Source organism: Lutjanus erythropterus, chromosome 6, assembly GCF_056507025.1.
Source record: "Lutjanus erythropterus isolate fLutEry1 chromosome 6, fLutEry1.hap2, whole genome shotgun sequence".
Classification (NCBI taxonomy): domain Eukaryota; kingdom Metazoa; phylum Chordata; class Actinopteri; order Lutjaniformes; family Lutjanidae; genus Lutjanus; species Lutjanus erythropterus.
Window position 1 is genome coordinate 37540127 of NC_139322.1, and position 144179 is coordinate 37684305.

The 144179-nt window shown below is 39.6% G+C and overlaps 5 protein-coding genes across 5 annotated transcripts in view; all 5 read left to right on the top strand.

The window, feature by feature from the left end:
• Positions 1–1832: 1832 nt before the first annotated feature.
• On the top strand, positions 1833–57920 carry LOC146325680 (collagen alpha-1(XX) chain-like). Its single transcript, XM_084721812.1, has 42 exons — positions 1833–1977; positions 8393–8516; positions 10421–10525; positions 18800–18943; positions 22635–22799; positions 24819–25010; positions 26945–27112; positions 28813–28932; positions 29052–29216; positions 30546–30704; positions 30827–30999; positions 32855–32984; positions 33479–33624; positions 33951–34080; positions 34278–34417; positions 35756–35882; positions 36396–36535; positions 36624–36756; positions 38022–38167; positions 38345–38474; positions 40063–40179; positions 40286–40432; positions 41413–41469; positions 43533–43571; positions 43681–43819; positions 44976–45118; positions 46343–46452; positions 47431–47589; positions 47723–47800; positions 49428–49514; positions 49618–49671; positions 50982–51077; positions 51224–51277; positions 51608–51661; positions 51777–51830; positions 54118–54189; positions 54380–54415; positions 54607–54673; positions 54767–54955; positions 55423–55500; positions 55612–55773; positions 57026–57920. Exons 2-42 carry the CDS (start codon positions 8402–8404, stop codon positions 57052–57054), a joined length of 4749 nt encoding a protein of 1582 aa, XP_084577938.1. The 5' UTR covers positions 1833–1977; positions 8393–8401; the 3' UTR covers positions 57055–57920.
• A 1085-nt stretch (positions 57921–59005) lies between these two features.
• On the top strand, positions 59006–67444 carry dpm1 (dolichyl-phosphate mannosyltransferase subunit 1, catalytic). Its single transcript, XM_084721815.1, has 9 exons — positions 59006–59174; positions 60191–60290; positions 61833–61866; positions 61943–62019; positions 62907–62932; positions 63123–63218; positions 63341–63409; positions 63519–63633; positions 66932–67444. The coding sequence occupies exons 1-9, from the start codon at positions 59044–59046 to the stop codon at positions 67034–67036; spliced, it is 753 nt and encodes a 250-aa protein (XP_084577941.1). The 5' UTR covers positions 59006–59043; the 3' UTR covers positions 67037–67444.
• A 4019-nt stretch (positions 67445–71463) lies between these two features.
• adnpb (activity-dependent neuroprotector homeobox b) lies at positions 71464–83824 on the top strand. The gene is made up of 4 exons (XM_084721817.1): positions 71464–72055; positions 78028–78144; positions 79097–79189; positions 79731–83824. Exons 2-4 carry the CDS (start codon positions 78037–78039, stop codon positions 82710–82712), a joined length of 3183 nt encoding a protein of 1060 aa, XP_084577943.1. The 5' UTR covers positions 71464–72055; positions 78028–78036; the 3' UTR covers positions 82713–83824.
• A 16482-nt stretch (positions 83825–100306) lies between these two features.
• On the top strand, positions 100307–128639 carry pard6b (par-6 partitioning defective 6 homolog beta (C. elegans)). Its single transcript, XM_084721818.1, has 3 exons — positions 100307–100662; positions 104491–104713; positions 127074–128639. Exons 1-3 carry the CDS (start codon positions 100600–100602, stop codon positions 128012–128014), a joined length of 1227 nt encoding a protein of 408 aa, XP_084577944.1. The 5' UTR covers positions 100307–100599; the 3' UTR covers positions 128015–128639.
• Positions 128640–133753: 5114 nt separating this feature from the next.
• Positions 133754–144179, top strand: part of arfgef2 (ADP-ribosylation factor guanine nucleotide-exchange factor 2 (brefeldin A-inhibited)) — a 45252-nt gene continuing 34826 nt past the window's right edge. The window contains exons 1-6 of the mRNA XM_084721819.1: positions 133754–134286; positions 136847–136877; positions 137353–137476; positions 139627–139773; positions 140860–141039; positions 143771–144077. Coding sequence (XP_084577945.1) covers positions 134112–134286; positions 136847–136877; positions 137353–137476; positions 139627–139773; positions 140860–141039; positions 143771–144077 — 964 coding nt within the window. The 5' untranslated portion in view covers positions 133754–134111. The remainder of the gene's footprint in view (positions 134287–136846; positions 136878–137352; positions 137477–139626; positions 139774–140859; positions 141040–143770; positions 144078–144179) is intronic.

Sequence of the window (144179 nt, forward strand, 5' to 3'; positions counted from 1 at the left end):
AATGTTCAGCTCTCTATTAGTCCTCTGTCCTCCTCTGTAAAAAATAGTCTCTAAATGAAGACAGCATGTTTCTCACTGTAAATTATTCACTGGAATCACACATGTATAGTAAGAACTTAAATTTTGCCAAAAAATACTCTTAATATCTTTCTGTTAAATTATTCTTTCAAAGTTACAGGTCAATATAGTGATAAGTTCCATATTAAATTCCTTCAGAGTCTTCACCCCAGACATTATATGAGTGTGAACAGACATGGATGTAAACTGTAACTTGTCTGGTTGGTGGAGACAAACAACTGTGAGGCAGTAATTCTATTTTCTGACTGCTCTGTTTTATACGACCACTCTTAACCGACAGCTAGGAGCTGCAAGTGAACAAATACAGAGATAATTGTAGCATCTTTATATACTTAAATACAGATCAGAGACTATTTCAATGCACAGGAAAGATTGAATTGTTCTCAGATTTGTTAAAATTTGTGTTAGTGAGCACTTCTTCTCCAAACTGTATTCCCAGGAGGGCAAAGTCATGTCCTGCCCTACTCTGCCTTTGATTGGCTTGTGCTTGTTGTCATCATTGGTTGAGCCGGTTAGGATTAGACATGATGACTAGTTAGAGAAAGAATATCAAGGCAGGGTAGGGTGGGTAATGGCTTTGCTCCCCTGGGGGAAAAAAATGGTACATTCCCTGAAATGTAGTGACCTGGAGGTAAAATTGTACTTAAGTAGGGGAGACTGGGGGCAGTTAGAACATTATTACATATTCCTGCATAACTCACTCATCAGGACAAGACTATAATACTTGATGTAATGTGTTACAATTGCTGCCTTGGTGGGGGCGAATAACACTGAAATTATAAATCATATTAATCCACTGTATCTTAAGTAATCAAAATACTGCTGTAGTATCTAACAATGTTAATTCATTTTTTTATTTTTTCAATACTGTATGATTTGAATTCTTTTAGATGTCAGGCATTATATGCTTTCAAAAGTCTGAAAGGTTTGCAAGAGAACAAGGTCTGAAAGGTTTGCAAGAGAACAGACAAGTATTGTAGTGGTAACTAGATATTAATTGTTTGAATTTAGTCAATATTTAGTTAAAAGTCATTTTACATTTGAATGTCGTGAAATATGTTACTTTTTTAACAGAACAGTGTGTCAACACAGACAAACGAGGTGCTTGTGCTGGGCCAAATGTAACACTGTATTACAACTGCCCCCAAACTTGCAACCATGATAAAATATTTTATGCTCTGCTAACGCAGTTTGTTCATGTTAATTTTTAACCAATAACCTAGAGATAAAAATTGATCCAAGTTTTAATTAACAGTCATCTAAACTTTAAACAGCAGAAGAAAACTACTGTATATAAAAAAAATTACTTACCTTGTGAGGCAGCTGGATTTGAGATATTAGGTAACAAACCATGTAGTGTGTCAGGTTAAAAAATGACTCAAAATCTTTTTTTTTTTTTAATTTAAAACTTATGCTGAAGTGAATGTAAGCTGATCCTTTCCTGCAGGCATATCTTACTGTCATCACTCTAGCTTGTTTCTGATTGGAGGAATTGAGGCTGTTGCAACTGCACCCTGTTACAATTGCCCCCAGTCTTCCCCTACAGAACAACCTCAAAATTGTATTTTGCAGTACTTGAGTAAATGTACTTAGCTAGCTACTTTCCACCACTGCATGTTCTGTGGCAGAAGTTGTAGTCCTTTGGGACAGGTACAGTCGTAGTGAGCTGACTTGTAGTGGAGTTGTTTGCTCCGTGGAGGGTTTTATAGTGTTCACCGGAGCACCACGCCCATGCTGCAGCAGCAGGAGGGCCTGGGTTCTCGGGTTTCAGTCGGAGGAGTTCAGATAGGACCTGATGAGGGGAGCTGGTTCACAGTTTAGCGGAACTGGCGGGTGTTGACATCCCACCTCTGGAATGCTGAGAGGAGTCAGTCTGAACTGAAGGATACAAACACGCAGGTAAGAGCTCACCTGGTTCACTGCTCCGAGAAGAAATCTTACTGTGTCTCTGTGGTTAAACACAGTTTCTGTTAGTTGTCCTCTCTATCTGCTCTCAGGTAACCGGAGGAAAGAGGCTAACATCATGTTGTAAGTTTAGCAGTCGTCCATTGCTCGAAACTGTTGTAAAATAGCCGTTACCTGAGGGAGGGACACAGTTCAGTTGTGTTTGTGAAATTTATAACGTTACACATAAAAAATAGTTGTCAGTTTTTAATATTTATTGATAAAAATCACAATAAATTAAAATATAGTGCTTTTTGCGCATTGTGGTTAACTACAAGCAACAAGCTAATGTACACAGCGTTGCGTTGTTGCTAATTGCTTTATCACTTAAGCTAATGTCTGTAAATCACGTTCATACACTGTGTATGTGTACTGTTGAGCGGTGGAGGAAGTACATCCTACTACTAATAAAACTACTACTGGTAAAACTACTAATTCCTCACTGTAAAAATACTATATGACAAGTAAATGTCCTACATTGAAAATGTTACTGTAAAAGTAGGTCAGTATAATCAGGCAAATGTACTAAAACTAGTAAAAAGTAAAAGTGCTCAATGCAGAAAAATGACCCCCCTTGACTGTTACAGCCTACTATTACATGACATATGATGATTATTACTCATACATTGTGTTAAAACAGCAGGGTTTTACTGTAGTAGTTGGCTGAGATGGAGATCATGTGAAATGTTTTGTATAGGACTTCAACTAATGACTGTTCTCATGGATTAATCTGCTGATTATTTTCTCCAATAATCGATTGATCTGTAGAAATTGATTTGTAAATATTCTGAAAACAGTTTCACAATCTTTACATGCCCTATCATTTATCTAAACCTCAAAATTATTAAAAATAAATTGAAATAATTGAAATTATCCTTACATTTGAGAAGCTGGAACCATGAAATTTTCTTGCATGAAAAGTGACTTATAACAATAACAAACGAGATGATTCATTTTCTGTCTGTTTCGACTGTTTATGTGTTTTGTGTGCAAAAATCTTAATTTGCATAGAAACTGTCAACCATATGACACTGAGCTCAAAATAAAACAATTGTTTATTTATTTATTTTTTTAATCAATTAATCTGCAGATTATTTTCTGAATTAATCAATTAATTGTTATGTCTATAAAATGTCAGAAGATTGTAAAAACGTCCATCCCACTCCCAGTTTCTCCAAGGTTTCCGAGGTCATATCTTTAAATGTCTTGTTTTGTTCGTCCAAAACGAAAAGATATTCCGTTTAATTTGATATGAAACATACCTGAGAGGCCGAAAACAGCATCTTCTGCCATGTTTTCCTGAAAAATGTGATGTTGGCAATTATTTTTCTGTTGAGCAAGTAATTGATTAGTTGACTAATTGTTGCAGTTCAATACATTTGTATTCTATCCTTAATCAGCTGGCCATAAGGGAAAATTCGAGTAGAAAGATTTTTTAAAATTTTAAAGGTCAAAATGTTGAGATTTAAGTCAAAATGCAGAGAAAAATGTTAAAGTGTTGAGAATGAAGTTGAAATGTCATTAATGAAGCTGTAAAACCTTTAAGACTTTTTTCTCTAAATGGACATTTCGATTTTATTTATTCTCAAAATACAAAAAAAAAAGAAAAAAATCTTCCCCCTCTGATTTATTTCTCTGATGAATTTTTTTAAAGCCTGACACTGATACTAATAGTCTGACTTCATTCTCAAAATTTTGACTTAATTCTCACGGTGTGCAATGAAGCAGGTCCCTCTCCTCTTTAATGCTTTGCTTTATGCCTGACCCTAATACTCTTCTGTAGTAAAGCCATATGACAGTGACTTGAGACACTGTAGTATTGTAACCTACTGATACGTCACCTTTAAATAATTAATAGAACATCTTTCATGTAGGATATCATAATTCCATGGACAGATTGACAATTGTTGGAAAGAAAAGTGCAATGTTTAGTTATGTGTTAAGGAAAAATGGACGATCCATTCGGTTCAGTAACTCTAGCATAGTGGGCTGTTAATGTATGAGTTAAAAAAAAAATCAGATGACTCAAAACATCAAAACTGGCCGAAGATGAGTGTTTGTGTCTTGATTTTGTTTTGCATATGCAGCTTGATTGCATGCACCTCAGCATTTGAAAAGGGGGTCAGTTGTGGAGGAGACGCCACAGTCCTCTCAGCAACAAGATCCACCGGCATTTCATAACAATATCCATCTTTTCCTGTCTGTCTGACAGGCAGGCAGGCAGATAAGTACGCACAACCTACGGCTCAAGTTTACACTCTGACATGCCAATTTCAGACAAGCAGGTACATGTGAAACGTGAGGAAACATACAAAAAGAGCAACATAGTCCCGTCATACATAGTGCACACGATGGCTGTACATCAGGTGGTCTGAAAAGCCTTCAGGCAGGCTGGAAGTTTCTCTTCAACTCTTCAGCAGTGGTGGTCACCTAGTTATGAGATGTATCTAAAATACAAGTAGAAAGCTCAGACAGGAACGCCTGAAAATATTTATTAAAGCTAAAGTGTTTGATTAAGACCCAACATGGATTAACATGGATGTTTTTTTTTGTTTTGGTTTTTTTCGCTCTTTAGTCTTTATTTACAGGACAGCTCTAAATAGACAGGAAATGGGGGAGAGTGGGGGGGGGGGACAAGCCACAAACTGCCAAAGGCTGGAACTGAACCCATGGCTGCTGCTGAGGACTGACGGTCCCTGCACATGGGCCGCACACTCCACCAACTGAGCCACCAGGGCGCCCTAAACTTCTAAATTTAAACATTCTTATTTATTTACAATATTTTGTTCATTTGTATAGAACGTGTCAAGCAACCTGGCAGCTTTACAGCAACTTTATAGGTACAGAGATCTAAATTTTTGGAGAAACTCACAATAGCTGAAATTCTGAATAATTTACACTTGATGTTAACTATTCAAAGTCAGAGCCTGCATGTCCCAGTGAAAGTTGTGGCTAATCAGAAGGTACATGTCCATTGGTATAGATCTGATCTAGGGGATTAGATCACCCCCCAGTAACTGAATTTAATTCCAACAACAAGTAACCACTGTCATGTTCAATATGTCATGTTTATAACAAACCAAATTTCAGAAAAATCAGTTCAGAATTAAGCCAGCTATACTTAATCTCATTTGTTTGCTAGTGGACTTTGAATGCACCAGTATGGCAACACACGCAGATGCATAGTGGGGATTTTTTCACCTGACATTATGCCTAACTGAAATGGATCATAAGATATGGGTGTCAGTTTTCAAGCCACAATAAAGGCCAAAATGTGGCCTGCAGCAGACTAGGTAGGCCTTGTTTTTTAGCCCAGCAGTTGTTAATGACTTGCAGGCCCTACAGACCGGTTAAAAGGAGTAAGGACTCAGCTGTCTGTATAAAACAGACCACAACAGGTCCTTGAACATACAGTCATAAATGTGCACAAAGCATTTTAGGCTTATAGGCTCAGCCATATGTTCCTGAGCAATGGAGCAAGTGGAGCACCTGCACCCCTACTATTAGACTGGAGGGAGCAAATGTGCTTTTCATCCCTACTTTTTGATCATACAATATTTCCATTTTTAAACTTTTAAGCTAGTTTGGATCAAAAGTAGTACATAATCATAATTAAATCAAACATGTTTAATCTTATCAGAAGGTAGCTGCGCTCTCTCCAGCATCATACAGGAATCAGCAATCTGGGCAGTTACTTTTGTAATGGCTGAAGGAACTCCTCAGATACCGTCACACGCAAGATAAACAGTGAATTAACAGTGTTATGAATCAGTGTTTAATTCATCGTATATCTGATCCACCAACCAGCACCTATTTTCGAGAGAAATCTTAAGTTTTGAAACAGTTTGTCTTTCTTCTCTCATTAAAATCGTGCAGCTAAACAATGGAGGCCGTTAATGAGTTGAGGTGACAAAATCCAAAATGTTAAGTTTGTATTGAAATACTGTTTATCTCTAAGGATTATATGATATATGATATAGCTGAATTAACAAGACGACTGTCAACATATGATGTCTGTTACCTTGTGTTTCCAGAGTTATATGTTTTCCGGACACATAAGATATTTTTTTTAAGGGAGTTTGGTGCAATATTGCAGAAAAAAAATTCCTGCCATACCTCCCCTTGCCTGGCACTAATCTTGCACCCCCACTTTTAACTAAAAAATAGGCTTCCATGGCATCGCATGGTCTCCTCCAGGCGTAATAATTATTCTGTATTGTTATGACATGAAAAGGTGTGTTTCATGTTCAGTTTCTTCAGGTTTTCTCATCACGTTATCCGTTTGCATGTTCCTATCTCTCCTCACCTGTTCTTGCTATCAAAGTCTTAAAATTCTAGAATAGTAAAAGGTTAGGTTTGTCACGATACTAAAATTTTAAACCTTGATATAAAAAACGAAGGAAAGGAAAGTCCTAGGCACATAAAATAAAATTGATTTTTTTTCTTTTTTATAGCTTTGATACTATTGAATGTTAGTATTGTATTGTTTTCAACAATGTGTCATTGAAAAGTATTGAAGTATCATGGATGGTCACAGGTCTGTGAGCTCCATTGTGACAGCTGAGCTACCGAACAGTTAACTGTAGCTTTGTTCTGCCTGCATTTTATTGAACAATGTTCTTATTCACGAAGAACAAATGTCAGAGTTTTTGCTCGTTTTCTAAAGAGCATCTGCCTACACAGTTTACACTCATTTTCCTGCAGTTTACCAGTGCATTTCATGATTAAGCTCATGTAACTTTACTTTATTGGAGCCAGGCTTTTAAAATATAAAAATAAAGTGTCACTTAGCCTTTTGATTCATGACCCGCAAATGTAAATGATCTCTTGTATCAGATTGGAAGCAGTGGCTCTAAACAAGTGTTGTGCGATATAATCTCAAGGTTATTTCTTCATGGGAGAATAAGGCATGTGTTCTGTTAAATGTGGGCCCTCTCAGACAGAGGCGTGTTAGTTTTATGGTCTCTTAAAGTGCTGCGTGTTTGTTAATATTACAGCCCTGTGTGTGTCATTAGCTGTGTGAAGTTTGAGCGTCTGTGAGAGGGACGAGCGCTGAAGCACCTGTAGTCTGAGCCAGCCGTAAAAGAGTTCCCATGGGAAAAGGTGACATTTGTTGGTGCCATTTTTTCCCCCTTTTTCTTTTTACCAAATCAAAGAGACAAAAAAATCTACTGCATGTTATAGTGGTTGGTGGATCTGTTAAGAAACGCACAATGTCAGAAATTGATTAATTTGCTTTGGTTTGTAACATATCAGAATACAGTGAATAATGCAGCTTGACATAATCAGGCTCTAATTTTGGTCCGACAAACAGTCCGAAACCCAAAGATATTCAGCTGGCTTTCATGGAGAAGAAAGGACTGCATCAAATTGTCACTTCACTTGCCTGAAAATTTGCCACAATTATTACTTGATTATAAAAATAAATTGTGGTCGATTAATTTTCTGTCTGTTGAACGGAGTTGCAAGGTTTTCACACACACGCCAGACACATTTTGATAGTATCTCTGCGTTGGATTATATCGTTGATTTTGGCATTGTTTATTGGTTTGTTTTTTTAGTGTGTTTGCTATTTAATGTAGATTATTTGACCCTACCGAGTGAGCTGACCAAGTAAAGTAAATAAAGTAAAGTTACAAAGTTTATGAAATATAAATGAATACAAAAATTGGTACTACATGATGTCGTAAAAAAAACTCATTATTATTTTGGCAGGTATTGTGACTTATGCTTAGTTGGACTGATTAATCAATCGGTTTTGGCATTGTTTGTTGGTTTGTTTAGCTAATTAATGAAGATTATCTGACTCTGCTGAGTGAATTGATGAAATAAAGTAAAGTGAGAAGATAAAAGAAAGTAAGTAAATAAAGGTTTATGAAATATACATTAAAAATGAAAAATCAGGGCTGCATGAGTTGGTAAAGCAAATCATATTGTGATTATTTTGATGTTGTGATATGATTCATGATTAGTGGGAATGATGATTTCATTTCTCTGACAAAAACTATTAAAATCATGAAGATGTGAGTGACATTTGTTGAGGTCTGTTCTTGGGCTGCACTTTACTGTAAAAAAGTAACTGCGATTATTTTGACTGAAATTGTGATTGTGATATGCCTTTGTGGAAATTCCACATCATTACAATTTTGGTTGAGGTCTGTACCAAACAAATGTTTTCTTTCATGTGGGAAAACAAGATTTTTTTGGGTTAGGGCATTTCTGCAGTACTACAATACCTCATTATATTTTCTTTTTCATAACATTTCAGCTGTTTGATTTTGCACTTGGCCATACTACGAGTTCCATTAACAGCCCAAACAAAAATGAATAAGTGTATTAATACTCATAGCCTTGTTTTCCGTGTTTCTAGGCTCCACTCATGTCTCCTCACCTCCTTGCTTCATCATCGTCATCATCATCATCATCTTTCTGGCTAATGCTGTGTTTGCTGCTCAGTGCCCTCTTGCTGCTGTCCTCAGGGGTCCATGGCCAAGGTAGAGTGCCTTTTATGACCATAATAACCATTTTATTACTACTTACAGCAGAGTGCGTCACATACACAGGTAGCAGTTGGAGATGATGGTGAAGCTGCGCAGCATGCTAAAAGGGTCCTCACTGGGTCTCGAAAAACATCTGCGTTGTATTGTAGTTGGTGGTAAATATCTTTTTTCTAATGTTGATACATTTGGTTAAAGTTACAATTGACACAAAGCAACTTGACTACTTAACGTTATTTTTGCCTTCTATGGTATAAACCTACTGTATACTTCTCTATTATTCCTATCAAATGAATTGTAAGAAAGTAGAAGAAGAAGCTTAGAAGATGTGCCACATTCTTGTTCTTTGTAAGGAGATGAAATCTGGCAAATGTGAGATGTCATGAAAACTAATTGTGTTAAATCTATTGTAGCTCTTAAAATACAGATGTAGTGTTGTAATACCTCACCCATTCTTGAGAATTGGTACAAATCATGTAAACACCAATTCCATTTTTTTGTTGAAAATGTATTCTTAAAGGATTTGTATATATGAAATACTGTATATGTTATAATGTTTTGGTTTGCTTTCGTTTTTGTAATTTCTAAACTTGCTCTGTGCCAGGCATAAAAAATTTAACTATATCCTAAGCTTCCCTGTCTCACTTCCTGGTTTAAAAAAGGTGGGAACACTGTTCAAGCACAGCTAAACTTTATATTTTTTAACAAATTCATGAAATAATTTTGCTCTCAGATGTGTCTCAACCATAACATGTCGACTCTGTAGTTCCTCTAAATCAAAGTTAAATAAGAATTACGGTTTAAAAATCTGTATTTTGACTAGCTGACTAGCTAACTGATTATATTATTTAATTAATATGCATATTTGTAGGATGTAATTTATGCTGTTGTTTTTTAAGAAGACATGCTTTTGTGGAATTTTGCAATTTCTGTATTTATTTAATGGTTACTTCATTGTCACATGTCATAAAAGAAACAATCAGCTCGACTCAAAGGGCTTATTATTTCAGTGCTGAACTAAGAAATGCTGGCCCCGACCAGCTGCACAACACCCACAAATCATGGAGTACAACACAGTTACTCTACTTGTCTTCATATCTGCCCGCTTGTGGTGAAAACTTGTTTTTGTTAGTGGGCCTGTTAAACCTTGACCTCAGTCTCTCTAAATCCCGCATCAGACTCTATCTGATCCTCTGCCAAACACCCAAGACGATGAGTGCGCCTGGCCCAAATACTCACACACACACACACACACACACACACACACACACACACACACACACACATACATGCATACATACATGCATACATACATGATAGTCAGAAAAGAATCTGTTGAGTGCTGAGGGTCATACGTCCACAGCAGCGATGAAGACAAAATTTCTGTGATTCATGCTCCTCTGTCTTTGTTGCATCCGTTTCCCCCTCCTCCCCTCATCTTCCTCTCCATCCATTACCCCGGCACATACTACATACAAACCCCCCGACACACTGTAACTCTGTGACGGTCCTCTGACACGACCTTTGACCCCCCCAGTCCCCGACCAGCGTCCTGTTCCTGTTTCTATACCAGTCGAGAGGACAGGGCAGGCTTTGATGGATGAAGGGGCAGCTGGAGAGAGATTGACGGAGGGCGGGAGGAGAGAAACATGAAAGACGCTGCTTGTTGGGAAACCCCTGCTGGAAATTATGCAGATGAAGTGGAAACAAGAGATGGATTTGATTTTTGGAGAAGGAAGTGAGAGGCCGTCATGGAGAACGGGAGGAATTGTTTCTTTGATGTTTGGAAAGCCTGCAGCGGTCATGTTCTCCTCCCTCCATATTGACCCAAATCCTTCACTAGACATCATGCACACACATGCATATTAAAACCTGATATTTTTGTCTGTGTCAATGTCAAGGTCGTCTGAAGCTGACGGTGCTGTCAGAGGACAGGCTGCAGATGAAATGGAAGGAGGCTGACAGTCCTGTTCAGGGCTACAAGGTCCGAGTGAGACCCATCTCAGGTGAGACTTCCCTGCATAAGTGTTGAAAGCAATCGCATGTGACATTTTCAAACTTGGTGCCCACTCTTGAGAATTTGGGCAAATCATGTCCTCCCAAAAAAGCGTAATAAATATAAATACCAACACATAATTCCAATTTTTGGGCGGAAAAAACATACGTTATGGATTTATGTATATGAAATACATGTAACTTACAAAATGTTATGATTTGCTTTATTTTTTTTTTAGTTCTAAACTTGCTTTGTGACAGAAAACACATTTGTCCCAGACAAGAATTTACAAGTTGAAACAATTTAAAATGAGTTAAAAGTCTTGAAAGTCTAAAACTAACAATATCTGCTGAAGGGTTTCCCCTTGATAGTCAACGATTCAAATCATTAGTCAGATTATTCCAGTCGAACAGTCGTTTTTTCACCTTTGTCAGTCAGCAGATAAGCTTGCTTGGAACCTTGGCTGAGATGAGACCAATAACAGCAACAGGTGCTTGGTAATACCCTCATTTGACAGTGGAAAACAAGCAAACAGACTGGAGTTGAGCCAAGCTGTACCGTGCTGTGGAAACACAGCATTTGTGGCAACAGTTTGTGGAAGGCCTTTTCCTGTTTCAACATGATAATGACGCCCTGTACAAAGTGAGATAATTAAGAGGTTATTTTCTCAGCTTGTGTAGAGGAGCTCACAAAGCCTTGATGTTAACCCCATCTAACATCTTCAGAATGAAGTGGAAAGTCACATGTGAGTCATGCCGTATCACCCAACATCAGTGCACAACCTCATTAATGCTTCTGTGGCTGAATGGGAAACGAATGGGCAAATTAGTCCTGGCAAGAAACGAACTAATCTTTTCTACAGAAACTTTTTAAAAAATTCAGTGTGTTCTTGGTTTTCATTGATGTTATAATAATAATACTAAATAAATAAATAAATGCATATAGATAGCAATCTTTTCCTAAAATACTGCTGGTTCTGTGGTGTTTGAATTTTAAATCTGAAGCCTGCAGTGCACCATAGAAGCTTCAACTGACATTTCTATTGAAGCTTTTAGTGCGTTTTGGCCTTAATGTTAAATTGAGCAGGTCAATATAATCATCTGTGCCTGATGGACTTTGGTTTGTCATGTTATTTGAGCATATTTTTCTTATGCCAAATGCAGTGCCAAGTTACATTTGAATTACATTTTATGCACTTGAAAAATATCCCTTCAAGGTACATTTTGAACAAATAAAAAAATGTACAATTGATTTGCTATTAATTGCAATTAACTACGGACAGGCATGTGATTAATTGTGATTAAATCATTTTAATTGATTGACCGCTCTAGTTTTTTCACATGCAAAGGCCTTTGAGGTCTATATTAAGTAATGTGCGATTTGCCAAATTATAGAGCTCTGGGAAAGTACAGTTAAACTGATCAAATTGCAAGAAGTTTCTATCCATTACTAGGTAGGACCACAGCTGGACAAGGCTGCAGTGCATTGGCCAAAATTAAATTTATCTTTATTATATGTATTTAACAGCGTCATGCATCAGTCTAACTGCAACCCTCTTACTGTGTAATGGTTCTGAATAATTATATATGATTTGTCCCTAAGTCTATAATTCTGTCAAAGACCTTAAGTGTATCAGTCCCCAAGTGATCTGCACGAAAGAGCATGTGCGCAGTAGAGTTACAGAATAATAAGTAAGCAAGCAAATGCACAGAATGATTATCACGGGGAAAGTTTTCCCCCATGATCCTCTGAAAGTCAAAGGTGCGTTTTGCAGCTGAGACAGACTCACTCCTCAGAGCCACAAAACGTCACAGTTGTGAAGTTAGGAAACCAAGAAAAACAAGGTTCAGATAAAAGAATTTAATGAAGGCAGAGTCCAAATACAAAAACACACAGAGCAGTCCAAAGGCAGGCAAATCCAAAAATACAAGCCAAGTCCATAGTCCTTGAAATTCAAAAGAAAGTTAAAAACCAAGGCAAAGACCCGAAAGAAAGACGCAAGACTAAATACACAGGAAGGCAAATCAGGGGCAGGTAAAGACATTCAAATTAGGACAGAAAAAGACGGTAAGTCTGTTTATGAGTCATAAGAAATCATTAATAATCCTGCAGAAGGCATAGATGAGCAGTGGGTTTTTGTTTTCAGGATAACAGGAATAACTCTACATTGACAGACAACTGACAGTTATAACTTAACTCAATTTACAATGGAGGACTCATTGTTGCTTGTTGTTGTCAGTTCATGATGTTGTGTGCTCCTGCACCCCTGCAGGGCTCCTGCAGCCTGCAGAGCTTTCCCTGAGTCTGGGAAGTAGGGTGCAGGGTTAAACAACTTGCTTCAACCATAGATCATATATTAAAGAGGGTTTCAACCTATTTAATATACAGCCTTCAACTTGCTATTTGGACTGCTGTTCTCACACGAAATTGCTACATATTGCTCCTGTGATAGATTATACAACATCGGTGCTTAGACTTGTGTATTCCCTGATACCCAATCCAGCATTTCAGGCTCAAACTGAGGCATTTCTGCTCCTGGTATCATAATGATACTTAGGGATACGTGTTATTTGGATTTTATTGAAACTGATCTTGATACTGCTTATATAGCGATACTCATTGATACTCCTATTGATACTACTGACCATAGAATGTTACAAAAAATAAAGAAATGAAAAGATGTGATTTTTTTTTTTAATATAAGAAATCAGTTAAATTTTTTTGCCACATTTCCATCAGATTTAGTGGAGTGAGGCCACACTTTTAAACTGTCCTGTCAGTTGTTTATGTAACAATACAAAAATACTGACAGCAGGATAGTTTGTCAAGAAACTTCTTGATATTTCAGTATTGACCAGTCAGGAACCAGCACTGGTGTAGTACTGGTACTTGATACTAGAGCTGCGAACGATTAATCGATTATTAATCTATTATTAAATTAATCACCAACTATTTTGATAATCAGTTAATCAGTTTAAGTATCTTTTTAAGAGAAAAGTCAACATTCTTTAATTCCAGCTGAACATTTTGTGGTTTCTTGACTCCTCTCTGAAAGTAAAATGAATATTTGTTGGCAAAACAGAACATTTGAGGGAAACCTTTTTCACCATTTTCTGACATTATATAGGCAAACAACTATTAATCAATTAATTGAGAAAATAAGCAATAAATCAACTATGAAAATAAAAGTTAGTTGCAGCCCTACTCGATACATATCCAGAATGATTAGTTAGTGTCTGCAATCTCAGTTTACTGCTCACTGTTGAGTAAACTGATGGAGCGATTTTGGACAAAGCCTTGGATTCTTTGGTCTTGAAGTCATCATCCCTGGCTCAGTAGAAAAAAGAAAACATGTGAATGGGAAAAAAAAAGATTGCATTGCAACATCCGATAAACTGCTTTGTGACTTGTTTCCCTTCAGAAAGCAGGAAAACCTTTTAAGTTTTGGAGAAAACTAGGCTGACAGTTCTAAGAAATCTGTATGCTGATTTGTTAAAACTAGTTAAAATAATGAGCAAAATATACTGTCCTTTTGTATAATGCTTTAGAAAAGAGATAAGTTGTAGGTCATTAAATATAATATTTTCCTTTCTGTTGTGGAAGTCCAGCATGAAGTGGATGTGCTAAAAATCCAATTCCAATCTGATCATTTTATCAGCATATGTCTAAAGTACAAGCTTTGATTCCCTGCCCTCGAGTGCAGCATGTAAATGTGTGAAAGTGCCTTACATCTCAGCACTGCAATGGGCTCTCTCACTTCACAGGTGATGGTTTGGATAAGAATGCAGCTCCTTCTCCTCCCCTCCTCCTTCACATCTGAGATTCTTCCCTCCCCTCTTAACTTCTTCCTTAACACTGTTTTCTCGCTGTCACCCTCTTATCTCCCATTCCACACTGTGCAGCTAGGCCCAGGCACGTCTAACAGAGAGACAGAGGGGGGCTCAGAGGAAGAATTCAGTCCAACATGAGACATGAGGTGCAGGGTACCACTCTGGAAAATACATTAAAAAGAATTACAGGTTTCAACATACATCTGTCATTTGGTTGACAAAGGAGGAAGTGGTGTATCATATATAGAAAAGCGAAAAAATATGAAGGACAAGATGGAGAAGAAAGAGGGATTACAGCGAGTTGCTGAAAACTCCCCAGCCAGGATTTAGCTTCAGGGGAAATGTTTGCATTTAAGGTTTCTTTTACGTTGGGTTTGTCTACATCAGGCATTCCCAAACTTAAGAATGCAATGGACCGATTGGAGATGTGAAAATGTCATGTGGCCCACCCAAACCTCCAATCACAGCACAAGAAACTAATCGTACCCATGATGAGACATAAGATCTGCGCCGGTGTTGAAGTGACGGGTCACCGAATACGCCTGTTAATCAGCGCCAGATAAATGAAGTGTAACATGTCACTTAAATCACATAGTTTCGTTTTATTAATTATGATTACTTTTTAAAAAATAATCAGAAATCTTGTATGACAATTTCAAATTTACTTAAAACTTAAGAATGTTTTTTTTTTTTTTTTTTTTTTGCATGACCTCCCAAGGCCCACACTGGATGTAAAGCACTTCATATATCACTGTTAAAGGCTAATTCTGATATTTTTAAACCTGGTGATAGTTTCACAAAGATCAACTTTGACTATGGCTTAGATTTATCAGATAGACAGACTTCAGATTGATGACTAAATTCATCCGTTGCACAAAGAAGTTAGGTTCATGAGTAGGACTATGACAAAATGAATTCTGAGTAAGTTAAGCTCCATTTACCAAATGCCTCTGCTTACCTGGTATAATCCAAGTCTCATTAAGTCCCAACACGTGCACACTGTCTCACCACACACACCCAGTTCAGATGGTGGACACATGCATATGAACGTGGCTCCAAACTAAGGAACTACAGTATAGATTTAGGCTTAAAACATTGTGTAAATGGCATCTTTCAAGTTATTCCGGCATGTTGGGGCTTAAGGAGACTTGGATTACACCAGACAAGTAGTTTTCCCGTTCACCCAAAAATGAAAATTCAGTATCACCCTTATGCCGATCGAAAGACTGCTTGAGTTTCACAGGAAAGTAGCACTGCAGGACCTGCCAAACAGTTAAAGTGAATGGTGACCAGTTTTTAATCGGAAAAACTTAACTGAGAAAAAAAATGGCATTTCATTTCATTTATTTATTTATTGGTTGTTTTTGCCGTTTGAAAACTGGTCACCATTCACTTACATTGTTTTGGAGATTCTGCAATACAGTTTTCCTGTGAAACTTCAACAGAGTTTTGTGAACTAAAAAACTAAACCCAACCTTCAACTGGCATGATAATAACTGAATTTTTAGTTTTGGGTGAACTGTCTCTTTAAATCGGCTGTTACAGTTAAGATGCCATCAATGCATGCTGGTATGGCACTTCTGATTTCTGCTAAACATTTTAAGTTATTGGAGGAAAGAACTTTTGGTTTTCTCATGGTCATATGTTGATTATCAGTATTCAAGATAACAAACCTCATTTTCTCAAGATAACAAAAATAATTTACTTTTTAAATTGCAACCACACTTGTTCTCTGCTTCTATAAAGAAGACAACTAAGGCTATACTATATTTTTTTAATTAAATATGAAGTTAAAGGACAAAATGATGAAACAATTTAACTTAAAACAAAAGACTGCAGGAAGCCTGTTGGGATATGTAGGGCTGCTGTCCTCCTCCTCGCTTTATTCCTTGTGTGAAAATGATTGGACCACTTATGATGACTCAGCTGAAATATTAAGAATTGCTGATGATACCTCAGTGGCTGGGTTAATCACAAGATCAAATGAATCAGCACATAGGAGGGAGATGTCTGATCTTGTAAACCTGTGCAGCGATAATAGCCTTCAGCTTAATATTGTACTGGAAAGAGATGATCATAGACTTCAGGAGAGGGACATGTGGGAAACTACCTCCTGACACTGACGGAAAAACAGTTGAGAGTTTACATTTACTTGACATTGTAATGTCTGCTATCCTTAATAATAATAGGAATAATACTTTTATTCATATAGCGCTTTTCAAAATAAGTTACAAAGAACATATAATTAAAAAAGAGCAAGCAAAGTTAACTAAGATGGCATCATCAGGAATGATATTTTTTGTACCATCCAATTCGAAAAAAGTTGGATGTGCTGCATAGAACGAAAATTAAAACAGAATGCAATGATTTGCAAAACGTTTTCGACCTACAAAGACAAGATATTTAATGTTCAAATTGGCATTTTTGTGAATATGCACTCATTCTGAATTTGATGCCTGCAACATGTTCCAAGAAGCTGGGGCAGGAGCAAGTTTACCACTGTGATACATCAGTTTTTCTTTTAACAACACTCAGTACGTTTTTGGGAGCTGAGGACACTAGTTGTTGAAGTTTTGAAAGTGAAATTCTTTCTCATTCTTGCTTGATATACAACTTCAGGTGCTCAACAGTCCGGGGGCTCTGTTGTTGTGTTTTGTGCTTCGTGATGCACCACACATTTTCAGTGGGAGACAGGTCTGGACTGCAGGCAGGTCAGTCTAGTACTTGAACTCTTTTACTACAAAGACACGCTGTTGGAACACGTGCAACAATGTGTCTTGGCATTGTCTCACTGAAATAAGCAGGGATGTCTCTGAAAAAGACGTCATCTGGATGGCAGCATGTTACTCTAAAATCCAATTGTACCTTTCAACATTTATGGGGCCTTCACAGATGTGACAGTGGATGGTCCCTTTCCTCTTTAGCCTGGAGGACACGATGTCCATGATTTGTGAAAACAATCTAAAATGTGGACTCATCAGACCACAGCACACTTTTCCACTTTGCATCAATCCATCTCAGATGAGCTCGGGCTCAGAGAAGTCTGCAGTGCTTCTGGATGTTATGATATATAACATCCAGATGTTTTATATCTATATGATATATGTCTTTCTCTTTGCATGATACAGACTTAACTTGTATTTGTAGATGCAGAGACAAACCGTGTTTACTGACAGTTTTCCAAAGTCTTCCTCAGCCCATGTATTATCCTTTATACAGTGATGAGGGTTTTTAATGCAGTTTTTAATGCAGTGCTGCCTGAGGGGTCAAAGGTCACAGACATTCAATGTTGGTTTTCAGCCATGTCCCTTATGATGATGATTGTCTGAATCATTTAATGATGTTTTGGATTGTAGACCCTGACATCCCCGAATCCCTGTGGTTTTGTGTTTAGAAATGTTGTTCTGTTGGACTGTTTGCTCATGCAGTTTTTTACAAAGTGGTGAACGCTGTCTTATCCATGCTTGTGAACGACTCAGCCTTTCGAGGATGGTACTAGAACTTTTGTACCATCACCTCTTACCACTTCACCTATTTAACAGTGGAATGTTCCAAAACGGTGTTTTTGAGCATTTCACAACTTTCACAGTCTTTTGTTGCCACTGTGCCAACTTTTTTTAGACTTGTTGCAGGCATCAAATTCAGAATAAGTGTATATTTCCAAAAATAATGAAGCATATCAGTTTGAAAATTAAATATCTTGTCTTTTTACTGTATTCAATTACAAAGACCAAAAGCATCTACATTGCAATATTAAGAATAAAGTCTATGTTTATTTCCAGAATAAAGCTGAAATGTTGAGAATAAAGTTGAAATACCTAGAATAAAATCAAAATGTTGAGGAAAAATTGTTGAATTGTCAAGAAGGAAGTTGAGCTTTAAGCATTGGGGCCAGGAAAGAAATTTATTTATTTATTTATTTTTTGCATTTTGCGTTTTCAGAATGTCCACAGAAAGTCCACATGTTGGGAATAAAAACAAAATGCCAAATAAAGTTGATATGTCAAAAATTAAGTTGAAATATTGAGAAATTTGAATTTATTCTTAACATTGTTCTTAAAATGCAAAAAAAATCTTCCTCTTCTCATTTTTACCCGTTATGGGTGGCCCCTAAATTGAATGGTAAACCTTTGGCACATTTTGTTTTTATTTTGTGGGTTTCTTTTTAATTATTTATGATACTTTGGAAATATTTGCGTTATTCAAGTTGAACTGTAGACCTTGGGAATTTTTATGTATTTTTCTGTATCTTTTAAATGCATGCTATTCTGTATATGTTGTATGATAACTAAACTCAAACCAAAACTATTATAAAGACTCTCCAGATTATTCCTAATACGTTTGTGGCAAAAAAAAAAGATCTTTGGTGACGTCAGAAACTTTTCCTTTAGACATAATCCTTGACAGTTTACCAAGGTGGTCTTTTCTCAAAACAAAATGCTCGCCTTTTCCAGAGGTGCCACAGCCAGAGCTGATGCTGACCACCACACGAGGCCGGGCAACGGTGGCAGGCCTTGACTCCAGTCAGGAATACGCCCTCCAAGTCCTCGTGCTCAACGGGACGACAGAGAAACTTCTGGCAAAGCGACGATTTACCAGTAAGAAACACAGCGAGGTGGATGGGAGAAACTAGAGAGCCCGGCTGAGAGGAGAGAGGGAAATAGAAGGTGGAAGGAAGTTGAGCACAATGGGAACTAATGGCCTTCAGGAGATTATTGAGATCAAGTGCCAGAAGAAAATGTATCATTAAGGCTTACAGTACTGCAGGTGAACAGGTACAGAAACCCTTTCTTACTGGATGTAATGTATAATTTACCCTTGATAGCAGGCTTGGCTATGTCAGGCAATGATGGTAAATGATAGTGACAGTACTTACTTTTAGGCAGTGAAAATGTGAAGCTGAGTTGTGCAGTGAGCAGGAGAGGTTGCCAAGATATAACTAGACAGGAGAAACATGGAGTATAGGAAAGAAATAAATGTAGGGTGTGGAATGATAAAGAGGTGTGAGTATGGGTATGAGCAAGAGTGAGCATGACAGCATATCTATATGGGCCATCTTATATCAGGATTTTTTTAATCTGTGAGCCATAAATTTGAATTCTGATGAACTGGAATTCACAAAACAAGCTGCAGTTCTATGTGGGGTTGAACAAGAGGCATAAAACTCCACAGGCATGATGGGATGCACAACACTGATCAGAGATAAAAAGAAATACCATCTGCCCCACTGTTGTTTCAGTTGGTACTGTGAGATAACATTGGCAAGAAAGCAAAGTTATATTATAGGACGAGGTGCATTTTTGACATTCTTACACCCTCTTAGAGGGTGCAGTGGTTCCTCCAAATCCCCACCCCATCCTACCAAGAAGATGTTCAAGTACACACACACAGAATGAGTGGGTGTAGATTCTACTCCAGACAGATTACAGGCTAAAAGTGGGCTGTGTTTGAACATACTGTGTGTACTTACATGAGTCAAGTGTGTTTGTGGGTCGTAAAATCTGCCCACCAACACTTGTTCCCCGATGGCTCACAAAGGCAACCTCCCTGGCAAAATGACACAGTCAGTCATGTCTTTCTACCCACACAGTCAGACTGCATTTAAGGATGAGCAGCTTGCAGAGGAGAATATGGAAGCCCATTCCCACTAATGTGAAAAAAGAAGACCCTGAAAATCAATGTAATGGGAAACTTCCTGGAAATAATGATGTAGTGTCTCAAAATAAGACTTTCTCAAAATAATGACTATTATTTTCTAAGTTGGTAATTATTTTAAGACATAAACAAACTAACTCATTATTTTAAGATACTAACTCATTATTTTGAGGAACTTTCCTGTTAAAATGACTGATGTCTTGGCCTTCCATAGAAAGGGAGTAGTTTGTCTTAGAGTTGAGTTTACCTGTAATTTCTGAGGATAAAATGGTATGGTAAGGTATGGTATGGTAAAAATGGTAAGATAGGGACATTTTGGTGAATCATTATGTGTGTTTAGAGGATTAGGCTCTGCTCTCCTCTTATTGTCCCTCGGGTTACTTTAGACTATCTTTGTCTGTGGCTCCAACACTGCTATTTCCTACAACAGTGCCAGAAAATCCCATCATAGCTCTCTGTCTGACTCTTCCTTTCACTTTTGACATTTTGTTGTTAGGCTGTGATTGATTCTCTCTTGGGGCTCATGTTGGATTGTATAATATCTGGCTGCAGCCCGTGGTTCCTTGCAAGCAGTGCCAGTGATAATAGGTTACTGTGTCGAGTCAGGCGTGTCCAGGCAGCTCTAAAAACACGTCAACTTGGGAATTCGTAACACCGGCTGTCATGCTGGAATGATGGCAGTCTGGGAATTCCTTCCTGATGCGTCTTCGCCTTTCCCATCTGCTTGAACCCCCTCTGGGCCCAGTGCTTATTTCGAGTCGTGCCAGTGATAGCAGGTTACTGTGTCGAGGCGGTTCTTACTTCCTCGAATATTTCACCCTCAATTTGCTGCCGTTGACCTTGTCTCTTAACTCAAGGCAAGGATTTGCTAACAGGATTCAGTGAGGCAGTTAAGCCAGAGCAATAATGCTCTGTCCTTGCCTCAACTGTTGAATTTCTGTTCAATTTTATCTCTTAGTTTTCAAACCTAACTGGGGCTGAAATCTAGTCTGCAAATGCTGAACAGTCCAGCCATGTGGTTTCAGGCAACTCTGCAGGACTTTTACACAAAATACAGGGGAACACCACTTATAACAAACATGACAGGCAGTGTTATTGTGCAACATGTACTTACTGGTCATCTGTGCCCATCTAGAGCTATTTATGTAATAGGAGGAAACAGAAATGACAGCAGCAGTGGTTCATGACAAATGATACCAGCAGGTACCTGACCAGAGGCCAATGTTTCTGCCAATGGTGATGATTATTTGATACCCTGTGACTAAGGTTGTATACCATGTGTTTAATATGATATTCTATCTGTTAATTATAGTATTGAAAGTACTGAAGCTATAAAAAAAAGATCTAAGAGCTCATTCAAGATCTGAGGTCAGTTCAGTCTTGCCTGAAATTGAAAGTAGAGATGCATGATTTTAGATTTTTTTCAGCAAATACAATAATTGATAATTACCTCCTTCTCATGGCCAATACCAATAAGATAACCGATAATTTCACATTTTAGTATTTTAAAAGAAGTTAATATAACATGTTGTTTGTGCACACCTGAAGGTAAAAAGGTCTGAGATATAGTCATCAAAGATGGATGATTTAATATTCCACAGCTCTGACTGAACCAAATCTTACTGACAGACAGATCAGTTCTGACTCCTCAAATATTCATTTATTCTTATTAGTTAAGTTCATCAAAAAATTTCACAAATATACTTTGGCTGTTATAGAGCAGCCTAAAAATTCAAATGAGATGCTCTGACATTCTGTCAAATCGGATATTAGTAGCTGATATTTATCGGCTAATGTACGCTGATACTGATAGAGACAGATATCTGTTGATAATTTATCAGCCCAGACATTTATTGTGCATCCCTAATAAAAGAGTGTTATTAGTGGTGGAAGAAATACTCAGATCTACTCTCTCTCTTACAAGAGTAAGTCCTGCTTTCAAAATATTAGCATCAAACTTTAAATTACCACAAGTAAAAGTACTCCTTTAGGCAGGTGTTGCAATTTATGCCTCAACTGAGAAGTTCAGACAGGGAAGGAGGAGAAAGAATGAGGGTGATGACATACAGTAAAGGACCACGGGCTGGAACTGAACCCAGGGCTGCTGTAGAGGATTCAGCCTCAGTACATGAGGTGCAGGATCAACCAACTGAGCCACCAGGGCACACTGAAGCTACAGTTAACTTTATGATGAAGCATTGTAGTGCTGCAGAGATGCCCTGACCTACAAATTCTGTTCTCCAGATGTAAGATAACATGTTTTTTAGCTACAGACTCAATCATTCCCACTAATTGTGAATCATTTCGCAGTATCTGTCAAAATTATTGCAGTATGGTTTTTTTTACCATACTGTGCAGCCCTACTCAAAAGTGAACTTGAGTGAATGTACTTAGTTCTTCGTAGTTAGTGTCCACCACTGCTGATTACATTCAAATCATATTGTGTGTTTACACCTTGAAAAAAGTTTTGCTCAGGCATTCATAGTCCCCTGAAACGTGCACATATTTTGATGAAGCTTCATTTTGTAAGATTTGGAAGGTATCAAGTTTCCTCCATTACTGGCAATGACTTAAATATTAATTAATATAAATTAATTATATGCAATTCTCATAGCTGCTCTTTCTTTTTCTCAGTGGAGGGTCTGCGGGAGGAGGAAATGATCCGCAGTGGTAGTCGAGAGCAGAGGAAGAAGCTGTTGCCAGGCGGGTCGGGGTCAGGAGACCTGGACGATGCAACCGAGGGCCTCCTGGGCCAGCCAACAGTTTTGTATCCACACTCTACCACTGCTGCTGCTACAGGTAGTACATGCTAGTAGATAATAACATCACATAGCCACAATCAAATCATTTAAACATCAAAATGTCTTTGAATATAACATGTTTGACAGTAATGTACATTTCCAGGAGGGAAAGTGGTGAAACAAGCAGTAGTAGCAGCAACAGTTGGGGATCTACTTGCAAAATATATAGATACATTGGAACTTTACTGTACTCAAACTAGAATGGCTGTTGCTCCTGTGTACACTGTAAAAATGAAAAAGTTGAGAATACTCGAAAATTCAAGGCAACTTACTGCAGTAGATTTTTGAATTTTTAGCCAAACTCAAACTTTTAAGTTTTGAAAATGTTTCACCAACTACTAATCTTTTGTTGAGATAATTTACTTTAAGCTTTAGAAACCCCCTAAAAACATATTTCAGAATTATTGAGTAAACTCATCGAAGTGAAAGTGAATAATTGTTAATATTTAAATATTTTCAAAACTTAAAGCATTTAAGTGTCAGGCATCCAGATAATGTAAAATCAGGTTCACAGTTCACTGTGACCGAGAGTTCTGAGTTTCTACGACTCCAAGATTTAAGTTTATCTAAAGAAGAAACATACATTATTTAAACCAAAGATTATACATCTGCAAAACTTTTTTTTTTTTTTTTAGTTTATTTCAGAACTTAAGAGTTTGAGCTGGGCTCAAAAGTCAAAAATCTTTTGCAGTTTTCCTGAAATTTGATGTTGTCTCTTTTTTTTCAGTGTATCAGCTATGACATATTTTGTCATATCATGTAGTTCTATTAGATTTGTCCATAACATTCTTCTGAAGATGATAGTGGACAGCATTTAGAGCTGCAACAATTAATCAGTTAATCGATTATTAAATTAATCATGAACTATTTGGATAACTGATTAGACGATTTGAGTAATTTTTCACGAGGAAATTTACTAGAATCATTATGACAGCATTATAACTGTTTGTAGGCTAAATGAGAAACAATGGCAGTTACCTGTTTATTTAAAATTCATATATTAACTATAAAACAGGAAACACAATAATAATGCAGGGATTGGGGGAATTATACCTTGATATAGCCTCATTTCAGACAAATGCTGTTAAACTCAACCAGTTACTGTCATTTTGCATGGCTTATAATTTTAAACTCCCAACACATATATGTTTTTACTCAGAAGAGCTTTTCTATATTTTTATTTCATGTTTATTTTTACTGAAAAATTGGCTTTAAATTTTATTCAACAGTGATATTCAAGTCTTGAAAGTCTTAACTTGCTGACACATGTAGACACCCTGTCAGAGATGTGTTCAAGCCGCTCATTAGGATGTCAGTTTTAGTTCAACTGCATAAAGTTTTGTTGCATCCAGTCTCTCACATCAGCTAAGCAGGTATGTTGTTGACCCCATAAGTTTTGTCAAATCGATCCTTGAGTTACAAAACCACTCCAGGGTAGTTCCAGGAATACCCACCCACTGTTTTAGTCTGTTTAATAAAAAAACTGCAATAAAACTCTCTGGAGTGTAATTCTTAGAGTTGATCCCTTTGCTCTGATCTCCCATGGCCTGTCATTATAATGTTATTAGAGCGGGGGGAAAGGCACGGAAATGTTAGCAACACACACATATATACCAGCCAGTACACACGTGTACAGAAAGTACAGTCTACTGTATTTACACACACCTATGCCAAAGCGCTTTGAGACACACAGTAATGACAGCCCAGCAGCAGAAGGTGGAACACAGGAAACAAAAGCTGGAATAAGATGGAAGGAGGAAAAGGATGGTGGCTGGGGGGGTTTGTTAGCAATGCTTGGTGCTCCATCTATCAAGCCAAAGATGAAGACTATGAGTCATAAAACAAAAATGTTCGTGTGTTTTCTCTCACTTTCCCCTTTGATACTTCTGATGTCAGATGGATCTAATATCAACATTTCAGCATTTCCTGTCACATGCAGCCTCAACTGGTCCCCTAAACAATCTTTGTTATCTTACTCTAACCCCACCCATGTGTTGTCATTACCTCTCCCCTCCAGAGACCCCAGCTACAGAAAGCCCCTCACAGCTCCCCGATGAGGCCCCAGAGAAAACAGCTAGAGAGAAGAGGAAGAGGAAGAAAGAGCGAGATCGCGCTAAAGCGGAGAATAAGGAGGAGCAGGGGACGACGCAGGGCAAAGCAGCCGAGGAGAAACCCCGGAAGACACCCTTCCCTACCCAACCTGTGACAGGTAATCTGTGATCCCCAGTGCAATAAAAACACGACATGAAAGGGATTGTTGGATTGTGTGAGGTACTTATCCATAGTCAGTGTATTACCTACATTAGATAAGGGTCAGCACGCACCTAGTTTGGGAAAGCAGCAGGAGTACTGGCACGGAAGCCACTATACACTATATTTAGAATATTTTCACTGCTATATTTTGGCATCAAACAGCCTTTTCCAATGGAAAACTGCTGTTACATAAGCCAAACATCCCTCTATCCACAGCCACCAGACTCCTTTGGCAGACCCCTTTGTTATTGTGTGACTTTGATTAATCTGAACTAACACTTTAAAACACCGAAGTCAGTAAATAACAAACAAACCAACTAACCAATCAAGGCAGCAGTAGGCCAGCAACTCCCGTATTCTGCAAGTTAAAATGACTATTTTTGCCAAAGGAGTATGGTGGCATAGGAGAGAGTGATATTTGGCATATATCATGGCAGTTTTCCATCGGAAAAGGCAGTCTGATGGCGAGATAAAGCGGTGAAAATATTGTAATTACAATGTTTAGAATCTTCTAAATACAATTAATGTTTTGCTGCTGACCCTGTCCACAGCAGTACATTGCTTAGCTTCCTACACTGGTACTGCTGCTGCTTCTCCAAACTGAGGTCGACTGCCATCTACTGTTTACTCCTAGAAATAATGGGTGAGGTTCTACCCAGAACCATTTACTTCCCAAGAACCGTTTTTTGAAGGTTTTTTGTCAAGGGTTTGTTGTAAAACTAGGGTTCCATTTTCATCAATAAAACCCTTCTTGGAAGAAGGATTTTTTTCAAGGGTTCTTCGTACTATAATAAAAGTGTTAATGGATGAACACCCTGGATAGGATCTATATAAAACCCTTGGAATATAAAACGTTCTTGGTAGAACCTCCTGGGTGGGTTCTTCTTAGCATCCATAGAAGCTGCAAAAATTCTGGACAGAACCCCAGAGAGAGTTGTTGAATTCTTTGAAGAACTCTTTTGTAAAGGTTTGTTGTACCATAATATAAAAGGGTTCTCAGATGAATCCCCTGGCTGGGTGCTAGATAGAGCCCTTGGAATATAGAAGGGTTCTTGGTTCTCCTTTAGAACCTCTCACAAGGGGTTCTGTGTGAAACCTGTCACAAATGGCTCTAGGTATAACCCTTTATGTTGGAACCTTAATTAAAGGTTCTACCAGGAACCAAAAGGGTTCTACTCTGGGGACAACTCTTTATGGTTCTAATTAGCACCATTATTTCTAAGAGTGTAAATAATACACTCACTATGGATAAGCACCTCATACAATCCCACGTGAAATAATCTGAACTATCCCTTTAACTCTTATTTAAAATGCGTCTTTTAGTAACATTTTTAATGAACCAAATCATGATGGTATTGATGAGGACAACTGCCTTTAATCAGGAAGTTCAGCAGGTTCTATTAAAGAGTTGGTTGTCAAGCCACCATCATCTGTGGCTCTTAGGAGTTTAGGAACAAGAGGCTTGAGAGCAGTAAGTGTTGGTTTGAGCAGTGATGACAGTGTTTACACAAGGGAGGGTCAGGTGAAGGAAAGGATAATGACAGAGCGTCCTGTTCGGCTGCAGGGCACATGTGTCCTCTCCCTCTTAATCCAAGGGAACACACACATACATTCACATGCATGGAAACTCACTCATGTTCATGTATGAACCATGTTGACACATGTAGTAGTTACATGCCTAAATGCACAGAGCCATCTGTTTCCCGAGGTAAAACCATGCGTTTACACATGTACTCACTAATATATAGATGGGTGACAAATCAAAGGAAAAATCTGTATAAAACCTAAAATGTTGGTGCACCATGAGCTTCCAGAACAGCTTCAGTGCTCTTTGGCATCTTGAACTTTGATCAGCTTGAGACTATTTGCTTCATGCTTCCTTTGATTCAGGTGTGTCTCCAAGGAAACCATTTGAGTGTGACAGTGACGCAGCAGCGGACATCATGCTGCTGGTGGACGGCTCCTGGAGCATCGGACGCACCAACTTCAGACGGGTCAGAGACTTCTTGGAGGGCCTGATGACGCCCTTCCACATCGGGCCGAACCACATTCAGATTGGTGAGAGTCAGAGTGGAGCTCTTCACTCTGCTGTGGGTTGTATTCATGTAGACACAGTTCCACACAGTGGGTTTCCTGTGTCTTCTGCCTCAGGTTACAGAGGTGAAGACTGTCTTGTAAGTGATGATTTGTATTATCTGTATGTTTGGGTTTTTTCCAAGACATTGCAACATTGATTATCATGACATTTGTATTGCGTAGCTCTGGCAAAATTTATTGACAGATAATTATTTAATCTCTGCTGATTGGTCCTCCAGGTTAGTGTGACTACAGTCATATATGCATAAATGTCTGTTTACACACACACACACACACACACACACACACACTCAGCCTCATAAACACCACTCTGAAATGCCATAGCAACTAGAAAGAAAAGACAGAAAGAAGAAAACATACTTTATTGATCCCTCTTGGGGAAATTAAATGTTTTCAGTCTGTTGTTATTTTAACGAAATACATACACATGCACAAACAGAGCCTATAGACATGCATCAATGGAGTGATGCCCCGTTCAGGCATCCCAAGCAGTTAGGGGTTCAGTGCCTTGTTCCAGGGCACCTTGGCAGTGCCCTGGAGGTGAACTGGCACCTGTCTGCGCTACCAGACCACACTCTGTGCTGTGGTCCATGAACCAACCACCCTCAGGTTCCCAAGCTGGTTGGGCTGCACAATTAATCAAAATTTTATCAGAATCGCAATATGGCTTTCTGCAATTTTCAAATTGGAGGAGGTGCAGTATTTATTAAAGGCAAAATGTCAAAAATGAATGAATGTCATGAGGCAGAGTCGTCCTGTCCTACAAATCAGATTCTATAGACTTCATTTGTCACTTTCATTTGCTGCAAAGTTCTGCAAAAACAGTAACACCGTAGTCATTTTAATATGTTTTTCAATCAAAATAAGAATAATGATGTAAAATTGATCATTACCTCTAATATTGCAAATCATATCTTATTGCAATATCAATCAAAATAATCTCAATTAGATATTCTTTCAAAATCATTCAGCCCTACAAGACTGAGCTACTGCACCCCTAACCATGTGGAACACCCTAACAACCACCTATGACACTCAGAACAACATAGCAACCACTAAGCAGCTACTTACCAATGCAACCAGCTGTGCTAGCAACCACTGATTAGCAACTACATTTTATCAACCGAGCAACCAACCAGGAATACTACAGTAACTACCTAGCAACTATATAGACAGGCCTTAGCAACTAGTGAGAATGCCCTAGCAACCACCTGTTACTAATCTAATTGCTGCCAGGAGCCAATTGACTAAAACTAAAACCAAAACACAAGCTAACTAGCTAGCTAACAGTTGACATAGATTAAGTAGCAAGATAGATAGTGTTTTGCTTGCATTAGCTAACAGAGGCAACCAGCTCGCTATCAATTGATGCAAATTATCTATTATGTTTTGCCAACATTAGCTAACTTAACATGTGACTGTAAACTATGTAGCCTTGAGGTTCCAAAGGACAGTCCCTCAGCTCTGTTCACTTAACAAACATCCTATAACTCTTTATAGTACACTTCAGCTCATTGCAGTGTTCATATTTTAACTGCTATTTCAACTCCTTTTATTGCTTCCACTTCATTCAGTTCATTTCATCCTTTGGGCTAATCCTGTTATTCTTATTTTTCATGCTCCTCTAGCTGCTCCTTTATTTACATGTGTTTTCTTCCCAGGTCTGACACAGTACAGTGGAGACCCCCGCACAGAATGGCAGCTCAATAACTTCACTACCAAAGACCAGCTGCTGGAGGCAGTGAGGAATTTCAGATATAAAGGAGGAAACACGTTTACAGGTAAACACACATCACAGCTTTCACCTTTGATGCTGCTAGTGTTCATCAGTCTTGAGAATATATGGACATAAAACATGAAATACATAGACAAAAGGATAAATGTAAAGTATGTCTTCCAGGCCAGGCGCTGCTCCATGTCATGGAGGAGAACATGAGGGCTGAGGCAGGCGCGAGGTCGGACACACCATTTTTCCTGGTCTTGTTGACCGATGGGAAATCTCAAGATGATGCTATCGCCGCGGCAAACCGGCTAAAGAATGCTGGTGTGGAGATCATCGCTGTAGGTGAGACTGAAAAGAAGAGAGGGTACGATGGTGCAGAAGCTGAATACCTTTTGGTTACAGCCTCTGTAAACCCTAATACATCACAGTCTTATAGCCATGTAATTTAGGGTCTTATGTACATCATAGTAAGCATATAGACAGTATTCTATTCAAAATATTGTCATCTAAGTTTTTGTACACTTTCATATATTGGTTTTGAATTGGGTGTGTCTTTGCTAGATGATTCATTGCAAAAATTATGCAATTAATTCCACAAACCTATTGTAGAAAAATCCATGTCACAACAAAACTTGTTTTGTTCCGCTGCTGCTCTCTGAGTCTGAGTCAACTCAACATTGGAGAGCCGAAATCAGTATCATTTTAAGTCTATGCTATATGTGTATATTCCTGCTATACTTTGTTGTTAGGCAGCCTTTACCAATGATGAACTGAAGCTGCCATCTGTGCTCTCTTCACAGCCACAAAAGTCCATTTAAAAAAGGAAAACAATGTCATTTTCCCCCAGTGGACACTGAAGTTGTTCATCTAACACTGCCTCTGCCAAGATTGCCTGAGATTGCTTTTTGTCAGAATAAAGGAGTTTTATCCTGAGCTTTTGAGGCAGCTGGATTTGCAAAATCATGTGAGAATCCATTATGCCAGGTTTTAAGTTATCAGTTTGTGTCCACACCAAAAGTGGTGCAGCCAGTCAGTGTCCTAGGAGGGACTACTGGCAGCTACAGGCATGGTTTTAGGTGTGATGACAGGTGTGACAAGGTGTTCATGGACGCAACAAACAGTGGCGGCTCCTGAAGTGGTTGGCGTAGATACTGTGATAGCATCAGTTATATCAGAACTGGAAAGTATTTATTCATTGAAAGACAAGCAAAGAACAGCACTGAACATTTCTCTTGATGGTTTCGCTCTTCTTCCGACCCGCTTTGGCAATTGATTTCTGATTGGTTGAGGTTAGCCCATGTTAGATGTGATAAACATATTGTTCATCCAATCATCTACCAAGTGTTTTTTGAAAGTGCCTGCCCTTTTCCAAACAGTTTCTAAGGACGACTTCGCAGATGGTTCTGTATTTAAAAAGATCTGGTGTGTCAAGTTAGTTTTATCCAGGAGATGAGAGAACCTTCAAAACCATATTTCTTCAGGGCTAAAAACAAATGCTGCCATTTGAGGATAAGTATGTTTTGGTAGTTTCTGAGGACTCATGTTTTCTGCCACATTCACACCCTACAGGTCTGTACAGTTCTGTGCATCATGGGAAGAGGAGTGTAACCAGTTATAAATGCTTTTTTGTGCTGAGAGGATTGAAACATTTTATAAATTTGTATTTTTCAGGTGTAAAGAACGCTGATGAAGCCGAGTTGAGACAAGTGGCATCAGAGCCGGTGGATCTGAACGTCTACAATGTCAACGACTTCCCACTGCTCAGCAAACTGGTGTCACGACTCGTCCACATCCTTTGTGGGAGGATAGAGGACCGTGGCATCTCAAAACGTAACCTCTCTGTTTGTCTAGCCATCTTGTTTATCTCTCACTTTTTTCATGGCAGGCATCAAGTTGTAAGGTCTTGTTTTGTTGAGGTGTATTGTCCTGGTCCCTTGTTGCTGTGTCTCCAGGAATGGACCCTGGACCCACAGCCGACCCAGCCCTCTCCTACCCCACTCCTACTGATCTGCGGTTTTCTGAACTGGGCTCCAGAGAGGTGAAGCTTCACTGGACCAATCCTGCTAAGCCAGTCCAACAGTACAGAGTGGTCTACCACAGCGCCGAGGGTCAGAGTCCACAGGAGGTCAGAAACGCAATCTCACATCACCTTTATAACACGTTAGGTTTGAGACATAGGCACAGTCATAGACTTTCACCATGAAGAACAGCAGATTCCAGCAGCCTCCAGATTGTGTTTCACATCATACTCAGATTCTGGGAGAAATGTGCTTGATTGCAGCAGCACAGGCAATGCTAAAGCTGTCAGAGGCCAAATGGAGTTAAAATGAACAACATGTTTATCGTCTTGTGTATCCTGCCTCAAGATGCAAAATTAAAAAGTATTTATTTTGAGAAACACCAGCACCACCACTAATTTGATGTTCTTCTAGCCTGGGGTCAGAACCCACATTCATATACAGAATGTGTCTTGGGATAGAGAGAGAGATTATTTTTAATGAAAAATACAGCCACAAGTGGCAGTTAGTGGGTTCACACCTTTTTGCACTCAGCAGAAGGAAGCAACTTGCCACAAGCAGCAACGAGCGGGTTGCAAATGTCACATGGCCGAACAAAGTCAATTCAGCTAGTTTAATTACGGGTGAGACCAATAACACGGTTGTTTCATCATCGCAAAGCCAGCAGCATTTCAGTAATTGCACACTCAAAGCATTTATTTCTGTTGATCAGATTTGAACAAAACTCTGTATGTTCAGCAGATAGGACAGGATGTCTCCAGTGAGTTTAGTTGGTGCTCAAAGGCATCTTATGAGTTATGAGCAAATACTTGATAGGCCACACCCACTTGCACTACTCAGTTTAGCACTTCACATTTTGATTAATATTTGCCTCCAACAAAATGAGTGAAATTCTGTCCATTGGGTTTTCAGATACACATTTTTGGCATTTATGGCTTCTCCAGTGGATCACGGATGCAGAAGTGGATGTTTTTTAGAACTTGTCTGGTTTGCAGAGGCAAACAACGACAAGGCAGTAATTCTAGTTATTGAAGGAGGCCATGGTTTTTTGACTGATCTCGCTTGTTTACAGCAGAAATGTGTGTCTTGGTCCTGGAATGTTGTATAACAGATTTGGTGTTCATAGAATCCAATTTAAAAAAAAAAAAAGATGATCTGGCTCTTCAGTATCTCTCAGACAACCTTGTGATCTGTGGAACAGTTAGACTTCTTAGGTTGTCTGGAACAAGCCGCCTATGTCATATGTCGGCTTTAAATTTTCTTTTCTTTTCTTTTCTTTTCTTTTCTTTACACTTTTATTTATTTTACCCCACATGTTTTTATATTCTTATTTGTCAATTGTTGGTTTTAATTATTTTCTTATCTGAATACATTTTATCTTTTCTTCTGTTTAGATGGTTTTAATTATCATTTCTTACTATTTTATTGGCTGATTACTGGTCTTAATTCATTTTATATTGTATCTTAATTGATATTCTTGTGGCAGCAACTTTTGTGGCTCACTCTCTGTGCAGCACATTGTGCATCCACCTGGAGTGAAGTGTGCTATATAAATAAAGTTTTGATTGCTTGCTTGTGAGCGAAGGGTCCATCACGGTAGACATTTATGGTTCAAGAGGCTTTTTTGTAGATCACATTGTGTCATTAAGTCGTGAGGGGCATTGCCTTTCCAAATTGCATTTTTGGGCCTTAATTACAGCGCTACCACTGGGCCAAGTTTCATGTTTCTAGCTCTAACCCCTCCAGGTTTGAAGGGGTTAAAACTAAATAAAAACATAAAATATAGAAAATATATATATATATAAATGCTTCTGTTCATCTGACAGCTTGACAACTCTGACTCTGGTTCTCAACCAATCACAGACCATAATTTTACAATGATATACTGAGTTAAAATATATTATAATAGCAGTTTCCATTAACCAGGGATTTTGTAACTTTGATGTGATGCTTTGTCTACAGGTGGTGTTGGCCGGCTCAGAGTCCACTGTGCTGCTGGAAGGCCTCTCCTCTCAGACGCTCTACCACGTGTCCATCTTCCCTGTGTACGAAGACAATGTTGGCCTGGCACTCAGAGGGACTGTGACTACATGTAAGACTCAAATCACTGCTCAGTATTGTATTTGAAAGGACCAGTGTGTGGAATTTAGTGGCATCTATAATTGAGCTTGCATGTTGCAAGGAACACATCTCACCCTCCCCTCCCAAAGAGGTGTTGCATGTTTTCTGTCTCTTTGCACTTTGCTTGGTGTAATTTCAGTGTCTGAACCCACCCACTGAGAACACTTTAATATTCCAAAGGTTTATCTAGAATCTAACCAGGGAGTTCTACCAAGATCCTTTTTATAATGGTACAAAGAACCCTTGACAAACCCCTGATGAAAATGTTCTTCAAGGATTTCAACAATCCTTAAAGAACTTTTTCTTTCAAAAAGTTTTTTTTTGGATGAAACGGGTTCTTAAAGGAACCTTCAGTCTTACAAAGAACCCTAGATCTTTCATCAACATAGTAAAGCATCAGTAAATCACAGAATGTGATCAACATGGCCTTTCTTTCCTCTGTCTCCTCCTGCCTCCCTCTCTCAGTGCCGCTGGCCATGCCTGCCGACTTGGAGGTGACTCCGTCCTCTTACAGCACGCTGCGAGTGAGCTGGGGCGCAGCACCCGGTGCAACACAGTACATGATCCTGTACTCGGCACTCAACCACGGAGAACCTGATGACGCCAAGGAGGTGAGAAGTGGATCTCTCTTTCTCTCTGTGCTTGCTCTTTTCTTGCAACATGTCCAGGCATCATACTGTCTTAGTTCCACCCACATAAGAAAGACAAATCCATTATCACCTGAAATTATCTATGAAGAGTATATTTAGTATGACAAACAAAATGAAATATTAAGATGTGCTGTTGAATGCTTGGGATATAATTTTACAATAAGCATCAGTACCAGGTGCATTAACACATAATAATGGTAGTAAGCCACAAGTATTGTCCTTCACCTTAAGATGCATTAATAAACCTTTAACTGTGGTTTTGCACTTTGTATCTGTTATTGCTGCAGGAGAAATTCAGTGCAGAGCAGACAGTGGTGGAGCTGGCAGATTTACTGCCGGCAACAGACTACTCTGTCACTCTTTATGCCCTCTATGATGAGGATCCCAGCGACCCTGTCACTGCTGTTGCCACCACATGTAAGACTCATCCCTTTATTTTTCCCTTCTTCTTAAATCTTTTTTTTCTTTCCCTTTTTTCTGCTGTTCTTCCTCCTAATAATTTCTGACAGATTTTCTGTACTCTTCCGTCTTTCTTCTTTATTATCATCATCTCTAGCCACAGTCATTTCTCATTGGCACTGATAAAACAATAATCATTTGTCTTCTCCCCACAGTCCCTCTCCCACCGCCGGTGAGTGTTACATTCCCGACAGTCACCCACAGTATGCTGAGGGTGAGCTGGGTGCCCGGAGCCGCAGACGTCCCTGGCCACAGAATCACCTACAGCACCAACCATGGCAGTGATGTCAAGCAGGTATCTTCCCAAGCAAACTGCTGTCCAATTACAAAATTATGATTGTGAATGAGATATGTCAAGAACGCCTTGAGGGAATTTCTTCAAACTTGATGCAAATGTTCACTTGGATTCAAGGATGGACTGATTTGATTTGAAGGTCAAAGATCATGGTGACAACACTAAACACATTTCTGGCCATAACTTAAGAATTCATGTGCAAATTCTAACAAAATTACACACAAATATCTAATAAAATGATGAGGTGATGACATTTTATATCCAGTTTTATATTCAGTCCTCTGTCCTCCTCTGTAACAATAGCCTCTCTGTGAAGACAACATGTTTATCACTGAAAATTATTCACACATGTATAGAAAGAAATTCCATGTTGCCAAAAACTACACTTAATATCTTTTATTAAATTCCTTCAAAGTTACAGGTCGACATAGTGGTAATTTCCATATTACATTCCTTTAGAGTCTTCACTACAGACGTTATATGAGTCTGGAAAGACATGGATGTAATCTGTAAATTTATTGACGGTGTGGAGACACAAGTGTGAGGCAGTAATTCTGTTATTGACTGCTCTTGTTTTATACGACCACTGACAGCTGACTTCTCACTCTTCTTAAGCTCAGGACAATGTATGTGGGGGTCATGTTAAGGTTGTCAGAACTTTGTAAATCTCTGCTGGCTGCATCTGGCAGTCGTGGTGCTTCTGTTGCCTGGTGGGGATCTGGACTCTGACTCTGAGTGCATTACTGTTTGAAGGCTTTACTGTAAAATAAACTATTTACATATGAAGCTGCTTTGGAGTCACCCTGCCATATCCATATATTGCACACTGATGCACTTTAACTTCTCGAACCTCTTTGTTTCCTCCTGGTAACGCTGCCGTCATTCTGCCAACACTTGCGCTCCGGGGGCACCTGCTTCTTAAAGATGATGAGAGCTGACTTTCTGATTGGTTTATTGAATGTTTGGCCTAAACTCACCCATGAATTAATCAAGGCACTTGGGCACAGCTGATATACCACTGTGCGCTGCTCGCACAGGGGGGAGGACAGGACAGGATACCCCTGCACCCCTGGCGCGAGATAAGAAAGGTGGATTTGGACACACCTTAGATAAATTAAATCCACCTTGAACTTTCAACTTGGCTTTAGATTACCATAAGATAGGGCCCAAAATGTATTTATACTTGTCAAACTGGATTTGTATATTGCTAATTTATGCAGTGGCTGATAGTTACTCTTTATACACGCAGCTTGATTGAGCACATCTTCATAGTTCATTATGGCCCATGTAACTGCAGTCGACGTCAATGTCAGTCATTCATCTCACATCTCTTTCTAGGTGGAGGTAATGGGACTGAACTCGGTGCTGGTGCAGAACCTCTCCTCCCTGTCGAGATACCTGGTGTCAGTCCAGTCTCACTACCCTCAAGGCCTGTCTGCAGCACTCACCAGTAACATCACCACGTGTAAGACATGATGAAATTATGAAATTAAACACAGTTTTTCTTTAATTTCTTGTTTCAATGTTATATGCAATATTACATTTCATTATTATCATGAACAGTTAGGTTTAATATTATGTGGCATTTTTATATTCTTTACATTCATTATCTGGTGCAATATAACTTTTAATTAGAGCTGCAACTAACAGTTATTTTCATCATTGATTAATCTGTTTATTATTTTCTCGATGGTCTGGTCCATAAAATGTTTTTCATTAAAAAATGACTCAAAATGATAAATCAATTATTAAAATAGTTGCCAGCTAATTTCATAATTGAGTTATAATCGATTAAATGATTAATTGTTGCAGTGCTACTTTTTATTACCTCTTTATGTTACTGCCTTGTCTTAGCTTACTTTTGAACTTAACTGGTCTTACTTCCATTTTTATTTAGTTAGGTACTGTTTCTTTGTATTTCCTTCTTATACACTTTATATTTTATAATAAAGGAAATAAATCTTTCCTTCTCTCCCAGTGAAGGTGCCTCCTCCTTCAGACCTCAGGGTGTCAAACTTCTCAGGCAGTGACATCACCGTGCGCTGGGAGGCAGCAGCTGATGACGTCGTGTCCTACCTCATCAAGTGGATCTCTCTCAGCGGAGGAGACCTGAGACAGGTGGGGATCAATCAATGTGTAGGTGGAGTGCAGAATGTGTCATAATAATTAATATATGATGTGAGTAAATACAGCCTGTTTGTTTTAGCTGAGAGTGAGTGGTAAGAGTGAAGGGGCCATCCTGGAGGGGGTGGAGGACGATAAGGAGTACCAGATCTCTCTGTCTGCACTTTATGGAGACGGAGCTCAGAGTGAAGCTGTGGCCATACGCTACAGCACCTGTGAGTTACACACACACCGACACACTCATTTACACCAGGGCTGGTTCAGTTTAAAAATCTTCAACTTTTTATTTCTCACAACAATCATTCAACATATAAAATAATACCACTTGTTCTTGAGAATTTGGACAACAGTGAATTTTGAGGGGGTTTTAAATATAAGATATAAAGATCAAACTTGTGTAACAGGCCAACACCCTAGTGATTAAATTTTTTAATTAAATGAGGACATCTTATGGAGTTGAAAGAATGTTAAAATTTTTTCATTTTACATCATAGTTGTAGTGAGCAGTCATTTTGTTTTTTAAGTGTCTCAGAGTTCTCTTAATGTTAATCAAAATACACATATTTAAACCATGATTCTTACTTGGCTTTGATTTATAAGGGCTACAGAGTTGACATGTTATGGTTGACACACATTTAATAATAATATTATTCCATGAATTTGTCAAAAACAGAAAGTTTACCAGTGTTTGAGCAGTATTCCCGCCTTTGTTAAAACAGGAGGTGAGACAGAGGAGCTTAGCTTATAGCTAAACTGTTTTATGCCTGATTAGACCCAATATTTTTATTAAAAATCGATTTTAAAATAAAGATGATTCCAACAGCACATTTTACACCTATGTTATCAGTACGTACAGTTAGTTTTAGATCTACATGAGCATGTTTTACCAGTAAATCCCATGCTTCAATGCCATTTCGTCATCTGATTCCAGATCAGGTAATGTAAGAGTTTGTGTTCTCCTATAGTGATTGCACTCCTAAAATACAAAAAAAAACACCCTCAACAAAAATACTCAAGATAATTCAAACAAATCCACAGACCTTGTTGCAAGCAGTTTCATGTAGCGACTACTTCTGCATTAAACTGCTCACAATGAGATGGATGGATTATCTTCCAGGTCATGATTTCTAGAAACAGACATTGCTGTTGAGTTTTTTAAATGTATATTTATATATTTAAATGTATGTATGCATCTCTATGGCTGATATCTCCAAAACTGCAACTCACACTAAAATGATCTAAATGAATAAATAGCACTACAGGTAAGAGGAAAAATATTTATTTTTGATTTTGGGGTGAACTGTCCTTTTTATTTTAGTAAACTGCTCCTTGGTCTCTGCACAATTTATTTTATTGGGTTCAGTTATGATGGTGTGATTTATGTTGTCTTCCAGCAAAAAGGATTTCCTTTTGTTGGACAAAACTGAACAGAATATTGTTCGTATTGAGTTTAAATTCTTTTTGTATTTTGTCTCTGCAGTGTCTGGTGGAGGTCCATCGAGTGTAACAGTCTCTGAGGAGACAGCGGTCAGCTTGATGGTCAGCTGGGTCCCTCCCAACGCCCACGTCCTCCAGTATCGTGTCTCTTACACTGCGCTGACTGGAGCTGACAGCCAGGACAGCACTGTGAGTGGACTGTAATAATCACCTCTTCAGCCATGTTGTTCTTCGTCCTGCCAGACAGTAAATCACAGTGTCGGAGGTCACCTTCTCCAAAAAACTGCAAATTAGCTCTGTCACCGTGCCAACAGATGGACATTTTACTTAAATGCTTGACTTTGAAAGGAGGTTTGTCGTCCACAGGTGTTGGTCCCAGGTGGTGAAAAGCGGGTGGTGCTTGAGTCATTACAGCCAGACACACGTTACAGCATCCTGGTCACCGCCGAGTACCGCAACAGAGAAGGAGGCAGTGCTTCAGCTCAGGGCAAAACCGGTGAGTCAGCACACTGAGGCTGGGTTGCTCTAGGACAGATTACTTTTTAAACCTGATTAAATCACGGTTTAACTTAAAATTATGCCCTTTTAAACATTTAAACTATCTTAAAAATAACAAAGATTAAATTTAAACCTTTCTTTAAACCTCAGTTTAGTTTTTATTCTAATCCCAGATTGAATTTAATTCTGTTGCACCACAGCTTCTGGATAAATTGGATGAACAAGATTAATATTGAATATGTCACAGTAGATATGATGAAAACCCATCACCAGCATTTTTATTGGTCATCATAACTCACTCAACACTTTCTGTTATTGTCTTAATATGCAGCACAGGAAGACAGAACAAGGATGTTGATATCAGCTATTTATAAATATTTCACATTCACGTGTTTTTAACCCTGTAAAACCTGACACATGAAATAATTGCAGACTTGATTGTATTTGGATTTGACAATGATTTGGAAATGACAATTTGTCATTTATGTATATGATATTTTGTTTGTATTATATTTCATACATTGAGCATTTCTGAAGTTTCATCACTTCATTTTTTTATTTTAGAAATAAAAACAAATGTTATTCATTGCTTTAGGAAAATTTGGCACATTTAAATTTTTTTGGTTCCTTTTTCCAAACAGGAACCTTTTTATTTCACTGCGTAGAAGGCATATACAAAATCAATTAAAAGAACCATTGTTAGCAAGAGCTCACTTGCTAAATGTTGTTTGCAACAGTTGCATATACAAAAAAACCCAGATAAAAATATCTTAGTTTCCACTCTAAATGTATTTTAAGGTGACATTTCAGTCTTTAATTAGTTTATTCAACAATGGATTTGTAATTGTGGTCAGCGTATTGCAGTTTGCGTCATGAAATTCAATAGAATAATGAACTGAGGAATTCACAGATATGTCATCTTCTAGATCTGCTGCATCAGATTTGATACACACATTTTCAACATGATTCTACTATAAAATAAGCTACAAAATATGAAGTAATTACAGGTTGTTTCAGTACAGTAAACATTCATTTAGTTCCTGCATGAAACTGCTTGCAGCAAGTTCTGTGGATCATCTCGAGTCACTGGGTTATGATTTTTGGAAAGGGACACTGGTTTTGAATTTTTCAAATGTATTTTTGCCATTTAGTCCAATTAAACTGTAGAGAAGACAGACATCTCTTCAGCTGATATCTACAAACCTCTGCAAGTCACACCAAAACAAATCTAGATTGTTAAACAAAACTACAGGCTAGAGAGAAAATATGACATTTTGGATTTGGGGTGAGCTGTTCCTTTAAACAAAGCTCCTCCTCAGCACTACTTTTTACTAAGAATTTATTGACTCATAAGTCAAAGTTTTGGACCATTCTGTAGACCATTTCCTCAAAGTTTCTAAATAAACAGTGTCACCCTGGTGAATATCCTAAACTCAAATATAAAATGAGGTTATAATCTCTGCATGTACGCTCATTGAAGGTCCTGGTTGTTCTGTTGGTCTGTTCACCTCTGGCTGCTCTGTGTGTGAATCAGATTTCTATCAGCCTTCAGTTTTAGCTGTCTGCCTGTCTGTCTCTCTCTGCAGCCAGCCTGCGGGTCAGCAGTGTGAGTGTGGTCAGGTCAGACCACTCCAGCATCTGTGTGTCCTGGAGACCCGTGTCTGCTGTCGATGGATATCGGATTGTCATCCAGTCTGTCAAAGGTAATCTATCCTAAAAATCTATGGTGCTTGACAACTCTGGGTAACCACCATTAATTCACCCTGTTGTTGTGTGTATGTGTCTCGTCTGTGTGTGCATCATGTACAGACAAGCAGACAAAGGAAGAAGCTGTCGATGAGTCCAGCAGCAGTCACTGCTTCACAGATCTGGAACCAGAAACCCTGTATCGCATCAGCGTGCACTCGCTTCTCGGCTCAGCAGAGGGCGCTGCCGTCTCCATCCTCCATCCAACAGGTCTGACCTGCTCACAGTAACACCAGCAACATATGAGGTGTTGTGTCATTGTGCTTATGACAGGGGTTTGGTAATGTAAATAAAATTCTTTTTTCCAATATTAATGCTAAAATTATACTTTTAAGACAGTACTGGTGTTGGAATCCTTTCTAGTGAAATACAGATACACTAGTTGCCATTTTAACAGAGTTTAAGGTAACTGTTAGCCAGCGGAGGAGCCAGAGCCATGCAGAGAGTGCTGCTAGGATGTTAACTAGTGGTTTGGTGATGCTTCTAAAACGTCCACACCAGAGAGCAAACATTTCAATGGATAGCTCAGGTGTGTGGGACACAAATGAAGCACAGTAATCTGTGTTATGATTCGGTCTGGTAGGTATCGGTCGTATAGGAACTGGTGCCATATTGGCACCGTGTTTCAAGTCACTCAGCAGTTAGTGTTGAAGTGATTACATTTATAGGTCGATACGTACTAGGGATGTATCGAATATCATGATATTGCAAAAAAAAAAACTGGACTGTGACACTGTACACTATAATTACAGTGTGATTACATGGTCAAGTATTTTATGATTTTTACTTTAGTTTATTTCATAAAAGGACTGCTGCTGATTACTGAATTGTTTTTGTTTTACAATCCTGCTCACATAATTCAAGAATTTATTGCCAAAGATAATTCATGCCATTTTTTTGCACATTCTTTGGTTATGGCTGGATACTTTTATTTTATTAAGAACGGGAAGCATAAATACTATAGGAAAAAACAGGAAGAAACGAAAAACAAATTTTATCTGAACAAAAAATGCTGTACAATCAGACTTTTTCTTTGTTTTTCAATATTGCAGTAAAGATCGTATTGTAGACCTTTTTATTGTGTTATTATCGTACCTTGAGTTAATTGTTTCGTTACATCTCTAATACATACAGTACATGATCTTTAAATGTTCAGTGTCTCATGATTTGTTTTACTTGTTCCTTTTCAGCCACGGCTCCTGCCAGAATTCCCATCCATCCCCGGTTGTACCCCATCCACAATGAAGGTGACTCATAATCATATCACGTATTATTAATACACAGTAGAAGTAACTCATTTTCTCATTCTCATTTTTCTTCTTTTTTGAATCATGACATTTTATTATTTTTTCTACGATAATAACAACAACTATTTTATTACAGGCCTGAGCATTTCAAAATGATAAACAAAGGATTTACAGACAGACAAGCAAAAGAGCAAATGAAGGGAAGGGAAAAGCAAAGAACAAAGAAGTAATCTTGGAACTACACAAAACAAAACAAAAAAATAGAAAAGGACAAAAGCAGTGAATAAATTAATGGTAACATTAACTTAATAGTCCAAAATTTATGATGTATATATGAGGGCTCTAGTCCATAGAAGTCCAGGTCCAAAAAGTCCATTATTGATCTCCTCTTGAAAGGTAAGAAAATAATGGGGAGCAGAGTTCTTGAAAAACATGTCCCCGATATTTTTTTTTTCTAAGGTTAGTCTCTCTAATGGTAGGAAGCGTAATAATTGTTGCAGGAACAGCTGAAAAGTGGGGGGGAATTTGTTTTTCCAAAATAAAAGAATGAATTTCTTAACAATGTGTGTTAAGATGATTAATACCAGGTATTTTCATCTAAAACCATTCTCAGATTTTTTTCCCCAAATCTTTAATAGGTGAAAGATGAATGGACTCATTTGGCTTTAATATGAATATAGAAATCATAAACACACACATTAAGCATAGAGAGATACATTTTACACACAAATACTCACTGTTCCTTAGACACTGCCACTTACATAAAATTCATTATAAAGTGAATTGTGGACGGTCCTCTGGACTTTCTGCCACTTCCTCTCTCAATTAAATCATAAAGATCATTGAATGAATCATTTCAGTTCAAACTGAGCTGACGTCCTTCTATGACTCCAGCAGGTTTTTTATATTTCTTTGATCCTTGTGACGTTAACACAGTGAGAGAGTAACGTGTATCAGCTTTGGGGACGTGTGTGAAATTAATTTCATAGTAATCATGAGGACTGGCATCATGCGTCATGCTTCATTTGTCAATCTGAATAAAATCTACTTGTTACCATTGACACAACTGTGAATCAGACCATCAGAATACCTTCATATTATTAGAGAATGATCCAACTGAAAGGTAGTAATTAAATTACACAATAACCCACTCTCCTTATTGCTTTCTTCTCAGTTACATATTATGATAAAGCTCTTTTGTGTGTTATATCCTGTAACAATTTCCTTAAGATGTATTCTTGGTCCTTGGTCAAACTGCAGTTTTGTTTTAAAGGTTGTATGAGGTACTAATTCATAGTCAGTGTGTTACCTACAGTAGATTGCGGTTGCCCCCTCCCCAGTTTGGAGAAGCAACAGGAGGAACAAGCAGAGAAATGTACTGCTGTGGACTGGGTCAGCAACAAAACATATTTTAGACACCAAAAAAATCAATACGTGTACACTTTAGAATATTTTGAGCGCTTTACCTCACCATCAGACAGCCTTTTCCAACGGGAAACTGTTGTTATATGCGTCAAATATGATTCTCTTTTGCTCAACCAAACTCTTTTGGCAAAAACAGAAATTTTACCCTGCAGAACACAGGAGTTGCTGTCTTTATCATTGTGTGACTTCAGCGAATCAGAACTAATATTTTAAAAAACCAAAGTCACACGATAACACAAACCAATTAACAAATTAAAAGATTAAGGCTGCAGTAGACATGCAACTCCTGTGATCTGCAAGGTAAAATTACTACTTTTGTCAAAGACGTTTGGTTGATTTGGAGAGAATAATATAAAGGTTGTCTAACAGAAAGTTGAAGTGGTGACAATACTTTAGCTTTCTACACCTGTGCTCTTGCTGCTTCTCCAGTCTGGGGGCTGCTGACCTCCATCTACTGTAGGTAACACAATGACTCTGGATAACACCTCATTCAGCCCTCATTCAAAAAAAAATGTGAACTATCCCTTTAATACACCTGGAGCTCATAGCGAGATACTAAATACTGAAAAAAAATCCCCTCATCTCATGTTTTGTCTGCCCTTGCTTGTATGATTCAACCCCGGCCTGTTGTGTCGCAGTCTGCCCTGAAGTCACCATCAGGAACAGCATCGTTAAAGGTGAGACACGCCGTCCTCAAACAAACTCTCTCATAAAGGACTCGTGTTGAATTAACTGAAACATCAGATATAAAAAACTTTTATTTTTGTTATGTATTTGTTGCCTCAGGATTTGACATGATGGAAGCGTTCGGTCTGACTCAGAGAGCTCACTCGTCTGTGGAGGGCGTGGCAGTCGAGCCTTTTGTCTTCAACACCGTCCCCACTTACACCCTGTACAGAGACGTCCAACTCACACAGAGCACCAAGTGAGACCATCTCTTCTACTCCTTTTAATTCACTCTTTATTTATTTTCTTCATTTTGCCTGGATATATGCCATTCTACAGAATGTCAGAGTTCAAAATATCCTAAAATAAGTGTTATTTACCAAACATTGCAGTATGTTAATTATATAACATCCAAGGTAGACATTTATAGTAATTGTACAGTTAATTCACATTTTGGCAGTTTCAAAATATTTTTCCTCTCCCAAAATTTGTCACGACCGAAACACAATAGTAAATACCATAATACAAAGGCTTTTATTGATCTTTTAATATTTTGTTTACATTTACATTGTAAATATTTGTAAAGGGCATAGAATAAATTTCACTGATTTAAACGTAAATACACACTGAACCAAACACTATAATAACATTTTCTGATAATGTAATGTATTTTATTTTTGACAAAACATCCCATGTTCCAGGAGTGGCTGTTCGGTAGTGACAGTTTTAGAAGTGTTGTATTGTATCTGTTATTCAAACAATGTCACAATACAGAACTTAAACTGACATGTAGTTTATACTAAAATACTTCTGGCTTGCAAAACTGTGCTAAAATTTAGTTTATTTCCCCCAATAAAGGGGATTTTAAAGGGGAATTTTTATTATAAATGATATTAAGCTTTCTGCTCTTTGATCACCAACATTATAATGGATTTCAATAGTTAATATGAGGATCTTAGTGAACATCTAAGATTTGCACACCTAGATTCGTTTTAATGTTCTTTTTTGGTTTTAGGACAGTAGTTTGCACAGATTTAGAGGTTTAACAGTCCATATATACACTGATATAAACATAAACATGTAGAAAAGTGCTGATATTTAATATAAACTTCAGCTATGCCTTCCAGTCCAGTTTGTCAAGCTGTATGTATGTTACACGGTTGAATACACAATCCTTTGGGATACTTGACAACTATCTGTGAGTAAATACTTTGTACTAAAAATGTATTTAAGGAAGACTGGTAAATCTACAGAGGTGGCTTTCCACAATGTGGCTTCTCACTTCCTTCCCTCGTGTCTCTTCTCAAATTTCTCTCAGAGTTGCAGGAGAGGGATGTTTCTTCGATAGAAAAAGAGCGGAGCAGGCCCCCTTTCCTTTTATTAAAATAGATCCATCGTTCCCTCTCTCCCTCCAGGTTTATCCACCCTGCAGGCTTCTCTCCAGAGCACACCATCAGCATCGCCTTCCGCGTGTTGCAGGACACGCCCAGGGAGCCCTTTGCCCTCTGGCAGCTCACTGACAACGACTTCCAGCCTAAGATGGGAGTGGTGCTCGACCGTCAGTAACATTTCTGCATCTCTTCATCTCCCAAACTGAAGCCTTGATCTTTCCTAAATTCAAGTAATTTATAAACTGTGTTCAAAGCAAGTTGTTTTATCTTTACAAATTCACAACTTGCTGGACAGAGGATGAGATACAGTAAATCCACATTTTTTACAATGAAGTTGTTGTTACTTCAAGAATTTTTCTATAAACAAGTTCGATCACAACACTGTGATGAAGGTCATGACAGATGAAACAAGGCATTAGTTCATGTGTTTTGTAAACAGCAAAATCATAAATAGAATGATGCAAATAAATTAAATGAAAAGGTTGGTTTTGTTCTATATTTTTCTTCTTGTCAGCACCCTTTATAGGTTTCAATAATTTCCTTAAAATAACTGGGCACTGTAGTTTTTACTGAAGGTTAAAACAGGATGAAAAAGTGCATTTGTTGGGGACTATGTTCAGCTGTGGATCAATACATATTTGTGTTAGTGAGTCATCCCAGCAGCAACAAGGTGTAATTGGGATTGAGTCAAAATAAACTACAGTGTGTGTTCATGGTCATGAAGGAACATTATCATGCACCCAGTGTAACAGTGTAGCTCACTGACATGTTTTTAATAGTTTTTGGACAAAAAGAGAGCCCCTTGTCACAGAGGAATAAGATATATCAGTTGGTCTTTTAATGGGATTTGTTGAATATTAAAAAGATGTAGTGTGGCCAGGTTTATCCTTTAAAAAGTAAAGATTTATCTGTTTTTTTTAGGAATCATAAGATTATGGCTAACTGAAAATGGACATCTCACTGTTTGTGGAGATTGTTGAAATGCAGACTTTCACAGCACACAGCAGCTTTAAAGAACCAATTTTAAAAAGAGCCAACAGTGAAGCCTGGTAGTTCAGTTGGTAGTGTGTGTGAGTGTTTGCTCCCATACAGGCTGTGAGTCCTCTGTAGCGGCTGTAGGTTCAACTCTCGCCTCTGGCCCTTTGCTACATGATATTACCCCAATCTCTCTCCCGCTTTCCTGTCCTGTCAATTAAGGACGTAAAAGTCCAAAAATATTTTCAAAGAAAAAAAAAAACAAAAAAAACAATAGTATGAACACCCACTAGAGACCTGGGACACCTGACAGTAGATACTGACATCTTTGCAACCTCATGGTTTTTGCAGAACAAGTGTGAGTTGATCACTAAATATTTTAGTATCTAAACTAATTTCTTCAATTTTTGCTACAGCTACGACCAAACATCTGGTGTACTTCAGTCTGGACTACAGGGGAGAAGTACAGGAACTGACCTTTGACCAGCCGCAGGTCCACAGACTCTTCTATGGCAGCTTTCACAAGGTGAGACACTGGGCCCTGTTTAGTCTGTTTCATCAAAAGTGCATGGAGCAACGCCACTGAAGTGTGTCCAACTCCAATTTTCTTTTTAAATGGTGCATAATCTGGGCCCCAAGTAAGGCACAAACAGGTTGTATTTAGTCTCTTCATTTACCATGTGGATTTATTCGGGGTATTTTGGGTGTCATCTCCCATCCATTCCTTTTAAGAGTGAGATGTGCCTGCCTGTGGCACATTGCTATTTAAAAGGCAGATTCTGCAAGCTGGAGAGGCAAAACAGATGCTGAAATCACCCACTTGTAGTGATTCAGGCACTGCAGTTAACCCACAGGTCGGATGGGCCGGCTGGGTCATAAAAATAAACACTGTGATTAACAGTGTATGAGTTGCAGGTGGATGAAATAGGAAGAAGAGTCTGCCCCTGTCCTTACTGTGTGTGCGCGCTTTTACACACAGTCAGAGGCACAGAAAGATGGCTGCTGTGGAATTACAGCTTACATGAAAATGTTACTACAGTAGGTTAATTACTGAAAGCAGCCTCTCTGATCATTAAAGTAAATCATTTAAAAAACAATACAACACACAACAATAACATAACCTTGAGCGCAGTGCTGCCTGAAATAAAAGATGATTTCCTCGCTGTGCACTCAGTAATATCACTGCAGCAAATACTGTTCATTTAAAGCAGGAAAACTTAAAAACTGTGGTTAAAAACAGTAGTTAGAAACTCAATAGTAAATCATTATTCTGGGTTTAAAATTTTCTCGCCACTTCTATATTTTGCCAACATTGTGTTGGTGGCTGGTGCCTGCTTGTCAAATCACTCACTGGAAAAGTAATCTAGTGATAGTACATCAGTGTGTACATTGCAGACCATGTGTATATCTACCAGGACTAATGTGATAAAATAATGTTGGATCTCATGTCATGTTTTATCACTTGTGGTTCCATTTGTTCAGTCCTCTTTCTTCTGATTGGCAGGTTCATCTGTCTGTCAGCCAAGTGAGTGTGTCCCTGTCTGTGGACTGCCAGCATGTGGGTGAGAGGCCCGCCCGTCCGCTGGGCAACCTGCCGACAGACGGCTTTGAGATGCTGGGAAAGCTGGTGAAGACCAGAGGACCCAATAGTGGCTCAGCACCGGTACTTTTTATTCTGTTCTCTTCTATTTACCTGATATGAATCCAGGCCTAGTCATTCCCATAAATACATTACATGCTCTGATCTGTTCCCATCCTGTGCTCCACCTGTATCTCAAGTTCTTCTTTGTTTCCAGTTTTCACTGCAGTCCTTTGAGATCGTCTGTAACACGACATGGCCTTTAGAGGACACCTGCTGTGACCTGCCTGGAGTGGTCAGTGTGCTGCTCTTTACATTTACCTTTATTCAACTCTGTATGAAAAAATATTTTTCCCCGACCTGTAGCTGTATTTATGGAAGTATCAGCCATAGAGATGTCTGCCTCCTCTCTAATATAATGGGACTAAATGGCACTTGGCTTGTGGAGCTCAAAGCACCAAAAAAAAATTGAAAATTTCAAAACTCAACAGCAATTTCTCTTTCCAGAAATCAGAACGGGGTTGATCAAGATAATCCACACACCTTGTTGTGAGCAGTTTTATGTAGGAGCTACTTTCTTTCTGCTGTAGAATCTACCAGAATTACTTTGTTTCTACTAAAATGAAAGTAGTTCCTACATGAAACTGCTCACAACAAGATTTGTGGATTATCTTGAGTAATCTGGTCATGATTTCTGGAAAGAATTTTTCAGATTCACTTTGAGCACCACAAGAACAAGTGTAGTTATGTGAGAATTGTGTGTTTCAGCCCACACAGGGCCTTTATTTAGTTATTTTTTTTATTTATTTATTAGATGTTTTTGTGGCCTTTTGGCTTTATTTGACAGTGACAGCTGAAGATATGACAGGAAAAGGGGTAGAGAGAAGGGATGACATGCAGCAAATGGGCCCCAAGCAGGAGTTGAACCAGCGGCTGCGGCAGAGGACAGACATCCTCAGCACATGGTCATGCTCTAACAACTGAGCCACAGACGCACCTCATTCAGTTTATTTTTAGTGACTTTTTAGTTTAGAAAAAAAGAGTATAAGCAATAGGCTGGAAAGACAAATGTTTTCCATACTTATCCAGACCTGGAAGTAACTAAAATCAAATTCTATACTGCATAGGAATCTCATCAGCAGATTTTATAAGTGTAGCTAGCTAATATAAGCTAATGCTAATACTTAAACTCCTGGAGTCAGCTGCGAAGTCTCGAGCTGACTTTTTAATTTCCATCTTACACATTTTAAAATGAGAACCTTGTCAAAGGTGTTGATCCATGTAAAGAGCCTAGACACAACAGAGCACCATTGTTATGTGTGTATTTCAGTGTAGCACTATAAGCCCCAAAGCATGGTATTAAAAATAAAATGTAACATTATAAAATGTCATTAAAAATGTTACTTAGTTAGTTACAGTTGCTAACCTATGATTGGACAGTTGCTGTTTGGAGGAGGAGTTTAGCAAAGGGTCACTTATATCTTCAAAAATGGTTTGTTAAGATTTGTGATTGTGACTTGTTCTTGTTGCTGTCTTCACTTTTCCCCCACTGGATATACAACAGTGAGAGACACTAGAGACCCTTTTACAGCTGACGTCATCAAAAATCTGCGCCCGCATTTCAGCAACAGAAGTAGCGATTTCCCCCAGTCATCCAGACCAGTTATCAAGCTGCAAAGGTTGAATTAAATATGTTTTACCAGCACCAAATTCACCAAAATGTATGTTTGTTGTGTAAAACTGCTCGTGTTTGCAGCGGCCCATTGACAACCTGTCCGCCGTACTTCCGTTGCCAAAATGTGTGCGCAGCTTTCTCATTGTTTACAAACTGTAAAAGGGTCTATATGAGTGCACAGTAAATGTACCAATGGCTTCAAGGGCTGACCTCATGTCTTTATTGTTTATGTCTTTGTTTGCGTCAGAGAGATGAGGAGAGCTGTCCCGCTCCGGCGTACACCTGTACCTGCTCCTCCGACGTCCCCGGAGCTCCTGGTTCCCCTGGACCAACCGTACGACACCATGACAGCTGTTTTTTTTTTTTTGTGTGTGTGTGTGTGTGTGGTCCAGTTGTTTGATAACATGTTGACATTCAGTTCTTTTCCTCTTTTCCAGGGAAAGCCAGGGCCTCGTGGTGAGAAAGGAGAGAAGGGAGATCAGGGTCAGAAGGTGAGATGAAAATATTTATTCAGGCTTAGTTACTTTAAGTTCTCTTATCTGGAGTTATCTCACTCAACTCAACCTGTTAATTTAAGAGCAGACTAGAGCCAGGAGTCTATGAGCTGCTGCAGGGCAGTGAAGACAAGAGCTCAGGGCACAGGAAACTGTCAGTGCACACAATGGCAATAGATAATAAATAAATGACGAGGCACTGATGTGTGCAGATCGCAGAGGCAGTACCTGTTTTTCATCATTTTCACTCGTCTTTCCCTCTGCTCAGAACCACCTCGTTGGCAGACTTCTTCAAAATCCTGCTCACTTCACACACAGCGGGCGCAATGTGGATACTTTAATCAATTATTTAAATCTAACAACACAGCAAGGGATTTAATGTAACAGGAGAATTTTGGAAGAGAGACCCCCTCAAAAAAAAAACACTGGGGCAAACAGCTTGAGGCAATAAAACTTTTTTTTATTATTAAAAGCCTAAAATGATCCAGTGTTTTTGGATCTATCTTGGATCTAGCGTATCTCATCTTTAATAGCATGGGACATGTACTGTTTTGACTATTTTGCATTTGTTTGTTCAAAAATTTTAAAGTGAAAACACAATTTATTTGTTTTCTTTTGGATAGTTAAGGACTGATATTTTGCTAAGTTATACTTTTCAAATGTGCAGAGGAAAAGCAGGACCAGAGAGTTTACAAAACTATGATCTCTGTTGCACCAAGCTTCTCCTGGTTTGCAGCAACACCAGTTGTGGTTACACAAATATCTATCAAAATCTTTTGAATACAAATGAAAATAGAAAAAAAGGAAATAAGAAAGAAGACTTTTCTCAAAAAAAGGTCAAAAAATTGTAAGGAAGGCAGTCCAGTCTCACATCCAAAGTGGAAATATCTTTTTAACCTTAAAACAAAACAAATCACACATCAATATAAAATACATATAAAGTACAAAATACCAAGTCAGTGTTTTCACACATAACTTTTCCATAACTGTCTCTGTTGTTAAAATTCTACATTGAATCTTTTGAACATGATTTGTCATGACAGATGTTTGTGTGATATTTGATTTCTGGAACACTAGACAACAAAACAAGTTGTGTGTGATGTTCAAGGAGTGAAATTATTTGTTATATCATCCTTATAATGGAGTGAGAGCAGCCCTCTAAACTCTGCAGTAAAGCTTTTCTAGCTTGAAGAATCTATTTTATGAGTCGGCACTTGAAAATACTCTTTGTGGCCAGGTGTTTTTATTTACTGGCAGGCCTTGAAGCACCAAATTGATGTCTTCAAGTAAGCTTCACTGTGTTTCAGGGAGAGGTGGGTCCCCCAGGAAAGCCTGGTCTCGAGGGAGGTCTTGGACCCCTGGGCAGCGCAGGGCCCCGAGGCATGACCATGCAGGGTAAAATGGTGGGTAGCCTTCCTTCGCTTCAAATATATACCTGTGTTGGCAGTAACCATGGTACATATCACGCTTTACTGTTTTCTAAGGACTTAAAAATCTGGTACCTTGTATAAAATGTACTTGTTTTCTGTTTTCATATTTTTCTGATTAGGGTCCACCCGGTGCGAGAGGGGAAAAGGGAGATCCTGGGCGACCAGGAGTCCAGGTGAGTTTAAACTCAAATAGTGGTGGAACAAATCCACAGAAACACAAATCATGACTCATTTGCTCAAAATAATCCACAGACCTTGTTGTGAGCAGTTTCCTGTAGGAACTACTTACTAGATGAAACTGCTCACAATAAGGTCCGTTGATTATCTTGAGTTACTAAGTCTCAGTCGATTTCTCAGCTTGATGGATAAACAGCGCTACAGACTTACAGGAAAAATATGCATTTTAAATTTTGGGGTGAACTGTCTCTTTAATCTTCTTCCCTGCATTCTGGTCTATAAACTCATCCACGTGCCTCTCGTTGTGTTCTCTCCGACCTCTGCAGGGTTCACCAGGACCTCCAGGTCCAAAAGGGGAAGAGGGGAGTCCGGGTCCCAAGGTGAGCTGTTTGACACCAAATCACAACAGTAACTGTGAGCAGTTCATCGTATATTTCATCTGAAGCAGTGAGCCTCCCTCCTCATTCATCCTCATCTCTCTGCACTGTTTGACAGGGCATCAGGGGGGTCGAGGGTAACATTGGTGCACCCGGCATCACTGGAACTCGGGTAAGACTACAGAGATCAACAACCTTTTTTTTCATGACCAAGAATACATGCAATAATTTTGAAGACTGTCAGTGGTATTTTACAAGCCATTAAACCATTATCAGACCTTTATTTTGAAAGGGGTCAGCACTGTGTTCATTGGTAATGATAATGAACTGTATCTTTTATAGTAAACTGTAACCTGATTCCCTCAGTGCTGTACATAAATGTTTTTTTTGTTGTTGTTCTTCTTCTACTTTTACTGTTACTGTTATTCTGGACATAGCCAACAAATTATCATCCCACAATTCATCACTTGGCAATTCAGAAAGGGTGACCAACGGTAGAATATATACATATATATATATAGAAAACTTCTGATCATTTCATTATTAGAGATTTGACCATTATTAGGACCTTATATCATTAGTGTCTGGCCCACAGCAGCCCCATCAATTTCTCATGTGGCCCCCCATGAAAAATAATTTCCCACCACTGGTTTAGACTAACACTGTCCTGTTTGCACAGTGTACTCCCCATATCCAGAGGTGGAAAGTTCCCTGCATTTTAACACAAATATCCATACTTTCTACTCCTTGCATTTTCAAAAAAAAGGTTTGTTACTTTAGTTTTTTAGTTTCTTTCCCAACATGAAGATCAATGTCAACCTTAAATGGGCAATAACACATAGTAATCCATGAGTGCACATCAGGCACGACAGGAGTAACAAGACGAAAACTGACAAGAGAGGGAGGCTCGACCACAGAGAAAAGGAGCGGAGAAAAAAGAAAGTCAACTTTGTACTTTACACGTTGAGTACATTTCAGAGCCTGTACTTTTTCACTCTGACTGCAGTAAAGATGTTGAATTAGTATTCTACTTGTATACATGAATATGTGTGTACTTTATGTCCTCCGAACATTTCAGGACTCTACCAGCAGCTGACAATGAGCACAAACCTCATAGTAACTTATATCAACTATTGTACAGAAAGCAAGTTAAAATGAACAGACTTTCAGTGAGAAACAAAAATTAAAATCTGCTCTCCTCCCCAGCAACCATCCCTACAATTACACAATTACACCACTGTGCTCTTCATACCTACTTAACAATACTCCATGTGCTCCTCTCTGGTGAAGATAAGACTAAACTGCCCAGTCTTTCAACTAAAATTAAAATCAACTGAACGTTGACTAAAAGAGCATGAGGTTGTTGAAATATGACTTAACAAGGACATTTGACACAGGACGAAAACTATTTTTAAGAAGTGAACCACCAAATTGTAGTATTAATTACAAAATCAACACTATAATTTGAGTATTACCAGCTTTGGTACCAGTGTAAGATCTGAATTTGACCTTGACCATCATTTTGGTATTTCAAAAACTAAAATATGAATGGCTATGAATTAATGAATGCTGAAAACTTTTCTCTTGTGACATTTCTCTGGTGACCCCGTTGCATTTTGAGCACATTTTGATCTTTCCTCTAGCACCACCTTACAGGCTGAAATGACACATTTGTTTTCTGAAGTAAGATGCCATCAAATAAACACATCACATGCTACTGTAGTTTCAAACAATCAATAAACTTTGTATTTAGCACCACTAATGGTAACGCTCTAAGAGAAGATATGATTTGCTTGACTTTACTTTTGTACTTTACTTTTTGTCTGGTTTTAAAGACCTGCCAGTGGGGTTTTTATGGGGTAAATTAAAAAGATGTAATCAGATTGCGGATGCATTTAGGAAATATGGGGATTATTAGTAGGATTACCATTTTAAAAAATCTTTTCTGATAATTGCTTAATCGTTTTGAGTCATTTTTAATTTAAAAAAAACTCTGATTAGTGTTTTCTTGTTTCTTTACTGCTCTCTGGCAGTAAACTGAATATTTTTGGGGTTGTGGACAAAACAGGACGTTTAAGGACGTCATCTTGGACATTTTCTGATGTTTTATGGACCAAACAACTGCTTATTTAATCGAGAAACTAATCAACCAATTCATTGATGATAAAATAGTTAGTTGCAGCCTTAAAACATTATAGTGGGGTAAAAATAACAATAATGGAAAATAATCAAGTTACATTACTTTAATATAAAGCTACTTGGATTAGATTACTGGCTACATTTGTAACAGGTAATTGATCACTCAAAAATGACAAAAATCTATCAAAACAGGACACTTCTTAAATGTCCTCGTCCTGATGAGCTCACTTGAGTCAGTGTCTCTGACTGCATTTGTGTGTCTGTCCATCTGTTTCATCATTTGTCTGCTCTTATTCTTATCCACCTGTTTTATTCTCCAGGGTTTCCAAGGAATGCCAGGACACCCAGGACCTTCAGGGGAAAGAGGCCCCTCAGGATCTGTGGGACCTACGGTAAGAGCACAGGGACAAATAGTGTCAGTTAGTCATATCTGTCTTTTCATTATGTTTTTGGGTTCCATCTGTCCATCATGAACGCAATATTTCAGGAACACCTTGAGGGAATTTCTTGCAACAAAAGTCCACTTGGACTCGAGCATGAACTGATTAGATTCTGGTGGTTAATGAGTGTTTTCTTTTCCAGGGTCTCCCTGGGAGTAAAGGGGAGCGAGGAGAGAAGGTGGGTTATAGCTTTAGAATCCTTTTATTATTGTAATATGGACGTCATTTTAAAATAAGCATTCTTATGGCAGTGGGCCACATTTTCTCACCGGTTTTTACTGTGTGTAATTTCAAAATAAAACTTTGTCTGTCATTTAAAGCTCGGTTAATGAATCTGCTATTGATTGATATTTATATGATATTTCACAGGGTGAACCTCAGTCTATGGCCATGATCTACCAACTGGTCACACAGGCCTGTGAGCAGCTAGTGCACAGTAAGCCCTCTGTTAGCAAGCATCTAAAGACTTGTTCTGCAGCAATAATATCTGCATACGTAACTCATTCATTCTAACTTTTTTTCTTCCCAGAGGAGGTGTTGAAGCTTGACATGTTCATTAATGAGATAAGTCGTAAGCCAGCTCCTATAGAGGAGCCTGTGGGCCCCCCTGGGGAACCTGGTATACCAGGGCCCAAGGGCCCACCAGGCGCCAGGGGCACCCCAGGGAACGTCGGCCCGAGGGGAAGACCTGGAAGGGCAGGATATCCAGGAGAGCAGGGTAAGACTCTGTCTGTCTGTCTGAAAATAATGAGAAATAATGAAGTTGTCACCTTCTTTTGATTTTTAGGGTCCAGTGTGATAAAAATGATACTTTATTTTTTTAACTGGTGCCAAAACAATAGTGACAATGATTAAGAAACAGTCAAAACACACAAGGACAGACAAAAACAAACAAAACATAACAGAAAACATAGATAAATTAATAAACGAATAATAAATAATGATGTACATAGCACATTTAAACACTTTTAATCATTGTCATAATGGTATCAACATCATACTGTGATTTAACTTAGTGGGGGTTTTTTGGGTGGGGGGTCTTTTATAGTTCATGTATATTGGATGATAAGTAAAATATTTTAATAATAATGAGAGGAAGAAAATAAAATATAAGAAAATAAATAACTTGTAACTGAAGACTGATAAACCCCTGATAATGCTGATTTGTGTATTTCTTCTCTACAGGAAGGAGAGGGATGCCAGGGTTGAAAGGTGACGCAGGGCCCAATGTCCAGGGGCCCACAGGGGTCAAAGGATTCGCAGGTATCTCTATGAGTCCTTTGTGTCATATATCACTGTAATATATTTAAAGTGTACAGTGAATCATCAGTGCACATCCCTGTACTGATGTGTGTGTATCATGTGTGTCTGCAGGTCCTCCAGGTGAGTCCAAGCTGGGAATCCCAGGCTCTAAAGGAGATGATGGAAAACCAGGACCCCCAGGAATCCCTGGACCTCCTGGACAGCCTGGTGAGATGGGACCGCCGGGTGTGTGTGACAGCAGTGGAGGCTGCCACAGAGGTCCTCAGCAAATAGGTGAGTGAACAGGAAAGATCCACTGACTGAAATGACACACAGAGGGAATATTAACATATGATGATCCACGTCTGTCTGAGGCAACACACACTAAATATTAACAGTGGATGAGTAAATAATAATGAAATAGGTTGAGTGTTTTTTTTATCTGAAACTCAATCTATGTCATTTTTTTCTCACTTACTACTAATACCTTCCACATTGGACACACCGGTGTCAGGCACAATTCAGTTTATTTTGTCCAAAGCACAAGTTTAGATGAATTGAATTGAATTGAATTGAACTAACTTGAATTGAATATGAATTGATTTGAATTGTTTAAGCATTTAATTTTCTTGGAATTGAGCTGAACTAAATTGAATAAGAATTGAGTTGAATTGAATAACAACTGAATTGAATAGAACTGAATAAGAATTAAATAAAATATGAGTTGAGTTGAATTGAACAGAGTTTAGCTGAATTAAACTGAGATTAATTAAATTGAATTGAATAAGATTTTGGCTGAATTGAATTGAGTTGAATAATAATTTAGTTGAATTGAATTGAATAAGACTTGCATTGAATTGAATCAGAAATTTGTTGAATTGAATGAGCTGTTAAGACAACTTGCTATTTTGAAGTATGAGTTGTATACATATATACATGTGACATACATGTGTTATAATCTTTGTATTTTACTTTGAGAAATACATTGATTTATAATATATGGTATAAGTCAAATAAGAACACAATTTCTAGTTCATCACATGTAATAATTTCAGTTTTCTTAACTTAAGTACAGCAACGCAAAAGTGATGTTAACTTTGATAAATTTAAGACAGCACTTCTTAACCTAAACTGGCACAACAAATTAGCCTTTAGTTGAATAAAGTCAAAAAAAACTTTGCAACTGATTACGTTACTTTTTAAATTTTTCTTAACTTCTCTTCTTTTTATCAGTGTATGATCAATAATATATTTAAGTTTACCAAACTTAAAATAGAAATTTGAGTGAACCTCTTAACTGAAGTTGACACAATAAATTAGCCCTTAGTTGAGGTTGCTTTACTTTTTTAAAGTTTTCTCAAATGTTTTTTTTTTTTTTACAGTGTAGCAGGTTATAACTTATGGTAAAGTTAATGCAGTTAATCAGAGCAGTTGAAAAGTTGGTTATTGGTATAACTCTGTGTTTGTCGTTAATTTATTGTCAAATGACAGTGTGAAAGTGTTCTTGCTTGTTGAGTCTTTTTGTGTGTGTTCCCTCTTCACGCAGAAGATCCTTACTACGGCTACCAGCCTTGAGTGGATATTAACAAGTTGGCAGCAACGGTGAGGTGACTGACGTCTGTTTGAACGGACTATGGTTCCTTTGGAGCTGAATGACAGACTGAGAACGGAGCTATAAAAGCACCACTGAAGAGCTTTGGTGTGTTGAACCTGCCACTGACTGATACAGAAGCTTCGCAGGCTTCATCATGTGTGAGAAAAGGAATCAATACGGGAAGGATCTCTCTCTCTGTCCTCTTGTTGCAGCGTTCAGAGAAACGAACTAAGAATAAGTAGGAAGCTTGCTCATATAGATTAGTGTTTTGATGTCCAGATAGCATCATAAAGGAAAATATTTTGCCACTGGGATCAGTCAAGTGCTGTCTCATACTGTACACCATACTCGCACTGAAACCTTTTGTTTCTATGTTTATGTATTCATGCACTGTATCAATGCCAAGTAGTTTATTCATCTGTGGTACATTTCTACCTATTTCATTTGCCATTTTAACCTTAACTGCCTCAAGGATAATGAAAATGCATAATCCATGGTGTAAAAGCTTATTTTTGTTCCATGGTATAAATGATACTGTGAGAATGTTTGTTGTCATGTGTATATATTTACAGTTTATTATATTTACAGTTATTCATGTATGATATTTTATACTGTACGTATGTGTATTGAAAACTTAGGTTTACATTTTCTGATTTCCTGGGGTTTGGGTGATAAACATTACATGATGTGTGTGTGTGTGTGTGTGTGTGTGTGTGTGTGTGTGTGTGTGTGTGTGTGTGTGTGTGTGTGTGTGTGAGTGAGAGATAGAGATATTTGTGTGTTTGTTGGTGTGTATGTATGTTTTTTTTTGTATCTTGTTAATAAAATTCAATTAATATGTGTCTAATCAGGTTGTGATGTTTTTTCCTTCACAATAACTTGACTACCCTGAAATAATTTGGTGGTCTTGCTGGAGGGCTTTGACAGCACGCTTGTTTCCTGCTGTTCCTGAGCAGGAATATATAGAAGCTCTGAGGCTGCTGAAACTGACCACCAACCCACGTTTGGGTCGGGGATAATTATTGAGCCAGCAGGGGTCAATAATGATAATAATATCATGGCCTCTGTCAGAACCCTGGAGAAGAGAGAAGTGTTTCCAGTGGTGTCTATTTTGAAGAGCACAAGGAAGTTCCACCCTGTAAGCCAGTGGGTTTGTTAAGTTAGCCTCATTGGGTCACTCATTTTCCGGGTAATTTCTATGTTCATTCATTTTTCAAAATAAAGGTGATCCATTCATCCCCCTGCTCTAGGGAATGAAAATTATGTCCTGAGCAAGAATGAATAGAGAAATAAATATGGCATTATGAAGTTAAAGTACCCTGGAATAAGTAAATGTTGAATTATAAAATGAAAACTCTTGGAAAATTAAAAAAAAAAAAAAAAAAGGAATAATGGTATAAAACTTCTCTGACATAATATTGTATTTTTTATTCATTTCAATTTTATTTTCATATTTTACTTTATTTAACCAGCAAGTCAATAAGAACAAATTCTTATATACAATGGCAAAAAAAGTGGAATTATAGAAGTCTCCTGAAATAAATAAATGTTGAATTAAAAACAAAAGTCCCTCAAAACAAATATATATGTGTACCTATGAAATAAAAATGTATGGAAAGTGTAGCAGTCATTTGAAAAAACATCCTGTTTTGAACAAAATACAATTAATTTATTTGATTCATATTTAATTGATTATTTATATAATTACTATATTCATTGCCTATAGTCTACATGTTTGTTTATGTATTTACTCAGTTATTTAATTTGGACTAAAATGGCATATTATATTGCATAATGTTTCCATATTTTTTCGTGATGTTTTTGTGTAGCTGACGTAAAAATACTAAATATGTTTATTTAAAACTGTAGTCACGCTAATACTCGATTTATTTTGAAAATATTAAACAGGAAGTTCTGTATCGCTTTCTTGAACTTGACGCGGCAGTGTGGTTCAGCAGATTCACGTCGCCATGGCGAGCCGAAAAACTACGCAGCAAAACCGGGACAACGGGGACAAATACTCAGTGCTGCTACCAACCTACAACGAGAGGGAGAACCTGCCTCTGATAGTGTGGCTTCTGGTGAAATATTTCGGTGAAAGGTGAGCTCCTGGGAGCCAACAAAGCTGCTCGGCTAGCGCTAGCTAACGTTGCCAGTGATGAGCTGTCACTAAACCAGCCCGGCTCTTAACGCTGGAATCCGAGATATGTTGTTTCAAGGACGAGACTACAGTAGAAACGGTTGTTTTCAAGTTAAACTAGCTTGCTCTAGCTAGTTTATAATGCGTTTGTCAACTTGTGTGTGCCTGAATGTGTGTCATGAGATGCAAAATTGACTAAACTAAGTTACAAACAAGTAATTTTGACTTGGTATGACAACCTTAAGTTTAAAGGGGCAGCTCGCTCTAAAATCAAAAAAGTACATGGTTTTCCTCTTAGTGCTATTTATCCAACTTGATTTTTTTTATTTATTTTTTTTGATGTGATTCAACAGTAATGTTTCTTTCTACAAATTATGACCCGGGTTCTCCATAAAATACTCAGATCCGGTTGTGGTAAGGTTCCTGTAGGAATTATTTTCTTTCAGAAGGAAGCATGCATCTACTCATGGACGGGAGGTGACAGTTCAGCTAAGGAGGACACAATAAATATTTACATCCCACCCTGTCATGAACACGAGCCTCTCATCCATGAGTAGATGCACACTTCCTGCTGCTCAGTGATACTCGGCGGTTGGCATGTGCAGTTTGGTAGAAGGGAAACAGTTCTTACATGAAACTGCTCACAACAAGGTCTGTGGATTAGCTTGAGTAACCAGGTCCTGATTAATGGGACGAGACATCACTGTCGAGTTTTTCAAATGTATTTTTCTGGTGCTTAAAGCACAGAAAACTGAGCGCCATCTAGTTCCATTATATTGGAGAGAAGGCACACATAAAAAAATGTAGATGGATGAATAGCTGTACAGATACGACAAATAAAAATAGATAATTTTGATTTTGGGGTGAACTATCCCTTTAATGTACTGTCAACACGTGTGTTTCTTTGTATGAGTGTCAGAGATGCAGAATTGCTTGAACCAAATTACAACCCTCAGTCAAGTTTGTTGTATTTACAGTGGATATAACTATGAGATAATTGTCATTGATGATGGAAGCCCAGATGGGACACTGGAGGTGGCGGAGCAGCTGCAGAAGATTTATGGAGAAGATAAAATAGTAAGTTAAGAATTGCTCCTAATCCCAGCTGGTGCCAGGATCAGCTCTTTTTAAAAAACCGAAACAGTGCCGTATGTTTAGAATTAATGCTGACACTTTCTATGAAGGTCTACAATGCATTATAAAAACATAAGACATGTCATATGACTTATATAATGCTAGTATGTTTATAATCATGCATGACAACTTATAACAAGGTTTAGTGGTGGACATAATGTATTATAAGTTCAGCATTTATAATGCTGTATAACTCCATGCCAAAGAGACAACAGTGGTTCAGTTCTGGGTTACACAGCACACTATAACTACCCTACTTTTGGGCAGTTATGAGGATGCAGAGAACTGATCTGACATATCGTAAGAGATTATATATTTCTGAAATGGACCATCATATAAACATCAATAATATGTTGTAGCGTGAGCTTTGTGAGCTTCATATGAAGTGACAGCACTGTATAACGTAGCAATTATATGATAGTATATATATATATATAGTGTATAGCTGTGATAAAGGCATGCAAGTATGAAGCATTATGAATGCTGAACTTACAACACCAATATCTAATAGCAGATTCTTTAAGACGTATTCAGTAACATTTTCTAAGAAGGTCGTGTCAATAATGAATTATGGGCACAATCATTAGACATTTCGATACATTTATAAGGCTTAATAAATGTTTATAATCATGCATGACAACTTATAATTAGCTTTATAATAGCTATAATAGCTTCATACCTCCATGTGACAACACTATCTAAAAGAAGAATCTGAGTTTCTGCAATGACATAATGTGTTATTAACATCAGCTAACAAAGACATGTTATAGTTTATTATTGATGTTTATAAGTTATTTTTCAACTCACTTCTTTCAAACACTGTTGACACTTTGGCATGGAGTATTATTAGTAAAGTGTTATGAATGCTGAACTTAATACATTATGTCCGCCATTTACAGTACAATACTAACCCTTGTTATAAGTTGTCATGCATGATTATAAACATTTGTTAAGTTTTTTAAAGCTTATTTAGCTAATGTTGTCTATGTATTTTTACCTATTTTTTTAGTATCATCATTACATCCTCACTTATATTTTTCTTTTTAATACTTTGTGTTATTAGCAGTATTATTATAATTTGTTTTACTTCTGTTATTATTGTTGTTGTTATTACTACCATAATAATAATAATAATAATAATAATAATTATTATTATTATTGTTGTTGTTGTTGTTGTTGTTGTTGTTGTTGTTGTTGTTGTTGTTGTTGTTATTATTATTATTATTATTATTATTATCATTATTATTACATACTGTTTCATGTATATCATGAAACTCTCAATAAACAAAACTGTGAAAAGAAGTTTTATAAAGCCATAGACATGCATCCTAATGTCCTGTGAATTAGCTTATAATGCAGTGTAGACATGGCCTTCATAGAAAGTGTTCAGGTATGATTTACACTATAGACCTGTCTGTTATGTCATGTAACACCTGACTCTACAAATGCTGCATGGGATCTTAATCTGTCTTTTCTGTGGTTCAGCTTCTACGACCAAGAGCGAAAAAACTGGGTCTCGGTAAGTTCAAAACAATGAAACTTCATACTAGTAACCTTTGTTAACTAACGACTGACGAGCTCGTTTCCTCTGAAAGGAACCGCTTACATCCACGGCATGAAGCACGCTACGGGGAACTTCATCTTCATAATGGACGCAGATCTTTCTCATCACGTGAGTGGAGCTTGTTTTATTTTGTGTCTAACCTCCAGTAGATTCACATGAACACATGAAGATGATTCTAGAGGATGTTTTAACAGTTACTTTCATTATTTATTAGTCTGTCACTCACTTTTTTCAGTTAATCAATTAATCGTTTGGTTTATGGTACAGAAGAGTATTAGTGTCATGCATGAGGGGAAAAATTAAAGGAGGAGGATTCTTTTATAATTTTGTATTTCATAATAAAGTCAGAATGTTAAAATAAATTTGAAATACTGAGAATAAATTCTTTAAATGTATTCTTGAAGTGTTATTTCAACTTCAGTCTCAAAGTTTTCACTCTGTTCTCAAAATGGTGAAAAAATAATCATCCTCCTCTGATTCATGCCTGGAACTAATACTGAAAGTTTGACTCGCCGCATTTCAACTTTATTTACAACATTTTGACTTCATTCCTGCACAGCTGGACTCCATTCTCTTGATATTTTGCCTTTCTCTGTATTCTCAACATTTTAACTTTAGTTTTGCCATTTCAACTTTATTCTCTCCACATTTTCACTTTATTCTTGACATTTTGACGTAAGTTTCGAAATGTCAAGTTTCTTGACAACTTTATTTACAACATTTTGGCTTTAATTTTGAAATGCAACAGTAAGAAATAATCTTCCTCCTCTCATTTCCCCCATCATGCCTGGCCCTAATTCTTCTCTGTACTTTTTAATGTCAGAAAATTGTGAAAATCTACAATTTCTTGCCAGTTTCCTCAAGCACAACATGTTTACTCTTTTATGGAATTTCAGTTTTATATGAAATAATACAGGTTCTGTTGGTGATATATTATTTTGTATTCTGCATGATATTTGATTGTTTTCTGTCTTTTTTTCTTTTTTAAATTTCAGCCCAAATTTATACCAGAATTTATTGAGTAAGTGTTTCTAAATTTCCATTACCTATCTCACGATCTTTTTTTTTTTGATTGCATTCACTCTTGAACACACAAAACTAATATTCTGAACATTTAAACAATTCAATTTACTTGCTGTGCCACAAATGACAGTTGGAAGAGAAATTGTTTATATGTCCTTTAGTGAAGACAGTTTTGTCTTGTTTGTCAGAAAGCAGAAGGAAGGTGATTACGACCTGGTGTCTGGTACTCGATACAGAGGGAACGGAGGCGTGTACGGCTGGGACCTGCGCAGGAAACTCATCAGGTAACTGCAACAGTGCACTGTCTTCAATTCCCACTCACATGTCTTCCACTGACCCTGATTTCAGCAGGCAAGAGGCTGATGTTCGATTTTATTTTCTGCCTTCTGTCCTCTCTCGTACACAGTCGGGGGGCCAACTTTTTGACTCAGGTGTTGTTGAGACCCGGTGCTTCAGACCTCACAGGCAGCTTCAGGTAAGTGGTGCGAGCCGTTGTGAAAATAAGCGCCACTGGCTTTTGATTTGTGCGTTCGTTGGGCTGTGTTTTCTCACACTCCTGATGTTTGTTCTCTCGCTGATGTCAGGCTGTACAAGAAGAAGGTGTTGGAGAGTTTGGTGGAGCGGTGCGTGTCCAAGGGCTACGTCTTTCAGATGGAGATGATCGTCCGCGCCAGACAGCTCAACTACACAGTTGGAGAAGTGAGGCCCTGATTCATTCATTCATTCATTCATTCATTCATTCATTCATGTGTTTATGCTCTTTGTTGGGTGAAGCGGGGATTATTTACTGAGCGGACATGTAGTTTTCAGATAAATCCTTTCTTACATGACGTGGATCCTGTAATGACACTGAAGCTGTCTTCCAATTTACAGCTTCTGATTCGGAGAAAACTTAAAAGATGTTTTTTCCTGATCTCGAAAGCACAAACAAAAAAAGGGTCAATTTTTCTGCATCCAGAACACATACTATGGGGTTTTAGGCTGATCAAGCTGTCACAGGCCAGATAGAAGTGTAATAATGGCCAAATCACCAATAATGTAATAGTCAGAAGTGTTTTGTATCGGGCACATAGATATCTATGAGCTGAGAGTGTGAGCTGGCTAACAGTAATGCTCTTCTACTGTTGGTCACTTTTCTGAATTGCCATTTGATGGAACTGAGCTGATTATTGGGCAAACTGTAATGGTGCATAATGCATGATGGATACAGGTATAAAAGATATGGTTTATCATTACCAGTGAACATAACACTGACCTCTTTCAGAATAATGGCCCAATAATGGTTTGATGGTAAGCAAAATGATATTGACTGTCTTTGTCAGATTTTAATTGCACTATTTCCTTGTGGGCCTCATGGAGCTTTTCACTGGGCCTGATCCAGCCCCCGGGCCATATTCTGCTCAGGTCTGACATATGACCAGATCTAGCTCAAAAGCCAATACATCTGTCGAATGTGAACTAAATTAAAAAAGTTAACTCCTGGGACTGTTTACAACAGTTTCACATTTGTGAAACCTTCACCCTTATTTGTGAAAACAGGACAATTTCACACTTTTTATGCATCCAGACCTTATTAGAAAGAAAACACTGTACTGAGATTTGTAATGTGGGCTACATTAACAAGTAAACTCCAGATACTGTGTAAAATCCAGGTTCAGATTTATGAAAGCTATATTTTATACATAAAAAAGTCTCTATTTTATCTTTATAAAAACAAAAAAGGATCATTCCAAGCCTTTTTTTTTACATCCAGACCATATTAGACCAGGCCTAGCTCAAACACCACTGTAGTTAAACAAAGCAAACTGTATCAGATTTGTGTGGTCAGGTCTGAAATCACTTACTATGCACTACATACCTGATATGTGTGCTATTGTTCAACATGCTTTTGTATAAATTATGAATCCTTTTAGACGCATTGTTCGGCCCATATCACATCACTTCTTAAGAGCCTCCTTGCTGACTGAAGACATGTAACTGTGGTAACCAGTACCAACGATTACACACAGAAAAATTAAACCTTTTACTTACATGTACTAAAACTTTAATTACATTAGGTCCAAGCTGCTGTAGTCACTGTCTGCTATCATGTATAATACTATGTTGTTGTCACTACTGGATTGCCTTGTGCATATTTATGCCAGTATAAGTACATTAAATAGCATGTTAGTATGGAATGTGAGATGCAGCCCTGGTCTAATGACGAATAAGTAAAATCACCAGGGCTTCACCATTCATAAAATCAAAGAAACAGTGGTAACACTTTCACTATGATGTTAAATAGTTTTTCACGATGATGAGTGCTGTAAAAAATGCAAATCTGGTGAGAAATATTCATATTTAAGTTCACCTTAAAGGGACAGTTTTTTTCCCCCTGGCCTATTGTACTCTTTATCCATGCAGATAGTTTTGGTGTGAGTGGCAGAGTTTGGGAGAGATCAGCTGTAAAGATGTCTGCCCTCTCTCTAATAAAATGGGGATAAATGGCTTCTGCTTGTGGTGCTCAAAATACCAAAAAAAACACACATTATAATACATCTGAAAAATTCAAAACCAGTGTCTTTTTCCAGGAATTATCACCCAGTTATTCAAGAATATCCACAGACCCTGTTTGTGAGCACTTTCATGTAGGAACTACTTTCTTTCTAGTAGAAAATAAAGTGGTTCTGGTAGATTGTACTACAGAAATAAAGTTCCTACACGAAACAGCTCACAATAAAGTCTGTGGATTATCTTCAGTATCCCAGTCATGATTTTTGGAAAGAGGCGCTGTTTTCTTTTTTTTTTTTGAGTGATTTGAGCACCAGAAGCTGAGCACCAAGGGACACCAGACATCAAATGTCTTTTGTGCTCTCATCACTTCTGCCCATGTAGAAACACAAGTTCAGACCTTTTTCTATGTGATCAAGCATGAATTTAAGTGTTTAATTTATTTCCAAAGAACATATTTAACTAAAAAAAAGTCAAGAAAATCATGTCTTACAACTTTTACTGTCAACGGATTATTTGACACAGAGTGAACCTCTTTATGTAAAAGCTTAAAATTTAAAGAAGTTTTAAAGAAGTTATGTATGTATTCACTCATTTGTTCGTACTGTGAAGACAAAAAAACATTCAAGTCCAAACCACGACTTTCTGCTGTGTTTAAATGTATATTTCTTCAGTTTCTCTATTTAGAGTATATTAGTTGGTAATATCAGTATTAATAGTGAACAGTTACTGATTCATAGGACTGCCACATTTTTTTTTGCTACGTAGTGCAGCTGAAGACAGGAAAAGGAGGAATGAGAGAGAGGGAGGGCGACATGTAGGTTGGCCTCAAGTTCGAATTGAACCCATGTGGCTGTTGAGGCCTCAGTACACGTCAGACGGACACTCTAACAAGTGAGCTATAGGGGCAGGGCGCCGTGCACCAGAATCCCGTCATTTTCGCAAATTTTGTGTTGGTTTTTTGCCAAGATACCCCTTTTCAGGTTGTTAAATTTGGTAACACTGGCTTTTTTCATGAGGAACCCTTTATATTCTTTGTATAGTTTGATCTTCAGAGTTTGTTCTGCAGCTCAGAAGAAAATCACTCATTTTTTCTTCTTTTTGCGACGTCTTATCCTCTTTTCAACAGTCAGCTGTTCTGTGTTGTTTACGTTCTCTGTGCACGCTCACAATGCAAGCTTGTTTTAGCCTGGCTTGAGTTAGCTTTGACTACACCAGGATAAATTGTCTTAGTGGAACAACTTAAGTCTTGAGTGAAAGTTGAAGTTAATTCAGGCCAGGCGTTTTCCCTTAAGCACAGACCATTAGTTATCACCGTTGATGGAACACCCATTAAAAAAATCTAAATGTATAAATAGCGCTACAGGTCAGAGGAAAAAAAAATTATTTTGGATTTTGGGATGAACTGTCCCTTTAACTGTGCCCTCAACCTCTGAGTCATCAGCTTCAGTGTTGTGATCCTGCATCCACGAACTGAAAAACAATCCTCTTCTTCTTCAAACAACAGGTACCCATTTCCTTTGTGGATCGAGTTTATGGAGAGTCCAAACTCGGAGGGAACGAAATCGTGTCATTCGTTAAAGGACTGCTCACGCTCTTCGCCACGACATGATCAGTGATGCAGTCCTTTTGGATGTCCCAGCGGTCATGTAGAATTCCTTTCACTCTTAAAGTGGCTGTCTTTAACACACTAGTTGTATCAGATCTTCATTGGGGGGGAAAAAAGCTCCACTTGCCTGTGGTCAGACCGTGACATGATGGCAAATGACAAGGGAGGCATCGCTCTCCTGTTAGCAGTAAATATAAAACAAGTCCTTGTCGGTAGCCGTCCTGAATACTGGAGGAACATTGTGCTTTACATTCCCAGCATCCTCTTTAATCACTTGGAGCAAAGCACATAGTGTCTCATCATTCCCAATCCAGACAGCTGACTGAACTCTGGTTGTTGTCAGGTGGGTTTAAATACACGTTACTGCTAGACCTGTGATTGTTTGTAAAAAATTAAACACTTTATATTGTTGGCTGTGTTGTTTCCTTTTCTTTTTTTTTTTTATGAGTCAAAAACCTAAAATGAGTCACAGAGAGCGACCATACTCTCACTGATGTGGATGAAGGTCAAACCTGAATCAAGTGCGAGGGATTTTCTGAACACAGGCAGGTCAGGCAACACAGCGCTCGCCAAAGATTTTAACCTTCAAGAGCGACCAGTCAAAATTATGTGCGAGGATGACCTCAGGGCCGTCCTGGATGATTATGATAATACCCACCACTCATGTAAACCATTAAAATGAAAGTCAAAGGTCCCGGCTCACCACAGGCTCACCCAACAACAAAGGAACATGCTCGTTCTTCAGCCTGGAAAAAAACAGTGGTATGACACACAGATATTTAACTCAAGGCCCAGATTCATTTAGAGCTTTCAAATATTAATAAAACGATTAATTGGGGCAATTATGTGGCATTTTGAGATAATCATCATCGGCTGATGCCTGCAGCGACGAGGTCGATAAACAAAAACTGTTTGGCAAAACACATCAGGCAGCGCTGTCAGTGTGGCAGCTGTGAAACGATGTTAGCGGTTACCGACGGGAGTTTTAGAAACGTGGTGAAACAGTTTGATCCCCGTACTGTAAAGCTGCCGGTAACATCTGCCTAAATGTCCTCAGTCACCATCATCTTTTCCAGAGGTGGCAAAAGTACAAATATTCTTTACTCCAGTAGGTCCAGACACTTGCGTAAAAAGTAACTGGTAAAAGTAGAAAAAGTACTGATTCAACTTCTTTACTAAAGTGACAAAGTACAGGCTCTGAAAAAAAGAGTTTGCAGTTTGCATTTCTGTGCAAAGCTAACTGAATTTCAACTGTTCTCCACAGTCGAGTCTCCCTCTCGGTTGTTTTTGTAACGTCTTTTATGGCGTTTTCATCTTGTTGCTCGTATTACTTCATTATCATCTTGTTACTTCTTGTACGTTATTTTTGTCTCATTATGTCTTCTACATTGTTTATTGTCTTGTTATGTGTCTGACATCATTTTAATCTTCTGTCTTTTACATAGTTTCTTTCTTGTTACATGTTTTTACCGTGTTCATCGTTGCGTCATTTTCCTCTTGTTACATCTTCTGTCGTATATGTCTTGTCACATGTTTGACATCATTTTCGTCACATGTCTTTATGTTGTTTTTGTTTTGTTACATGTTTTTGACATGTTTTCATCGTTTCGTGTTTTTTGTCGTTACATCTTTTACATTGGTTTTCGCCTTATTAGGTCATGTGACAGTTTTTTGTCTTGAAGTCTTTTTTTTCTGGTTAAATCTTTTACGTTGGTTTGTCTTATGAGTTTGACATCATTTTCATCTTGCTACATTGTTTTTGTCTTGTTACGTGTTTTTACCATATTTTCATTGTTACGTCGTTTTCGTCTTGTTGCATCTTTTACATTGTTTTTTTCCTTCGTTTGTCTTTTACATCATTTTTTGTCTCGTTGCATCTTTTACATTGTTTCTGTCTTGTGCTTAACATCATTTTCGACTTGTTTCATTGTTGTCATCTTTTACGTAGTTTTTGTCTTGTTGCATCTGTCGTGTGTAATATGCAATGATGGATACAACGAGGAATCCGTTTTTGTTGACATCAGTCTTGATGTTGGGAAGGCAGCATGCAATGATGCAAATACAAAATATGAACTTCCCTCAAATGCATTAAAACTAAATTAACAAGCTTGTTCTGAAAATGTGAAGAGTAGAAAGTACAGCCATTTGTGTTAAAATGTAGGAAGTAACAGTAAAAAGTTGAAAAAATAGCCAAAAATACTCAATTAAAATACAAATACTTAAAAACTCTACTTAAGTAAAGCAACAAATTATTTCTACTTAGTTACTTGCCACCTCTGGTCTTTTCTAAATCTTGACCTGTTTCACTTTTACTAAATGACAGCAGATCTAAAACTGTTACTGACTGGCATTAAAAGAACAAGAAGGAATAATGCAGTTGAATGATGTGACTTGTGACATACTGTACCCCACTCTCCCTTAAATACCAGTCACAGTCTGAAAACTACAACATAACCCAATTTATTTCTCTATTTCATTAATTAATATAAATTACATAAAAACAAAACAAAAACAACATATTACTGGCTAAGATACACATGTATATTAGATTGTAATGTGCATGGAATAATGGAATTATACATGACTTTGTTTTGGTATTAGCATTATATATTGACCATCAGCTCTCTAAACATCACATCATCCTTTATAAAACCCATATTGGTCAACCGTTACTCTCAACCACATGTCATGGTCCAAGCACACACTGTGCTGAGGCAGCAGTTGTCAGTGTGTATCAGCTTGTACATTTCTCACATGGATAGTGATACATATGAATGAATTGAAGAAATTTATATGGTAAAAGCGTCCCATGTTTATCCTTACAACTCCATTCAATTTTTCAATTCAAAGGAGCTTTATTGGCACAGGAAACAGATGTTTGCATTGCCAAATCCAGTGTGAAAAAAAAAAAAAAATAACAGCAAAAAAGTACTTTGCCAAGGTAAGTGTGAAATAAAAAACACAAAAATATACATAAACAGAAGTACTGTGGTTCCATTCTGAAAGATATATGTATATATATAAATGTGATTCTGTATATTGCACATTAAGTACATATAGTGTGCTACCCTGTAAGATGTTTGGAAGTTTTCAGTGTGTCCTCCAGGTCAGGATCACAACGTTGGTCCTAAAGATGTACACATATGTAATTTGCAAGATAGTGTAAAGTTGAAATCCTGTTGAAAATAGTTAAGCTGCTGTATTCAGTATTACTTTGTACCAGGGCTGCACGATATGGTAAAAAGAAAAAGTCACATTGCGATTATTTGACTGAAATGCAATTGCGATGCATTTTTTATTTTTACTAAAAAAACTTAAAATTATGATGATGTGATGTTTGTGTTTGTACCAAACAAACATGTTTTCTTTGATCTGGAGAACAAGATTTTTAGGCCAGGGCATCTGTGCAGCACAGTACTTGTCTCACACATTTTTTCCTTTCTCAAAAAGATGTGACTTGGTCCTGGTTCTGTGATTTGGATATTGCACTTGGCCATATTTCAATTCACTTGCGATTAATTGTGCAGCCCTACTTTGTAACATTCAGTACTGTGTAAATTTTGCAAAAAAACAAAAACAAAATGCAAATGCAAAATATCGGGTTGGAGCAAATTAACAGTTCTAAGCTGTTATCATTGAAAGTGAAGTCCTGTGCGAGGCTGGATCACCAAGTAGGCAACTGCTCCAGACCTCCAGGAGCTGTGAAAGCTCCAGGCTGGTTGTATTTTGTACTGGTTTGTGTGTTTATTTGAAGATTTGTTAGGGGATATGCACCTTGAAAGCATTAACTAACACCTTAAGGTGTCTCTGCTGTTATTACATGATCATGAGGCCCTGCGTCAAATGAAGTAATATGCTGCATAATTACCACACAGCAAACCTGGAGTCAATCAGGTACTATTCTAGCATTAAAAACACTCAGTGAACAGAGAGTAGCAGGACTGGAGGGTGGGTTTTAGCTCAGTTTGCTGACTGATGGTGATGTTGGGAGGAGGGGGTAGGAGGGCCAGCAATACCCCCAGCTGATGGAGAACTTTGACCATTACTTTAACCATTTAAATGCAGCTTCACACTGGGTAAAGTGCTGGTATACAGTCCTGTTTTTGGGGCTGCCCTTCTCCAGGCACCATGTAGGAAAGTAGTCCCGGTCAGTTTGGTAGAATTGGGCAGTTGACACAGCATAGTACAGCGCCACCTACCGTTAGCCCAGCCGTTGATACCACTCCAGCTGAGTGCTGAGGCTCTGTGTACATCCGACCCTCCGCAGGGGAGGGGGGAGAGACGCCAGATGTAGCCAAACCGCGCATGCGCACAAGTCGGAGAGGCCCACTCCAGAAGGACGCCCGCTGCCGGCCGGAGCCCGCCACTACTGCGCCGGGTTGTTTACCCCACAGCCACGGATAGAGAAACCTAAGGGCCGCCGCACGTTTTCAGGGAGGAGGTGGGTATTTTTTTTGAAGAGGCGTTTGCTTAATTGGCCAAATTGATTGACAGACCAATCAAGAGTTTTAATGAGCCGAGCTCGCGAGGCTCTCACAATGAGATTATTTATGCTAATCAAGTAGATGTCACTTCCGCCCCTTTTATTTGCGCCATTTTGGATAGGGCAGCTTCTAGGCTGGATGTGTATTGTCTGTCAGAGAGGAGAATGGGCAAAGCGTTATCGGCTGCCAGCCACTCATAGGCACACTTTGGCTATTTATTTGAAAGTGGGGATAGTTCCCAACAATAGGACATGTGTCTACACTCACCGCTACACAGAATGGACGTTTTAATTGTCTAATGAGCCTCGGAGGCTTTCTGTTCCCGTTTGCCGACCAGAGGGAAGAGGAGAGCCCCAGTCGGCGAGGGAGATAGACCGACGGCCGCGGGTGGCTGCTTCTCCCCCGCGAAGCTAGTTGTCACCTGGAAGGATCCAACCGAGATATATCGGGAAGAAGTGAGAGTGTCTGCCCGTACATCGCCTCAGTCATCCTGAGGTGACACATTTGACTGAGACGGGAGCGCTGGATGTGAAAGCAGGTAAACTTCTCTGTCATAATGTTGAGAATAACCGTCAGAGTTCGGTTCGGTTAGATTAGATAGTTTGCTGTTAGCCACGGCTACCTGCAGGGATGCGATGGGTGGTGGTGAACTAAAGGTAACTTGTCTGTCGGTATAGCCAATGCTATCTTTCTAGAAGTCGCCTCAAGTTGAATGACTTCTCCGGGGGGGTTGTTCAAAGCAGCAAGCGAGTATGCTTTGTGGGGAAAATAAAGGGCAGAAATGGTAGCATTAGTTTTTGAACAGCCTGTGTTGTTGGTGCGAGTTGGCTAGCTTAGCATGCTAACTTAGCGCGGCGGTGTGTCCCCAATTCTTTGTCAGCGGCAACAGCAGCTCCCTGCCAAAGCTATCGATCTGGACACTGCCAGATGTTGATGAGCGATTAGATTCACTGACACCAACGTATTAGCTCACGGCTCGATTTTGGTTGCTGTGTCCACGCTATAGCTACCACGACACATCTTTAACGTTTTCAGTGCGAGGAATGCTGTGATTATACAGTACAGAGAGTTTTGTCTTGGGGGACACACGATCCCTGTTCCCAAACACACACAGAGACAGACTATGGCTGTACAACTGTTTCTTAAATTATGTAAGTTTTCCTTAAAGGGGATCGTGATCCTGATCCGAGTTCAGACAGGTGACACCGGGTTTGTGATGCACTCACACCTTGTGTTTGATTTGGGTAGGAGAAAGAGGGCTGTCACTTGGTCAGGACAAGTGTCAGATTATGATCATGGTTAGGGCTGCACCTAATTTTGAGGCTATTTTCAATAACGATTAATCTGCAGATTATTGTCATGATCATTCGTTTAGTCTGTAAAATGTCAAGACATTGTGAAACATTCTTATCACAATTTCCCAGAGCCCATAGTGACGTCTTCAAATTCTTTCTTTTGTCCAACCAACAGTACAAAACCCAAAGACTCCTCACTTTCTATCATGTCTGACAAGGAAAAGCAATAAATTTAACAAGCTGACACCAGCAAATGTTTGACATTTTTACTTGAAAATAACTAAAACAAATAATTGATTATCAAAATAGTTGGCGACTGATTGTCTTTTAATCGAGTAATCAACTCTAATTGTGGTCACTACTATCAACCACAAACTAGAGGTGGGCAGTAACCACAAGATTTGGTGCTGATCCTGTACCAGGTTATACCAGTCCCTTGATCGCCAATATCAGTACTAATATTGAGACTTTGTGTTGTTAAAAGTAGCTAATATGTCAAAATATAGAATTTACTACTATTCTACTTATGAATACATTACCACCAAATAACTGGCAAAACATGAGGCATTTTTTCTATTCTCTAGTAATTACTTCATTACATCCATGTTTAAATACAAGAAAGGTTTTAATGGGAAATACAGAATGTTCATTAAGTGGGTGATCATTGTGCACATGCATGCAACAGCAGCAGAGATGCAAATATTGCAGCACTGAGATGTTCATGTGCCCAGGATGCTAGTATTGATGCTCAAGTCTAGACTTAGAATTGGTGGTATTGATACATCGGTGATGGATCTGTCAACCCCTAACATATAGGCTACACAGAGAGAGCTTCACATACATGGAGTCTTCCACCTAAGGACTCACAGGTGTTGCAACTAACCCCACTTGGATTTAAGCATCCCAAACTTTTCTAGTTTCAGTGTGTATATGGATATCACCACTACCCTCTTCTCAGTAAACAGCTACACTTTGACGGAGAAGTGCAGACGGCCGTAGTCAAGCAGAACATAGGTTATCATGTCCCAGTGGAGGACTGAGTGAGCGTGAGGAAATCTGTGGTTGAAGGTTTGTAGGCCTCTTCTTGTTTTTTCTTTTTCACAGTAGAAGGGGGAAACCTGTTTTCTGCCAGCAGCCCTCAGCAGAGCAGAGCTGAGTCGAGCAGCCTCCTATCGCCTCTCCTCCCTCTCCTCTTCCTTCTCTCCCACCCTTCCCTCCTGCTCAGCCTCTCCTTGGCTTTTTTCTCTCTCTTCTTTTCTTCCTCCCTCCCACCCCCCTCCCCGCCTATCCGTCGCCCCCTCTTTCTCTCACCCTCTTCCATTTTCTCTCTTCCCCTCCTTCCCTCACCCTCCCCTCCCCTCCCTTCTCCTCTGATCCTGTCTGTCCGACCTCCCTGCCTCCCCATCCCCTCCCCTCCCCCTTTCCACTTCCGTCGCTCACTCCCCGTCCTCTCTCCTTTCCTCTCATCTCTCCCCCTCGTGCTCCTTCTCCTCTCGCTCCCCTCCCCTCTCTCTCCCTCCTCTTCCTCCCAGCTGCCCCCCCACACTCACACACACACACACTCACCCTCCCCCTTCGCTGATCTCTCTCGCTCCTTCTGTCCCTCCCCTTCCAACATCCCTCCCTCCCCTCCCTCCCTCCCTCCCTCCCTCCCCTCCCTCCTCTCCTCCCTCCCCTCCCCCTCCACTGCAGACATATTGTAGAGGCTGCTGCTGACTCAATAGGAGGCGCCATTCTGTGATGGTATTGCGAGGCAGGGAGAAAAAGGGGGCAGGCAGAGTATAGGGAGGCTTACATAATGGAGCTCCTCTCTAGCGCCATCTACAAGTAATGGGAGGAAGCAGGAAAGAGAGACAGAGAGGGGAAGTGGGTAAGGATATGTGTCTCCTTCACTTGCTCTAGCACTTTCACATTTCTGAAGGGAGAAGAGACAGACAGGCAAGACAGTGAGACAGACAGGCGGATGGAGAGAAATGTCCCTGGTTCTCTCAGCTCTTCTCTAAGCCAGCATTTGTTGGAACCACACATACACAGAGTTCCCTCTCTCTGTTTTGTATTTTCTAGAAGGGAAATAAGCTGAGGTGTTCACGGGGATTGTTTGGGACTGTTGTTTTGGGCCTTTATGTCATCATGTATCAGTGACCTTTGACCTCACTGCATGGAGCTTTGATATGAATAGAGACCTTCAACCAGACACTTTGGCCAGTGGTTTAAACAGCACCCACTTGCACTGTCAAAAGGTGCCATGACCAATGCTGTGTTGTTACTGATGATAACACATGGTCCAGTTTGGCAAATAAAAGTTGAGAACCAGAGCCGACCTGCTACCCACAATTATTTCAAAGTCAGATCTTCACCTGCCCAGAACCATTAATATAAGCCCCACAGCCCAACCTGTACCTGTTAAAAAACACATGCACAGCACAGGTGCTCCTGCAGCTGTCAGTGTGTTCCATAGTGACAATGAGCCTAGCTTGCGGCTATCAAAAGCTTATACTTTAATAAACTTTTACAAGCAGCAAAGGGTCTGACAGCATTATCCTCACAGTCTCTCAGTGCACCAAAATCCTCCCAAATGTCCGACTTGGCCTTCAGCAATGTATTGTCCACAATAAGGTATCCTTCGCCGGCCAATTTCTGCCTTCATGTCATCAGTTTCAGCTTTCAGCTAGTATACATCGCTGTAAAACCAAACAGCAACGTCCCATTGTTTGGCAGGTTGTGGGGTCAAAGGATGTGTTGTAGATTTTCAACCAAACAGTGCAGTATTTTTTATTATTTATATTCGCTAATATAGTATTATCAAGCCTAATCGGCCAGCACGGTCATTTTGATTTCTTATTTCTCCAGGGGAAAAACATGTTATTGAATTGTATGTGTTATATTTTTGTTCTTACCTGCTGTCTGCCCACAATTATCTAATTTCTACCTGTGCCAAAACGCATTACTTTATATAAATATGTTTTTTACCCATTACACAAAATTTTCGTAGGTCACCCACCAGTTACCTGCAGGTACCAGACCTAGTTTCCCAGGTCAAATCTCCACTTTGATGCTGCAGGGATATCCACTATTAGTACTGGTCTCATGGGCCACCAAGCCCCTAAATTTGGTGGCTGAAGTACATTTGTTGTCGCCCAGATGTAAACTTATGTAAAAGAAATACAGAAAAGGCAATGTAATGCAACTTAACACAGCCTTCCTTAACTGTGACACTTGGGTCGTTCACTGTTCACATGAATTGTGATGTGGTGTTTCTGATTAAAAACGAGCTAGCCTTTTTGGCTACTTAAGGAAACTGGCAGTGCAAACCATGGTATATTACGTTGTTCTAGCCACTTGATTTTCTGCTTCCATTCACTCCTCAGTTTTCATTGCCATTTTGTTGTCTCACTCTGCCTGAAGTTTGTGTTTTTGATTCTTCCGTAAAGATCACATTAGCAGTTTGAGTAGGCTTGGTAAATCCACACTTCAGGAGCCACAACATAGTAGTAGCTAGCTGGCACCAAGTACTTTTGGCTGTTTTTGTAGAATGTTTAAGCAAAAGGCATGAAGGAATTTACATGTGTGTGGAACTGAAATGTTGTATTGGCCATGTCTTGTGGTATGGGGCTAAAATTTGAAGAGCTTTTCCACTGGCACTTTTGGCCATGCTGAGTCAAACTATGCCGTACTGATTACCACTTACAGCACGCCAAGCTGTGCCAGGCAGGGATGATCACTGGAGTGGAACCAAAGCGTGCCCAACTAGCCTCCAAGACGGTTGTGGTGACATTTTGCTGGCTGCAGCCAACCTTTGATGACCCTTCAATCTCTCCCTCAAACAAGCGTGTTTTGTGAGATTCATGTCTGTGCAGGAGAGATGAGAGAGACTTGTTTAAAAAAGTCTCTGTGCTCAGCTCTTAACACTTATGTAGCTTCGAACTGAATCTCTGTAGTTTTTAAGTTTAGTCTTTCTCCTTCATTGCTGTTTGTCCTTTCACTTATCTGCTTTATTTTACTGTTTTATGTTTACTTTTAGCTGAATAGGAGTTGTGTTACTGCTAATGAAAATCCAACATTTCCTGTTTTACAGCTTCATAATAAAAGCTTTTAAAAAACAAAATAATGAGGGACTTAAATTGTGACGAATTTATAACACTGTGCAGTTGTTCTGCTTTGGAGACAACAGCAGAGGTGGAGACGGCAGGATGGGATACACAGTCATCACACCACACACACTGATTCTGTTGTGTTACATGTCATGCCTCTTTTGCTTCCAAAAGAGATAGTATCTAAGATCACACACTGGGGCGGCGTTACACCAACATTGTTTGGTTCAGTGTTTTAAATAAGCAAAGCTGGGCTAGTGATAAGCCTTCTTCAGCATTGTGGGATCTCTGTTTAAAAAGGGCCAAAAACAGTGTAAGCAGTTCATCAACCAACCAATAACACAGGCATATACAACAAACACATTGAACCAGGCTCCACTTTTGGTGTAACGCAGCATTATCCAGCAATGCAGTGCGTTAGCCAGTCACACACATGCAAGCGCATATTTCAGGTAGATTACTTTGTAAAGTGAACGTGATATTTCCATGGTTTACCTCACAATTATCATAGCAAAAAATAATATAGTTGCCACCGTGATAACTTAACAGCGTTCTAAAATCCTGTCACTGAGTATGACAAACCTCTGTGCAGTGTTTTACCACCTATAAGCCTTAGTTTAAATGCATTAATCTTAACTCATTGGACTTCATCATTGTGGCAGCGGTGCATAAAACAAGATGCTCCCACCAGCACAGCCCACTCTGCTGTTTTATCCCAGTGCTGAATCCCCAGTAAGAGGGGGCTCTTTGGCCTGATAATCTATCTGGGGACAACTTTATCACTTTACTCATAACTCTTACAACAGATATGACAATAAGTATTCGTCCCATCAATTGTCCTGATGAATAAAGCCTTACATGAACATTTATGTTACAGACAACTATGTCTAAATGCCAGGAAGACGTTACTTTAACAGATAATTGAGGTCATCAGTGTATTTCATGTGTGAAAGGAGTTTTGATCATGACTTCCATTTTTAGGTGTTATCCTAGACAAGCTGAGTTAAGTGTAAGGTCCTTTTCAGTCAACAGTGACTTCAGTTTCAGTTGCATTTAACAAACACTTGTCCAAAATTTTACCCTGCACCTGTTGATAACATGCTGTGTGTGTCTTTTCTGTTCAGGTGGGCAGAATGTTCCAGCTCCCTGTCAATAACCTAGGCAGTCTGCGGAAAGCGAGGAAAAATGTCAAGAAGGTCCTGGGAGACATCGGCTTGGAGTTCTGTAGAGATCACCTAGAGGTGAGCATGTCTTGACTCTGGTATTTTTATAAATCTACTGTGCCTTTGTGTTGAGACCTTTGCCTTAAGAAGAATTCGGTGTATGCATTCTGCATTTTCCTCCAGATTGCCAAATATGACTTTGATCATCTTCAAACTCACATTCCCAGCATCATTTGCACCTCCTGCTGAGGTTTAGCATAGATTCTTGTTTGGATTCCTGTTACACTGGTGTACATATGGGAAATTTGTTTTAGTTTAATAATAAGGTCAGTTCAGGAGCTGAGTTCGCTCTTCCATTTGGCTCACTGCAGGAAGCATGGCTTCAGCAGTAGGGTGCCTGGCACTGCTGCATAAATGTAGACAATGTACGATGATTTGAAACTATGAAGATAATATAATGCATACAGTATAATGTGATTACCCCATTGAATCTGTGACATTATTCTGTTATACAGATTTTGTGGGATCAGATTAGGTTGAAAGGGTCTTGAAGGGATTTATGTAACAGTTCTCAATGTTTGACAGGTTTTGGTAACATTTTCATTGTCATTCATTTAGACCAGAGAATCTTAATGATTTTATAGAGAGCATATATTGAAATATTGTTCCCAGCCCTTACATAAATTTAACATTTGTCTCAGAGCACAGAATAAAGCTGGGAACAGAAGAATGATTTTGAAATATTTCTGAATAATAGAAAAATCTGAAAAAATAAATAATCTGTTTGTGCACTTTGGATCTGTATTTGGACACATCAAGAAATACGACAGTTACCCAGAAATCTCTTTGTCTAGCCTAGCTAGGAGTTTGGCATCATTCAAAAGCAAGAAACCGAAATAATCCCACCGTTTATATATGTGTCTTATGCATCCACAGAGGCCTTGTGAATGTTTCAGATAATATTCTTCTGATTGAATATGCCTTTGTTTCAACATAGTCATGTGTTCATTTTAATTTTCTTGTTCTGTAGGACTATAAAGACTTCACTCCTCCAGAGGTGTATATAAAGCACACTACTTGGGAAGATGTGTGCATGTGGGAACCATCACATACCAAAGTCCAGGTGTGTGACACACAGATTCACACTCTCAACATAAATGTGCTGTTTTTTATAACACTGATATTTGAGTCTTTTGTTTTAAATTCAGGTTGTACTGATACCAGTATCAGAAATGTCTCTTATACAGCCTAAAATACTGGATTGTGTATCATGAGTTGTGAGTCTATGCTATTACTAGTTCCAATATCACATAATGTATTAGTCGCAAAACAGGACCCTGCTACAAGCATCCAATACATCAACAACAATGACAGTGGTCATATCACATCCATACAGGGTTAGTAGTTATAAAATAATAACAATATACAGCATATATACATATATGTTTATTAACATGCTGGTATTGCATCCAGACTCTGCTGTATCCATATTGGGAAGAAAAAATGGAATTGGAACACCTATGTTTTCAATTATTAGTTTTCTTCACACCACAAAGCAGTAAAAATATATTGAGGTGTAAGAGGTTGAATAGCGGTAGAATACTTTTAATTCTTTCAGTCAAAGAACTTTTAAAGTTTTGCTTTTTCTCCTCCTGTGTCTCCAGGACTACAGATCAAAGCCTTTCTGCTGCTCCGGCTGCCTCTTTTCATCCAAGTACTTCTCTGCATACAAGAGCCACTTCCGCAATGTCCACAGTGAGGACTTTGAGAACAACATTCTGCTCAACTGCCCCTACTGCACTTACAATGGCAACAAAAAGACTCTGGAAACGCACATCAAACTTTTCCACATGCCCAACAACACTGTGCGGCAGGGCCCCGGTGGAATGGTGGCGGGAGCTGGTGGGATGATGATGAAGGACGGGGTGCTGAAGAGGACCGGGGACAGTGTGGAACAGGCGGTGTACTACTGCAAAAAGTGCACCTACAGGGACCCTTTGTACAATGTAGTGCGAAAGCACATCTACCGGGAACACTTCCAGCAGGTGGCCCAGCCCTACATTGTGAAACCAGGAGAGAAGACAAATGCTCAGAATGGTGGCACAGCAGGGAATACAGACAGTAATAACACAAACAGTGTGAACAGTAACCAGATTCACTGCAAGAAGTGTCTGTTTGTGCCAAGGACCTACGAGGCACTTGTTCAACACGTCATTGAGGACCACGAGAGGATTGGCTACCAGGTGACTGCCATGATTGGGCACACTAGTGTGATAGTCCCCCGTCCTAAACCTGTCATCATGATCCCCCCTAAAACTCAAGGAGACAAGACCATCATTGGGATGGGCCCAAAAGGTGCAGTAATGGCCACTACCAGGTCTCCTAGCTCACAGCAGCTTGGTCGAGTTGTCATTGCATCAAAGACAGGCTTCAACTCAAGTCTTCTATCTGGGATAAAACACGACGCAGTCAGATTAAAGGCTGGCAGCACCCAGCCGTTCTCTCTCGGCAGCCAGCAGGTAAGGGTTTCTTTACCAGGGAATGCCCAGGTGTCTGTGCCCCAGCAGTCACACGCAGCAAAGCAGCTTCTTTCTGGTGGCAGCCTGAGGAGCCCAGTTGTGGTCGGTGCCTCTTCCTCGCTCAAATCCAACCCCCTAGGTTCACGTGTCCAGGCAGCAGCTACTACTGTAGCCTCTGTTACGGCCAAGAAAAGTGGCTCCTCAGTCCTTGGCACATCCTACACCCAGAAGTGGAAAATTTGCACCATCTGCAATGAGCTCTTCCCAGAGAACGTGTACAGTTCTCATTTTGAGAAAGAGCACAAAGCAGAGAAGGTGCCTGCCGTCGCCAACTACATCATGAAGATCCACAACTTCACCAGCAAGTGTCTCTACTGCAACCGCTATCTCCCCAGTGACACATTGTTAAACCACATGTTGATCCATGGTCTGTCCTGCCCACACTGCCGTGCGACCTTCAATGACGTCGAGAAGATGGTGGCCCACATGAGGATGTCACACCCAGATGAGAGCGTTGGGCCACGCACAGACTCTCCCTTGACCTTTGACCTCACTCTGCAGCAGGGCAATCCCAAGAATGTTCAGTTGATTGTCACTACCTACAACATGAGAGACGCCCCAGAGGAGTCGGTGGCGTTTCACGCTCAGAACAATAACACCTCTGCCTCATCTGCCTTGTCTGCCTCCCTAATATCAGGCAAGAGGTTAATGCCTCAGCATCCGCCCAAAACGACTTCAGGGTCTGCTGACAGTGCATCAGCCAAGAGTGCCCCGCAGGCATCTGTGCCCTACAAGAGAGATGTGGGCAAGACACTGTGTCCTCTTTGCTTTTCTATCCTCAAGGGCCCAATCTCAGACTCTCTGGCCCACCACCTGAGAGAGAGGCACCAGGTGATTCAGACAGTCCACCCCGTAGAAAAGAAACTGACCTACAAGTGTATTCATTGCTTGGGGGTTTATACGAGTAACATGACTGCCTCCACCATCACGCTACACTTGGTGCACTGTCGAGGTGTAGGAAAATCCCAGAATGGCCAGGACAGCCGGGCTCATTCTTCTCGGGTCAGCCAGGCCCAGAGTGGTGCTCTCAAACGGGCCAGCTTTGATAGTTCTGACACTAGTGCACCAAAACGAAGGAGGCCGGGACCCCCCGGAGAAAGGGCCCACCCGCGGGATAGCAATGGTCCATATGTAGAAAATCCTGACGAACCTGTAGTTCTGGCTCTCGACCCCAAAGGACATGAAAACGAGTCGTACGAATCCAGGAAGGCGTTTCTAACGCAGTATTTCAATCGCGCACCGTATCCCACACAGCGGGAGGTGGAGAAGCTGGCAGCCAGTCTGTGGCTGTGGAAGTCAGACATCTCCAGTCACTTTGTCAACAGGAGGAGAAAGTGCGTACAGGAGTGCGAAACCCAAAACGCCAGCGTCTTGCTGGGGTTCAGTATGCACGAGCTCAGCAAAGTGAGTCATGAGCTTGGGTTCGTCCAGGAAGGCGTGTACGAGGGCAGACACAACAAGAGACGGACATCTAGGACACATATGGGTCTGTCGGAGCAGGCTCTCCGAAGACACAGGGAGCTTGTAGCTGCTAACGGCGGTGTGGCTCCGCCACGGAAGGGAGAGCCAACTGGGACTGTGGATGGTACTAAAGCAACGCCATCTGCCCCCAAACCCAACAGTGCCAGCAGAGACCAAACCAAGACAATCAACAGCACCTTACCACAGAAAATGCCTCTAGACCTCTCTGAGCCCATCGCCATCGACTCTGACAGTGATGAGGAAGAGCAGCAGAGGGATAACAATGAACGTGAGGAAGAGGTACATCTCCATGGTAACGAAAAGCGTACTGGAGCTAAGGAGAGAATAGAGCCGAGGACAGGGGCCAAGATTGTTTCAGATCTAGATGATATGTCAGACGATGATGAGGACGATGAGGATGATGATGATGATGACGACGATGAGGATGAAGGAGGACACGTAGAGAACGGCTTTGGGCCCACAGAGGGCGCAGGAAGACAGGCTGCTAAAGGAAGAGACACTCTACCCATCATTATTCCCAAGTTTGTACCATCATCTGCGAGAAGCGGGAGAGACGGGGCCCAGCTGGGCAAACAGCAGGTCTGACTGATAAAATCAAAAAGACTCACACAGTCAGAGACACTTTAGATTTGATCCACGCCAACAAATCTGCCTCGCCTGAACTGAAGGATGCTGCCCAGTTACACTGGGTATCTGTGAAGGACGCAGCGATAAGGAGAGAACTCCACTTGAGTGAAAACTCAAACCAAGCCATCCAATGACATTTAAAGGCAGGACTCGACGAGCAGCTAGGATTGATGTAAAGATTTGTAAACAAAGTTTTAATGTCTCTTCCCCGAGTGGGAAGGGAGGTGCAAAGACGACAGTGAAGTTACACCAAACAAATAGAAAAAGTTTTTTGCCTTCTATATTCTTTATTACATTGAGATAAGGAGTTATTAATGTTGATTTAGCCACTGAACTTGGCTTAAAATATTGAGTTGTTGTGAGTTGAAGCTCTTAACGCTGACCAGATAATCCATCATTTTTCATGTAGTTATACTGAGATGGGTAGTGTAAATTTGTACAGTCTTTTAGACATGTTTGGACACATGTTGCCGTACATGTACCCTTAAATATTTGCTATTACCTGTGTGTAAGGTAGCCTCATATGTTCTACATCGGTATGCTTAACAATAGGTGTCGCTTTGGTGGCTGGTATTTTCTTGTATGTTTAAGTTTATTTTTTAACAAAAACCTAGTTTTTTTGCAAAATAATATATCTATATATAAATGAAATAACAGAATTGATTTGTTTTTGCTTTTAACTTGATTAGATTTTATTTTTTTAATTTGATCTTTTTTTTTTTTATAATTTCTGTTCTGAAAGAATAGTGGCGCCAACCTATTCTAATTCTCTTACAGTATAAAGGAGCATTTCATCAACTTTTTGCAGCCTTATGCTCATTAGCCTTGACTCTACTTTACTTGCTTTCTGTTTTCATATTTTGAACTTGATGTTTCTTTGCCCCGCAAGACTGGACAGTGACCACCATACTGACATCCACAAAGTGAAAGGTTTTTTTTTCTTCTTTTTTTCGAAAAAGAGACTTGTGTTCAGTATGTGTTCTCTGAATTGTGCGTATTTGTTTTATGTTTTCATTTTTCACTTAAGCATTTATGAACAATAAAGTGCTGTAATTGTGCTTCTCACTGAACTAGTGGCCATGCCAGCGTCTTTGCTTAGAGTGAGGAATACAAGGATTGTGCACAAAAATTATTTTTAGTACTTAAAAAAAAATACACATTGTTCCTCTTACTTGTAGTGCGGTTTATCCATTTAAATTGTTTTCATGTGAGTTGCTGAGTTTTGAAGCTCTTATCTGTTGAAATGCCTGCCTTCTGTCCGATGGAACTAGATGGCACTCAGCTGGTGGTGCGCAAAGCTCCAAAAACTACATCAACAGCCATGTCTCTTTCCTGAACTCATGACCCGGTTACTCAAGATAATCCACAGACCTTGTGGGGAATTCAAGTAGATTGTCTCTGCCTGCCAGCTGCATCATCACACCAAACAAAGGGTGCATCTACTCATGGACGAGAAGTTACATCTCCGCCCAAGACGATGTCATTAATTCTACAGTGTGACAAGCACAAGCCTCTCGTCCATGAGTAGATTCATGCGCCACAGGCTGAGTGTCACCTATTTCCATTAAAATGCTGAGAAGGCAGACATCTCTACAGCCAGTATTTCCAAAAGTCTGGAACTTGCCCCAAAACAAGTTAGATGGCTGAACAGCACTTCAGGTAAGAGGAAGAATATTTATTTTTTATTTTAGGGTAACAATTCCCTTTAAACTTCCATCTTAAAACTGCAAAATGTCCTTTAATGCTAAAACAGTGTAAGACAGAAGTATAAAGTATCGGTCCTGGTTAACTTGTTCAGCTGTGAATGAAGTGACCTCCTTTTGGTTTAAAATGAACTAAGGAGCACTTATCAGAAGAGGTAAGGACTGTATAGATAATGGTGCAAAATGCACTCCATGGTGACTGTTTGAAATACTGTTGGGCAGCGTATTCCAAGCTTGCGGTCAGGATCCTTGAAGCAGTCCCAAGATAAATCTGAAAGGTCACCAGATAATTAAAGAGAGAGAAAAATTCAGTTACAGAAAATTGATCATTAAAATGCTAAACATAAATATATTTTTCACCGCCTCAGGCTGCTGAAATGTCCTTACAGTTAGATTCAAGAAGAAAATACATACATTCTTACACCCCTGGCTGTAAGGCCATAATGTAGAGAGGTCACAGGTAAATATTGATTAATTTTAGGGGTCACGGGTCAGAAAGATTAAAATCTACACACCAACCAAATATCTTATTACAGAACATTCACATTCACTGTTGAAACTTATTGCTGAAGTAGAAAAACAAAGCAAACATTTTTTTTACTTTCAATAAGCAAAAATGTAAGGAGGAAGGGATCATACACCAAAGGGACATCAGAGAAACTGATTTGTTTAATACTATGTAAAGGGCAGAGGGACTAGACCAATCAAAATTCCTTGCTGCTAAGCATTTGCTTACAGCAAAATACTGGATTTTTTTCTATGCTGAGATTTTCCAACTCATTGTGGCTGACAATACCGATATATGTACATTTCTTTCTACCCAGCTGCAGAGAATGTCAAGTTTTTCGAATGTTACAAGACACATCAGGAGCAAAATAAGCAGTAAACACCATGTCTGAGCATTTCTTGCATTGAAATCACAGGGAGCAAGAGCAGTCTCAAAAACAGATTTGGTTAGACTGAGTATATGATGTCATAAGTGTAAGCAACCAGTTACTTTAATTGAGGAGTGGCATCATACATATCATTAGCGAAGCTGGATGTTATTTGCTACTTACTATGGGGCCGGGACCCACTTTCTCCAGAGGGTCCCTACCACCTTACTAGGAGAGGTGTTTTTATTTTAGTTAATTGAACTTATTTTGCAAAACCACGAGACAATTTATTATTTCTTGCAGAGCATTTTATATTCTTTAAAACATGACTGGAGGGGGACTTTAACATTATTCTGCCTTTTCTTATCGTGATGGCCCACTGGCAGATGCAGACATAAAATACAATGCTTTTCAACTGGGTAAAATAAGAAAACCACTGCTGACAGTCTTTTTTTTTTTTTTTTTTTTTTCTGCTGGTGGCTGTTTCTTTTTGTTCTTCACAAATTTGGCATTATGATCAGGATGCTTGATCTTGAACTGTGCAATTTGTAGTGTTGAAGGAAGGGATCTGGCTCCTCCTTGCATGAGCAATCACTGCAAATAGCAACTTTGCTGTCCAAAATATGAAAATGATCCAAGTTGATCAAATCTTATTTAAAAGAGTTACTGAGTTAAAATTAACCAATCGAGTATTTAATTTACAAATCAGGTCTGAAGTATCTTGACATATCGATATTCATCAGCACATCTAAATTAGATTTTGCATGGCTTTGTAATTTGAGATTACATTGGGGAATATCAACTCAGGATAGGATTTTAATGCCAGTTCCCTGTATTTCTAAATGAAATATGCAGTTCTCTCTCTCTCTGTTCTAACATAGGGGATGCACACCTTGATCCATCACAGTAAAGATCTTTGAGAAGCCAGTGGTAGTTCCAGGAATATCCAGCATTGCTTGGTAACGAAAATTAAGTTGCCAACCAATTTAGCCTCACAAGATCAGAGTGTTATTATATCCGTGGTGGAACAGAGTGAGGGTTTACTGGCATTAACTGTGCAGATATCTATGATGATCTCACCGCCACAGAAAGCGTCATCACTATGTTTTTGACCTTAGACATTACGGGTGAAGGAGTTAGTGATATCATTCACTACTCCTGTGTTTTGAATGCTGATGGTTGATGAATTCTGTGTAAGGGTTTTTCTTTTAAGCACATACATGTTAGAGAACATAGTTGCTGAAAACGTAAAATGACTGAGAACTATTTACCACTGAATTGTAGAGGTAGACCCTTAAAGTGTTGTTCATGATTTCCGTGTCCAGGATTTTTTGGGCGGGCCTTGAACATGGCTCAGAGATGTGCCAGAGCCATGGTCCCTCAACACTACATGAGCTCTGTGAAGGATACCGCCGCGCCCTCTGTAACGGTCAGTTACAGACGTACCTTCAGCGACTCAGATCAGTGAGACTGTTCACCTCAGCTCACTTCAGTTCCAACAACCCGACAATGAAGTTAAAATACCGTCCTGTCACCGTCCTCTGGCTCTGGTGGCTTAAACATGTCTGCACATGTCCAATTAAGCTGATACATGGAGCGTCATTTTTAGGTCAGAGTGGAGTGGACAAGCCCCCAGTTTATATTTTGATCATTTTGAGACTAATTATGTATACTTAAGGATTTTTTTAATCGCTCAAATTTGGCTTATCCTCATCATACAACATATATGCAACTACTGTCCCGTTTCCATAACCAGTTGGTTGCCTGAAATCTGTGACAAGCTCCACATTTTAAGCAAACCGTTTGAACGTCCTCCTGTCTGTGTGCACAATGAGGTGTTTCAAGAAAACATGAAACAGAATATGTGATGTGTTTGTCAGAGAGCTGCAACATGTCCTCCTGTGTTCTGGTTATACAGCTCTACCAATGATGAGATGTGGAAAAGCCTTGGTTAGAAATAGAACGCTATGTTATTAACCCTTTGCTGAGGCGCACCATTGGATGAATGGTTCAATCAGACCTGACTGAGTCACTCTGTTCCTCCAAACCAGGTAAACTGAGTTGGATCAGATGTGTGTATTCATTCGCCTATATATTTTTACCTCCCAAGTATTTCATTAAAATCCCATCGTCTGCCGCCCTGGGATGAGGAATCTAAAATGGAGGGAAATTACCCCAGTGCAGAAGGGAGGGAGGGAGAGGCAAGACTCTCCTTGGCTGGCTAGTCAGTGTTGCTATGCTGTTGTAAGGAGCGAGGGAGAGGGAGGAAGGGGAAGGATGGGAGGGAGGGAAGGAGTGGTGGGGGAGGCTGAAGGAGAGAGAGAGGCCTGGCAGACTGTGGGGGAGGCGGAGGCCTCATCTGCAGTGCTGTGTGTAGAAGGAGCGCTTAACAGCCTTTCAAAGGGGGGGAAGGGGAGGGGGAGGCAAGAGGGAGAGGGAGACGAAGGGAAGGGAAGGGGTGGAGAAAAGGAGCTGGGGGGGAGGGGAGAGGAGAGGAAAAAATGGGGGAGTCAGAGAGGGACAGGAGCAAGCAGAGAGGAGAGGAGGAGAAGGGGGTGTAGGGGGAAAGGAGGAGGAGGAGGAGAAAGAGGGGAGAGGAAGGAGCGGGGGGAGGGGAGGTGATGGTGTAGAGACTGGCGCCCCCTGTAGACGGAGGAGAGACAGAGAGGCCCTGGCGTGTCTGTGTGTGCTGTCAGACACAAAGAGGTGGAGGCAGCGAGACAAAACAGCTCCTCACACTTAACGGGACGGAGGCTAATTGGTCAAACTGGCACAGGTCAGGTTAGCGTTCGCCCCCTCCCACCTGACCCGCCTCCCACCTCCACCTGAGCGGTGGTCGCATGATAATCAGGACAAGAGAGAGGGGAGAGAAAGTGGACAGAGCTGAGGTGAGGAGGAGAAGGGACATGTCTAGGGGGTTGTGAGCAGGTTATAATGCGGCGGAGTCGCCGATGGCGCCCCCTGTAGGAACCTGGCGTGAGAGTCCTTTTTGCAAAGATGTGAGGGGGTCGAGATAAATAATAACAAATTTGTTCGTGTGGTAGTGGAAGTGATGGTTGTGATGTTGCGGGTACAGAATTTCATCGTGTACTTCACATCCTCTGAATATTGCATGTCGCTAGAGGTCATCTAGATCAGGGTGCCACACAAACCAGGACAATAACACCAGCAGCACAGAGACAGAGAGGAGGAGAGGAGACGGGTGGAGGGGTGGAGGGGGCTAAAGAAAGGCCTTGCAGACTGCGGGGGAGACAAGAGGCCTCTTCTGCAGTGCTGGGTGATGGAGTTGAGAGGGGATGGGGGGAGGTGGCTGAGGGGGGGGGGGGGGCACAGACACAGCAGAAGGGGGGAGACAGAAGAGAGATGGTTGCCGACCTATCCCTCTACTAGCGCCTCCTGCGGTTAGAACGGCCTTGCTGCACACACAGACAGTGCAAATGATTCATGGGCAGAATATGGTGAAATTGAATGATTCAGTTGGCAGAGAAGAGCGAAGACGAAAGAAAGAAGGAGAGGGAGAGAGAGAGAGAGAGAGAGCATCATTCATGATGGGGAGAGTTTGCTAAGATTGAGAAGAAGAGGAAATGGCAAAAGAATAAGGATGACAGTCTCAAGGGGAGGAAAAAGGTGACAAGAAACTAGACTTCTGCCATTTTGGTGGACACTTGCAACCCTGCACCTAACAGTACATGAGGGCATAGCAGATACCTTATTAGAAAAGTACTGCCTAAACTTTGTTACTCAAGTAAAAGAGACAAAGTACAGGATCTGAAATGTACTCAAAGTATAAAAGTAAAACATCTTGCCAGTCTAACTGAACTTCATCTTTTCTCCGTAGTTGAGTCTCCCTCCCTTCTCATTTTCATCTTCTTGTTGCTTTGTTTATGATGTTTTTGCCATTACATCTTTTACGTAATTTTTGTCTCGTTACATCGTTTTCATCCTGTTTCGTTTTGTTACGTTGTTTTGTTCTTGTCACATCTTTTACGCCAATTTTGTCTTGTTACTTCTTTTACGTTGTTTTCATCGTTATGTCTTTCACATTGTTTTTGTCTTGTTACATTTTCTGCATAGTTTTTGTCTTGTTATGTCTTTTATATAATTTTGGTCTTGCCACATCCATTACGTCATTTTTGTCTTGTTACGTTTTTTATGTCATTGTGGTCTTTTACATAGTTTTGTTGTGTTCTGTTGTTTTTATATTTATATATCTTTTACATCATTTTTATTTTGTGACTTCTTTTATGTTGTTTGTGTCATTACGTCTTTCATGTGGTTCATGTCGTGTTACGTCTTACATCATTTTCATCTTATGTCTGTTGTCCGTGATATGTACTGATGGATACATAAGTAATCATCCTTTCCATGTGCTCTTGTCCATTTAGGTTGAAATCAGTCTTGATGTTGGGAAGGCAGGACACAAGGATGCAACATAAAAATGATCAATAATTCCACTCAAATGCATTAAAACTTAAGTAACAATGTAAAAAATGTAAAGATTAGAAAGTACACATTTGTGTGGTATTTGGGTTCAAATGTAGGGAGTAAAAGTAAAAAAAATACTCAAGTAAAGTGCAGATATCTGAAAAATTTTCTTAAGTACAGTAACTAAGTATTTGCATTTAGTTACTTTACATCAGGGTCCCTCTTATGTCAAAGAGAGAGAGGAATTTTAATGACATTTTAAGTTTTATAGGACACAGACAGTCTAAATGACTCATGGAGACAATATGGTGAAATTGAATGATTCAGTGGGCAGAGAAAAACAAAGAAGAAAGAAAGAAGGAAAATGAGTGAGACCATTTTTTTGTAAGGTGGAGATTTTGCTAGGAGAGAAAAGAGGAAATGGGGGATGGCAAAAAAATAAGACATGAAGGAAAACAGGAAGTCACGGGGAGGGGGACTGGTGACAAGAAACTAGACTTCTGCCGTAAAAATGAGTGAAATTTGGGACAGGGTCTTCAGTGTCTTTCAGGCCATGGACACCTTTGCCAGATGACCCCCTACTACATATACTGCATAGAATATTTTCAGTTCTTTTCTTGTTTGTGTTTACCCATAGTTGCTAAGTCAGCAGCAGTTGCAGCATGGCTAACGTTAGCTGCATTAGCTTCACCCAGAGTCTCTTGCTTGTGCAAGTTACTGAATGAGACATTGTGGCTCACAAGAGTCTATATATCTGAGATAATAATAGAGCTAATTGGCCGATATGTTTTGATGATACAAGCTAACTAGGTCACCATTATGGTTAGGTGCCACATAATGATTTAGCTGGATAGCTTCACATGATTACAGGATTCATGGGAAACCTTTTGCTACTGTTGTGTGAATCAAATGTTGTGGGAGTTTATTTTACAAAAAGGGTGATATATGTTTGCTAATGATTTGTTTAATGTGTTTTAATGTGTTTAATGTATTTTTCAGACAGAATTTCAGACAAAATTAAAATTTTGAAGACAAAAACTTAAAAAAACTGATCAAATAATAATTTGGAGGACCCCCTGCAGTAACTCTGAGGACCCCCTAGGGGTCATGGACTGCATGTTGAAGACCACTGAAACGGAGTAACATCAGACTGTAACTCTGATCATGGGATATTAAAATGGGATATATGAGATATAAGATATTTTTTAGATTATTTTTTTTTATCACAAATTCATTCCACAGTGGCAGCTGCACTGTCCGTCTTCTCGTTTTAACAGGTCAAAGGACATACCTTATGCTGAAAATATATATTAAAATCCTGGTCCTAGTGATTAAGTGATCTCAAGTTTTAAACTTCAGGTCTTGAGCAAGTTCCAAATTAGTGTGGTCAGAATCAAGCAAGTCAAGTCCCTGCTGTAAGTCAAACAGTCGACAAGTCATCGCTCAGGTCAAGCAAGTCAAGTCATGAAATTTTAATGATGGAGCCCAGTTTCAGCATTTAAATCAGTTAATAAAGACAATGATCCTGAAAAGCTGAGTTTTATTTTCAACATTACTGTCCTCAGGATACTACCACCAACAACAGTGTATCCTAACTGTATTATTTTTGAACTTGCTCCTTCCATGATAGCTGCCTCCTTTGCTGGCCTCTGCTGATCTGCAGTAGGTTGCCAGGTTTGTGTGCATTACACTAGAAATTACGTGCATTGGACTAGAAATCAAAAGCAAAACTTAACTTCTCAGCATCCCGAAAAATGCAAATATTTACTTAAAAAGTCAAGTCCTTCTGAGTCATCTGTCTCAGGTCATGAATAAGAGGTAAAGGTCAGTTGGGTCCATTGGCTTATGCATGGGTGTCAGATTTCAGATTTCAGGGGTGGCCAGTGCCCCCCATCCCCCTAGAAACACCCCTGATTCTATCAGTGTTAGCCGAGCAAGTCTCCAGTCCTCAGATTTGCGACTTAAGCCTGACTGGAGTCAGTCCATGTGACTTGAGTCCCCCCCCCTCCCCAACCCCTGCAACCAGCCTCCAATATGCCTCTCAACATTTGAATCAAACTTTCCAGGATGTTGCATGAATAGAGCTGCAGAAACTCAGCTGGTGACATAATCATCAGAGAGAGAGAGAGAGAGAGAGAGAGAGAGAGAGAGAGACCCTGCAGACCAAGGGGCCTCCTCTGCAATAGTGCACTGATGGTAGAAGGAGGGAAGGAACCGAGACCAAGAATGAGGGGGAGTATGAACGTGTGTGCCAGTGGAGTACCTACAGAAATATTTCCATGGAAAGGACAAGGAGCAGAGAGAAGCTTTGCATGGTGACAATGAGGCAGCGACTGGCACCCCTCGTAGGTGGAAAGAGGATGTCTGCCGCATCACGTTGCACATATTGCAGAGGGGTTGGTGGGAAGGGTGAGGCACAGGGGAGGGAGGAAGTCTGCTGGGAGGTCAGACACTTTATCTACAGAGCTGTGCACACTGCAGGGTGAGGAGAGGGACTCATCCATCATTCAGTTTTTGGCGAATATGGTAATTAGTAAAGTTATGTTCATTTCTTGACTTGATAAAAATGTGTATGATGTGTTGGGTCTTAAATACATTTAAAGGGACAGATTAACCCAAAATTAAAAATACATCATTTGTTTTTCCTGTGGCCTGTAGAGTTGTTTATCCATTGGATTTTTTTTGGTGTGAGTTACAAAGTTTTGGAGATATCGTCCGTAGAGATGTCTGCCTTCTCTCCAATATAATGGGACTAAATGGTGTTCAAATTCAACTCAAAACTGGTGTCGCTTTCTAGAAATCATGACCCGGTCACTCAAGAATGAAAGTAGTTCCTGCATAAACTGCTCACAGGGAGGTCTGTGGATTATCTTGAGTAATTTAGTCATGATTTCTGGAAACAGGCAGTGGTTTTGAATTTTTAAAATATATTTATTGGTGTTTTCTGCAAAACAGACAGAGTACCATTTAGTCCCATTATACTGGAAAGAAAGCAGACATCTCTACTAAACTCTGCAGCTCACACCAAAACTATCTAGATGGATAAATAGGACTACAGGCCAGATGAAAAAGATATATTTTTGATTTTGGGGTGACCCGTCCCTTTAAAAAATAAAAGTTGCATAGGTCAGAGGTCATGTTTTGATACAAAACAGCAGCTCTAGTGCTGAGTTTTGTTCAAGATCATTTCAGACAGACAAGACAGCACATCAACCTGTTCTGTCCAGCTGAAGGACAGTATGCTCAGCCTCATATGACCCCGCTGCTATGAAAAAAAAAAAAAAAATGTCTTCAGTGCAAAAGAAATGAATTTGTTCTTTGACCTTGGAATTCTTTCCAACACTTTCTCAGTAAGGTAATAGGGAGTTCTGCACCACAGCCTCAAACTCCTGAACAGCCTGTACTTACTTGGTGACTTTTATACATGACCAGTACACACTGTATTACTGCAACACAGCCTCATGTAACTACATATAACATACAACATATAAGGCATGATGTTAACTGTGTTGGACCTCAAGCATGATCCGAGTCTTAAGAGGCTCCTGGCTTCTTGTCTAATTCTGGACAATTTGATTCACATATTTTGTATGTAATTAGGGTTGGGTCAGATTACTTTGAAATGTAGTCAGTTACTGAATTGCAGTTACATGACACCTGTTGGAATTAGTTACCTAATCCAAAGGATTAGAACAAAATGTAATCTAATCTGAATACTCCTGGATTGCTTCAAAATCAGACATTGAGTATAATTTACCTTATGCCAAAAAACAAAATCTGGACACAGCCAAAAAAATGAGTTCCATAAATATTCTTGCTTTTCTTTTAAAATAGGTCAAAACACTTTCAGTTCAGAACATTGTTTGTCATGAAATTGGCACCATTTTTGCCAGAAATTATTTTCCCATTTAAACAACTATAATTAATCTTTTATATTAAAGGAGAAATCTGTAATAAATTCTCAGTAATAAATCATAAAATGACCTGATGTGTAATAAGAGATAAAGGAAATATGTTAAGTTGAAATGCTCCACTTTACATTAACACTACAGCAGCAGTGTCCTCCTTTGATTCCCACCCATATGGAATATGTCCATTAATGCAGAATCTTTGTGTTTATGAGCCATAAGATATCATTAATAACCGTGTAGATGGTGTACATGTTTCTAAAAGTTAAATTGAGCAAAATGTTAATGTAGTTTGTCAGGCAGTGAAATAGGAAGGAACTTAACGCATCGTTCAGAGTGTGTTATTTCAGAGCAGTGGGCTTTTGCTTTCAGGATAATGGGCTTAACTTTACATTGACAGACGATTGCGTGGCTGCATATTGCCCCTTTAACAATGAACACATGACTACTTGTACAAAACAGACACTTAGAATTTGTGCCTCCAGTCGGAGCCTCTTTGGCTGTCAGCCAACTGGGATCCAGCTGCCAGCCAGTTTTGGGCCACTGGGAGCCCTCCCCTCCTCCTCCTGGGGCACGTCCATATTCCAGTGTAAACACAGCGATTCATCCAATTACACAATGTTACCAAGAGCTGGCTCTTCGTTCACAAAAACACATTCACACATAAACTAATGTGTGGGAACCCACAGTGCACTGCAGAATCGTGTTTCTTTATTGAGGTTATAGTATGTTTTCGACAGGTCTTACTCTAAGTGATGAACCCGCAAAGGTTCATTTCTTCTGCACAGAGTTTTATGGTCACTTTCAGCTCCTTCTTTTGGGTTTCTGGCCTTTAGCTTCATTTTTTTGACTTGGTCTCACGGTTCTCATGTTGTCGTTTTTGTCTGCAGCAGGCATCGAAATCGAAATATCGATAAATATCAAAACGGAATGTTTGAAATGCTTTCAAAACTGATTTTTACCAGTTCTCTCTTCTCTCTCACAGCGAACTGCAGTGTCCATAAAGTCCTGCCTCACTCACAGCTCTGTCTTCTTCTCATCCTTTGTCTCATTTGCTCCTGCTGGCTGTACTGTTGTCATATTAAAGTCTTGTTATATTTCATTCTTGTCAAAAATCTAAACTTTTATGCCAAAATGTTGATAAGTTTTCCCCCTGTGGTAAAATTCCAGTATCATGACAACACTCCTATCTTGTGAACATTGTGGTGCATTTAGCGGCTTAAGATCGAATATTTTTCCTCTAAAGTTGGTGGAAACTAAGGCACAGCTTAAACTAGAGTGAATATAGGAGTTACATTTGCCTGAAGGCCATAAACACAATTGAACGCTTCTGTTGCAAGGTTGCCATATTAACCTAAAAGGTGACAATAAGTTTGTCTTATGCGTTCACAGCTTATTCCTGCTGCCCCAAGTGGCCAAACATAATTGTTTTATGAAGCCAGGACAGTGAATTTTAGCACCAAAAATCTGATTTTGGCATTAAAAACAAAACCTGAACTGAAAGTAGAAATACTGGCATTGAAACACTTGTACTGAGGAAAAAAAACATAAAGAAAGTGACTGAAATAAGAGACATGAATAAAGAATTATACAGTTGTCATGGCAAAAGAAAATGTTACCCACAGAGAAGACAGAGTTGATCCTCTTTATGTTGTTAGTAGTCACAGACCTTTTTCATGGCAGCCATTTTTATATGAAATAATAGGGCATTCACAGGTGTTGCCAATTATACTAATTAAAGCTAAAGTAATCGGGTTCTCTCTGGGGAGGAGTGGCATATGTTCTGCTAAATACAGTGTTCTCTTATCTGCAGAAACAGCACAGAAACAGTAGCTCTGACTGTCGGAGACAATGCCAGGTCAACAACGCGGATCGTCATCGTATGTTTTGATCCTGTCCCGTTCAAGCTGCCTACTGGAAAACTATCTATCAGACATTAGAGGAGGTATTCAGAACTACTAACCCTTTTAGAGTCAATGTTCCATACCTATGCAATATCTATTCCAAAGATAGAGCCCTTATGACAATCCTGCTGGCTCCACGTAAAAAAGCTATAAGTCATAAACCCCCAGCTCCCTTGAATGAGAACCGGGCAGACATAGTTCATCAAATATATACAATGGAGAAATTGACACATTCCCTCAGAATACAGCAAGATAAATTTACCAGTGGACTGACTTTATCTGGCCCAAAGGCAAGACTTTATATGAGACATGTGCATAACTTGAATACTGCCATTCCTCCCAGTTGTTATGTTTTGTAGTGTACATAGTCAAGGCTGGTACTGAAGTTGATGCCTATGCCAATTCTAGACTCACTGGCCACTTTATTAGGTACACCTTGCTAATAGTGAGTTGGACCCCCTTTTGCCTTTAGAACTGCCTTAATTCTTCATGGCACAGATTCAACAAGGTGCTGGAAACATTCCTCAGAGATTCTGGTCCATATTGACATGATAGAATCACACAGTTACTGCAGATTTATCAGCTGCACATCCATGATGTGAATCTCCTGTTCCACCACATCCCAAAGGTTCTCTATTGGATTGACATCTGGTGACTGTGGAGGCCGCTGGAGTACAGTGAACTCACTGTCATGTTCAAGAAACCAGTTTGAGATGATCTGAGCTTTGTGACATGATGTGTTATCCTGCTAGAAAGTATCCATCAGAAGATGGATACACTGTGGTCATAAAGGGATGGACATGGTCAGCAACAACACTCAGGTAGGCTGTGGAGTTTAAATGATGCTCAGTTGGTACTAAGGGGCCCAAAGAGTGCCAAGAAAATATCACCCACACCATCAAACCTCCAGCGGCCTGAAGTGTTGATACAAGGCAGGATGGATCCATGCTTTCATGCTGTTTACACCAAATTCTGATCCGACCATCTGAATGTTGCAGCAGAAATCGAGACTCATGAGAGCTGTCCCTGTGTGAATTGTAGCCTCAGTTTCTTGTTCTTAGCTGACAGGAGTGATATCTGGCGTGGTCTTCTGCTGTTGTAGCCCATCTGCTTCAAGGTTTGACATGTTGTGTGTTCAGAGATGATCCTCTGCATACCTTGGTTTTAATGAGGGGTTATTTGAGTTACTGTTGCTTTTCTATCGTCTTGAACCAGTCTGGCCATTCTCCTCTGACCTCTGGCATCAACAAGGCATTTTCACCCAGAGAACTGCTGCTCATCGGATATTTCCTCTTTTTCAGACCATCCTCTGTAAACCCCAGAGATGGTTGTGTGTGAAAATCCCAGGAGCACCAACAACCACGCCACATTCAAAGTCACTTAAATGCTCGGTTTGAACTTGAGCAGGTTGTCTTGACCATGTCTATATGCCTAAATACACTGAGTTGCTGCCATGTGATTGGCTCATTAGATATTTGCATGAACGAACAGTTGAACGTGTACCTAATAGTGTCCAATGAGTGTAATTCTATCTGGAACCAAAATGTCCACTGTGTAAGATTTGCATGGATTTTTGGCAAAATATGGCAGAAATGGATTATACTATTCATTTTCATTAGTATGTGATCACCTGAAGATAATAATTATTATATTTTCGTTTCACAGTCACCTGTATGTTCTCCTACACACTTGGAAGGGGAGAGTGAGGCGAGGTACATTTATTTGGTTGCAACCAGCAACCTTACCACTAAATACCACTAAATCCTACACACTGGTCCTTTCATACCATCATATATTTTAAACCGAATAGGTGGTTTGACCTTTTTCCAAGTAAATTACCTGTTATTAATTTGTCACATTTCTTTTTTTTTCTTTTCTTTTCTTTTCTTTTCTTTTCTTTTCTTTTCTTTTCTTTTCTTTTCTTTTCTTTTCTTTTCTTTTCTCTTTTCTTCAATAAGCTTGGAGGATCTGCTGTCTTCACACTTGTCATCACAGTAGGACAATGCTAATAACACAGTTCATAACAAGTTATTTATTTTCCCCATATGGCATTGAAAAGTTATTGATCAGATTAATTATTATTAATATATTAATGATATTAATTCCATTACATTCAGGTCAAACAGAGTTAGGATGCTGCTACTGTGCACATTAGCTCACTGAAAAAAGCCTCTGCTATACCAAATTGAATGGAACCTCAGTATCACTGGTTACACCTCCTACTATTTCATATCATATTGCTGCTGTGAAAAAGGTCTATTATTGTCTGTCTCTGTCTCTTTCAATTCTGAAAGATTTTGTGACCTGTCTAGTTTAAATGCATGCCTCAATTTTAAATTTAAGTTTCAAATTAATTATTTAATAAATACTTTGTAATGTAGTTGTGTGTCAAATTTTATTTGGCACTAGTAAATAAAAAAAGGTTTACTGAATGATAAGAGAGATAAGAAGTGTTTTGTTCACATATGAATACAAGTGTGTCTTGAGATTTTGGCTTGCTCTTTGGTGTGCCTAAGGTACAAAAGGTTTGAAAACCATTGTGCCACAGTATCAGATAAACACTGATATAATTTACAATAGTATTGAAGGAAAACATGACATCAATCCATAGAACTGGGTTTCATTGATATTGATGCTTTATGATGACCACTGACTACAGGGCATCCTTTTGTGTACCACCTTGTTGCTGCACAATTATGGGTCATATTGGACTAACATACTGTATATGCACACATACACTGGGCTGGTAGCCAGCAGCAGTGGGCCTATATGGCTTTTGGCCAGAAGATGTCACTATACAATAAGAAACAAGCTGCAGTCATCTGTAACACAGCTAGACACAAACATTGTCTCTATATATTTTTATCTATATTTGACATCATAGTGATTAATTTATCCTAATCTTAATTAATACTTATTGTACCAGTTCCCCCACATTATGTGTAAACGATCAACAAATGATATCATACTTGGTGTAATATCATACCAAATGTGTTTTTGTTGTGGTTTTACACTTTTGCACACCATTGCAATATTTTGCAGTGAGAAATAAAAAAGGAATGAGAGCAGCCCTCCCAGTAAGACCATTTTGATTATTATTGATAGCCTTATTATGTGAATCACCAATGAGGTTTTGTTATTTAGGCTCAAAGGTAATTTCGATTGTTTAGGGAATCACTAAAAAGAACAATCAAATGGGTTTCTAAGGTCTCCAACAAAATTTGGGTCGTTCCATTTTCATCATGTCATAATCACTAACACCTAACACTAAACACAGTGAGATAATGTTTGAACATCGCTACTTTAATCACTGATGGTAGTGCAGTCATTAACCAAATCATGACAATATTCACTCAGATGAAATTAGCTGGATAAATGAAATGTAAGTCACGTCAGTTTTGTTTATTGAGCACCATACATAACAGAAGTTATCTCAAAGCAATTTTCATGTAGAGCTGATTTAGACTGTACTCTTTATAACATTATTTACAGAGACCTAAGAGTCACTTTAAAAATCTTAAACAAGATTTTCCTGTTCTATTGTTCATCTAGCTATTTGGAGCACAGATGAGAGCCTCTGTGAGGACAGTCTCTCTCAGCAGAGGAACAAAATTAAGTGTATTTACTCAAATACTGCAGTTAAGTGCAAATTTAAGGTATTTGTATTTTACTTGTGTATGATCCTTTTTTATTCTTTTTCTCACTTTCTTCCATATTATTACAGAGCAGAAAATGCTACATTTCTGAGGCAAATATTGTACTTTTTGCTCAACTACATTTATTTGATATAAGACTATATATTAATTGACAAACTGCCCAGCAGTAGCATATAATATATATACTCAGAAATTAAAACAACCATTTAAGTCATGTACACATTAATGTAGTAGTAATCATAATAAAATAATCTGACATAAACTATTCTGAAATGGGATATTAAAATTAACTTCTTACTTCAAATTACTTCTAGGTTTGGTACTTTATATTTTGATGCCCATACTTTTGTGCTTTTACTTAAGTTAAATTTTAATGCATGACTTTAAAAAACCAAACTTATTAACCAATGGTATTGTAGACTAAAAAAGGCACATGTAAAATTCAAGACAATACATTTCACACAAAAAACAACAAAAACAAACAAACAAAAAAGTGAGGAAGTCACACCAATATCAAATGAAAAGGAAAATTACAGACAACAATAAGTAATGAAATCAATAAAGAACAAATAAAATAAAATAAAATCAAAAAAGGAATTATGGTGCATATATTTATAAAGATATAGGGCAACATTTCACATATTTTATAGAGTATATAGAGTGTAGAGTATATAGAGTTATAGAGTATATTTTTATAGAGTATTATTTCATTATTGCATTTTGCATATGCAAATGCAGCTACTATAGTTTTTAAAAACATTTGTGTGAAATGTCTTGCTAAAATATTACATTAATATTAAATAAAAAAACTCAATGATTAAATAATGATTAAATGACTAAATATATAAACTAGTTATATTATTATTATTATTATTATTATTATTATTATTATTATTATTATTATTATTATTAAAAATATATGTTCTTTGATTTCAAAGTTTCAGGGCAGGGCTGGAAGATAGTGGGCTCTTATTTTGAAGTCGAAGGTGAGAGAAAGCCAGAGGCTGTCTTTTATTTTGAAGTGAGGTGTCGCCAGCTCTCCAGGCACAGAGAGAGAGAGAGAGAGAGAGAGGGAGGGAGGTAGAGTGTCATGGTCAGAGGTACAGACACTACAGTAGTCAGTAGTGGTGTAGCTACCCAGGCAGCGGCAAGTATGAGAGGAGATAAGTTTACAGGCTGAGCTGGGCTGGTTGGCAGCCGCTGTCGCATTCTTGGAGAGACAAACGGTTGGACATCGAGAAGTCGTGGGACAGTGTGGAAAAATAACTGGCGGACATAGACATATTCGGATTTTGGATACAGAGCAGCGGCGGCAGCAGCAGGAGCAGCAGGAGCGAGTGTGTGGTTTGGCGGCGGTCCCGCTGCTAGCGAAACATGAACAAAAACCACCGTGTGCCGAGCAACCGTTCACTGAGTGCCGTGGAGGTGAAGAGCAAGGTAATGTTAGCTCCATACGGACACTTCTCCGTCAGTTTGCCCGCTATGTTTGTAGTGTGAACTCTCCCGCTGGCTAATTTAGCCTGCTAAGTGGCTTGATAGCAAGTTATGATGTCGCACAAATTAGACAGACACAAGCTAAAGATTAACTAGCTAACACAGGTGTTATTATTCTGACTAGCTCGCTAGCGGCTCGCCATACTTAAAACTTAGGTTTTAAACGTGTTGTCGTTTGATTCTTGTGACAAGTTTGATAGCTAGCGAGTTAAGTTTGAAGGCGGAGGTTGTTGTCAGCTGACGCCGCAGTGAGCCAGTGTCACCTGTCACAGCCTCCTCCGCCGCTCCCACCTGCTCATTTAACAAATATTGACTCCAAGTTTCAGTCAAGTTTTCGTTTCAGCATAACCACAAGGCAAGTTTACATAAGTTACAAGACGTTTTTCTGTGTCAAATTAGCCCCGGTATGACCTGTTAAAAGCTGATTTTCATGTTATTTTCCTGTGCGTACAGGTGTCATACGGCCTGCGACAGAGAGGCTCATGGCTCCTTCCGCGAAAGGACTGCCTGTGGCATGATTATACACACATGCAGAGGAATGGCGCCTTAGGCCTTTTCTGCTGCTCAAAACTAGTTCATATAGCTACATTTGTTGACACAAACTGTGACCTATTTGCTAGTGCCACTACTTCTTTAGCAACACTTACATTTTAAAGGGACACTTCACCCTAAAATCATAAATACATATTCTTTCTCTCACCTGTAGTGCTGTTTATCCATCTATATTATTTTGCTGTGAGTTGCAGATTTTTTGAGATATCAGTTGCAGAGATGTCTACTTCTCAAATATTGTGGAACTAGATGGCACTCAACTTGTGGTGCTCAAAGTGCTGGAAACAATACATTTGAAAAACTTAGCAGTATCTCTTTCATCATGACAACCATGACAAGGTTACTCAAGGTAATCCACAGACCTTAGCTGCATTTCCACCATAGTGACTTTTCGCAGGGACTGGGAACCTTTGGAGGAACTTGTTTCCACCAAAGGAACCACAGTCTAAATTAAGTTCCCATGACATAATTTTACCCCCCAAACAGTCCCTGTCAGGGAAGCAATGCATACCAAAAGTACAAGATTTTGGGAGTTGGGCTTGCAGCACTGCACTGAACGTTTCTGATTGGTCAAGTACTGGCAACATTTTATTTCAGCAACTATTTTTAAAGATGTGTAACCGCAACCATTTGTTTTTTATTCATTGTGCTTTGACATATCAATCTCAACATCAGTACACAAATAATGATATGTTTTTCCCTTTATAGCTTTCATTGTTGTTGTGTAGTCGCACAAAAAAATGACATGTAAAAATAGCCATCACTTTTTCTTGTCAGCAGACTAATTTGCATACTCCTCTCGTGCCTTTAGATCATGGAGGAAACACAGACAACAGGAAGCTGATGGAACCTTTTAGTTCCTTGAAAAGTAGTTACTGGGACTAAAAGGTCTGTGTACTTTGGGAAGAAACATGGCTTTTGTAAGCAGTTTCATGTTGGAACTATTTTCCTTCTACCAAACGCCAGTGGTATCACTGTGCATAAGGAAGTATGTGTCTACTCATGGAAAAGAGAGTTGCACTCGTGACAGTGTAGGATGTAAACATAAACCTTCTAGTCGACTGAGCTGTGACCTCTCATCCATGAGTAGATGCGTGCTTCCATCTGTGGTGATATGGATCATCTTGAGTAACCAGGTCATGATAGGCCTGGGAAATAAAACAATAGTGACAAATAAATCAGCAGTTGACACTTTATCAATAGCAATAAGAAAATTGTTCAACAAAATGTTCAGTAATTTCACTTAGGTGCAAATTGCCATGAAAGCACATAATGAATACTCCCTGGAGTGTGCTACGAGTGATGGATTAACAACCAGTCATTTAGCAGGTGTGTTGTTCAGTTGCAGCATTGACAACAACAGAAACAGCATAGAGTGAGAAAATTTTGGGGCAGTTTTGAGGGAACTTTATACGTCTATTACCTGTGTGCCTTGATAAATAAATAAATTGATTGAAACTGAGAGAAGGTAGATATCTGCAAAACTCAGCCACTCACACCAAAACAATCTATATGGATAAATAGCGCTACAAGTGAGAGGAAAAATATGTCAATTTGATTTTTGGGGTGAGCTGTCTGTTTAATTCCCTCCCAAACATTTTATGCCAAGTAATAATGGTGCAATCAGGTGCTCCTCAGATGGTCCCAGTTTCTGAGTTGAGAAGTTGTTATTCCGACTTCAGTGTGTTCATGTGCTTTTAAGTCCAAAAGTAAGAACAGTGTGGGTGTTACTAAAAGTAGAGGGTACTCGTGTAGAGTAGGGGACTTGTTGTCAGGGTTAATGCTAATAAATAACATTTTTAATTAATCTAAGTCACTCTATGTGGTAAATAATGGTTATATAGTATTAGAAATGACATGTGACCAAAAATGATATGCAGTATGTGAATTAATAAAAAGTTATCTCTTCCACCATATTTCTGTGTATATGATGTCAGCAACTTGGGAACTCATGTGAGAAGATTCTCTGTGACTTTCTGAGTTGTTGGTCCGACTTCCCAGTAAGGATAACATTTTTTTCATTATTCTGTGACCACATGAATGCACTATAATATAGACCAACTTATTGTTTTACTTTCTTCAGCTCCTTCCCAAACCGAGCAGTCCAGGACCATTTGAAATGTGTCATCTTCGAACGTTTTAATGTGGGGGACCCGTGTTGTTTCCTTGTCTTTAATTAATAAAATTCTCCTTTGCACTCATGAATAAGTTGATGAGCGTCCAGGTTAGCAGTGCATTGTAGATCATCTTTTGTTAGTGCCGGGCAACAGTAACCACAACATTTGGTACTTCTCATCACCACCACCAATGGGACATTGTGCTCTGTCTCAGCTCAACAGTTGCCTAAAGATTAGGCATCTGCAGTCATTGATCCGGTCAGACCGTACTTATTACTGTGTCACCCACAGGCCAGCAGCGTATTTTGTGGGAATGCATGTGTTCTGAAAACACAACTGCATACCCAAGATTCTGTCAGGCAGCTTTATTACACAGTGCTATTCAGTCTTCAACTTATTGCACCCATAAACACAAAAACAGAGATGATTCACACATCACAAAATCTACATTAATTATTCATCACATGTGGCGTGCTAGCTTGTCCACATGGATGACAGACTCTTACATACAGCCTACAGTGGTTTTGAAATTAGCTAGGCTACCAGAACAGTGTTCACTCTTAGCTCCAAATCTCAGACCCTTTAAATAGATGTTCCCTAATATTGTGTGCATGCATTGCAAGCAAACGATTTTGTACTACATCTCAGCTATCCCACTCTTTCTTTGGCTCTTAAAGGGACAGTTCATCCCAAAACATATTTTTTTGTCTGGAGTAGAATCTATCACAACTACTTTAGAATATAGAGGAACTACTTCTTTTTGACTTCTTGGGTCTTCTCATTATTTTTGGAAAGAGACACTGGCTTTGAATTTTTCAAATGTATTTTTTTTTTTTTTTTTTGGTGCTTTAAGTGCCACAAGCTGAGTGCCATTTTGTTCCAGTGTATCTTACAGAAGGCAGACATCTCTACAGCTGATATTCTTAAAACTCACACCAAAATATTCCAAATGGTTAAACAACACCCCAGGCCAGGAGAAAAATATGCATTTTTGATTTTGGGCTGAACTGTCTCTTTAAATAATCAGTTGTTTCTCCCTTACACCCCATGTGTGTTTGTATGATTGTGCTCACGCATCTTTGCCTGTCTGCCTCCATCCCAGTTTGGTGCAGAGTTTCGTCGGTTCTCGCTGGATCGGTCGAAGCCAGGTCGCTTTGATGAATTCTACGGCCTCTTGCAGCATGTTCATCGCATCCCCAACGTGGAGTTGTTGGTGGGCTACGCCGACGTGCATGGTGACCTGCTGCCCATCAACAACGATGACAACTACCACAAAGCCATCTCCACTGCAAGCCCTCTACTCAGGCTGTTCCTGCAGAGGAAAGGTAAGCATGGAGTCCCAGTTTCCTCTTTGTTACATCAGATCTGTTTTTCTATGGAAATACAAACAAAGGTCTTGTGTTGGCTTCAAATAGTGCAGCATAGAAATATGCGGTAGACTGCTGAGCAGGAAAGTATGTTATTAAGCTTTGTGTATTTTGTCTACATAATCAAAAAGATAAAAATCATAAAAGACCCCATTATCACCTTTCTGTTTCAGTGTTTTTAGGTTGCCTGTGCCCATGTATTTTGTCCTCATTGAGCTGTTATTTCAAACCAACTATTCAACACGCCTGTCCTCTAGCTATGTCCTTTGGTGTCTCTGTGTGACCCACATAGCTAAAGGTCAGTGACCCCACTGAGAACCAGTGTTTGTTTCCAAAAACAATCTCTCCAGAGTAGTTGAATATTTTCAGGGGTTTTTTTTCTTAAATGAGAGGTCTGTTTTTGCTGTGTGATGCTGACACATTCAACACATACACTTGTTGCATACAATACTGCTGTTTTTTCTTACTTCCACATTGACTCTGGTATACCTATTACCTATAATCATGATAATACAATATATTGTGTCATACGCAAGTCCTCTGTCATTTAAAGTTCTGGTGAAGTAGTTTAGAAGTAGAAGTTTTGGTAGTCGTCATTGTTTGCACATGTTTACAGATTAGCATAAGACTGCATACAGCTCTTTAGAGTTAGACATATTAATATTAGTATCAATCATAAACTGTCAAAAAACTGTGAGAAATGCTCATGACAATTCCCCAGAGCCCAAAATCACACCATCAGGTTGCTTCTTTTGTTCAATCAACAGTCCAGACTCTTTATTTAATGTCATACATGTCATACATGTAGAAAAGTAGAAAATTCTAAAAACTAGTAATTTTGTTGTGATCAACTAATTGTTGCAGCTCTGATATACTGTATATGTAAAAAAAACCTAAGTGCATTGGTTTTTGAAGTCAACCCTTAACTAATGAGTGTGTCGAGTGCGACCTGTTGAATGCAGGGAAGACCCCAGGGTCTGCTGGCCAGGGCAGGTCGGGCCGCGCGCTCTGTTGTGTTTAAGCTGTCTCGCTGTGCCATATGACCCTATGCAAGCTAAGCCACTTTGTCAGGAGGAGATTAGTGGGGTCACTGTGTAGCGCTGCATGGGACCGTGTTTCAATTACACGCTCCAGACACTAGCCCCACGCTGGGCTCACTGCTGCTCACACACTCACAAAAACACATGCAAACACAGTCATGCAAGCAAGCAGGCAGGCATCACACATCAGTCATGCACTCACACATGCACTGTATTTCAGGAAAGATAGAACAAAGGCAGAAGACGCACGCTAATGCAGCCACAACCCCCTGTAGACCCCACTGCCCTCAGACTCCGTTTTCCCTCCTGATTTGTCTGCCCCCCCCCCATCTTACTGCTAAGCACCAGTTGGTCCCAGCTTAAAAGGCTCTGCAGTGTGCGGATGCAGCAAATTGGCAGCTTGTAGATAATTTATTATATATCTGCAGACACTAGTTATTATCTCTAGTGATGGCTCTATAGTGAGTTAATGGCTTCTCTATGTTGAGGTGTGTCAGGCCAAGTGCCAGCACTGAGCACTAAGCACTGTTTGTTTATGTCCCAAGTATCTCAAATCTTTAAAGTCTGCTCTCTTGACAACATGATGTCAGACAGAGGATGAAAAATGATTTTATTTAGCAGACTATTTGAGTTCTTATATTGCTGCATTCAAGTCAAAGTCTGAGATTGAAATTTTCCAGATGAAATTTCCACCTTCTGACCTCCAAGTGTTCCAGGTGTGTGACACCAAATGTAAACAAAAAACTTGGCTGATTGTGACAAGCTGATGTTTCTTTGGGAAGTAGAGCAAGAGTCAATTAACCCATTAGTTGTCAACAATGAAATTAATCACCAGCTATTGTGATAATGTATGTAATAATGTGCACTTCCATGCATGCGGCCATTGTCTTCATGAATTCAGGTAGATGGATTTACAGTGAGTTAACAAACAGGAACTCTGAAGTAGTAGTAGTAGTAGTAGTACTAGGAAGTTTGGAATTTTCGAGTTCTCTAGAATGCAACAAATCAAAAAGAAATGTTCCTTTTCTTTAATCAGATGAGTCAACACTACACTCTTTCATGTTACAATATCAGCAGCATAAAGGTCATAGTAGAGAGTCATGGGGTCATAGTGGGGCGTCACACTTCACGTCACACCAGAGAAACACTACCGCAGTTTTCAGCTCTTGACTGCTGAGTAACTCCACTAAACCAGTTTGTGTTTAGTACACTCCAGCAACCTAGTCCAGAGTTTCAGACTCTAAGACAGAGTCACAACAAACTATAATATAGGATATATATAGGAATATAGGACTACTACTATATCCTTTGAGACGGCGACTGATGGATTATGTAAATGTCTTAGATGGTCAGACGTGATGTGATTGGTCATTATTGCATAAGAGCAGGACCTCAGACAAAGCAGCAGAGTAGGCTGACGTTTGTTACAACTTGGCCTGCATTGAATAGTGCCGTGAAATCCTATTACACAGATATCTGGGAAATGTGTTGGAGCTAATAAAAATCTCCAGTCTCAGTGACTGTAAACAGGTTCCCGACAGACAATTTCAGCTGACATGATTTGTGCGTGTGTGGTCTCTGCAGAATTCATTCCATGCGTGTTATGTGAGGCTATTTTTGGCACTGTATTTTATTTGTCTGGAAGACTGAATCCAGGCTACGTATACCCTAAGCTAGGTGCTGTGTGGGTTTTGTTCATTCACTGCTTCGCAGATGGTTCGATGGATGGATTGAGGGATGGATGTTAGCCTGTGAGTGTCTGTTGTAGCATTGTTGTGGTCTGCTTCTTGAATAATACCCACATTGTTGTTGTTTCTGCATCAACGCTACATCACTGACCGGCCATTAGAGTTGTATTGTTCACTGCTGAAAAATGGGCTAAGTGTTTGTGCCTGTGTGTGTGTGTGTGTGTGTGTGTGTGTGTGTGTGTGTGTGTGTGTGTGTGTTTGTGTGTGTGTGTGTGTGTGTGTGTGGGGACTGCTGGACTCTGTTCATGCCCGGCATTTTTAAAATTGCTTTAACATGCACCAATACAACTGAGCAGCAGCAGCGGGTGTCCCCTACACTTCACCCCCTCACCCCCATCTGTGAACAATGTGCCGATGACTATTGAGCTGGCAGTGAGGTGTCCACTGTTTACTGGTTGTCATGGCAGCAGTGAAGAGGCCCGTTCATAGGTGGATTAACAGTGTTGGAGTCTCTTTAAGGCTGATGGGGGCTGCAAAGCACGCTGGGAACAGTACTCTTGGTGCTTTTCAAAACACAAACTGTCTTAGGTCGGTCTTATCTGTCTTTCTACAGCGTCATTTGGATGCATGTGATACTTTCTTGTTTTAGCTACTTTGTGAGTAGTATATGTGTCAGACACACTTTGGAGTCAATAAAATCTAGATGATACTGGCCAGTCCAGGCTGCACATTATGATTCACTGATAGATGAGAGTGATTAAGAGCTATTTCCTGCTCCACACTGTTTTTGCTAAGGTCTGTGTAAATGGAGAACGCAGTGGCCATTAGTCAGCTGTCAAAGACATAATGATCCATTGAAAAAAGTTGATGTTAGTTTCTCTCTTGTTGTCATATCAGCTTTTTTACACGCTTCTCAGTCTGTCAGTTGTTGTTTTTGTCATAACTTCCTGTCTTCAGACCTCTACCTAGCTTGGATTGGAGGGAGTCAGTAATATAATAATGCGATACCTTGCTTTATGGTGAATCAAATGAACACCAAACACAAAATGAGAATTCTCTTTGTATATCACACAGTATTAAAAAGTTTACATCAAGATCACACAGTTATAGAAAAGCCTTCAATAAAGTGTTGCACCGCATTAATAGGGATGACTATAACACTTTTTTAGGGGTGGTACTGATACAGCAGCCTGGAGTATCTGCCAAGACCAATCAAATGGCATCCTTTTTCTCCCCTGAAACAGCTAAGCTGTTAATAATACATTTGTGGATCCTTAACTCAGACATCTAAAAATTATCACGCTAAAACTGTGAAACAACTATTCTACTCTCATGAAAGAAAAAATACACAGCCCACAACATGACTCAGTTATGCAATACTGCTGCTTCTTTTTATTTAAACTTTTTCACACAGAACTTTCAGCGCTCATTTTTTTTTTTTTTTTTGCTTTTTTCTTTCTCAAGCTTAAAATAACACACAGCTGATATGATGACAGCACTGCTGACAGGTCTCACTGATCTTTTGTTTTGGCCCATTACCTACTGGTAATGGATCGAACCAGTGATTTTGGCAGTGTCGGACTGATACCAATACTGAGAATCTGATCAATGCATCCCTACTTATTAAAAGCTTACCATAATAGTGGGCTTCATATCTCATCTTTAAGACCGTGCCTCAATGGCCCCTGCTGTTGAGGCACCACTTTGAAACGTCATAATAATCCAGGAATTAACTAGAGTCGCATAGTGACATTATAGCCCATTGGTTAAGAATAAATACATTGGCATAGTCACATAGTCATTTATTTTAAGCATAAAGAACAATCTTGATACAGATCTCTTAGATTTTGGGGACTTTAACAGTTGAAAAATCAATCAATCCTAGTTTAGAATTTCTCTATTGCAGTTTCTTGTTACTTCCATTAAAAATTCCAATATTAATATGAATATTGGGTGAGCTCTGTGCTTCATAAATAATTATATATTTCTTTGCATAAAACCAACTGTACATATCCTGTCAATACTGTACATACATCCCTACATATACACTCCCTCTCCAACTCTGCCTGCTTCACCTCTAACCTATTTGACATATTAACATACACTGTACGTATATGTACTCATATAATATTCTGTTCTCTACTGTCAGTAATACTGTACATACTCTAAGATATAGAATCACTTACTGTGTGCTGTGGGACTAACATATCTTGCACCTATGTGTAAATAATCCTATGCTTTCTGCACTCCTGATTAGATGCTACGTGCATTTTATTATTTTTTTAATTATATTTATTTTATTTTTTTTACCTGTAATGACAATAAAGCGGAGCCTAATCTAATATTTGTACATTGATAGTACAACATTGTATTAGATGGCAAAAGCTTTCAGTAGAATTCATTGTTGCTCATGACAGGAAAGTGATATTTTACTGTATTTGCTCGTGTAAAGCTGTGGACTTAATTCAAAGGAAATATTGAATGTGTTTCATTCGGGTATGGTTTCTGATCAAAGCAAAACTGGCACTGGAGAAACTGTGAGTCGCACCCAGGTTTATATTTGATGGGCTCTAAAAGAGATTTTCCTGGGTTTGAATGACACCATGCTTACCTGTATCAGTCATCCAGAACATTCTTTGCCTTTGTAGTCAGACAACATGCAGAGTTTCCAGGTTGTCATCCCTGTAGTGGTAGCAATCTCTTTAAGGGTGTGGGTTTGCTTGGTGACATTGCTCATTCCTCACACAGATTCTATTCTGAATGGCTCATAACTCCTCAGCTGTAAGATAGAGGGGAAAGGTATGGAGAGGGACAGGAATGCTTGTATTTGCGTATCCCAGCAGGGACTGCCTTAGTAATTAGTAGCCAGTGCATGAGTCATCTGGCCAGAGAAAAGGAAATGTACAGTGTGAAAGTACAACACAGACAAAGTCTACCCACCCTGCAAAGCAAGCACTAGAGCAGGATAATAGAGGCAGCTCTGAGTGTGATAAGCAATGTACTGAGTCTTGTGAAGTAATGAAAGGGTGAGATGCTGCTGTAGGTGCACAGTGACAGAGACGGGGTGAGAATGTGACAGCCGCAGAGAGCCAGACGAAGCAAGGAAGACAGCGTGGTGAAGCAAAAGACAAAGCACCAAAAGTCAAAATGAGCGAGGATGCCACAACATGTAAGGAAAGAGAGGTTTAGACTTTAAGCTTGAGATGAAAGGATTAAAGTGAGAAAGACAAAGTGCTGGCAGGTGGAATGGATGTCATGTTCCCCAAGGAGAACACAGGAGAGAAAGTTTAGGAACACGAGCCAGCTCTGTTGTGGATCTCAAGTTTTCCACAGAGCATGAATTATTCCCTAGGATGCTGTATGTAATGAGCAAGGGAGCAATGGATTCATAGCACTGGAGGAGGAATTTGTGGAGGAGGAGGAACGTATCTTAGGCCTAATAAGAGAGATGGAAGGATGAAAGGGAGAAAGAGTAAACAGTATTAAAGAGGGAGTAATGTATAAGGCATTGTTTAGGCAAGGCATGTAATTAGAGATGTGGGGAAGGGAGAGGGAGTAGTGTAAGTGTGATAGGAATGCAACAAGAGAGGGAGAGAGAGGAGGATAGTGGGAATAGTATTAGTGCAGGAGGAATGCAGAGTGAGGCCCAAGCTGGGGAGGGTGGGAGAGAGAGAGAAAGAAATAAAGAGATGGATGAAGGAGGGAGGGAGGGGGCATTTTGGGTGGAATGTGGCCAGCCTCTGATCACGTCTGCTGGCTAGATTAGTCAGGACAGCAGGCCAGACCGGACCCTCGGCTGCAGAGTCCGTCCCAATCAACAAGGGGTATATGGATGGGCAGAAAAAGAGATGGTGAACAGTCAAGAAAGCGAAGGAGGAAAAGTTAAAGGAAGAAAGAGAAAGCACAGCCTGGTACTCGCTGCCCTTTGAAACCTGGCTGGATGAGACTTCATGTAGGCTGTAGGAAGATGGAGGGAGAGTGGAGGGGGAGACGGTGGGAGTCCAGGCTCTCCGTTATAGAGACTGTCAGAATTTCAGAGTTGGTTAGAGAAGATGAATGGATGGAGGGAGGGAAGGAAATGGGGGGAGCTCTGAAAAAGCAGCACTTTGGACCAATGCGGAAAGAGAAAGGGAGAGGTGAAGGAAAGCGTGAGGGTGAAGTAGTGGGCAAACTGACAAAGTTAAAGAAAGAAAGTGGACTGTTGGCCACAGCAAACCATAACTGAAAAACAAGAAAGATGGTGGGAGGGAAAGGTAGTGAGTGAGCTGTACTTTGCACACACGCATCTGAGAAACAGGAAGGAGTGTACACTGATTGTGTCAGGTGAATGTGTGACGTTTACCAGAGACTGTAAAACCTTGTCAGCTTGGGACTTAGAGGTATCTGATAGGGATGGCAATTCTTAGGATTTTATGGATACCAATACTGCTTTTTGATACTCATACTTGTGGAGGCTTTTATTGATATTACTTCCTGGAATTTCATGCAAAAAAATGACAAAAATAGACAAAAATTAATGTCTTTCAACTGGGGTAACTGGTAACTAGGGGGGTAAGAAAATATAAAAAAGATATCAAGATATTATATTTTGTGATACTGTGCTGTTTACTTTCTCAAAATATGGTATCGTGTTATCCTTACACATGCAAAGATTTGTGGCAGTGCTAATTTTGGGTTATGTTTCAAACCCTGACCACTAGATAGCAGTGCTGTTATTTAATTTTGCCGTTCTAATTGTATAAAAAAGTAAACTTTTTTTTTTAAACTCAAATGTTATACATGTGATGATTTGTTCTTCATACAATGATTTTTTTTTTTTTGCAATATATCGAACCGTAATCCCTGTATCGTGATATGTATCGTATCGTCAGATTCTTGCCAATACATATCCTTACCGGTAACCATAAGAAATACAGAATTAGTGTTCTGTGGTTGTTTGAACAGCTCACTCCATATTAAAACTTAGTCTACTTAGCATTTAGTGATTTATGCTATGCTAGCTACTGGCTACTGAGTATAGCTGAGCCAACTGAACTCCACTGTAGTGAAAAGTATATCACTCACAAACAACTGAAAAAACTGCTGCCTGACTGACGTTGTCTATGGAATGATATGAACGTGAATTAAAAGTGCTTAAAATGATGTGAACTGTCCTGAGTTAATAACTACAGAATTATTTTTATAAAAATAACAAATGCAGTGACGAAGTAATGTTGAGTTAGCTACAGCAACTGCTTTGCTAAAGCGCTTCACTGCTTAGGATTTACAGATTGCTGTATTTGCTGTACTTGTATTTGTGTTTCATGAGGTCGCTGGTGTAAATGTCTTTACATGCAGATAATGCAGTGTCAAAAGTAATGGCCTGATGCTGGCACCTTTGTCATCACTGGAGAACAAGGAGGATTTTGAAAATTCCAGCTACATTAGAGCAAATTAGCATTACATAAAAACCATTAACATCACTGTTTGTCCAGGAACATCAATCACCAATCAACATTTAGGTACTGAGTAATCAGAAACTAGTACTAATATACAAGCTCTTGATACTTTTTACATATATCAGTGTCCCTGTTAGCTGATATACTGTATTGCTGTTGTTGGAGTAATCCTCATGATGTCTCAAGAGTTGAAACAAAGAAGAAGAAAAGTTTTTGGCCATTTTAGTTTTTGTCGCTGGATTTGAAAGTGCTGTGCAAGACAAAAGATGGTTGATTTTTCTGAGCAGAGAGAGGACATTTATGTGTATTTAAAAATTAAACTCGCAGATGTAAACTGAAAGATGACAAAACAAATAAATATCAAGAGACTGGAGTTGATTTCCACCCAAATGTGAAGATGTGTTTGATCGTAATATTTTGGCTTGCAACCAGACAGATGTATATCTTCCTGATTTTAAATTAAAAAGCATTCTTTCCGTGCCCTGGGATTGGTGTTACAGAGATATTGGTATGAAGCAAGATAACTGATAGGCTTATCTCTGAATTTCTTTCAGCACACCATTCTAGCATGTTTACCCTGGCTAGCTGCACACCATAGTCAGCAGGCTCTGACATGCAGCTCCACTGTTGCCTAACTACTGTCACTGTTTGTACTTTATTTGCTCCTTATCCTTTCTACAGTCTTTACAAAGTCTTTACACTTTTAAGAAGCTATTTAAAACTGATAATGGTTAAAGGATAAGTTCACATTTTTTCAAGTATATCTTAAAACAACACTCCCATGCCCATGTGTACATAAAAAGGGTTATTGGTCACTGTAATTGTTACTGCTAATGCTTAAACTGCTTGAGTCAGCTGAGAAGACCATCTCCAGTTGATTTTTTAATGTCTCCATCTAATGAATATTAAAATGAGAACCCTGGAAAAGGGTCTTGAATATGTAAATCTACTTCATGGCTGTGTACATCATATAATGCTAAAAGATTGAGGCTAAAACTACATATCCCAGGTGTAACACCAGCATCCTCACCAGTTGTTGATCAATGTAAAGGACTTGTATACAGCAGATCTGCATTTTATGTGTATTTCAGTGTCGAGCTAGTTAGCCCAATAGCATGGTATTAAAAGTAAAATGTAGAAATAATAAAATGTAATTAAAATGTTCTTTGCTTTAACATAAATCTTGAATTGTTTGGATGCTTACTGCAGGAAAAATGTGCAGCAGATTGCTTTAATTTTACAAGAGAAATGTCATGAATTTGGAAAATGCAGTGGTGTCTAACACAGGTCTGGCTGGAGATAACATTGCTGCTGGTAGCAAGCTCTTAAGCAGATAAAGACGAGGTTTAACCCATTCCTCACATGTTTGTTCTTGTGTTTTAGATTTTTGAAAGACTACAAAAAAAAAAAAAACCTACCCACCAAACTCATGAGATAGATCTTAGAGCCCAATGCTTGCAGCTTCAACATGTAGTGAAATCCAAAGCTTTAAAGGGCTACTTTTGCTAAGCTGATTCAACAGTTGCTGTTTGGAGGAGAGGTTTAGCGACCAATACCCAGTAACTTTCAATATACATGTCAACAGTTAATATTGTTTTGATTGCACTGGTGAATTATCTCAAATTTATAAATCTATTATCTCTTTCATTGCTTTAGCTGTGGTGCCCTGATAAAATTGCCTCAATGGCCAGGTCTAACTGCAGGTTGGCTGTTTTTTCTTCCAGAGGCAGCTGCTGAAGGCCGGACAGAGCCAGAAGCAGAGAGTCCCTGTGCTCGTCCCTCCCCTGTAAAGTCCCTATTCAGGCGAATGAGCAACAGGCTTGTGAGGCTAGACTTGACTTCCCCCAACCCACGTGGCTGTTCCTCCCTCCCCTCTTCCCCTCCATCCTCCCCAACATCTAGTCCCTCGTCTCCCTGCTCCTCCTGGAGGGTGCATATAGCAGGGCTGTGGAGACGACTCGGGTTATCAGACCCAGAACTAGCCACCTCATCCCAGACTCCTTACTGTAATCTGGTGCTGAGAAGTGACCCCCCACCCTGTCCCAAGCTCAAATCCAGCCTCAGCCCCAGGAACATCCCTGCTACGATCTACCTTGAGTGCCAGGCCAGGTCCAAGCACCAACTATAGTCCCTCCACTGCCAATCCAGTCTAGCAGCAACGTCTCAGCCCTTCATCAGATCTATACTTGTCTTATCAGTCTCAGTCCGTTGAGATCATCCTGCACTTGATTTACCTGTCGCGACAGCATCTGCTTTAAAAATCAAGAAAGGGAAAATTCAATCAGAGCTGTAAGGAAAAAGAAGGATAATGGGACCAGAAAGAGGAGAATCTGCAAGACCAAGAGGGACAGAGAGAGGAGAACCAGCTCTTGCTGAGAGATGGACCAGAGTGACTGAGGGACAGATTGAATGAAGGGTGCAGGGGAGAAAATTGGGAGGGTGGGGAGGGAGAGGAGGTATTGCTGGAAAAGGAGAGGTGTCTGTGTCAGCAGAAAAGAAATTGATGGAAATGTTTCATAATGCAGTGGCGATGCAGACAGAAAAGCGCTGTACATTGAGAGTTGCATGGCAAATAAAATGTATTCATTCTGCATCAACCTCAGTCACAAGCTGTTAATTGTACATTGAATACACCACAGCTGGTTTACCCCACAATTTAGATTTTATCTACAGTATTTTTTGATTAATGGCTCCTGTGAAGACAGAGTAATAAAGCAGGACTGATGAGTGTCATAGATAATTCAGTCAGATGATATGAGGAGGCCTCAGAGCCGGCTAATGTTCATGACCGGAGTCTCTTGAATTATGGATTTAATAAGTCATTCCTCAAATTTGTCAGCTCAATTATACATCAAGGTTTTGTCTTTGCTCCAGCTTGCCTCACACCTCTGCAGGCCTCTACAGCATCTTCCTTTCCCGAACAAACACCTCAATCATATCAGCACCCTCTTAGTCTGCCTCTCTGTTGTCCTTATTCCGTCCTTTTCCTCTCAGCACTCTCCCTTTGACCTCCCTCCTTCCATTTCTTTCTCTCCGTCTTATCAGCAACATTAAGGCACTTTTATCTGGGCTGTGCCAGGGAGGTATGCTCGCCACACCAGGAATAGTAACCCTCTGGGAATTTACTCCTTTGAAAGTTTTTTATCACCTCCTCCTCCTCCTTCTCCTTTCCTTTCTTCTCTCTCCCTCTCAACTGTGTGTGTGTGCTCGCTGTATCTCTGTCTCTCCTGCACGGTTCACATCTTTTGTTTTATACACCACCCCTGTTTTTTCTCATCAACACAAGAAGTTCACATCGACACACACGTAACACTCCCACCTCCTCCCCCTCTTGGATCGTTCTGTGTCAGGAACACCGTGGCACCGGCTGTGTGGTTAACGTCCAGGCTTGTCATCAACAAACCTGACTGTTTCCAGAACACGACAACCTTCGACTTCTTGTCTTTTTCTTTGTGGTTTTCTGACTCAGATCCTTGAGACATGATGTTTGCTTACTGAAGACTGGTGCCATGGGCAGCAGTTGTTACTTATTATAATGTTTTGAGCTAGAGCACTAGTCATATGCAATGTAATGATTAATGTTTTTATGTGCTGTGACCTTGTTCATAATGCTCTGGACCTCACTGCAATCACTGTGGTGGTAATAATACGGGACCAGTAGTAGCTACAGTCACAGTGAGTTAAAGACTTTTTTTCACAGCAGACATATTGATATGAAGTAGTAGTGTAAACACAGGTGTTACCAATGATAGTAATTAATGTCCTGTTCCATTTAGTGTAGCAGAGCCGTTCAAGTGAGCCAACATGCACAATAGCAGCAGCCTGACACTGTGTGACCTCAATGGAACATTAATTAGTATAACTGGTAACATCTGTGTTTACAATACCATTTTAAAGCAAAAATAGCTGCTTTGAAAAAAAGCTATTATAAATAAAATGCCATACTTTTACATTACATTTATAACTTTAAAGGGATAGGTCAGATGTTATGAAGGGGGTTGTATGAAATACTTATCCATAGTCAGTGTATTACCTATGGTAGATGGCAGTTGGCACGTCCCCAGTTTGGAGAAGCAGGAGGAGTGCTGGTTTAGGAAGCTAAGCAATGTACTGCTGTGGACAGGGTCAGCAGCACCTATCAGTGTTTACCAAAAACAAAATCAGTATCATGAAAGCTACATTTAGAATATTTTTTTGGCTTTACCTTACAGCCTTTTCAGACGGGACACAACAGTCATAAATAAAAGCCAAATATCACTCTCTCTAAACCAATTAGACCCCACAAAACACAGGAGTTCCTGGTCTACTGCTGTCTGGATCTGTTAGTTTGTGTTTTGTCTGACTTCAGTAAATGCACACTAACTCTTTTAAAGGGAAAATTTAGCACTTTTCGTGTCCTTGTCCAATCAATGTTGATGGTAAATGTAGTCAACTGTAGCAATAAATTCCTGCGTGTGCTTTATTGTTTGAGAAAGCGGAGATCTCCTTCCACAAAATCTGTTGTTCTTCTGACATCCAGAGAATAACTGCAGGCTATTTCAGCTTTGATATCTAGTCTCTGTCTTTTGGGGAGTCAGGGGGTGTTGTAGTTGAGTAATTTTGCCACCCAATGGTACGTTTTGGCCAAATAAATAAAAGCTATAGGCTAGGGAGGTGATACACAGCAACATGGGCGTGGAATTTAGAAGCTCAAGTGCAATCCGTTATGGTAGGTACTGCTGGTACAGCTCTGGAGTGGGAAACCTCAGTTTTCTTGGTCAGTGTAACAGCTGAGGAATTTATTACTTCAAATGACTACGTTTACCATCAACACTAACTGGACATCCACATGAAAAGTGCCAAAATTTGCCTTTAAAACACTGAAGCTGATAAGAGCAATATTTGGCTCATATAATAGAGGTGTGCTGTTGGAAAAGGCTGTCTGATGGCAAGATAAAACGGTGAAAATATTCCAAATATACCCATCTACTGTAGGTATGTAGTATGTAAATAGTAATTGAAAAGTACCTCATACAACACTACATAAAAATCCAAACTATTCTTTCAAGAGTAGCTGCATAAAAGCCTGAAATATAAATGTAGACAACAGTATTTGTAGCAGTAGCAGTTGCAGTAGTAGTTGTAGTAGTGATAGTGGTGGCACTAATGACTGTCATGTTGCTCCGTCCTGGTGTTGTTGTGTCACCTGGCCACAGTGTCGGGTTTCCCTGACGCTGCGCCCAGCACGACAGGTACCAGGAAGCAATGCGCTGTTGCTGTCATCGTTGTCGTCAGGGATCATTATGTTACAAGGAAAGCCGGGGCCTCGTCATTCCGCTTCACCATAATTGAAATGGTGTGTGATCAGGGGAGTAGCTGTTACCAAAGGAGTGGCTGTAATGAGAGTGTTGGAACAGGTGCATGCATAAGTGCTGCTAGAGAAGCAAGTATATTCATGTCCACTGAAAAAGGTGCACACTGCATTTATAATACATTTTTGTAGTTTTTTGTTTTTTCAATTTTTCGAGCGTACAAAAATCAGTTTCTGAGGAAAAAAGCATTTCAGCGGGAGATAAGTGGTTAGTGTCGCGCACAGTGTTAATGGTGTCAATAGCTGTGGCGTGCTCTCTGAATGCCTGCACATCCCACTTATTCTGAGCCATTAACATCGGCTCTTTTAAGTTCAAAGTCCAGAGTTGGAGCGTGATGCATCCAGAGTGTGTGAAGAATAGAGCGCTGTGGAAGATGACGTGTTCAAACAATGCATGCCAATGCGCACAAGTGGTTTCCTGTCCTTAGGCTGAGTTGTCTTTAGTCCCTTCAGTGTCAGGATAGAGATGCATTAGTTGTTCGCCCTGTGTGTGCTTGTGTGCCTGCTCGTGTTCGAGAGTTAGTTACATACTACAGAGAGGAATGACTAAGCATCACCGCATGTGTCCTCGCTTGTGACGATGTGTGTTGGGTTGTCATTTTCTCCTCCACTGCTTCGCTTCCTTTGCTCCTCACTGACTCCATTCAAAGTGTGGGAAATCAAAGCAGCCACTGCATAGTTGGAATACCTAACCTGCACAGAGCCGAGGCAGTGCTGGGGATTATGTTTTTATTCAGGGGTTGTGAGTTATGCCTTAAGAATGATACTGATACACTGCAGGTGTATCTTTCTGTGATTGCCCAAAGAGATGAAACCAACTCCAACGTAGCATCCTTGGAAGAGTCCCTGGCTTTTTCCACCACCAGTGTGTACTTTTTTGACCTAGTGTTGCACTCCCTATTTTTTTCCTCACCAACAGGTAGTTTCATACATATTTAACATGGGTTGGTGGCAGAGAGTTCATCTGCAGTAGCAGTAGGAGTACACTAGTGATTTATTATTGCAAACCATTAAAGTTGTAGGTGCTCAAAAGAGACGAGTGACAGTAAGAAAAAAACAAAGGAGCAGAGGCTGAGATATGTGGACTAATGTAGTATGGGTTAAGCCATAAAAACACCAGATCCTACATTTCCCATAGTACAAGGTAGATTTATCACTATACAACACAGGGTTGTATTGAGAGATTAAGTAGTTCCCTTTTTGCTACTCACAAAAAACAATGTTACAATTGTACAGAATAGGTTGATTGAATAAATAATAAAGTATAGAAATGAAAATAAACTATTTTACATAGTGCTGAAGATGAAAAAAGCTGTCTTACAGCCTGAAGGAAGAAGCTGCTCTGTAGTCTGGTGGTGCAGCAGTAGATATTTCTGTATCACTTTCGAGGCAGCAGAAGGCAGTGTTCACGTCTTTTTACTTGCACCTGTACAAATTGAATTATTTAATAAAGTTAATTGTCCTGTTTAATCCAGGGCTGCAATGTGTCTAAAGTTGCAGAAAATTGTGAAAAGGTCCATCAGAGTTTTTCAAAGTCCAAGGTGATCAGTCAGTCCATAACCAGAGATATTCAGTTTAGTATAATATAAAATGGAGAAAAGCAGGAAATCTCCCACAGGACTTTTTTTGCCCTTTTTGCCTTTTTTGCATTAAAAGTTATGTTTATTTGTTTAATAATTTGATTATTTTTGAGCACTTGTCTGGTCAGGCAAGTGAGTTGCTAGATTTATTCTCCCAACATGACATATTACTTTCCCCTGGAAAGTGGGCAATCCTAATTGTTGAACCCTGGCAGGGTAAACAGGCTGTGGCAGGGGTGAGTGTTGTCTTTTATTGTCCTCTGGACTCTGCACAGACACCTCACTGATGTTTGGACCTCAGAATAGAGGTCTCTTCATGTAGGTTGTTGCAGTTGAGGGTGTACAGCTTGAAAAGGAAGGGAGCTGAGCACATGGCCTTGGGGGGCTCCGGTGTTGAGCACAAGTGCAGAGGAGGTGAGACCGCCAATCTGAGCTGCCTGGGGTCTTCTATATGCTAATAATGTAATTACCTAATACTTTAATTTAATAAAAAATTAATTAACTAAAAACAGTGCAAGCAATAGCATCTTTTTCTTTGTCCCTCTTCCCATGTAAAACACCCGCACCTTTCAAATGCCATGCCCCCTGTTTGTACCACAGACTTACCTTAAGATTTCATCGTCCTCAAGCCAGAGCTGAGTTAACCCTGATGACATCACTATGACATTTTCAGGGGTCATTTTCTCAGACATGACAGAGCTCCTTCAGAGCCACAGAAGACATTAAACAGCTGTTTTTACAGGCTGTGCCGTATTATATATCTCAGTGATAGTCCAAATGTCCAGTCTTCAGCAGGTCCCCAAAGCTTTTGATTTCTCAGTGTTTAAGATGTGTGCATGGGGCTGTAGTGAGAGTGTTAGCTTGCTGTATATAAAGAGTTTGGTGGGTGGTTTTTTTTTCTTTGCCTTTCCAAACCAAAAATAGAACAGAACAAGTGAAAGGAATAGATTCAACAGTGCAGCTGTCTGCCCTGATAAGCTGCAAACATTAGCATATCTGTCTAACTAAGCTAGCCTGGTGTTATTTCTAAAGCCAAGTAGCATTTGATATTACTTTACAGGCTATGCTAAAAAAAGCCCACTGTGAAGTATTTTCACACTGTATCGAAGTCAACATGCTACTGTATCAGAGTGTACGGTGACATCAGTGGCCTTATCCCACTCTTTATTAGATTAATATATGTATGCTTGGTATAAACTTTTATACTCTTTCATGTTCAACCATGCAACAAACTGGTGTTCCCAATCATCTCTTGGAGCTGATGTTAGCTTAATTAGATAAGAAAAGGTGGAACTACCAGAAAAACTCTGAACTGAGTTCTTTATCCCTGCCTTGATTTGTTGCAAATTGTTCCACACATGTCAGAACAGTTTAAACAGCAGCATTGTGTTGTGTCTCAAATATTGGCATCATAAAACTTTGCTATCTCTTACCATCGTAGTTGACCTTTTTCTGTGAATTATTAGCCAGACCAGCTGCATACCTGTACACTGTTTGGCTGCAGCATACCTCAGTCATGCATCATGTGTTTACAGAGCTCAAAGGGAAAGATTTAAAGCGAGATATGTCCTACATATACTGCCATCCAACAGACAACAAATAATGTATTTACTGCCTGAGGAAAGCTTGGATCATTTTGCAGGATTCAACATTAATGCTTTTTGTTTTTTTCCAATTTCCTGGTCAGGCAAGTGGGTCGGAAATCTACTTACCCAAAGTGAATTATTACACGCCTCTATACAGATTGTTTTATTTATTAGCGGTTATCAAACGACAACAACAACTAAAGTTAATTGTCATGTTTAATCTAGGTCAGCTGATGTCTATAAATGTCTCATCCTTTCTGTTTAAAACCCAAAGATATTCAGTTTAATATGGTAATAAACAAAAATAAGAGGGACATCTCCATAATTGAGAGACTGAAAACAGCATTTTCTGCCATTTTGTATGAAAATTTACTTGAACAATTAATCAATTATCAAAATAGTTTGTTTGTTAGTTGAGTTATATTTTTTACCACTTGTGTGGTATTTTTGTGCAACATTTGTCACTAAAGAAGAGTTTTCACAGTCTACTGAAGGGGGAGATGTCTGAGTACTTCACTAAAACTTGAGATACAAACGTACCCAGAGCAAGCTAGATTTCATATGTAACCAATCTGAAAGCCAGTTGTTGTCTAATATGCATGTGCAGGCAAAAAGAACCTGAAACCTCCAGCACAGAGCGGACTTGTCAGTACAGAGAAAGACCGCTAGCATCAGTGCTAACACTAGCCATCTTGATGCTCACTGCTCTTTCACCAGTCAACCTGGCCTATGCAGCAGTGGTGGTGTGAGGCCAGATCCTGAATTTCTCACTGGTGGAGGGAAAAACTAGATTAAAATAAGATTAAAACGAATTTTGAATGATGTGGAGACACATGTAAAATATTAATCTAATTTTTGATATAATTTATTATCACACGGCTGCAGCGCCTCTCCTCTGTGTCAGTGCAGCTCCTCCATACGGACACATTTGCACACAGCGAGTTCGGTGCGTTTCTCTCTCCCTGTCTGTCTGATCTGTTGACTTTCTTCATCAGCAGGATGTTATATAAAGTCAGTTTTTCCCCAGATATAAATTCACCCTAGACCAGCAAAAGATAGTACAAGTTTGATTATTTTACCAGAAATGGACACAGATCTCACAGGAGTTTTGCAAATAAAGAGTTCCCTCAAGACATGACAGATAAGGTGTGCGGTTCCTTTTGTACTTCAGTACAAAAGTAAGCACTAAGCAGGATGCCTGTCTTATTTTCTTTTTTGTATGTTACCATTGTTCTTAAATAAAGCAATAGTAATGTAATAGAAAGAAATTGCAGAACGCACAATATTTCTTATCTGATTACTTGATTAATTGCCAGAATAATTGATAGATTACTCTATTACTAAAAGAATTAATAGCTGCAGCCCTGTACTGTTGACAGTTTCATCATTTAACATATGATGGTGGATTTTCTACAAATATGTTTAGAAGTGCCATATGTGATCTACAAATTTATAATTATTGCAGTAAATTTCACACTTTATTTTCTAACGTGTTGGTGTTTTGAGCCTACAGTACTCTCTGAGTTGTTCTCTACATGTTTAACAGAGATCCACTGTAACTTTTGTGAGATCAGTCCCAGGACCAACCTGAAGCATTTTGTTTAAAATCCTGATGTTAAGATTGACTGTCCTGGATATAGGATTACTTTTTTTTATAAATTACTGGTCTAATAATTCTTGTGTGTGTGTGTGTGTGTGTGTGTGTGTGTGTGTGTGTGTGTGTGTGTGTGTGCTTCCTTGATGCCAACTGGTTGCCTCAGCCGCCCTCACCTCCCATCACAGTGACAAAAAAGGAAGGGACCTTATCGTTGCCATGCACCGGCCTTGTACAGGACATTTAGTTATCTATTTTGCACACAGAACTTAAACATGTTGTTGTATCATCCAGCATATTATTTCGGCACCACTGGGACAATCTTAGCAGTATTACTTTCTCTGTGTGCAAACAAAAAAGTAGAAACAAAAGGAGGTCGTTTGTACTTTAACAAATGAGGAAGAGTGTGTTTTTATGTTGTACCATGCCTATAGGCCTTTGCAGCCAATTAGACTGAGAGCTTTACTTCTGTGCTCTAATGAGCTCTAATGTAGCCATGGTTTGTTAGGTTACTGGGTTTCTTTTTTCTTCATTAGTGCTCAGACATCTCCACTAGCCAGGGATGAACCTTATAGATGAATGTGGACTGTGTGCTTGTTTAAGTTAACATCTGCTTGCGGATGTTTGCATATGTTGTCGCCATGTGCATGTAGTTTACACATGCTGTGGTCAGGAGGCCGCCGACGTAATTTGCTGCCGGAACGGTTTGTCTTTGCTGTGTGTGTACGTGTGCGTGCTTGTGAGTGGCCCTGAGGGACTGTCCCATTCTCTTTCCTCAACTATAACTCCATTGTCAGGTCTGTCCTTTCATATGCTGGAGATAGAGGGATGGTTTAGATGAAAAGAAGTCTAGAAAGAGTGAAATGAGATGTGGAGCATCGCCTCTTTCTCTGCATGACTGCACTGCAAGAACAACCCTTGTGTCAAAGATGGAGGAAGAGATGTGTGTGTCAAAGTGCTTTGAAATATCCACCTGTACATCCATTGTGCATACTGCTCCTCTTTATGGCTTCTTTACACATGCTGAGGGTAAGGCATGTACCAGTTTGAACAGGATGATGAAACTAGTGTTTTAGACTCCTATGAAGCTACTGTTGCTACATGTAGATTTGGCCCGTAAGGTCGGTGCTGGCAAAGATAAATTACGTGTGTATACACTAGACTCGTGCCTCATGGGAACTGAAACGCGAGACTGCCGCTCTTTCTCGAGACAGTTGATCCTTTGTTTCGGTTTTAGGGATGGAGAGGGGAGTGGTGGGGTGCGTACCTGAACCTGAGAGCTGGAATCTTTATCAGCCACCTGAATGGATATTTTCCCAGATTACTCACACACACACTTACTCAGAGGCAGAGACGAACAGTGAGGAAAGAACAAGTATCCAGGAACAAGTATTCAGTGTAAGATTGCCAGAGCTTTATTTATAGAGCACTTTCATCTAAAAGCGGAGTTTACAAAGTGCTGCCAAAACTGCACAAAGTGAGAAGCATTGAAAAGGTGAAAAAGTTGAGGACATATTCAAAAGAAAGTTCCAGAAATAGATAAAAACTTGTCTTAATCAGGCAAAAAAGAGAACTGAAAGTCACAAAGATGTTAATGTTTAGCTGCTTGTATTCTGCTGGTTAACTATTAGAGAGCCAAGGTCCAGTTTTTCCTTCCCTTACCTGGCCAGTCCTCGATCTAGTGTTGATATCAGCCATGCTGGGTTAAAGTCTATAGTAGCTTGACAGTGTACACACTTCCTCCTCAGACTGAACATAACAAGGGCAGGGCTTCGTGGCATCCCGATGACTCATGCAGCTAAAATGTGACCATATTATTCTGGGCTCAAATGTAGTGATGGGAATTAATAAGATTTTATTAATAGCAGTGCCAGCATCGATTCAGTCTGATTGTTTATCCGTTCCCTTAATGATTCCTTGTTTTTAAAAAACAAATTTTGATTTGCAACGAGTGTACTATAAACCAGTACCAAGATGTATTCATACAATCATAACAGAGTACACTGAGTTTCCTCATGTTTCTAATCCCTTCCCTTTACCCCATACACCCAAGTAAACAACACAGAGACCGGCAAGGAAGAGTGCAAATTAAGGAAACGGAAAACAACAACAACAAAGCAGTATACCTAGAACAAGTAAGAAAATAGCTGGGACCAGAGTTCTTTCCGATATTTTTTTTTCTAAGGTTAGTCTCTCTAATGGTAAGATTTGTGATAATTAGCCCAGGAACAGCTGAAAAGTAGGAGAGGATTTGTTTTTCCACAATAAAAGTATTATTGTCCATTTCTTTGCAAAGCATGCTATGGTAATTATTATTCTGCATTATTTTTGATTAAATTATATTTTCAGGACTGATGTAGTGAAGGAATGAACTGAATTCCTGAAACTTTTCAACAGATGACGTTGCCAAAACATTCATGAATGTTCCCTCCTCAGTTCTGTATCTCAAACAGTTAGGTGTATTATCTTAGGAAATTTTATAATAGAGTTTTTACTGGCATGTGATAGAATTTATGGATGAACTTTCATGGATGTTTAACCAGACAAACTCAATAATTTAACTTTTACTTGTAATGGAGGATATTAATATCCCAAACTCAACTCATTTTCTTTGATAAGTGAATGAACAACATGAGGTCCGGTTCTTAGTTACTGTTGCTATGCCTGTAAAACTTTTTATTCTCGCACTCCATTTATGCAGTTCATGGTGATAATGGTGGCAGATTTAGCATCAAAATTGGGAGTAATTGTTGAAACGCGAGGTCTGTGATTCCATGAAGAAGAAAACAAAAGCAGCTTCTCATTTCTAGCTGATGACAGTGGATTTTGTCGGCTAAATGATGACTCACAAGCAGATTTCATAAGTGTAGCTGACTAATGTAAGCTAATGCTAACTCGGACCCTCTTGCAAACTGCTTCCGCATGTAGAGAAATGTAAAGCTTGACAGGCCTGCAGCGCCCTAGTTATGGTTGCTAAGATATGATTGGACAGTTGCTGCTTGGAGGTGGGGCTTAGAGAAGGGTGAATTAACCCAATTAAAACTGTAATATAATCAAGTGCAATATACAGATCGAAGGAGCAGCAACTTTTTTGGTAAAAGACGTGTGTGACAAATGAAGTCCTGTACTGCTACAGAGATACACTGGCAGACTAGTCCTTTAAAAGCTGTTGGTCAGAAGCACAGCTTGCCTTTTTCCCCTTTGTTATGTAGTCATGCCTTCACTGGGTCCAGATGTATTTTGTATCACAGGCTGAGAAGCGAGGATTGGACAGTTGCTGCTTGGAGGTGGGGCTTAGAGAAGGGTGAATTAACCCAATTAAAACTGTAATATAATCAAGTGCAATATACAGATCGAAGGAGCAGCAACTTTTTTGGTAAAAGACGTGTGTGACAAATGAAGTCCTGTACTGCTACAGAGATACACTGGCAGACTAGTCCTTTAAAAGCTGTTGGTCAGAAGCACAGCTTGCCTTTTTCCCCTTTGTTATGTAGTCATGCCTTCACTGGGTCCAGATGTATTTTGTATCACAGGCTGAGAAGCGAGGATTCACATGACCAATCAATCTGTGATACCAACCATATGCTCATTAAATCTGTAATACAGCATCTCTGCTCACCATATGCACCTGCTGCCACCCACAGAGGCGAGTGGCAGCATGTCAGAGAGTGCTGATGAAGGACTTAGAGTCAGACTGAGCTCCCGGTTGGCTGGTGTGGCATTTCACATCAGTATGACCTGAGGGAAGTTCTGGGGATCAGCGTCTTGTGTGTGTTCAGCACAGACACCCTGCAGCGGTGCCTCAGGCTGAGAGCTGCTCCGCTGCAAAACATTATTCATTCTCCTGAAAACGACATGATGCAACAGAATGTGTAACGAGCCTGGTACACTGTTAATGGAAAATTAACCAGCTTTTGTAACGTGCATCCTCTTTGTCTCCCTCTTCCCTTTCTCTCTGCCACCCTTTTTGTCTCCGTGCCACATCTCTGTCTTCCTCTTCTCTACTTCCCTTTCTCTACTTCCTCTATCTTTTATTCTGCAGAGGAAGCTGACTACACAACATTTGGCACAGACTCGCTGACCAGGAAGAAAAACACAGTGCTTTCGGCGGTACTTCTGCGGCCCGACGCCAACAGGAAAAAACCACCGGTGATCATCAGCCTCCCGAGGGACTTCCGGCCTGTCTCCTCCATCATTGATGTGGACATCCTCCCTGAGACACACCGACGCGTTCGCCTGTACAAGCACGGCCAGGAAAAACCTTTAGGCTTCTACATCCGCGACGGCTCCAGCGTACGGGTCACCCCGCAGGGCCTGGAGAAGGTCCCGGGGATTTTCATCTCTCGCATGGTGCCTGGCGGGCTGGCAGAGAGCACCGGCCTGCTGGCGGTCAACGACGAGGTGCTGGAGGTGAACGGTATAGAGGTGGCTGGAAAGTCTTTGGACCAGGTGACGGACATGATGATCGCCAACAGCCACAATCTCATCATCACCGTCAAGCCTGCCAACCAGCGGAACAATGTTGTTCGCAGCGGTGGAGGAGGAGGAGGAGGAGGCGCGGCGTCTGGTAGTTCAGGGCGCTCGTCGGACAGTGGCGCAAGCTACTACGGCTACTCATCGCATGGTGCGGCGGCGGCCTCCATGCCATCGCACATCATCCAGAACTTCCCTGTTGGAGAGCTGGAGAGCGACGAGGACGATGAGGACCTGGTGATCGAGGCGGGAGGCGAGGCTGAGCCCATCAGACGCGCCCCTTCCAACTACAGCATGCCCTCGCTGCCTCGGTATGAACCGCACCTCAACCTCCGCACCACTGCTGCCACTTCCACCTCCGCCCTCTCCATCAACGCCAATGGGACCCTGCCAGCCAGCGGCAGCAGCGGGTCACTAAGCAACACCAATGCCACTTCGACCACGCCGTCGCCAGACAGAGCAATGGAGAGGCAGAGTCTGGAGGAGGATGGCACTGTTATAACTCTGTAAACTGGGCATTCACACACTAAACACTGGAAACCAGAGACAAACACTATGAAATACTACTACACACACCTGTGGGACTCATGGATCACAAACATGGGAACATCATGTACTACCATTCAGTGACTGGACCCGAGAAGCACAATGAAACATGTACATATTAAAGGGATAGTTGGGATTGTTTGATGTGGGGTTGTATGAGATACTTCTTGATTGTCAGTGTATTACCCACAATAGATGACAGTCAGCACAGCCCCTGTTTAGAGAAGCTGAGAGGAGTCTCAGCATGGAAGCTAAGCAATGTACTGCTGTAGATGGATCGACAGCGGAATGTATTTTAGCCACTTAAAAAATCAATCTCACTTTAAGTGTATATTATATTTAGAACATTTTCACAGCTTTACTTTGCCATCAGAGAGCCTTTTGTGACTGGAAACCAACTTTATATAAGCTAAATGTTGTGCTATCCAAATCAACCAAACTCCATGGGTGAAAACAATAATTTTACCTCACAGAACATGGGAGTTACTGGTTTCCTGTTGCCTCAATATGTTAATTAGTTTGTGTTATTGTGTGGCTTTGTTGTTTTAAAAAGATAGTTCGGATTCACCAAAGTCACACAATGACATAAACTAACTAACTGATCAAGGAAATGGTAGACTAGCAACTTTGCACTGTACACGGTTAAATTATTGTTTTTAACAGTGGAGTCTGGTTGGTTTTGAGAAAACGATATTTGGCCTATATAATGGCGTTTCCCCATCGGAAAGGGCTGTCTGACAGCAAGGTAAAGCAGTGAAAATATTCTAAATATAGTGTACACTTAAACCGACATTGTTTTTTTTGTTTTTTTTAGGTTGATTTGTGATTAAAGGGACAATCCACCCTAAAATCAAAAGTACATATTTTTCCCTGAACCACTGGAAATACTTTTATTCTGTACTAGAAAGAAAAAAGTTCCTACGTACACTAGTTTTTTGATACTTTGAGCACCACAACCTGAGTGCCATTTAGTCCCATTATATTTCTATAGCTGATATATATGGCTCAATAGCACTACAGGCCAGGATTTGTGTATTTTTGATGTTGTGATTTTGGGGTGAACTGTCCCTTCAAGTGTCTAAGATACCTTTTGTTGTCGCCTCACTGCTTTGCGTCTGTGCTGGCACCCGTCTCTGCTTCTATTGATAAATACCTCGTACAACCCCAGATAAAATAATCCAAACTATCGCTTTCAATCTCAACATGACACTTAAATGTATTTTCTAACATTCACACGTCAAACACTGCACCCCATACTTTGCTCCTTTACATGCCAATGACCACGCATGTGTGCCATAGTGGTGACACCCTCCCTGGTCCTGCAGGCTCAAAAAAGGAAGAAAGAAGAAAAAGTGTAATTTGGTGCCCCCATACCTCCCAATGCATTTCTAAATCACTAGAAGCACTTGTTTTTACCCCCCTAAAACTGTTATGACACCAAACTTCCACTAGAGGGCAGAGATGAGACGCCCCATCCTTCACATTTCCTCTCACAAGTCCCCTAAATAGATGAAGGAAGAAGTCCTGTTAACAAGTTCATTCCACACACACTGGAGCAGGATTTTAACTCAAGCTTTTGTTGACAATCTGTGGTCGTCTTCTTTTTTTTTTTTCTTGCCTCGTCATCTGACAACCCCACCCCCTGCACCACACCACGACCACCTCCCTCCCCCCAGGTGACCACAGCATGCGATCGGTACACAAGTTGCGGTACTTTCCACACAACACAGTGCCACAACAATCGACCAAGTGCTGAGATCTGCAATAATACTGTACTTTTTATTGAAGAGAAATCGCCTAAAAAAAAAAAAAAAAAAAGGTCTGGGTTCTTAATGCCTGCTCAGATGCTTTTAACCGCTGTTGTTAGCTGTTTTTCGGCCCTTTACCTGCTGTGTTAAAGACTGATAATGAAAGGCTGATGATTTTCATAATTCTTGGGAGCAACTTAGGCCTGAGTTTTATATTATTTTAATATTTTTTTTCTTTTTATGATACTTGTATATCACAAGTGACTGTATCACCAGTTTCCATCTGATTTATTAGAAAGCGAGAGTCACTCCAGAAAGTTGCTCCTACCTGGAAACGGGGACATCTTAGAATTAATTTCCCTCTTATATTTCCTTCATATTGCACTCCCTCCTTTTTTCGCGACAAGGGCTATTTCCCCTGCTGCATGTGTACAGATGACAAAATGTGAATGTGATTTCATTTGTTTTTGCATTTGTTTATTTTCTCCCTCTTCCATTCTTTCTAGACCGTGACTCAATAATATCTAATCTCAGTGCTGTACAGTTCATTCATCTCTGCTGGGTTCACTTGGATGTGTCCTGAGACATTCACATATGAAAAGTGTTCTCTCCAGCATGTCTGCCCATTTATTTTCTTTCTCTGTCTTCATTCTCATTGAATTCAATTAATGATACACTGAGAGAATGTTAAGACGACAGCTGTGTTCAAAATAGCTACTAAATATTGACTAATGGTCCTAAATGGCAAATCAATAGCTGGACTGTGACATTATTAGCAAATAGAACCACAGATGTGAGTTGAAATGAGTGATAACATACAGTGACGATAGAGAAACTGGCTGTATCTCAAAATAAGTCCTGGTCAGATTGAGTCATATTTAAACAAACACACATGCAGGTACACTGGGAACAAACGCTTTCTGTATTTGATAAAGGTGAGGTCTGTGTTATGCAACAGTAGGTCCTGGCTCTGATCTGTATGTGCCGTTTCCATCGGAGCTGCTGCTTTCCTGGAAAAGTCCCTAACAAAGCTATAATGAACTTGACTGTCCGAGTAGGCTTAAATTTCAAGAGTTTTTTCTTCAAAGCTGAAACATTTTTTTAAATAACATGTTTTAAAACTCCTAAGCTCTCAGAGGCAACTTTATACTTTTAGGCTGAATAAATATCATTGACTTGATTTTTTTTAATTTTTCGGTTGTGAAGTTAATCTGAATTCACCAACAAATTTTCGTAGTGCATCTTAAAGGGATAGTTTTTTGAAGAGGGGTTGTATGATGAAGTTATCCACCATTTTTGCATGACTTTGTTAAATACCCGATTGTGATTGGTAAATACAGCATTCTGAGGTCTGTTATTTATGTATAAGAGACTGTTGCTGTGAATAACAGACCATTGCTATGAAGAGCAGCCTGTTGCTATGGACACAGTTCTGGTCATAGAGTCTGGAGGAGCGATAAAATAATTTTGAAAATCAGGATAAATCAAGACCCCTCCACTTTGTGTTGGTATCCTGCATCACCCTGTCAGGGTTTATTTTGCAATAATGATCTGCTCACTGTGCATTATCCCTTATGTATATGGTGGTCGATAGCACCAAAGTGACAGAATGGTGCAAACAAACTAACCAACAGAGGCAGTGGTAGACCAGCAACTCTTGTGTTCTGCAAGGTAAAATTACTGTTTTTTCCAAAGGAGTTTGGTGGCTTTGGGGAGAGCAATATTTGTCTTATATAACAGCAATTCTCCATCGGAAAAGCCTGTCTGCTATCCACTGTAGGTAATGCACTGACTCTGGATGAGTACCCCATATAACCCCACTTTAAAAAATACTATGTAACTATCCCTTGAACTCTAAATAATTTGCTGGTGAAATCACTAAGAAATGTCTATTCTTGATCCCATGAAAGGCTCTTAAATCTGGCACAGTTTTATGTCATTCCTGTTCTTGAAGCAGATCCATAACATTTATTGGAAGTATATATCCATTAGCGCTACATGCTGTGCTGCTAACTGGCTCCTTGAATAGAGCGCAGATACTTTACTATTTCCCTCACTGATTTTCAGCATTTGGTCTCCTGTTAAAAGTGATAGCACTGACCTTGCCATGGATTTTTATCTCACTCATAAAACATGGTTGAAACACACAAACACACGTTCTCAGTAATGTTTATTGGCTTTATCTGAACCTATGTGCACTTGTACCGTCATACAGTCACCATCACGCTTAAGTTCATCATTTGTATTTCTGTTTATTGTTTGAATATCTGATGAGCCTATCAGACAGTGAATATCTATGACTGGAAACCAACACACAGGTCATGTATGTGCGTCCACTAATATATTTCAAGGTACTGTCTTTTTGGCCTTTTATGGTACACTGAGTGCTGGTGGGATTCTGTCTTCTTTCATTCCCAACATGAAACGGTTATGAATGGTACTCTGAATGGAAGAAATCAATGTTAATTTATTTTCTTTATTTCTAACTTTACCACAGGACACTGGGATTGTAACCACAGCGACATTGTTATTTATTCTCTAATCATGCGTCTGCATATTTTCTTTCTTTGTACACATTTTGTGACTTTATTTTTATAACTGATGTTTTTGTTTATTCATGATTGTTTTTTTGGTCATAAATCTCATGATAGATGTTATTGCCCAATAGGAGATGATTTTAGTAGGTGATTTTTACTGTTCTGGCTGAAAACAACAGGAGAACGCATGTGCAAGACATGACACTATTTTTTTTTCCATACTGTGAATTATCAATATTTTTTTGTGGGAGAAACAGTTGTATTAGCACAACCTCAAAACAGGCTACATGTTTTGCTTTTTGTCAGATTTTTTTTTTTTTTTAACGTGATTGAGCAATGATTTTTGCTTGCCAGATAAATCCTATGGTATAGATTTGTAATGAAGATTGTCAGTATTTTCATATCGATGCTATATATGATGTACATTTTTATCACATTTAATGAAAATGTTTTAAGATTCAACTGGAGATGTATGAATAAATTGATGTACGCCTGTAATTGCTGATTGGAGGAGCTGGATAAAATAAACTAATATGTAGCAATCTTTATGGTTCGGTGTCTTTTGATGTGTGGAAACAGTTTTAAATGTAAACGTTATATTACTGTGTCTGTATGGAATCACAGGAAAAAGAATAAGAAAATAAATGTGGAACTATTAGGACAATAGCAAAATAAAAGAGTAATTACAAGCATTTTCATTTATTTTCAAGTATTTATTAATTTGTTTCTCTATGTGTGTATGTATATACATGTATATGTACATATCATTTTTTTCTAAATTATACACATACAGAAATTAGTTATATGCATATATGTTAATTTTATATATATTTATTATTTTATTATATTTTTTTCATATTATGTAATTTATTTTACATAATGTAATTTATTGATTTTTCTTACTGATTACCAATTGCTTTTTCTTTTGCTTTTGCTGATACTGACCACTACCCTTCAAGGAATACTATAGGCAATAGGAAAAAGAAATACAAAAAAATACATTAAAAAAAATTATATTCAATACATTACATAGATTTATTTACAAGCATTTCCCCCCCATAAATATAGAAATATATACAGAAACAAATGAATTAAAAAAGCATGAAAATAAATGAACACGCACAATAATTCTTTTAGATTTTATTTGTCTGAATATTTCCACATGTATTCATTTTTTATTTCACTACATTTTCACATCTATTATTTACTTATTTATTCTTATGTTTATTTTATATTTATACATTGAATGTCTTATTATTTTACAGATTTATTCTTGATTACTCCATATGCCTGCTCTTCGGTGGCACATAGCATTTAACTTCATTGTAGAGTTTTAGCGACATCTGCAGGACATTTTGAGAATGTTTTCTTTACTTGGGAGCGCTTGATTTGCTACAGCGGTGACAACGTCGAAGTGTGTTCAACTCGCGTAGCGTCGCCACGGGAAACGTTCAAACCTCTTCTATGATATACGTAACTGGCCATGTTTCACAGTGTCGTCCTTAAACGATGTATACATTTCTGTGAGTTAACTATGTCACGATTTGACCCCGTTCGGGAGGTTACCTGCCCCTCAGGGTGCTGTAGTCAAAACCCAGACAGCTGAGAATCACGTGATGTGACGTGTAAGCAGCATGGCGGCGCTGAGCTGAGGTAGCAACTCCACTGGACTGACACCGATAGCCTGGCTTTCGTTAGCTTTCCTCGTCACCTGCTCGTTCGCAGGGCCGGGCCGAAGATGACGGCCTGAGAGAGGAGCGGTAACCACACCGAGAGATGCAGCAACAGCAACAGCGGCCACCACAGCAGCAGCAGCACACACACTCCAAGGCAGAAAACAGTAAAACGAAGAGCATGTTTCTGTCCAGGGCGCTGGAGAAAATCCTATCGGATAAGGAGGTGAAGAGGAGCCAGCACAGCCAGCTGCGCAAAGCCTGTCAGGTGGCGCTTGGTACGTGGGTCTGTTTTGTATACTGGTTCACGGAGCCCCGTGTTTTTATGTAGCGCTTCACTGAATCATTTCGGTCGTGTCTGGCTTGTTAGAAACAGGGGAGAGCTACCCAGTTAGCTAGCGTTAGCGTTAGCATCTGAATGGCCTTCACCGTCTGTTTCAGCTGTCCGTTGACGTTTACAGGTTAGCTCGTGCGTGTGGGCGTCAGTTTGACATCTTTATTGAAATTCTGCGGTGCTAACATCCTGCCTTCACAACACCACCGCCACTGTCAACACGGGCAGGTAAACAAGCTAGCTAATATATAGCTGTCGTTAGCTCGTTAGGGCTAGCTTAGCTAGCTAAACAGACCAATCCCTGTGTTGTACGTAGCACTGTCACTCAGCCAGACAGTCCGGACCTGCTCTGCAGCCAGACACACAACACAAGCTATCAAACTCCAGGATACTCTGACGTCCCTGCTTTTCCATTCAACACAATCACGGATAGTGTTACACACACAGCTGCTACTTAATACTGCTATTGATGTTTAGAATTAAATTCAAGCTGCACTTCTTTGTCATAATGTTGTTATAACTGAAAAACAGGTGCACAATATCTTATTGATATATAGAGACTTATAAAGGTTGTGATTCTCAGACAGTGGGCTGATCAGATGCAATCTGACAAAACCAGTTACTATTTGAATGTGATTACTGGTTGGGAAATTAGCAAACAAAAAGTTGTTCTTCATTATTAAGCAGTGTATATATGTATACACTTAGTGTGCTGGATTGACTGCAAAGATCTAAATGTCAGTGAGAGGTGGTCAAACAGGTCTGTGTATCTGAGCTTCTTTGTCTGCTCTCTGTCCCTGTCTGCCAGTGACACTCTCTCATTATTCATGATATCAGTAGAACACAGCACTCCTTTTTGCCTCCTCACACTACTAATGTGGGCTGTTTTGTGTGTGTTTCTCACTGTCATGCAGACTGTCTGTATGGTGTTTTGGTCAACTCCATGCAAGCATCATGAACATCTCTATCTCATATCTAAGCTGTTATGCTGTGGGCTGCAGACCTTTTCATCTGCTGCCTCCATGATTAATTAGGCGTGTAGTGGAAAGAGAGATTAGCTGTTAATGACCGTTTTTAAGTGGAACATCACATCTTAAAATATTTTCACCACTTCACCTTGCTGTCAGACAGCCTTTTCCAAAGAGAAACCACAGGTATGTAAGCCAAATATCACTCTCTGGCTCAACCAGACGCCTTTTGCAAGAATGGTAATTTTACTTTACAGAACACAGGAATTGCTAGACTACTGCTGCCTCAATTAATTAATTTGTTTATGTTATGGTGTGACTTTGAATCCGAGCTAACCCTTACAATACTGCAGTCACACAATAATACAAACAGACTAACGGATCAAGGCCGTAGTAGACCAGCAACTCCCGTGCTCTGTGTGGTAAAATGACTGATTTCACCAGTGGAGTTTGGTTGGTATGGAGAGAGCAACACTTTGCTTATATTACGGTGGTTTTCCATCCAAAAAGGCCATCTAATGGCAAGGTAGAGCAATAAAAATATGCTAAATGTAGCGCACTGCGTTTTTCTTTTTTTTGTTTTGTTTTTGTTTTGTTTTGAAGATGGCTGAAATATGTTTTAGGCTGTGCCTGTCCTATGACTATGGATAAGTACATCATGCCTCAAACCTGATATAGTCCTTTTAATTGATGTTTTTAAGTGAAACTGTAGACCTTAACTTACTAAATAAATAAGTCTTAATTATTATTAATATCTTTCTATATTTTGGTCCAGGGGTAATTTGTGCACAACAGAGAAAAGATCTAAGGTCTAATTTTTGCTATTTGAAATGACGTGTCATACATTCCTTGTAGCTGTTTAAAACTGTAACTGTGGTTATGACATTTCTGGTGACTATTGCACAAGCTAGTTTCCTCCATGTTGCTCTGTGATATGGAAAGTTTGTGAGAGTTGACTTAAAAGTATTTGCTACCACATTGTGTGTGAATATAATCGATTTTGTTGGACACATCTGGCTGAACGCACGCCATTACTCACTGTGTAGCCAAGGCCACAATGCTGTGTGTGTGTGTGTGTGTGTGTGTGTGTGTGTGTGTGTGTGTGTGTGTGTGTGTGTGTGTGTTGTGTGTGTGTGTGTGTGTGTGTGTGTACAGCTTTGGACAGATCAATGTGGGATAAAAAATTATGAAGGAATGGAAATTGATTTCAGGAGAAGAGCTTAGATAGCAGAGCAGATGGGAATGTTTATGTGGGGAATAAGAGAATGACCAAACAACTGAAGGAGGCTGCTCAGTTGAGCCATATTTGATTAGCAGTCAAATACATGGTAGTCTCAGATTCAGTCCTGCTCAACATACAATTCCTTGATCAGTAACATTAAATATAAGAAAACAAACAGCACTTCCTAGTGCAGATGTTTGTGAGTGGCCCACTAACCCTCACATCCAGTGTCAAATCATGTCACACCTCTATGAGCTGGCTGACTCAAAGTTCAGACTTCACTAACATCTTATCACCTGTGTCTCCCTCCATAGATGAAATCAAGGCCGAGCTTGAAAAGCAAAAGTAAGTACTGCTATTCACATACCTTTTCCCCTGAATGAATGAATGCATAGCTGTAGATTTTCCCATTTCCCTGACGTGAGGCAAGAAGCCGTGGTAAAGTTTGCCCTGAAGCGGTCTGCAGTAAACCCCGGCTGCTCACTGTGATTTGTGACTAAGGTGATTTGCTGCCTTATAACTGCTACTTTGGAGTACATCAGCAGTCCTTCAAACTGGCTGCAGGTAATATATCTGCTGCTATAGGCTATAGACAGTACGCCATTATGCTTTTTTAAGGTTTAAATATGACACTGAAATGCACACTAAAATGTTTTATGCTGCATTTTATGAATTCACATCATCTACTGGAGTTTCAATTAAGTTTCAGTGGAACATTTAGTGCTATTTTTTTTAATAAACCAACTGTGTTTATAGCTAGCTGCTTTTATTGAGGCTATTCCAGTTCACACAGCTGTTTGCTCTCCTCTCCACCCTGCAGGGATGGTACAGTGGTCCCACCCAGAGCCAACTACATCGAGGCCGACAAATATGTGCTGCCCTTTGAGTTGGCCTGTCAGTCAAAGTCCCCCCGGATAGTTAGCACCTCTTTGGACTGTCTTCAGGTAAATATTCACTGACACACACACACATACACAGGATACCCTCTTGTGTGCTTGTGTGCATGAATACAGTAAACTCAGCATCTTCTGATTCCTTCACACGTGATGAATTTGGTCACTTTTGGGGATGTTACATAGACTTACATTCATTTCGTGGAGACTTACCCCAACCATACCCATAAGGGGTGGGTTTGTGGGTAACCTCTGCGATGGAGGTTAGAGGGGTTTGTTGTGAAAGGGAGCTACCTAGTTACTGCTATGACTTAAGCTAAAGACAAATAAAATAGCCGGAGGTCTTTCAGATATGTTTTAGTGCTGGAAGCTGAAGGTGGAGTAGCAAATGTGATCAAATCGCATTTTCTTGTGTGATTTAGTTATTTTTCCTTTTCTTTTTTTTTCCTGCCACAGCACTCATAACTGCTAAGCAGCAGCGTTTTTTTGGCTTGTATTACCCACTTTGCTACACCTGTTTCATACGTCTGATGTGCTGCCTTAACAAAGGCACTACATTACACACACACACACACACACACACACACACATGCACATACATACACATACACACACACGCACTCCATCCTTAAATCACGTTGTAGCCACACTTTTGTGGTCCCACTGATTGTAATTTTTCAAGCACATTCAGTTTATTTATGGAAGAAAACTGAGTCTTGGAGAGGCACATATGCAAAGACTAACAACAACTTCTTTAAGTATCCTATTTGCTCGTTATGTGTTTTAATTCATTTTTGCACGCTTCAATTGCCTGATTTAAGTTGTCTCATTAAATTTGTCATGTTTGATTGTTTGTTTGTCAGTTTGTTTTCCCATTTAAAACACCTCATAGATTTGTTTTAGGGAGGTGCTGCTATTTAGAATATATTTTATTAGTGCTACCATATTATTGAGGTGCACTCCACCTGATGATGTCATCAGGGTTATTTCAGCACTAGTTTGGACATGTTTAATAGAAAATCCATGATACAAATTTGGGGCAGGTGTGTGAAACACCTGTGCTATTTGCATTACTGTCTAACAATGGAGCTGCATAATGGGAAACGTGAGATTCATTGTTTTTTCTGGACTCGATCATTGACTGTATTTGAAGACGGATGAAATGACAGCTCCCCAGAACTGAAGCCAAAACATATGATCGCCCCCGGTGGCTGGCTGCAGTGTAGGTCATCGACCCCGCCCCCTTCCCAAGATGCTCTCTGTCATTTTAGGTGGTTCTTATTTTGCTGATATTTGAACAAGTGCTATTTTTTCTGATCAGTTTTAGTTATTTGATGCCATAATATTACATATTACATATTACTTACACATACATTACATACATATTTGACAGCTGAGCCCTGCTTGGGATTGAGTCAGCCAGCTGTGTGGGTGGGATCTCGGCACTGCAGCTCCAACCCTGATCATTACTGTGGAGATTCTGGCTCCAAATTCAGTGCAAGATGGCAGCACTCATATCTCAGATATTTTGCCTTATGGACGTGCTGTCCATCTTTATTTACAATCTATGGACTTGACCTGTACTTGACACTAAAAGTAAGGATATCTCAAGTTTGTCACTTTTGATTTTTGACAGTTATGTCATCCAGCTATATAGGAATACAAATCTGTATTGCTGAACTGCTCCGTAAAAAGATGCTCAGTCTTTATCAAATGAGCCCTAATGCTGACCCATGCTACAGGAGCTTTGGGCCCATTTTCTTCAGATTCACCTCTCCTGAGAATCACAGGAGAAATCTGGACCGGACCTCGTTTCAACACCGATATCTGTCCCATATTATCTGGTAACATGAGGGGTTTACAGATCTATTCTTACTGCTTCCAAATGAAATCATGTGAGCTCACATTCCCCGTGAAATCACACAAGATCATGATTTTAAAACCCCTCAAGTGTAAGATGACCTTTAATAACACACAAAAATGAACCATGAAGTTCTGATTCTCATACTCTCAAAATTGAGCAAGACAAACACAGAAGCACTTAAATAAACCCTAAACTAACACAGATACACCTCAAACACTGAATCACACATGTGCAGTGAATTGTGTGCATTACACCGCACAAAACAGACCCCAAACTACTCAGAGGATGACATACTGCCTCTGCTACTCTAACCTGTGCACTGTTTCCCCCCCTGTAGAAACTGATCGCGTATGGCCACATCACAGGCAATGCCCCGGACAGCAGGACACCGGGCAAGAGGCTCATCGACCGGCTGGTGGAAACCATCTGCAACTGCTTCCAGGGCCCACAGACCGACGAGGGAGTGCAGCTACAGATCATCAAGGTACAACCAGCGCCTCTCTGTACGTCTGGCAGCCTTCAGATCCTCCAGCTGTCGGTGTTGTTGTTTATTAGAGACCCAATTAGGTCAGACATAGAGGACTGACACATGTTAGTCCTTTCAGTCACGTTTCACAGTAGTGGAGAAAATCCGTCTCTGCATGTTCTATCTTTTTTTAAGTGAGGAATTAAGAAAAGTTCTATAAAATTTAATATTGAAATAAAACTACATATCTATGCCTCATGTCTTTTTGTGTTGCTGCCACTAAAACCCATCATTTAATATTTAATTTGTATGACCCTATAAACATTTCTGGGTTAAAACAACAGCACATTCTGTTGCAAAATCCATCTTTGTTCACCAGCCAGTTCTGTGAATGTGGCCAGGCTTGCCCCACTGATGAATTTCTTGTAGCAGCATGTTTCTAAAAATGGATTTGAGGGCTTTTTAGACTGCGCCATAATGAATCTTAATACCTGAAGCAATATCCAGTCTTGTCATCTGGATTTGCGAGAAAGGATTAACTTCAAGTAACATTTAGCCACTAATACATCCTAATGTTTATGACGTTTTTTCACATTTCCTGGCCACTTGTTTGCTTTGATAAGCTGTCTCATGTTTGCGCAGTAGGTATGATTCATAACTGCTGCTTGCTAACGTTTCCTCGCAGTGAGTGAAATGCACATCCTGGTTGTTGGGAAGGGCAAAGTCTCACCTTCCTAAGAAGCACAGTTTTACCACTGTTGACAAAAGATTTATAGGACAGATTAATGACTTAACTGTTTGCATTGCATTCGCCGCTGAAGGAGGCCTGAATGTCAGTGCAGTTGGTTTAGACTGACTTATGAGCACAAAATAATATGTGTATTAATTAGCCAAGTGGACCTTTTTTCTTTAATTTAAAATGATCTTTTGGGAAACATCAAAATAGACGGCAAACTGTTGCATCCTGCAGCAGAGCACGCAGCAGAGAATGAGAACCAAACATTTGCAGAAGTCGGTTGGTGACTCAGCAGGTGCAGCAGCAGCGTCTTCTAATCAACCTGTCTTTGTCTGATAACTCTTTGACTTCCCTCTGTGTCTGTCCAGGCTCTGCTGACGACTGTGACGTCCCCGCACATAGAGATCCATGAGGGCACGGTGCTCCTCACTGTCAGGACCTGCTACAACATCTACCTGGCCAGCCGCAACCTCATCAACCAGACCACTGCTAAGGCCACACTCACACAGATGCTCAACGTTATCTTCACACGCATGGAAAACCAGGCTGTTAGTTTGTTTATTTATTTATTTATGTATTTATTTATTTGACATGGATGATATATGTAGGTATTGTCACATTCATGTCAAAAAATGCAACCAATGCAATGCACACAGGACTTCTATCTATAGCTAATTTGCAGACCTTGTTACTGGTTTAGGCTTTTAAGGAGAAAACACAACACACAATACTTTAAAATAGACATGGAACTTAACAATAAAACAGATGTAAGCAGACAGCCCCCACAAACGGCAATATAAACGACTGAAATGACTAAAAGCAACAACTATATACACCTTCAACTTGTTATCCTGCAGTGCTCCATTACATCTATCCATTAAACTGATGTTACTTTTTGGCAAAACATGGAAAAAAAATTCAATCGAATGTCCCAAAAGTTGCTTCTGTACAAGTGTTGCATTATTAAGGCATAGTTGAACACAATAACATTCGATAATCTATTAATCATTAATGATTTAGATACAAAATGTCATTTTCTCATTTTAAAGTTTAGTTATGTGAAACATTAATTCAGGAAGTACAAATAATGTAACGTTCAGAATAATTAAAGCTGCTGCAGCTGTTCTTGTCCGCTTTCACCAGATGGCTCAAAACTGTGTCAAATGGGGCTCAAGTGCTGCTATTTCTAGACTAAAAAGGAATACCAAACCAAATTGTGAAAACCTGTGAAATCCAGAGATATAAGCAAAGAAAGTCACCATGGGGAAAAATGGGGAATAATGATTTACCATTAACATCTCTCTTCAGTACATTTGAAGTTTTAATTCAGGTGATCAAAAAATAAAATTTCTTTTCATCAGCTCTTGAACTGAAGCAAAACAAAGAGACTTCCTGGCTGCATAAATGCAACAACATGTGGAGGTCTCTCTGACTGTGGATGTGATTGTTACTGTCTGGCTGTTCACTACAGAACCCGAGATATGAACAGTAGTCAGGAAAGTTCCAGCCAGGCTTTGAACCTGTTGTTTCTATCCAGCCCGTTCTTTTCAGTCTGCTTACAAATAACAATTCTTTAGACTTTAAAATTGCAAGCAGTGCATACGCCAAAGTCAAATTTTGTGTACAGGTGATGTACCAATCCTTCCCATTAGAAAATCTCGTTTGACTTAGTATAAATACTGAGAAAGTCCACATATGGAGGAGGACGGCGAGGTGTTTGGGTCTGGGGGTTGTGTCACATGTGAAACCAAAACTCAACATTATTTAAAGTTACATAATGTTACATGTATCACGTGACTTACTTGACTTATGTCATGTGACTTTAGAAACTTAACATTTATTTGAACCTAAATTCTGCTCTTTTCCTAAACAAGTATTTTTGTGGTGGTGTTATGACCCTGGGTCATAATATTATCTAAACTTCACATAACTGCAACCATTTCACAACGTTAACCACAGGTTTATTTTTAATGCCATGATGACAGAGGTCACCTGACTATGGTCTGCTCTACACAGAAGTTAATAGGAAGGATTGGCGTATCACCTGCACGCAAAATTGGACAGTGGCTCGTGCACTGCATGCTATTTGTAAACTCAGTCACGTTACACAGTATGTACGCAGATTGAAGAGAGCAGATTATTCTATCAGAATGTAACAGATGCTCAACCAACTTAACCACGTCAGCTCTCTGCACAAGTCCTGAGTGTAGTTTGTGTTTAGTCATAACAGCCCCAGCCATAGCTACAACCATGGCCGTAATCACAGCATCAGGAGTACACATATAGCCTTGACGTGTCCCTCTAATCACAGCTACAGTCCCAGCCTGTCTTAATCACAGCCATGGCAGCAGCCAGTCACAATATTTAGCCTGTGTTAATTATCTTAACAGTAGCTGAAAATATATTGAATTATGTGGTGAAACTTTGAATTTTTGCCTTAATTTGATAGTGACAGATTAAGAAGAGACAGGAAAGGAGGTGGAAAGAGAGGGGATGACGCACAGCAAGTGGCCACAGGCAAGAGTTGAACCAGCTGTTGCAGAGGACTGATAGAGTACATGGAGCAGACAGGCTGTACATGCGCCCTGAGCTGGTTTTATAGTTTTAACCATTAGTGAGGTGGCTTTTACATTTCTTGACACCAGCTGTATTTTGTTCCAGCTTCACGCACTTCATGCCCCCCACCACTTCTTAAATGAATCCGGTGCCCTTGGTAACACGGTCCTTAACACAGTAAATGTAAAAATGTTACCAAAATCCTATTAGTAATGAGTTATAAACAGTCACACATAATGTAATTTTGTAAAACATTATTTCCAACTAACCTGACTAACCTAGCTAACTAACTCATTATTAAAATCAGTTCGACATTACTGTCAAATTAACAAACTCTCAATGTAAAACACATTAACCATTTGTTTGATGAACCACTTATCTGACACATGCCAACTGTTGTGAATCCAGGAAGTGTTTTTTTCAGCTCCACAACTCCAAAACAACTACAGTGAAGGTCTGGTCACAGCCAGCAGCAGTCAGCAGAGTTCTGTCCTGCTGAATAATAGTGGAGATTTTGGTGATTCAGTTCCTCAAGTTTTAAACTGAACTATTCTGAGATCACAGCTTATCACTGGTTTTTATATGAATCAGAATTTAGGGCAGTCTGTATTGTAATGAATAATTCTTTTTCTTGCAGAGCTTATTTAAATTTAAGCAGCCACGTTCCCTTGTGTAAAACAGCTACTCTCCATAACTCCTCTTCTCCCTCTAATGCCTCCTCAGGCTCTGGAGGCTCAGGAGCAGGAGAAGGACCGGCTGCGTCTTCCCCAGCAGAACCCGTCCCCGGTCCCAGGTAATCGGAGGTCTGGCTCCCCACGGTCCGACCGGACGCCTACTCCAGACCCCCAAAGCTCCCCGTCCCCAGCGGCCAGTACTCCAGACCTCTCTACAACCAATACCAACAGCTCCACGCCCCCACTGCCGCTCCCCGACCAGGATCCAGCAGCAGACACGCCATCGATCAACGGAGAACCCGAGGGTGGCAGTGCTCCGATGAATGGAGGAGGAGAGCCGGTCACACCATCAAGAGGTGTGTAGGCCTCCAGTCCTCAGTTTAAATTAGAAACAAAATTTGTTTTTGCTCTGATGCTTTCAGGAAAGTTTGAACTGTGGATTCTGCTAGAGCTGCAAC

Coding starts and splice junctions, on each gene's coding strand:
- LOC146325680 (XM_084721812.1), top strand. CDS start 8,402: ATGTCTCCTCACCTCCTTGCTTCATCATCGTCATCATCATCATCATCT. Junction 40,433..41,412: donor CTCCATCCTCCATCCAACAG/GTCTGACCTGCT, acceptor GTTCCTTTTCAG/CCACGGCTCCTGCCAGAATT. Junction 51,278..51,607: donor CTGGGCGACCAGGAGTCCAG/GTGAGTTTAAAC, acceptor CGACCTCTGCAG/GGTTCACCAGGACCTCCAGG.
- pard6b (XM_084721818.1), top strand. CDS start 100,600: ATGAACAAAAACCACCGTGTGCCGAGCAACCGTTCACTGAGTGCCGTG. Junction 100,663..104,490: donor CCGTGGAGGTGAAGAGCAAG/GTAATGTTAGCT, acceptor CCTCCATCCCAG/TTTGGTGCAGAGTTTCGTCG. Junction 104,714..127,073: donor GCTGTTCCTGCAGAGGAAAG/GTAAGCATGGAG, acceptor TTTATTCTGCAG/AGGAAGCTGACTACACAACA.
- dpm1 (XM_084721815.1), top strand. CDS start 59,044: ATGGCGAGCCGAAAAACTACGCAGCAAAACCGGGACAACGGGGACAAA. Junction 62,933..63,122: donor TTTATACCAGAATTTATTGA/GTAAGTGTTTCT, acceptor CTTGTTTGTCAG/AAAGCAGAAGGAAGGTGATT. Junction 63,634..66,931: donor TCAACTACACAGTTGGAGAA/GTGAGGCCCTGA, acceptor TTCAAACAACAG/GTACCCATTTCCTTTGTGGA.
- adnpb (XM_084721817.1), top strand. CDS start 78,037: ATGTTCCAGCTCCCTGTCAATAACCTAGGCAGTCTGCGGAAAGCGAGG. Junction 78,145..79,096: donor TCTGTAGAGATCACCTAGAG/GTGAGCATGTCT, acceptor CTTGTTCTGTAG/GACTATAAAGACTTCACTCC. Junction 79,190..79,730: donor CATCACATACCAAAGTCCAG/GTGTGTGACACA, acceptor CTGTGTCTCCAG/GACTACAGATCAAAGCCTTT.